Here is a 144,179-nt window from a genome sequence, read left to right on the forward strand (position 1 = left end):
GTCACCTGATCTGTCATGAGTTCATCAATGGAAGGGTTGTTGTCTTGCTTTGTGGCCAAAAGTTCACAGCCACATTGTAACAAAATTGACTGATCCGCAAGAGGTAATCTGTGATTACATTGTCTGCCCCTTGAATGTGTAGGATGTCATTAGTGTACTGTGAAATGAAGTGCAGGTGGCAGAAACAGTGCAGGCTGACATTTCAAGGCAGATTCTTGATTGTGTGCAAGCAGTTGATGGTCAGTGTAAAGCATTACATAGTGCCCTTCTATGTGCTCTCAAAAATGTTTAATTACAATGTAGATCGCGAGCAGCTAGCAATTGAAGGAAGACCACTTAGTCTGTGGAGGCATGAGCTTCTTGGAGAAGAATCTACGGGGCTGTGGTAGGTCATCCACAATTTGCTGCAGAATGGCCCGCACCAGTAGCATCTGTTGTAAGGGTGAGTTGCACATTCGGGTTAAAATGGGCTAGAATTACAGCATTAACTAGTGATTGTTTTGAGTTCTAGAATGCTTCTCACATGCTTGCCACCTCTTCCACCTTCTTCTTGCTGTGTTTGTCCTTTCCAGCTAGCATGTCTGTCGGTGGCAACTGTGAAGCACCTGCATGTAGTAAGTTGTGGCTGTAAATGTTTAGTGTGCTGAGTGAAAGACAAAAGTTGTGGTACATCTCTGTTAGAAGCAGGTTCTGCACCACACATATCACTCCACCACGGAGAGGGTGTCATCCACATTCACACTGTGGTGCAGGACCATGACCCCTGGTAGTTGAAGTTAAGATTTAGCCTCATTAATGATAACCCCCTCCCCTTTTCACAGAAGGCGACTGAGACTTGCTGTAAATGAACTAAGTGATCTACAAGGTTATTGGAGTAGATCAAAATATTGTCTAAATATGTGTAGCAGTGGGAAGGTGAAAGAGGAATCTGTCAATGAACTGCTGCCATGTTTGGACCACATTCTGCAGGCTATATGGCACACACAGATACTCAAAGCGTCCAGACAGGGTCATAAAGGTGGTTTTCGCAATGTTGTCTGGGTGCATAGTAATCCGCAGATATGCCTGTTTACAGTTAATGACACTGAAACTGTGGTGCCCATGAGTGTATGAGTAAAATTTTGCATGTTAGAGTCAGGTATCTGTCACGAATTGTCCTGGAGTTAAGAACCCTATAATCACCACAGAGCCTCATGGTACCATCTATTTTTGGAACAAGTTTTATCCTGGAGACCTTCACCCGTGATCCCCCTTGGGGCATTTCATCAATAGCATTCTTCTAAACGTGCAGATTCACTGTAAAGAGGCAGCATGGTTTGTGATGGCTGGGCAGACCTTCTGTCATAACGATGTGGTGCATTGTACAGGAGTGGGACGTAGAGGTAGCAGAGCACTGTTTATCAGCACCATGTATTGGCTTGTACTACCCTTGGTGTGTTTTATCACATAGTTCATTTTAATTGGCTCTGAAGTTTTTATTATAAGGTGTAAATCAAACAATGGAAAATCCAGGATGCAATGTAAAAATATAAGAGAAGGAAACTTGCTACTCGCCATATAGCAGGGACACTGAGCCGCAGATAGGCACAAAAAAAAGATTCGCACAATTACAGCTTTCGGCCATTACAGCCTTTGTCAACAATACACACACACACACACACACACACACACACACACTCTCTCTCTCTCTCTCTCTCTCTCTCTCTCTCTCTCTCTCTCTCACACACACACACACACACACACACAAATGCAACGCTTACACACAACTGCAGACTCAGGCAACTGAAACCACACTGTGAGCAGCAGCACCAGGGCATGATGGGAGTGGCAATAGGGTGAGGGGGGGGGGGGGGTGGCAGACAGTGAAGTGCTGCAGTTTAGACGTAGGGCAGGAGAGAGGTGGGGAGGGGGGGGGGGGGGGGGGGGGGGAAGAGCGGATAGGAGAGAAATAAAAGACTGGGTATGGCGGTGAAATGATGGCAGTGTAGTGCTGGAATGGGAACAGGGAGGCGACTGGATGGGTGAGGACAGTTACTAACGATGGTTGAGGCCAGGAGTGTTTCGGGAATGTGGTGTCACTGCCAGACACCAGACTTGCTAGGTGGTAGCATTTAAATCGGCCGCGGTCCACTAGTATACGTCGGACCCGCGTGTCGCCACTGTTAGTGATTGCAGACCGAGCGCCGCCACACGGCAGGTCTAGAGAGACTTCCTAGCACTCGCCCCAGTTGTACAGCCAACTTTGCTAGCGATGGTTCACTGACAAATTACGCTCTCATTTGCCAAGACGATAGTTAGCATAGCCTTCAGCTACGTCATTTGCTATGACCTAGCAAGGCGCCATTATCAATTGCTATTTATCTTGTGATGCATGTACCGTCAGACCGATGTTCACCAATTATGGATTAAAGTTAAGTATTCCAACAGCTATGTACTTTATTTGCTAGACTCAAATCCCTTAACTGTTCCAGACCTCACGCCAGCCTGCGTGAGCTTAAACGCGTGCCTTTCGGCTACCCGTCATTGTGGATTGGCTGTCTTGTCAGTCCACAACAGGGAATGTAGGATGTATTGCAGGGAAAGTTCCCACCTGAGCAAATCAGAAAAGCTGGTATTGGTGGGAAGGATCTATATGGCACAGGCTGTGAAGCAGCCATTGAAATGAGGGATATCTCAGCAACAGAGTGGTCCACATGTTTCTTGGCTACAGTTTGTTGGTGGCCATTCATGCGGACAGATAGCTTGTTGGTTGTCATGCCTACTTAGAATGCATCACACTGGTTGCAGCTTAGCTTGTAAATCACATTACAGGTTTCACAGATAGCCCTCCCTTTGATCAGGTAAGTGATGTTAGTGACCAGACTGGAGTAGGTGGTGACAGGAGGAGGTATGGGACAGGTCTTGCACCTAGGCCTAACACAGGAGTATGAGCCATGAGGTAAGGGATTGGGAGCAGGGGTTGTGTCAGGATGGATGAGTATATTGTATAGGTTCGGAGGACAGCGGAATAGAATTGTAGAAGGGGTGGGAAGGATAGTGGGCAGCAAATTTCTCATTTCAGGGCATGATGAGAGGTAATCGAAACCCTGGCAGAGAATGTAATTCAGTTGTTCCAGTCCTGGATGGCACTGAGTTAGGAGGGGAATGCTCCTATGTGGCCAGACTGTGGGTCTTTGGGAGGGGGTGGGAGACTGCAAAGATACAGCACAGCAGATTTGTTTTTGCACAAGGTTGGGAGGATAATTATGGTCAGTGAAGGCTTCGGTGACACCCTCGGTATATTCTGAGAGAGACTGCTCATCACTGCAGATGTGACGAGCACGGGTGGCTAGGCTGCATGGAAGGAACTGGAGAAGGGCTGGGGCAGGAGAAGGCACTGATGGCAAAGGGCGTGGATCGCACTGCAGTGGTACCAGTTGAGTCTATCGTGGCCTGCACCTCAATATGTATGGGAAGGGGATGCTGGCAAAGCCTACAGGTGACAGTGTAGTGGGTGGTGGTAGAATCAGTCATGGAAAAATTCCTGTGATAGTTGGTATTAGAGCTGAACCATTTTTACTTTGAACTCAGCTGATAGGTATGACTGCTTAAAGGAAGTCCCTCTAACTAAGGGCTCACCTTCAGAGGACATCATGTTCCCAAGTAGGGAAGGAATTAGCATATGTCACCAAATATAGGAGGTATTAGAGATAAAGTTAGTGAACTGCTTACAGACGTAAACTCTGAAATTATTGGTATATTGGAGGCCCACTTAAATAATTTGACAATTCAGACACTTCCTTTACCAAGATACACATTAGGTGGCTGTTCTTCAAGGAGTTCCTTGAGGGGTGGGGGACTGGCCATGTACGTAAAACACAGTATTCCATTTGAATCCATAGACATATTATGGCACTGCACTGAACAGATATTTGAATGATGCAGGGTCGGTTGAATTTAGTGAAACTAAACTGACTTCAGAGCATTTCTGATCAAGCTAGAGAGGGGTCTTGATTCACTTTGTAGGAAGTAGCGGAAATTAGTTATATGTGGTGGCGTCAATATTAATTTTGTATATGATGGTGCAAGAAAAAGGATGTTGGTAGATCTCCTAAATTCATATGATCTGATACAGACTGTGTTATTTCCAACTAGTTTCAGGGGAACAGTAGCACAGCCATAGACAATATTTTGATTCATTCTTCATTACTACTAGATGGGCATTCTGTTGGTAAAAGGGTGAATGGCCTTTCAGACCATGATGCACAAATTTTAACTCTTAAAGACTTTTGTAATCAAACAGATGTAACACGTAATTACAAATTATTTAGGAAAGTTAAGCCAACAGCAGTAGAGAGTTTTTTAAACCTTGTCAAGGAACAAGAGTGGCAGGATGCTTATAGTGCCAATAACATAGATGACAAATATAATGCTTTCCTTAACACATTTCTCATGTTCTTTGAGAGTTGCTTTCCGTTAGAATGTTCTAAATCGGGTACTACCAGTAAAAGACAGCCTGGGTGGCTGACTAGTGGGATAAGGATATCATATAGAACAAGGCAGGAATTATATCAAAATGTTAGAAGTAGTCACAATCAAGCTACAGAAGCCCATTACAAACAGTATTGTAAGGTGCTTAAAACTGTTATTAGGAAGGCAAAGAGTATGTGGTACACAAACAGAATAGCTAATTCACAGGATGAAATTAAAACCATATGGTCAGTTGTGAAGTAAGTGTCTGGTCAGCAGCACAAGGTCGGCCATATAAAGTTAGTAGGTAGTGAAAATATTTATGTTACTGACAAATCAGATATATGTACAGTATTTAACAATCATTTTCTAAGCATTTCTGGTAAATTAAATAAAAATTTAGTTTCTACAGGGAATCATATAACTTTCTTCGCAAATGTCTTTCTGAGATTGATGTCTGAAATACTCCTCTGTGATACAGATAAGGGGGAGATTGAGTCAATAATTAAATCACTGAAGACTAAGGACTCTCATGGTTATGACGGATTGCCTAGCAGAATATTAAAGTACTGTGCTGCACATGTTCCATAATTGTAATTTTTCCTTTAGGGATGGTCAGTTTCCTGAACAATTAAAGTACTCAGTAGTAATGCCGCTTTATAAGAAGGGAGAAAGGGATAATGTAGATAATTTTAGACCTATTTCTATGCCATCAGTTATTAAAAAGGCTGTGTATGTAAGAATAATTGATCATTTTATATCACACGATTTGCTATCAAATGTACAGTTCAGCTTTAGAAGTTGTTTAACAATGGAAAATGCTATATTCTCTTTTCTCTATAAGGTACTGGATGGGTTAAACAAAATTGAACGCTAGGCATATTTTTTGATTTAACTAGGGTGTTTGATTGTGTTGTTCACAAAATATTGCTCCAGAAGTTGGTTCACTACGGAAATGGGGAGTAGCTCACAACTGGTTCACCTCTTACTTTAGCAACACACGGCAATAGGTCATGATTCACAGTGTTGAGAATGGCTGGGGGTCGGAGTGGGGCCACTTCTGGTCCTGATTTATATAAATGATATGCCCTCTAGTGTTACGGGTAACTGTAAAATATTTCTGTTTGCTGATGACATTAGCTTGGTAGTAAAGGATGTTGTGTGCAACATTGGCTTGGTTTCTGACAGTACAGTTCATGACATAAGTTCATGGCTTGTAGAAAATAAACTAAATCTAAATAATGGTAAGACTCAATTTTTGCAATTTCTAACACACAACTCAAAAATATCTGACATTTTAATTTCACAGAATGGGCATATGATTGATGAAACTGAACAGTTCAAATTTCTAGGAGTTCAGATAGATAGTAAACTGTCGTGGAAAGCCCACGTTCAGGTTCTTGTTCAAAGACTTAATTCTGCCATTTTTACTATTCGAACAGTATCTGAAGTAAGTAACAGTTTGACATGAAATTTAGCCTACTTTGCTCATTTTCATTTGCTTCTGCCGTATGGTATTATATTTTGGGGTAACACTTCCCATTCTAAAAGGATATTTTTGGCTCAGAAACAGGCAGATCAGGCAATAAGTGGTTTAAGTTCATGAACCTCTTGTTGACCTCTGTTAACGAGTCTGGGTATTTTGATGTTGGCCTCTAAATATATATATTCCTTACTGTCATTTCTTGTTAACAATATTAGCTTATTCCCAAGAATAAGCAGCTTTCACTCACTTAATACTCCACAGAAATCAAACCTGAATTTGGATCGGACTTCCTTAACTCTTGTACAGAAAGATGTGCAGTATACTGAGGCAACCATTTTCAATAAGCTACCACAAGAATTCAAATCTTAGCAGTAATCCACATGCTTTCAAATCGGAACTGAAGAGTTTCCTCACGGGTCACTCCTTCTATTCTTTCAAGGAGTTCCTTGAAAAATAAAGCTGATTCTTGTTGTATTATTGATTGCGTTTACTTAAACTTATGGCTTGACTTTTTTCGTGTTCATAGACATTTCATTTTTGTGTGTTATTACTTTTATATTGTAATTTCATGTACTGACACATTCCAAGACTTTGGAGATTTGCTCCTTAATTTGGTCCTGTGGAACTTGACGTGTAAATAAAAATAAAATAAATAGCATCAGCGTACCCTCTGAGTCACTGGCATCTCCATTTCCACCAGCCACTGGAGACCGCCGGAAGCCTCCCTACCTCAATGCCATCACATCCACTGTCTTCAGCATATGCCCTGGAGGGTGTTGGCACTGCAGTGTCATTAAGATTGTTGTAGTGTGCTCACTAATAAAATGTGTTCAATAAATGACGTTTCCTTGTTGGTGCGTTGGACAGCTAAAAGACGTGTTTTCATTGCTATTCCACCCTGGATGGTGAAGTATTGGCTCCTGATAGTAATAAACCAGTACCGTCATCTGCTGTAGTGACCATTCTTTCCCAGGGTCCACCTCCCCCTCCTGCCCCTTACTGTAGCATAGTTAAAACTGAATGTTTACATGCAGCAAAAATGGAGAAAAAATGAAATTTCTAAAGAAGATCCAAAAAGAGTAACATCAAATGTGGTTAATTTACATTTGAGATCAAACAAGGTCTTATATAGTTTGAAATTAGCTCAACTAAAATAGAGAAAAGTCTGGTTTTCTATTGAAACACATTTAACAATGAAATGTTGGGTTAAGATAACGCAATGTCACATGTTTAATACATAAAAGAAAGCCCTTGATATACAGAGCAGCCCATCACCAACTGTTCAGTGCATTACAGTGATGGGTGCTTATGGGAACTGAGTGACGTACCGAAAACAACTAGTCTGTGACATTCGCTTGCTTTATTTCTTCGTTGATGGTCCTCGGTGTCAACACACTGCATTGTGATACTGGCTGCATATTAGAGAGCGGAAGTGCAACACTGACTACTTTAAATGATGTAGTCAACAGGTGCACATTTGCGTTTCACAGATCTTTACTTTCACTGTTCACAACCCCCCAATATTACACAGTTATATGGCCAGTTAACTATTGTTTAACTTCCAATAAGCCTCATTAATAGGCTGCAGGCAAACATCCACATACTGGTGCAATAATTTACTGTTGAACATCTACGAGCAATAAAAACTTAGGCACACATTTCAGTCTTTCAAATAAATTGAACAGATACTGCCATTACTTTAGCATACGGAGTACTGGTGTAACACTTATTTCATGGTTAAGTTGATGCATTGTTGTTGTTCTAACCAACACAGGTTTCTTGTCTGAAGCTCAACCGTAGACTGACTGTCTCAGGACCAAAAATTGGGCCCTTATTATCATCACAATAGCAGGCACTGCAACTACACATTGTTTGATGTTTAATTTACAGAAATTACAATTAAAACTCAACTCATTAAATTAACTAAATACATCGAAAAATTGCGCCTTTTTAACAGTTTCTTCTACTACAAGAGTTAGGCTGAATTATTTGTTTAAATGATGAAATTAGCAGATATAGTTATACAAACAATACTTTTGACAAAACTGTTAATTACTTTGGACTTAGTTTGCTAACACGTTCTCGAATAGAGCCAAATCTCTTTTACGAAAATGCACATCATACTCATGTATGTTAATGGTAATTTGTTGAGGAAAAAAATGAATTTTAAGCAGGCAGATGGCAAAACAAGAGGGGAAGTAAGAATATCTCAGGTTGCTTCATCACAAGTCAAATAAACAATTGAAAATTAAACAGGAAAGCTTTAAGCATATAATGACATGAAAGTACTCTGACGAAGAGCAGATGGTTACGGTACTGCGCCTGGGAACATGGATCTCGTGAACAGCAAAGCTAGTAAGGTGTTTGTGTGCTACTGTTGTAAGCATCTATAGTAAATGGTTGAAGGGCAGTGAAACAGTGACTAACCAAGAAGGTGTTGGACGTTCACGTCTCATCGCAGAACATGGGGGTCAGAGGTTTGCCCGCTCTTTAAAGCAAAATAGGAGGTAATCACTGTCAGATCTGACAATATACTGTAGTACAATATTGGTGCAGATACAAATGTTTAGAGAACACCACTTGGTGCACATTGTTGAAGATTGGGATCTGCAGCAAAGGACCCCTACATGTTCCCATGTTAACAGTATCATTCATTATGGTAGCACTTAGCATGGGATAATTGAGACTGGAAAGCGGATCAATGGAAACATGTTGTGTGGTCGGATGACTCATGTTTTTTCATTACACCAGGGCAATGGTCATGTCTAGATATGCCATCATCCAAGCCACTTCCAATAGAATCTGTGGCAGTTATAAAATGCACCGTCAGCAGCTGTGTACTACAAGAACATTATTGCAAATGACATGCATCCCTCCATGCTTTATGACTTCCGTGACAGTGATAGCACCTTCCAGCAGAATAACTGTCAGTCTCGCATGGCCAGAATCATCCAACAGTGGTTTGAGGAGCATAGTAGTGAACTCATGTTAGTACCATGGCCACCAAATTTGCCTGGTATGAACCTGTTGGAATAATATGCGATCCTATTGCACTCCAGTTCTGCCTACCACAAACAATAGATCTGTATTTTACGAGAATTGTGTGACCTATACATAGACATGTTGCCATATTCCTCCAGAAACCTACAATATTTTGCAGAATGACTGATGTATTGTATTCTTAAGGTAGACCTACATGCTATGAAGCAGATGGCCACAATGTTTTGATTCATCAGTTCACATTATGTAATAAGCAAGTGCGAATACATAGCGAAGTATTACACTGTCGTATTCACTCATTTTTGAATTATGGATTTTTTACTACAATGCTAATAAAGGAAACAAATATCTCTTTTCCCCACAATCCATCTAGTGGTTTTCCTTCCCTAATACTCTACTTCACTTCTTTCATGCGATTGGCATTCACCTCTAAGCACTTTTCCTAACATTACACTAGCTTCTTCACAGTCTCTGCATGGAAGTTCTCCAACTGGGAACTCAATCAGTTGACAATGGAGAGCTCGACTTTGTCATCTTCAAACCATTGTAAGTCGAGCCATTGTTTCAAGTGCAAGAAGAAGTAATTACAAGGTATACAGTGGTCAAAAAGTTCCCAACAGCAATGGGCACTCTTTTCTTAGTAAAGGCAGTGTCATATGAATGAGCACTGTCATGGGGAAGTACTGTTCCAGACAACAGTTTCTCATATCATCAATTTTGCATGACACATTTCATCTTGTTGAGGGCTATTGTAAACTTCAGCTTGGACCTCACTCTCTGATATCAACCAAAAGAATGTCCTATTTGTCCCAGAAATGACAGCCACCAGTTTTCGACTCTAGCAAGATATTTTAAAAATGGATTAAAAACAGTCCTGACCACAAGAAAATATTTATTTGCAATGTTTACCAGTTTTGATCAGAATGTAACCATCTTCAGACCATTGACACCATCACGTTATAAATGGTCTGAAGATGGTTACATTCTGATCAAAACGAGTAATGATTGCAAATATGTATTTTACTGCAATCATGACTGTTTTTAACCAGACTCCTGTTTTCCTCCACAAGAAATGCTCCCAAAATTATCCAGCAAGAAAACTGAAAGTTTTTATTTTATCAGTTTTGGGAAAGTTGAATGGCACAAAAGTATTGACTGTTAATTTCATTTTGTGTTGGTGTACAATATCCACATCTCTTGCGTATAAAAATGTTATATTGTTCTATAAATTTTCTCCACCTTGTCAGTAGTGATCAAAATACATTCCTTTGTATCTGGGTGATAGTCAGTAAGCTTTTCAGTCTCCTTTGCATACAATTTGTTACATCCAAGCTTTCATGACAATCATGTAAATAGTAGTGTATCCAGCATCAAGCAGTTAATCAGCCAGAGCAATTGTCAATCAGACTGCAGTTCTTGGTCACTTCATACATAATTTCATCAGTCTGGATACCGGGCCTACCACTCAGTTCTTCATCAAAGACATTTTGTATGACCATTTTTAAATTTTCAATACCATTGCCTAACCTTGCTTTTAGTCATTAGTTTGGGCCTGTAAACTAGGTACAACTCTCGATGAGTTTGGAAAACTGTAGATCCTTTTGCACATAAAAGTCAAATTTCAGTGCGCAATTCACAACTGGTGGGAGCAACGGTTTTTCTAAGTAATTGTTGTTTCGTTTCACTATCTGTAAAACAAATAGACTGAATCAAAAGAACAACTCTTAATGCTTTGTAAATTATCAATACATAATGCTACTTTCAAACAACTTTCTTGTGAGCTGGCAACATTTAAATATATGCAAATGGCCCTTGATTTTCAAATACACTTTCAATTATACAAAATGTTAAGAAATTGGCTGCACTTTGCAACCTTGTAGCAAACGTGATTACTGTCACCTTCATCATTTTTCACAATATGTTGTTTGTTAGGTTTGATGTTGACTCCCTGTTCCTTCTGTTGCTTAGGACTAGTCTTAGTGATTCTGATGAATTTTTAACTATATTCACAGAAAGTGCAGTTTTAAGCATTATTGTCTTTACTGTATCTGGAAGTAGGTGCAAAACTTCACAGTGTTGTTCACAGGACAGCAGTTACAGCAGAGCTGACCTCCCTTTTTTACTGTTCATTTATAACTGTTTTGAGTGTTCTTGTCCCTTCACTTTTCCATTCTTACGAGCGTTGGATGTTGGAGGTGACATCAAGCAAGAGACTTGAACTATTTCTTGCTTGCCATATATGTTAATGAGGATGAGTCAGAAAAACAATCCTGTAAGTTTTGAACATAATTTCAGTAGTGTGCTGTTTGACAGTCACGTCTATTTAACATCTAGGCACAATGTTGCAAACTGACGTGAAATGGAATGAACATACATAGTCGGTTGTAGGAGAGGCAAATGGTCAACTTTAGTTTATTGGGAGATTCAAGTGTAGTTCATCTATGAAGGGGAACCTGTCAACAAAAGTTGTGCAACATATTCTCAAGTACTGAGTGTTTGGTATCTACACAAGTTCATAGTAAAAGAAAAGAAGACACTGAAGCAATGAAGAAATGTGCTACTAATTTTGTCACTGGCTGATTCAATTAAAACGTGAATATAAAAAGTATTGTGAACAATTTTTTTCAATACAAGCACGATCAATGATGGTTGGGGGGGGGGGCCTTCAACGCGCACCAAGCACCAGTCACCAGCAAGCATTCATTCATTCAGTAAGATCGAGCTTTTAGTGGAACCCTGTTGAGTGACTCCAAGCAAGCACAAAACACAGCAAATGACTGAACAGCAATACACCATCAAATTTTGTTTTGGACTGTATAGAGATGGTGGCCATAATTTTCCAAGTGTTCAATAGCAAAATCATGTCAAACTGCAGTTTCTAAGTGGCACAAGCTCTCAAAGATGGATAAAACAGTGTGGAGGACGAGTCCTGCTAACCATAACTGACTTTGCAAAGTTAACTTGCACCCTAACCTAAGGCATAGTTTCAAGAAAACTAGAGCATGCAACTGACAGTGACCAGGAGCAAGTTACCAACAGCCATTACTCGTGCTTATCTCAAAACAATTTTGACATTCAACACTCCTCTTCTTGCAACTGAAAATACAGGTACTTTTAGATTAGAAAAGTTTGCAGTAGCATTGTGTCCAGAATTTATGATGATTTTTCTCAAGCTACCAGCCAACATCACAAACTGCTAAATAGGAATACAGATAGAATTTGTACGTACCTGAATGCTACCTGGCTAACAGCTAAATAATACGTATAAATATTAAACTATATTTCATCATTTAATAACGTTATAGGTAGTAATTAACTACTATAAAGTAGTAGCATTAGTATCTTTGGTGATTAATAAACAGTTTCTCACAATTTTTGTTCTGTAAGAAATTATACTTCCTTTCACCTGCCCATGAAACAATTAAGAGCTCCGATCTTGGCAGCAGACCTACAACTGAACAACGGGTAACAAAAAGTATTAGCTTTTAGGAGATGAGTGGGAGTGACTAGAATTATTCAGAGATTAAATAGGAAAATGACACAAGGCTGGGCCAAATTAACAATAAAATTAACAAAAAGATATATTTCTGTTGATATAAAAAATTTATTTTTAAATAATAAACCATTTCTCCCCACAGCTTTTAATCTTATACAATAATTAGATTGCTTCCAAGATTCAAATTTTTCAGTGCATCTAATCACAAATGGCAAGAACAATGCTTTCAGTGAAGAGATGATTGATCAGAGAGCAGTGACTTACAATGTGAACATACAATTTCACTGAGGGTTTTTTCCTCTAGGCAGTTTACATCACAGTACTATATTTGTGATACATCATCAGATGTGTTCTTAATGGAAATGTGAAAAAAAACATGCCAAATAAATACATGCACATAAATAAGAAGAATGTCATGGATTCCGTTGTAATGCAGTGGCTACTGAATATGAATAAAGAACTCTAAATACTCTATAAATATGCTGTAGACTGTTGAAATATGGAGAAAATTACCACTCAAATACTGATGTTTAACATTACATTTTATAAATTCAATGAAATAACAAAATAAAAACATTACACAACCATTTTCTATAAAATTTGTAAAGAAACGCTATCATAGAGAGCACAAAGGCAATGCTGGTGACTGATTTAAGACACTTGAATTGGAGTCGGCAGTCAGTTAAAATGACTCACTGAAAGTCAATAACAAATGTAATATTTTCAAAAAATAATACTGTTACTAATACACAGGGTTTGGGCACCGGTATATAAATCGTTTAGAATATGTAACCAATCATTACACAATATGCATGAGTATTTTCAATGACTATATAAAAGATATGAACTTATTTATACTTAATAAAATGTAATAAGAATGTCTCAGCACACTATGGTGTGATCTATGTGCACAAATGCACAAAATATTTTCAAGTTCATCATAAACTATTAAATCGATCCAGAGAAAACTGCGATAACAGAAACTATAGCCGTCAGTTTTATTATTTGGCAACAAAATCTCAAAAATTGACAAATGTCAATTGTTCACAAAATCTGGTGCAAATATAAAATGTGCACTGGTAAGGACCATCAATGATAAGTAAAAAAATTGATATCACAAAGAGCTGCCTCCAAGAAGCAATGCACATTATCATAATACAAGTAAGCAATGTCAAATATGTCACACACAAAAACCTTTGCTACAATAAATTGTTTGAACCAAATTAGGATTTCCTCATATGAACATGAATAAGAACTTTTATCAAAAAAAGAGAGATAAGAAGGAAGTTATCACAATTATAGTGTTGAGACAAGCAAAAATATGAATTTAGCAAATACAACAGTCATGGCTCAAGTAAATGAATACATACTACAAGTCATAAAACAAACAATTCAAACATTATATACTAATGAACAGGAGCAAACAAAGCAGTGCTACCAGAAGAATGAGATACCTCAAAGGCGAAGTTAAAATAAACTAAGATCTTCATAATTTGGAACACAAACATTTCTGTTGGGTGCACAAACAATCTAACTAAAGGTATAATAGTTTGAAACTGGTTGGCAGGATTGGTGGGGGTAAATGAGTCTGACAGACAGTGTCCTCAGTACAAATTTTTATAAAACCACAAGGTCACAGGATGTATAATTATCTTTTGGACTACCACAATTCCCCCCTTAATTTTAATGAGATGCTTCAACCACTTCTTCCCCATTCCAGTTTTTCACACACAGGTCAAGAAAGTTTGAGGCTTCGGATTAAAACTAAAACTACTCAGTTCTCACAAGGTGGCACAGTATGACATATAAAATAATATATATCCATTAACTCCCAAAATATGGAGTATATGAAAAAAAAAACCAAGTTCCATCTTGGATATCCTTCCACCTTTCATATCCATCAGTCCATTGTTTGCTGTAACATTTTGATTGTTCCCATCATTATTCAATCCCAATACTTCTGTAACAAACATAAACGGAGATAATATCATTATGGCACCAAATCTCTTATCAAATACTGATGAAGCCTGAATTCAGTTTTATAAGCTTCCAGTCAGTTCCATCTCATAAGAATATTATCAGTGACAGGTACTGTACCACTTCCATTTGTTACTTGTCTGTCAACGAAATTTAAATCTATGTAACCCTCCAAAAATATGTGCTCTACAACATAAATTTTCTTTCAAATGACAAAACATTTAATTAAACCAATAATTACATTCTGTTCCAGTTATGTCCACACAGTTATTAACAATTCAAGTAAGCAAATCTTTCATATTTCTGAAATACTGATGCACTACCTTATATCTTGTATGTCATGAACACCAACAGAAGTTAAATCCTACAAGTGGAAAGATGCATGACTATATACTTAAGTACTGAGAAGAGAGTTAAGGGGGAAGGAGAAGGCAAAGTTAACTTAATTAAATCTCTTCCTGTCCCGAATATTTTCTTCTACCCTACAATCTCTTCACGAAATCGCAGCATCATTTTTGAGTATCACTGTTTAAAGAATATTGTCAGAGTAAACAATAGCATCACACGATCCAATCCCTAAACCTGAGCATTAATTTCTGTGGAATGCCAACATCTGTTCAATACCTGCCACAAAAAATACTACAGGCCCTGTTTATAAACCAGGGAAGAATATGGGAAAACAAAGTAAGATGAATTATCAAAATGTTTGTAGTGTGCAGAGCAGACACCATATCTTTCATAGATGTCAAAGAAAACAAAATGAAATGGAAAAAAAAATTAAGTAGATATAGCACTAAGAAATAACAGCTGAAAACAGCATTTATTTCCTAGACCCTTATGTTTAAGTGTGTCACAGACTGATAAATACTGCTATTTAAATGTCTAGGAATAAAATCACCCCATCTTTGAAAGAGTATCTGTTTTCAAAGTACATTTTTGCAGTAGTGCAAATAAAAGCCACAGAAATGTTTGATACATTTAGTGCTTTCCAGCTTAACAGTTTCATCTTCTGTAGCCAAATAGCAGGAAGGAAGAGGGGCCAGGACTAGCAAAGGAAGTGCGACAATCTGGAGTTGATAAAACTTACATGCATTAGGTTAGAGTTGAAACTGAGCAACAGAAGATACTGAAAATGCTGATTTTTAACAATAATTTACTTTAAAGCTTTACTGGCTGCAAATCATACTGTAATGTTTATTTATTACGGTGTTTGTAAATAACAGATTTCAGCTATCTGTTGTCCTTTTTAACTTTTTTATTGGCAGATCTAGATTTCAGCTAGAAACTAGCCATTCTCAATGCACTATAATTTTTGATCAATGCATGTAATGCCTGTTGGTCAGGTTTGAGTAGTATTCAATGAACTGTGGATGGAGCCCGACCAACAGGCATTACATGCACTGATCAAAAATGATAGTGCATTGAGAATGGCTAGTTTCTAACTGAAATCTATTATTTACAAGTCAATATAACAGTCGCTGAGTGCAGCAGCCTTCTGAATGGCAGGTAACCTGATATTACGGTATTGCTACAGATGTAAATAGGGTCAAAAATAAGAAGCATGATGGCAGAATTTTACAGCAGAGTGGGAGCAGAAGATCTTAATCAGTGAAAGCTACTTTACTGGATCCCCTTATGAATGATACAGAAAATGAGATTTTATGCTTAACCACAGGAAAAGGAACATATTCCCAATTAAATCAGACCTACTGGTAAGGACTGAGATGCCTGAATAAGTGAGCCAAATATTGTCTGATCCTCAAACCGGATGTCAGATACTCTACATGCGCCAACCACTTCATTTGTTTTAGCTACCTAAAAGTTTTCAAAACTTTTGAAATACACAATACATTATTTAATGGCAGTAGTAGGATAAAAATCAAACATTTCTGTGTTCATTTGCACTAGGGCTTCAAATTATTGTGATAAGCTTCTTTGTCTTTTTTATATATCTCTGATTTCATTACAAAATAATGTACATTGTGTCTTGCCTAACTTCCATTACAGCATGTTATTACTTGTTAAGCTGCCTACAGTTGTTACATATGTATTACAAGTGAAAAATATCAATCTGTAAGCAAAACTGGTATTTAACATGCAATAACATAAGCTAGGCTTTTTCTGTGAACATGAGTATTTATATTAATAAGCACATTAGTTTATTTCTATTTCTCTCAAGTTGAGCCATAAAAAGGAAGAAAAGTCTTCATTTTTTTTTACATTGTTAAGTGCCACAATTTCAGTATTAAGTAATATAAAAATACTCATCAGTCAAACCACTATGGTAATGTATGTCTATGTTAATACTTTACCATCAACAACAATGTTAAAAAAGAGATTCATTAAATATACTGTGTATAAAAAGCTCATAAAACAAATAATCTCACTCAAATCACACATCATATCTGGGTAAAAAGAACTTTTCTATATAAGTCACAGCAATTATCAATGAATGCTGCTGGAAAAATTCAAATGTACGAACTGCAGAAAAGATTAATATTCCTAATGTCACTAATGCAATACAAATGAAAACTGCTTGGAATCAAACTTTCCCATATTTTCTATCTAACCTCATTCACTCACTCTCTCTATCTCATTTTTACCCTGGAGAAAGTAACGTCTTCTTTAGTGACAAATTAGGAAAAAATAATAAATAAAATGTAACTAAAGCACTTCATAAATGCTTGTAACAAAATAACGTATTTAGCCTGTGTGCATACATTCACAGAAAACAAAGCCCAACAACAAATATTGTTCGCTGCTGTGACTTACATCTTAAAACAATTCACATCTACAATGAGTCAAGAGATATAAAAAATAAATTTAAGAAATTAAATTAATAGAAGTGACTCAAAAACTCACTTCATGTCAAAACTATAAAAACTGTGTACAGCCACCAGCACAATTAAGTTTGGACGGCAAGGCAAACTGAACAGCAAAACTGAAATATGTTTACTATTTCTAAAATCTGCATTTCTATGAGGGTCAAGCTTAAAATGTAACAATAACAAGCAAGGAGCCTCAAATGCTGGTGGCAATGTTGTAATGAACCCAACTCCAACAGCCCAAGAATTTGAGATTACTTTCATTTTGTGCAAAACAACAGTATGCATTAAATGCAGACCTGGGGAAAAAAAACCTTCTGTCATAAGCCAAATGAAAATGTTACAAAATTCTTAAATTCACTTTTTTAAATAAAAATCTAACTAATGTTCGCACAAGATAAATAGTCTGATTACTCTTGAGCTCCATTTTTAAAAAATTATTGGTAGCACAAGCGTAATACAACTAGTGTGTTAATATCTCAAGAACTTTTGGCTGTTTTAGAAGGGTACATAGTCCAAATGTAAATGTCTTCGATATCCTATGTTACAAAATAACAGATCATTATGTTACAAATAATACTTATAAAAAGTAAAATTAATTAGAATAAATAATAATCTACTAATTGCCCAATAAAATGGACAGCATGTTACAAATTTTTGCTTGCAGAATTATTGGCCAATGTTCTTTTGAGCCACTTTGTCAACATAACCAAATTAGAAAGGATAGCAAGGGCATAGCTGAATTACAGTAATTAACAACATACAGAACCATGTACTGAGAGACAGATGGAATACACAATGTTTAATCAAATGTAATTCCAATATCAGCAGCTAAAAATCAAATCTATAAAGAATTTCTCTTCACTACTTATGCCTGCAATTCTCATCTTCACACACACACACACACACACACACACACACACACACACACAAATAAAAAAAGGAGAAAGACTAAAAACAATCTTACATTTGATGGCAGTCAGCACTAATGTAACATATCTTAGATGATTATTGCTGTCATTAAATATCCTCACTTGTTGTTGTGACTCAGGAGTCAATAAATACTACTTTCTTAAACAGTTACAATGTAAACAATGACCCATATTGCAGAGCAGGCAACAGTTAACAATGTGTAATGGCTAGCATTTTTTATAAAAATGCTCATCAAGCCAATAGCACATAATATTTTAAAATGAATATATTTAGAAAATATATATGTGGTTTGTTACAATACGACTTGGTGTTAGACAATGTTGACACATACAGCAACCCCTACCTATCTTTCATACTCCACAAAAATACTGCAAATTTTATTAGTACAATTAAATTCACACAATTATCTTGCTTTGGGAACAGCCATGGCATTACAATAATGGCAGCTGTGGCAACAAAATTCATTGTCCAACTTGCTGCACACTTTACCACTTGAAACAAAGCCATTTTTACAGTTTCCACTTAGAATAAGAGGATACAACTGTAACACAGGGAAGACAGACTTCAAAAGCCAACAGCTATGTAATCTTACACAGTATTTGTGCACTGTTATGAAATCCACAAACTTTAACCGTCCAAAACAGCAAAATATTTCTGAAAATTAGATGCATGCAGAATTTACATCAAATACAGATTATGCACCCACCTAATTCCTAACAAACCAGCTTCATTCTGCACAGGCACTTTTAAATTCAAATTTTACTTCTTACAATATGACAGTTTTGCTCTACAGTAATGCATAACAAATATTCTGCAAATACTTTTGAAAACAATTTGTCTTTGATGTTAGACAGTATTTTATCCATGAAAGATTTTTACTTTGAAACCACAGTTAAAATGTTGCTATAAGCACAGCAAATCTGTCTGTCTTGTTACTTCCAAAATAATGCCACAGAGGGTTTGTTAAGGTGCTGCTAGCACATTTGTAGAATTTACTGAGACACAAGTATTTTCTGGAGTCGTTGAAATGGTTGCAGAAATAAGTACATCTGACAACTGGCCTTGCGATGAACAAAATGGTTTCTGTTATATTTCAATGATAAATGTCCTCAGTAGCATCATCAAAACACTTCTGAACAACTAATGTGACGAATGTGACAGGGTACAACCAAACATCTGCTGATTTTTCCAGTTTTTAAAATGACAGCAAGTAATTATTTATGGAGTCCAATTTGTTTTCAAAAGTGTATCAACAGGTGAGGTGAATAAATGAATTTCAAGGAATTAGAAAATAAAATTCACAAATATGGGATTTCACGTTAAAATTTTTCACATTTTACTGCAGTTTTTGTTTCTGTAGTAGAAATTAAGAAAAAATGTGAAAACAACATTTTTGCACACAAACGTTGTCCTCTCACATTTGCACTGGCCCTATCTTAGTCAGGACTCAGCAGCACCAGCAGTGTTGTTTACTGTTTATCTTCAGCCATAAAAGCTGGAAAGAAATGCACATGCTGCTCGTATTGAGCTTTTGTATATTTTTGTTGTCACATTTCAACATGACAGCTTTGTCTTCAGTAGGACACTTAGCTTTTTGAAAAATAACAGTTGGGCACCTTCCTGGATGTTGAGCTTGTAGGTGATAGAAAACATTACTGGTGATTTCTCTGTTGTAGAATGATTTTCTCACAAAATGAAACTGATCACACAGGACAAAGGAAACTTGCCATAATTCTTCAGATTTGTGCTCTTCGTTAAGCAACAGAAAATTATTTCACTGCAGTTATCTAAATTTCATATAAGTGTGAGGAAATCGTGGTTTCAATACTGAAATATATGAATGTCATATCATTACCAAATATGATGAAATTATTTTAAAAATTATAATACATTTGTAGAGCATAATTATTACTGTTATGGATTGTTATTTAAAATAGGATAATTGATCTCTTACAACATCTGCATATTCCAAAGCCATTTTCTTTAATTTTGTATGTGCCAGTGCATATTGTGTATTACTCTTGAAGCAACAGAACCTGAGTTTATCCCTGTGTTACAGTGACTTTCTGTTCAATTATCAATCAGCTAAGCTGGTTGCCACCAAATTAAGGGGGAGGTCAGATAGGTCATTTTCACCTGACCTATCATGTTCCTCAGATTCATTGTCGGAGCCCCCAGCAGTTGCAGAATCTTGCTCTGACTTGATGACTGACAACGAAGCAGGACCATGTGGAGGATGTCCCTGCGAATGTGGAGGAAGTCCTGGCGCCGCCTGCAGCGCCAACATTAGATGCGGTTGTATTTGTCGACGTAAAGCTGCCAGCATGTCTGCTGGCTCCTCTGTAGCTATATTTCCATTGGCTGCTTCTGCAAAACATTATATATCACAGCAAAATACTAATACAATTCAACTAGAGACAAAATAAAGCAACAATAATTTCCAAATTTTAATGTGAGGTAAAACACACACACACACACACACACACACACATACACACACACACACACACACAGAGAGAGAGAGAGAGAGAGCAAAAACATAACAGTGGATAGTTATACACTATCCACAGTTAACAATATTCTGTTACTGTCCAATCCCAACAACATTCTGTTACTGTCCAAACCCATACAGAGTGATGGAAAAATGGATATCCACATGCCTCTACACTTTTATCTTATTCTCATGGTCCCTACATGAGAGACAGACAACAGAGACAACAGAACTGTTTATTGCCACTCTTTAAATTCACCCCCACAGGGTTTCAACAGAGGCTTGTCTTTCTTCAAAAAACTGTTTATCAAATTACTCTTCTGACTATTTTGTACAGGCTGTACAGACTTGTTAAGACCCTAGCAGTGCAATTCTGAAGTCATAGGTATACTTTCATGTGCGTACTCTAAATACTGGGGCACTCCAGAATAATTCATTAAAAATCTAGGATGCAGTTTTCTTTACAGAGGCACATCACTTTCCAGAATTCTCCCCAAAAAATCTAAGTCTTCCAGTTGCCTTCACTGTATTGGTTTCATGTATTATTCCTCCCATTTCACATTCCTTCTTAGCTGTTTGGGCAACACTCAGTATTAAGAGTGTGCATAAATCTATATTTGAGATACATCAGCCTTAGATGTAACTAGAACACATGTTCCCCAACCATACTATCAATATTGGAGAAGATTTTAATCACCCAAAAACCATTGAGATAGTTGCAATTAATTAGTGGTGGGTACAGCAAAGGCAAAAAACAGAAAAGGATGGAATGTTTACTTTTAAAACTACTTAAAGCAGATAGTTTGGCAGCCAACTCATAACAGAAACATATTAGATCTACAGGAACAAATATACCTGATTTCTTTGAGGACGTCCACAATGAAACTGGTATCAGTGACCATGAGGTAGTTGCAGCAACAATGATTATGATTGGATGGACCCTCCATGGTATATAGCCTCCGTTAAGAAAGAGCGACTTACACAATAGGTACAAAACAAAGCATAGGTCAACAGATAAATAAATGCTAAATGAAACATGTTCAGATATCATAAGGCCAATGTATGAAGCCTTCAATAACTACTGCAGCAGGATCTTTTAACAGATCTCTCTGACTGAAGTCAGCCCCTATTTTAACACCAATATAATACAGATCCCTAAAATAAAGAACTGCATCCAGTAGATGGAAGAATGCACAGGTTACCTTTGTCTACAAAAATGGTAGTAGAATGATCCTCAAAACTACTATTCAGTACCCCTGATATACATCTGTTGTAGAATCACAGAACAACTTCTGATCTCAAACAACAAACTGAACTGGTCTCTGCCATGGCAAACATGGAAACACTGGTGACGCATTTAACTCAGAATCATACAAGAGAGAAAGGGCACATGCATTTATGCACAGGCATAAATGTAACATAACTATGTGCCTAACCCTTTAACGATGGGAGGTGTGGCTGCTGACCGGATGGGCCCACTGAACAGTTCCCAGTTGCTTACTTCTCAGTCAGTTATTGTGCCAATGCACTTGGTCATGGAATAAATCACTATCAGATTAATTTTCACTGCTGCCCTTGAAATCAATCTCTAATAGCACCTTCAAGGTTTCTTTGGCTGAGTAAAACAGTTTGCTCATTTTCAAAAGAAAATCTTACACAAAGACAAAACATCTACAGCTGAGATGGGAGGCAATACAGAGTGGGTATTTTGACAAAAAATGTGCCTCTGCTCGCACTGCATGGCTAAATGAAGCTCAAAATCCGTTGCACGTCCACAATTCTAAGTGACTGCCCAAGTAGCAATACACTGCCAAACAAAACTATCCAGAACACCAGAAAGCCCGGTAGATAACACCACAGACATTGCTTCCACAGCAATTTTGTTTAACAGATTGGTAAACATGCAGAGCAGGCTGGACGGCAACTGCAGGGCCCAATTGCAGTGGACTTCTACATAAGCCAACCACAGTAAAAGGGTTAATATGCCGTAGTGCAATATACTGGCACAAATTATCTACAGAAGAACGGAAATCTGGCTGTGGGACCCTTGCTGTTATGTAGTGTACTATCAGCCTAGAAGACAATATTAATGATACCCTCAAACTTCTTATAGGTAATGCAGTTATCTCTAATGGAGTAGCATCTGGGGGGAAAAAAGCCTGTTCAAATATCTAGTCAGATCTTGATAGGATTTGAAAGTGGAGAAAAGACTGACAACTTGCATTAAAATGGTAGAAAAAGGTAAAATTGTGCACATCATAAAATTCAGAGAATCTCATCACCACAATGCCAATGGGAGACAACTATTACAAGTACCTGGGCGTAACGATCTGAGAAGATGTACAATAATCACATAGGCACAACTGTAGGTAAAGCAGGTGACAGGCTACGGTCCATTGGTAGGATACTGGGAAAATTCAGTAAGTCTGCAAAGAAGACTGCTTACAAAATGCTTGTGCACTCTATCTTAGAAGACTGTTCAAGGGAACACAGAATTGGGGTACTGAAATGTATTTGAAAACAGATGCCAACTGTCCCATAGGGGTAGCGAAACCAACATGGAGGCATTTAAACACCTAATATTCCCGCACTCCGTGTAGAGGGAAGGGACTTGAATATGTGGTACAATAGGGAGCACCCACCACACAGCACCTCACAGTGGTTTACACAGTACATATGTAGATGTATTACCCCAATATCTTTGAACATTGTGGCAAGCTTCAGTATTTATTATTAATCTTGGGTTCTTTCTTTTCTAGGGATATTTATATCACACTTGTCCATATTTATGAGGTGCTGCTATGAAGTAGGTCTACCCCAAGTGGAAATACTGCCCATACAACTCTATATTTCCTTAGAATTACCTAGCGACAACACCTTCCTGCATGCAACAGCTCCAATAGTGAACAATCTACAATTGCTGCTGACCCTATCTGATAAAGTATGTACATTAAAAGTGAAGTCCCAAACAGGTTTTGCAATCATGTGGGTAAATAGTGGTCCAACGGTCTTCGGACACAAGTTAAATTCCAGATTTTGAATGGAGATAATCAACTATAGTTGCCAAATCCTTCTGGCATACGGAGTCACCCCATTCTAAAAATGGCTTAGTCAAAAGATGGCGGACATACAGACAGGAGTTCGGTTGTTAACCTCGCAGTGGGAAACTAATCAATGATCAAATCCATCAAACCACCTATGCCTTCTCTTATAACCGCAAACAGTACCTTGGAGATATACTACATTTGCAACACCCTCGGGAACTCACTCTAACCACCACAACTTAAAAAGAACTACAGGTGCTCAACAAAGTGATGAACCTATCCTCAAAGTGCCTCAGTCTCAAGGGTATCAGATCTTTTCAAAGTCATTACCGTTTGACCCATTCCAAAATTCAATCCTGCTGGGCTTCTTAAAGACCGTATCTACCTCTCCTGGTCCTCACAGTGGGAACAATTTTTTATCACTAACCCAACCAAAGTGACTCAGTCCAAAACTGACACTCAACTCTGCCTCACTCAATTTACACCTCCATATAACTTTGATGCACTCCCACTGTCTCCAGATCCACTCATTAACTCCCATTGCCACTAATCATCTCCCGTTAACTTCCCAGAATTTCCTAATTCAGACCCTTGTCCTACCACAATTCCCGAATTCCTTCAACATGGAAACCAATGTCACATCTAAAATCAACAAACTGATACCACCCTTATAACATACATGCCGAGAAGGGCTCCACAGCTGTAGCTATCAATCAAAAGTATTACCTGGCAAACAGACTATGCCAGCTGTCAGATACATCCATCATACAAGCCCTGCCACAGTGACTCCATTCCAGAAATCCTGCAGGATCTCAAGCCCCTCCTCAAATCTTTATGTCCATCCCACAAATTCTCTCTTGAATGTATCTATCTCCTGACCCCCCACACACTCCCCACTCTCCTACCTCCTTAAGCGCAGAAATTAAACTACTAGGATCCCCCATTGTGGCCATTTACTGTGCCTCAAAAGGCAGAATATCTGTCCTTGTGGACAATGACCTGTAGTCCAATCCCATAACCTACCCTCCTATAACAATACACTAACCATTTCCTCCACTGACTCCCCACAGTTCCTGTTTCTTTCTTATCATGTGTCATTGTTGCTCCACTCTACACAGACATCCCCAATGCTCACAGCCTTCTATCTACTGAAGACTATTATCTTTCCCAATGCCCAACTGACTCCAAACTTTCAACCTCCTTCCTAGTCACCACAGCCAACAAACTATATCATCACCCACAATTATTTCTCCTTTGAAGGCGTTATCTACAAAAAAATCTGTGATACAGCAATGGACACCATCCTACACTAACCTATTCATGGGTCATCTAGGGAATCCTTCCTAACCATTCAGAATCCCAAACCCCACACCTGACGAAATCTTCATGATCTGGACCGACGGTGAGGACATCCCATCCACATTCCTCCAGAACCTCAACACTTTTCGCCCCATTCAAGTCACCTGGTCTTTCTCACCATAACAAGCCACCTTCTTCAATGTCCACCTCCATCTCAAGGGCATATACATCACCACATACATCCACATCAAATCTACTAACCACTGAAAAAACCTTCACTTCAGCAGCTGCCACACATCCCAAATCAAGAAGTGCCTTATATACAGGCTAGCCACCCATGGCTACCTGTAGCGGCAAGTACACACACTCTGAATATGCCAAGGGTCTCACTGAGACCTTCACAGACCAAAATTGCCCTCCCCACATTACCTAGAAAGAGATTTCCCTACCTCGTCTTCTCAATAGCCAGCCTACCGTACACCACATACCCACTGTCCAACAACAAAGGACCACCATCTTGCGTCTCAGTACCAACCATGACGGGAGCAACTGAGTCACATTCTCTGCCAAGTTTTAGATTCTCTCTTATTGTATCCTGAAATGAGGAATATCCTTCCCGCACTTCCCACTGTGGTAACCCACCACCCACTGAACCTACACTATATCCTTGCCTGTCCTCATTCCATCCCTGCTCCCCAACATTTGCGCAATAGACTCATATTTGTGCAGTACACCTGGATGCAAAACCTGTCCCATACATCCTCCCACAGCCACCTTCTCCAGTGCTGTAACACTTCCCTCCTCTCCCTTTTGCTGCCCCCCCCACCACCACCACCACCACATCCCCTGATACTACACCTAGTAACCAAGTAGGCCACTACACCATCACCACCTCATCCCTGCACACTCTGACAGGTAGTACTACCATCTTCCCTCACCTTACCCTGCTATCCCTCCCCCTGCCTGCCCAAGCCTCTTCTGCATCCCCCCCCCCCCCCCCCCCAAAAAAAAATCCATGCTCACCTTAGATGCAACTGAGCCTTAACACCCAGAGACAAGCATGACCATGTGCACACGAGTTGTGCTAATGTGAATGTGTGCAAGGTTTGATTTACCTACATAAATCTGGAGGAGAATTTAGTCCAAAACCTACAATAATATCCATGATATTACGGTGCCTGTGATGTTCAGAATTACGCTGCAAAGTTCCTTCAGACAAGAACCTTGTTTATCGATTGACATTGGGCAAGCGACTTTCAATTAAAATTTCTCCAGTACAGTGACATCCATAATTAATGTATGAGTGCAGGTCACTGACATGTTGATATGGAAGTTTGGGCCTGGCCATGAGTCAAGCTCCAATAGTCTAATGGTAAAGAGACCACTCGCAACAAGCAGTAAATCCGGCTTCGTATCAGAGACGTGTACAAATTTTCACTGTCATCATGCCATTACACAGTCGATGGTTGTCTGTGTTCACAACTGTGAATACATTTCCTGTATTTCATAATGTTTGTAGACGCCACAGTGTCTGTCTCTTTGGACATGCACGCATTTCCGCAGGAATATCGCATTGTAATCCTGAACTGCACAGGCACAGCAATATTGTATTTATCCACCAACTACAGGCAAACATCTTCCAATTAATATGTCTCCCCTGTACAATAATACACATAACGAATGTACATGTGTGAGTTGTTGACACATGATTGATGAAATGTAGAAATTTGGGTCTGGTCATGAGTCATGCTCAGATAGCTTAACAGTAAGGCAACGCTTGCAGTAAGTGGGAAATATGGTTTGAGTCCTGGTTTGGCATGAATTTTCATTGTCACTCCATTATACAACTGATGGTTGTCCATATTCACAACCGCAAATACATTTCATGTAAATAATATCTAGCAGTGTTTTTCCAATGTACCCATCTGCCAATCATCGCCTCCTCTATGTGGCAAGTAGCAATCTATCTTCTTCATATTGTTGTTGGACTACATCATAGACGAAGACTTGGAAATCATATGCTGGACTGCAAACATACTCAAATATGGACAGAGGTGAACAGGAAGCTGAAATTGAAGAGGGTGTAAAAGAAGTGCATAATGAAACGGAATACATAAAATTTAGGACAAAATGAGAAAGTAGAAAATATCTGAATCAATGGACAATGGCCTTAGTAAAAATGCCAACAGCAGTTCTATAAAAAAGGAATAAACATAAAAAGAAAGCAATAGTTAAAATATGATAGGTCATCACAACTACAGCAAAAGTAGAGGCAGAGAAGCCATTGATGAGATTGTGTCTTCCCCTACGCAGCAGAGTGTTTGTAGTTACAAAACCTTTTGACTGATTAAAACTGTGTGTCGCAATGGGACACAAACCCAGAACCTAGCCTTTCGCCAGGAATGCCAACCAAGCTAAAGGGCTCACAGTTTTAATCTGCCAGCAAAATCCAGCCATGGACAAGCCATGAAGTAAAATGTAGAGATGTTAATCTACGAGGCACACATAATAAAGGGAAGAGAAAGTTGATGTACAAAGAAGTAGTTGATTCAGTAACACAGAATTTAACAAAATACTGAATGAGCTGAATCCAAACAAGTCAGCAGGAGTTGTTAAGAGATCTTCAGAGTGACATACCCGTGGCAGAGGAAGGAACCACAAAGTTATTTAAGTTGGAGTGGACAATTTGTCTGAACTGGTTTTAGGAATGGAAAATTTAACAGGAGAACTATTTCTAACATAGCATTTATTAATCAAGTCAAAGTGAAGAAAAACCAAGACACCTTCAACAGTGTCGAATGAAAAAGATGTTCACAAGCCTTAGAAGACAGGGGCTAGAGTACACAGATACAAGAACAATTTACAAGATCTACAAAAGCCGAATGTGGAAGTAATAAAAGTGGAAATGTCAAGAAAGACAAGTCTGTGTTAAGACAGGTGTAAGGAAAGACTGCAGCTTATCACCACTATTATACAACTGGTGCTTCAAAATGTTAATGATGTATGCCAAACAAGTTTTCAGAAGTGGAATGGAAGAAGAACAGGAACACACACCGATGCTAAGGTTCCCACACAACATTATTCCTTATCGCCAAATATAAGGAAAACTTACACTTGTTGCTAGGAATGAACAGAATATTTCCAACAAAATACAGATCAAGAATAAACAAAATAAAGATGAAGGTGATGGATAGTAGTAGAAAAGAAAATAATGACTCGCTTGGTGGGAACAATACAATAGTGGAAGAAGTGCAAATAACCTACCTAGGCAAGAAGATTGTAAAGCTGTCTTCTATTTAAGAGATCTACTAGTGTCAAATACTGATACAGAAATGAGAGAGAAGTTCCTGAAAGTGCATGTCTCAAGTAAAACATTGGGTAAAAGTGAAATGTGAATCATTAGAAAACCAGAGAAGATAAAACTGGAAACATGAAATGTCATGCTATCAAAGATTGTTGAAAATTAAGTGGACTGAAAAAATATGAAATTAAGAAATATTTAAAGGAGTATGTTGGAAAATAGGTCTATAGAAGATCCTTACCAGAAGTGGCAGGTTAGATAGACGTTGGACATGAAATCCAGGAATAATTAAGTATATACTGGAAGGAGCTGTAGGGGGACAAATAACAGGGGGAGACAAAGACTCGAATATGGAAACTGAGGTTATACAGGACGTTGTAAGGGAAGAATGATCTGGGTTTAATGTCCCTTTGACAACAAGAACTTTAGTGTTGGAGTACAAGCTCAGTCTGAGAAAAGATGGAGATGCAAGTCAGCTGCACCCTTTCGAAGGAGTGTTGGAGTACAAGCTCAGTCTGAGAAAAGATGGAGATGCAAGTCAGCTGCACCCTTTCGAAGGAACAGTCCAGGCATTTGTCTCAAAGATTTAGGGAAATCGTGAAAAACCTAAAGCTGGATGGGGTTTTGAGTCTCTAATCTTTAACACTGCACCATTTCGTTTGACACGATAGTGGATATGGCAGTTATGTATAAATGCAAGGGTTAGCACAAATTAGGAAAAGTTGGAGCACAGCATCAATCCAGTTCAAAGAACAACAAAAATGAGGGTGGGGATAGAAACTATCAGTGACATTTAGGTTTAGTCAGTCCTGTAAGCATACTCAGATGACCTAATTGGCTAAGGCACATCCTGTCAATAAGCAGGAGAGTCATGTTTTAATCTTTGGTTGCCCAGCACTGCTTTTCAATTGTTGTTGGAGATAATTTTAGTTATTTGCTGTTCTTTTTCTAAGCCCTGAGTGTGTCTTATGGAAACAAATACTAAACGTAAGTATCTCATTTATTCCACCCTGGCATGGGTTTTCTCGGAAAGGTCAGAACAAACGTAAACAGAAAAAAACGATTATAAACTTCTTGAAACAGTAGTTCCTTTCCCAGCACAGAAATCAAGTAGAACGAGGACAAAAAAAAAAGCTGTATTATTAGTGTACAGAAGGCAGTGTCCATTATAACAGAAATATGGGTTATCTTTCCTTTTATTTATTGAGAGTGCAATCACACTTTCTGGTCAAACTAAGAACAGACTGTCATGCTGAGGGAGGATGGGGGCAGGGGGAACTGACATCAATCATGGCATGTCTCTGAAATGTGGATTATGGCATAATTCATCTTGTTCAATATTGTGCTGCAGGTTACAATGGATGTTCATTTTCCTCTTAGATAACAAAATCATAAAACATCATGAAATACTCACTGGAACGATGGCGATGGTTTGGAGAATTCTTGTCCCCTTTTGGCCTTCGACGCCTTGTATGTATTGTATCTCTTCGCATCGTAACTGGCCTGTTCACTCCATGAAGCTTGTAATACAATCCACAGGCATTGCAGACCATTTCACCTTCTGGGTTGCGCCGCCATATAGTAGTTGTCATGGTACCACAATTAGTACATGATAAGTCCACTCGCCGTGCTGCCAGTTGTTGCTGTAACATTAGCCAATAAAAAATGTATAAGTGAAAGGTTTTACTGTTGTTCATCACATGAATCTCCTGAACGCAAAAAACATGTAACTGAGCACAAAAATATTGGAGACTCGGTTAGCTAATGTATCAGTAAGATCACTGACTGAGTTACCTACATAGTTTGATGTCAGTTGGAACACCAAAGTGGCTCCTGTATTGTAGAGATCATTATCAAATTTGTAGAATGGTGGAGACAAAGTGCGAGTCCAGAATATTTCTAGCAGGTTAAATTGTATTTGTGAGAGATTTCTGTATTACTACTAATTCTACCACGTAGATACTGCATACTATGAGAAAGGAATGCAAGTTCATAATTTTTTTTGGCAATAAATGCATAGCACATTTTTTCACCATCCTTTGATCTGTCAGTATACATCAGACTACATGTTGTGCATTGATGAGGGAGGAAATAAAACCTACAGTGAATAAAACCTACACTGACGAATATTAGGGTGTGGATGATCCTTGATGCAACATAGCAGATCCATTCATACAACAGATTGAGGAATACACAACACGAGAAGTTCCATCTTTGAGGTAGGTGGGCAAGTTATTACAGGGAAAAACAGCTTTCAATGCATGTCTTCTAGTCTATCCTCTTCTCTTCTTCCAATTTTCAAATGGTCCACAAAGAGGTGGGTGTTGGATTTCTGGATAAAAATTGAGCAACAGTTATGTTCTAGTCTACACTTCATCTTAACTGCTTAATTAGAATTATTGGTAGCATACCATTAAAGGTGAAATAACTGCTTCTACAAGTAGTCTATCAGCAGGGCTCGGCAGAAAGCTCTGGTCAGGAGGCAGACTCTGCCATGATGCACAGGGTCTAATAGGCCTAATACGCAAGAGGCTCTTGATCCACAATTGAATCGTCCATAATCTAGTCGTGCTAAATTGACAAATGGTATAAATTTTACTAGAACTTGTCAGGCTGCTCCCCAAGAATGGTTTCCAATGAAGCACAGAAAGCTTAATTTCTGGCTACAGTTGTTTTAAACTGCTTTACACACAATAACAGTATTACAATATGATCAAACAGTCTTAAAAAGCAAAAGTTGTTAATTATTTCCAGCCACTGGTTATCCAGATATAATTCAAGGTGTGGGTAGATTGAATTCTACAAAAATTCATGACCTGGGATTTAGTAGGTGAAAAACAGAGGCCTATGGTTTTGAGCTTTTTCCAGTGTCTTCTGGATGGCAGTTTGAAGATGACATTCCAACATTCCACTAAGCATAGTAACATAGAACTGTAGTTGAAGTCATCAACATACAAAGCCAATAATACATTTGTTTCTGCAACAGTGACTATTGCACTTATGGTAAATGTGAAGAGGGCAGCATTCCAGGTTAACCCTGGGTGGAACCCCATTTTCCAGTACACTTTGATTACTAAGGGCTGTACCAACTAACTCTGAAATGTTGATAGGATAATATTCTTTAATAAAGTTAGTAGATTCCCTTTAAGACCGCCCACTGTCCGCAGACTCCAAGAGTAAAAGGTAGACATTTGAAGCTATACCTCTGAAATCTGCATTGAAATGGTGAGCGGAAAGCAAATTTTTGGTGAAAAGTCCCTCTTGGCAAATTTTGTTTTACTCTATCAGGATACTTTTGTGGTTATAGTCACTAAGGTGATGAAACATTTGCTGTGTAAGATACCTGTGGCTAGGGATGTATCATTCCATTGTGCTAGTGCACTGTTACATTCCCAGTCTGTAATAGGGGCATCATGTTAAAAGACGGAATAATGTGTTTTGTTAAAATTTGATGATGAGTAGAACTCTATGAAAATGCTCTGAGGCTGCCATTCTGGCACAGAACACACAAAGTAATTTGACTGTGTCAAAAAGACTGGTATGAAACATTCCCCCATGCATTCATTGACTTCTGTTGGTGTGGCAACAGTATCTTTCATTCATCACTTCTTGCACTATATCGTCCGCAGCTCGTGGTCGTGCGGTAGTGTTCTCGCTTCCCACGCCGGGGTTCGATTCCCGGCGGGGTCAGGGGTTTCCTCTGTCTCGTGATGACTGGGTGTTGTGTGATGTCCTTAGGTTAGTTAGGTTTAAGTAGTTCTAAGTTCTAGGGGGACTGATGACCATAGACGTTAAGTCCCATAGTGCTCAGAGCCATTTGCACTATATCGTCAACATTTTTTTCTTGGGATATTGACACATACTTCAGAGGAACATGGGTCCCAATTAGCTTCTTGTATGGACTACCACAATAAGTGGATCTAAAACAGGGTATGAATAAAACATTTAGGTAATAATTGCTATAGCAAATATCAATGTGTACATGTCACTGTATCATAAATGTAACACTCTGGCTGCTGAGCACCAACTGAAGAATAGGTGGTACATGCAGCACTAAATGCATTTTCATCCCTGTATTCAGCAGAGGAAGGTTATAAGAGAGAGGTAGGGGTGATTGCTGTAATAATTCTTCCACCTCTTGATAGACTATAATCCTACCTAAGGGAAGTATAAGTCGTCTCAGGTGTGGTGTTTAGTCATAATTGCTCAGTAAAAGTGGACAATTGTACCAGTGTGCAAATACTCCTGAAGCCATCATCACATTAGTCCAATTGTTATTAAAAAGTGATCATTTTGAAGAGTAGGATAGTGGATCCTCCAGTAACATCAATTTTTACACTGGAACACATATGGTGGAAAGGGGCATCAACTGCTTTAGTCCATACAGGTAGTGGTAATAATTGTTACAATTCCACTGTATGATCGTTAGGGATAGCAAAAGTGAAAGGCACTTGGATCAAGTCTGTTTCCTCCCAGAATTCCTGTACAAATGGTGGAATATCTATGCCCACAGAAAGTTATACTTTGGCAGAAAATTCAAGTTGTGACACTATGGTCGAGGCAGTCTTTTTTTAAGATTTTGTTGAGTTGTATATCTGGGTGAGAAGACGATCAGACCATTCCGATGCTTGTACTCACAACTACTGTTGTTTGTGTGTGGGTCAAGTGTTAAAATATAGGAGGACATTTGGGGGAGAACTTCATCCCCAACAGAGAAGAATACAGGGTCTCCTGCTCTCCCTTCGTGAAAACATCAACTGGATGAAGCCTTTTATATATATAAAATTTCCCCCACCCCCATCAGGCTTCAAATTTTAACTCAGACAAACATGTGACCTGGCAGCTAAATGGTGTAGTCTGTTTGCACACAATGCAGATTGTTCACAAGATCATTGACTGTATAGAGTTCTGCCATAGTTTACACACACGGATCCTGAAGAGCAAGAGTGTTTATATGTGACCAAAATGGAAAACCTCAGGGGTAGAGATGTTTTCGTTAAGATGCGTTCTTCAATTGCCAACATGAAGGGACCTGTGTCAACACAATTTTCCTTTGACCTTCTCTGTATGAGCCACACAAAATGAATACCATGAAGTTCCAGGTTTGTCGAGCTCTTCGTCACACTGGAGCAATAGACCACAGTGAAAGGTAGTTTTGTGTAGAAACAAAAGCAACAGGGATATTTGGTACAGGCCTAGAGTGCTTCAGAATATGTTCAAGTTGCTACTTTAATCAATAAGAATCTGCACTTTTTTGCATGGCAGTTATGTCACCAAACTTAGCTTTGATATCATCCACAAAAGACAGCAGTTTTGATATTGTAAAGGAATCATCATTTGCTCTACTAAATAATGAGTAAAGTTGAATACTCCATTTCTCATCCAAAGCCATTTCTATGGAATGGAAGGCTGTGTTGTTATAGGCTGCACAACAAATTTTCTTCTTAAGAGTCATTGAGCCAGCCTAGTTTTACGCAGCCACTATTTGGCACAAGTGTAATTCATTTTTTCATCTGTAAGGTGTCTGATGTTATGCCATCTACCCCAGTCAAAGGCTCTCCCCATAGGCGCCACCTAGTCACTGCAATGTTCACTTGGCTTGACGGTCATTGCTTCAAGTCCAGCTGCACCAAAGGGGTTGGCATCTACTCTTTGACCTACACGAGGAGGTAACAGGGCAGGCAATGTATTGTTAGAGGCTATGATCAAGAAGGTACACAATATACCGAACATGTCAGAATGGCTAATGCATTGGTTTTTTGGCACTAGTCAGAATGTGTAAGTGATCGTCAAATCCCATCAAGGTCCCCCCCCCCCCCCCCCCCCATTACATCCTTTCATAAACAAACTGCTCAACTGGCTAAATTCTGAAAAAAGGAAAAATGGAGCAATCCGATTGAGGATTCAGGGTAGGTCGGCATAATGACTTATTACTGGGGTTAATCAAGTAGAAGGGGGATTGGGGGGGGGGGGGGGGAGGCGGCTCGGAGGCAGCGGTGGGGCAGCACATATCCTCAAGACTGTCAAGGAACACATAGTGAGAAAGCTGAATGGCAGGTGGATACATTCAGAATGGGAGCATTTTTTAGTAACACCACAAACAAAATTCCTAATACAGTACACGCTAACTCAAGGTAGAAGCTATGGACATAGTCCATATCAATTCAGGCAGGCTATGAAAAAAAATCTTACCTTCATAGTCTCTGACGTTATTGAATTTAGCATATGTTTTCTCCAAAAAATTTCTGCTCCGAGATGCAGCTGTCCAAAGATGACACTGTGCATACCATTTTGAAGATGCGAATTTTGGAGAAAATTTTAAAATGCTGTATCTCTGGAACAGTTCTAGATATTTTGTTGGTTCTTTTTTTTTATTTGAAAGACAGCTGTTTTGTGATTACAAAGAAATCCTCCATTTGGACTTATCTGTCAGTTCTTTCACTATAAAGTTCTGATTTTTTTTTTTTTACAATTTATCGATTTTTTCCCCCCAAAAATGTCAAACCATAAAATTTTGATTTTTTTTCTATTGATTAATACCATATGGTTCTACATTCCCTGAAAAGGAGAGCTTCCACTTTGGTTGAACAGGTTTTATAAACAACTGACATTTTTGCCATACATAAAACCTGTTTTACCTCATTATCACATAAAAGGGTCATAAAAATCAGAACCTAGCCTTATTTAAAATAATTTTAGTTTTGAAAGATGATAAGAGATTTATTTTTCAAGCATTTTAAATGGTTCGAACATGTTTGTAAAAGGTCCAAAGCCTTAAAGGTTTCAATTTATACAACTTTTGTGCACTGTGTTTTGTACTGAAATTAGCCAGCCAATGAACCAAAAATGTGTTTCACTGCTTCAGTATCTTCCTTTGATATAGAACGATGCCTTCCTGTGGAACCAACAGGAACTGGAGCACTTACAATCATCAAAACATTGTGAACACAAAGTGAGCACTGATGGCACTGTTGCTATCCTTCAGCTGGAAACCTATATCCAGCAGCTGGTCCATGTGGTAGCATAACATTCACTACAGTTTTGTTGAACTCATAACTGGTGTCTATAATCTCTGCAATCCACCAGGCACAGTCATACACAAAATGTCACAAACATTCCCATTCTCAGGTTGTGAATCTGAATATTATCCTGCTGTTTCCAAGTTGTTGGCCGAATGAACGAAATTTCTTCTTTCTTGCTCTTTAAAGTGCGTGCAATATGCGTTCGTCCATCACTGAGTCAAAAAATGTTTCTTCTGAATTCCTTTCACAGAAGTAGTTTATTTGGACAATTCTTTTTTCTGCTCACGGAATTCTTCAATTTCCTCTTTGGAAAGATTAGGTTTTGTAGCATGGTGCTTCAGCAGGCCTCCTATACCATCACAAGGCCCCTTCCAGTGACCAGCAGCACTGTATACCCAGTTAGTTGGTACAAGCGACTTAACTCAACTCCGACAGCTGGTAATGATTTTTGAAATGACTAGGAGCACCATCAAAAATAATAATGATCTTCTCTGCCCCTGTTTGCAGTTGAAGAATTTTGCGGATTGCTAGCAAAGCATGAGCTGAGTCATGTCCTGGGTCATCACTTATAACTGCAAAACTTGGGGTCTTGTTTTGAAAATATGTCACTCCAGTAAAAATTAAAACCTGGTCATTACTCCAATGATACCCTTGTACTTCTTGTGGGAGAATTACAGACCAGTTCTCGGTAAAATCACAGTGAAGCACTAAACATAGTTCTTCGGCCTGTACACACCCTTTCCCTTATGTAATATGTTGTTGTTGCAATTTCTTCAGATGCTGGTGTGTTACCGCTTTCACTGATCATTTACCAAGTTCATCAATGAAACTGTCAAAGGCAACAGTTTTCTTAAATAGTTTATTTTTCTCACATGTTGCATATGTAATTTCTGCAGAGTTATCTACTACGTCTTCCAGGCCAAGTGTCTGTTAAGACAGTCCTCCCTTTCCAGGGCAGTTACCACATTCTTGAAACAAACAAGTCTCTTGCTTTACGTCACAGACTACTAAAGACTTCACAACCCAACCCAGGAGTCATATGTAATGTGCTCCAGTAAGTTCTTCAAAGTTACCACACAAAGGTCAAAATTCAAGCAGTACACACATAAAAAGACATCTCTAGGTGGGTGTGCAACTACCCACTTACATTGTAGCGTACAAAATTTTGATCTTCCAATATGTGAAGTTGTATAGTTGCTCTTACAATTGCAAAAGTTCCTTTAACACTATGAGTCATGTACCTCTTCACTTTCACAATTTTTTGACCTTCAACTGTTACTGTTATAGTTTCTTTTTTGTTGGCAATCTAGTGACAACAGTCCCCTTCATCTTCCAGATAAAATGACTGCACTATTTGAACTTGAGCTGCTTCTACAGGATGACCATAATAGGGATGTGGCCTTCCAAAGATTCCTTTTACAGACCTCACATTTCTTGATTTGTCTACCATGCACGTTGATACTGATGGAATGTGGTTCAAAATTGTTTTCCTTGAAAATGTCTCTGGAATAACAGTTAACACTTGCACCTTTTCACTGCAGGATGCACAATATTCAATATTGGTTTTTTTTCTTCTGAAGATGGAATTTCTATTTTGAAAAGTGTGGTCAATGTTGCTGTAGTGTATTCATCCATAGCTTTAGCAATTTCTCTGCACTTTCTTGATTCAAAGTGCTTATCACTCAACTACACTGACCACAGTTTTGTAACAGGACTAACAACTACCTCTGTAGTTGACTGATTCAGGGTATTTAATTCTTCCTCTACTGATGCAAAATCTGCATCATCTGCGCCATGGGAGTCTTCACCTTGTTCAGATACTATCATTGTTGTTCTTCTGTCAAAACATTTTTAACACAAAAAAATCGTCACTGAAACATCTTCACTTTGAAACAGAGTCTTCATATGAGAACACTTATTCCCAACCTGAACAAAGTCTGTTTTTTTTCTTTTCTTTTTTTCTCTCTCTTTTTCCTTATACATTACTCTTTGGAGGATATGCAAATAGTCAGCACACTTCACTTCGCTCTTCTGTGGTCCCAGTCAGAAGGCATTTCAAACAGTCCTTTTCACAAAACACACTGCAACTGTGTTAACTGGCAAATTCCTCACGAAGAACTCACTGAATGGTTTCACATTTCTTAGAAGCCTCTTCAGTAAACAAATTAGCACCGAACAACTACAATACAGAAACCTGCAATGAACAACCACGACAAAGAAACTGACAATAAACTAAAACAAAGTGTAAGAAATACCTGCAACAATGAAAGTGAAAAGATAAATAGCAGCAAAGAAAGTCATAAGAAATAACTGCAGCAAAGAAAGTCATAAGAAATAACTGCAACAAAGACAATAAATATAAACATTGTAAAAAAAAAAAAATTAGTAGGAAACAACTTCAGTGAAGACATACATTACCCATGAAAGTTAAAAAAACTGATTTTTGAAAATAAAACCTGTCCAACTTAAAAGTGAAAGTTCTGCTTTACAGAGAATATAGTACTACATGGTACTAGAACCCACATCACCTAGGACAGGGCTTCCATGCATAGAAGCAGAGCGGAAAGGAAGCATGAGGGGGGGAGGGGGGGGGGGGGGGGGATGAGAACTGCGCTTGCACGGCAGCAGAGAACAGGTTCACAGAGTCCACATTGCCTGATTGTGTGGCTGTGGACAACAGTCAGGCTCGTTTGCCTACGGTACATTGTATTATACGTGCAAATCTATGAGGGGAATAATACATATTAAAACCAATTTCGATCAATTGCCATGAGAGGAATATTAATTCATGTCTTGACGACTGTGTGTCCACTGCTCCACAGATTTACTCTGCATGACGTCGGGAGGCGAGAACAGCTGACACAGCTTTGTGAAGATGTGAAGTACAATTTTTTTCAAAACGACATTGAAACTGCTTGCAATAATTACCAATTATTGTGATTTGAACTGCACTAAAAGTAAAAGTTTAATGCACAGTAAAATTAACTTCAAGCACAAGTCAAAATCACTATATTTGCTTGACAACTGCTTCTGCTCAATAGAAGTTTTAAAAATGAGTAAGGTGTGTGTGTGTGTGTGTGTGTGTGTGTGTGTGTGTGTGTGTGTGTGTGACAACAGATAAGTGCAATCACTGTGTGTAAATAAGAATTAGTGGTAGAAAAGACTATAGTAAAAATGGGTCAGTAAGTTGTCATATTTTTTGCTGTTAACGGGCAGTATGAGTGTACACTAACGCATTTGACATTACAATGACAGACCATATTTATAATCCATTGAACAAGCAAACAATTAACCATCTCCTGAGAATATCTCTAGGGAGTGCTCACCGATAACATCGGAAACCGATATGTCGACCAGTAACAGTTACTGCCACTTTCGGCCCTTATTCAGTTCATGCCTTGAAAATGACAGAGGTTTACATGGGGAAACATCAGACTTCTGACGAATTTATCAGGCTGCATTCTCGTGTGTTATTGGGGTATACAATATGGTGGATGGAGCTCAACTTTCCTTGGGCAATATGTTGAACATTATAGCCTGTATAATTAAAAAGATATCAAGTCCTAATCAAAGAGGATAGGAAATTCTCATTATTACGTGTGCAACTGATATGTTGACAAACACATTTTTTAAACCATCTTTGAAACTAAGAAATATTATTACATTGTTCCAAAGTCTACATTGTAATACCATCATCACTTCTATTTCAGTCTGTTTCCGAACAATTTGATAGTAAATTTACGATGATAGGTTCAACGCTTATATCCATCATCACTTCCCAATCAAGTTCTTCTTCCTGAAGCTTTTCAACATGCCGCAGAGACCGTGCCCACGCTACAATTAGAATTTTGTCTATTGCCTCATGGACAAGCGATTCAGTGTATGTTATCTTGAATTTTTTTCTTTCTCCCACATAGCCTTAAAACCCTTTGACCAAATTAATTCCATGGGGCTACACTGGCAATGAACTTGGGTAAATGCAAAACTGTGTGACCCCATTTACCAGCAAGGAAGCCAAGTTTGGGAAAAATATCCACTTTTCTGGTGTTTGTACTTGGTATTTTCTCTGTAACAGTTAAATTATAACTGGCAATGACCTACTTCGAAGCAAGGTATGATTAGAATTGTGAATCATGTCGCGAAACTGACAGCACCCATTTCTGAATGGTAGCCCCTATTGTTTTTCTTACACGTAAATACAATATTCTCAGAAACAAAACCAGAAGAAGAGTCAGCATACAGAATAATTAAGTGAGAACCTATTCCTATGAGAACTGTAAAACCGCCAGTACGATCACTCGTTTTCCAGCAGATCTTCCTGGAATGATTCTAACTGACCCATATTTCATCAAGGTAATACACCGTTGAACTACCTCCTCCTCTTGTATTGTGAATGTTTATATGGGATATAGTTCGTGCTGCACCTATGCCACTTCTTAGAACTAAAAGCTCTCTGCTTAACATATCTGGAACCAATGTCTTTGAAAATTCTGTATATTGATGAAGCGGTTACAACTGAACAGCCAGCATAATTGTAACACATTTTTGTGATGTCAGACATCCATCATTCACACGGAGCACTTTAAAACACTGTTGTTAAAACTATCCTTTCATGTTACAGGTCCCTTGCGATTTCGATGTTTTCCAGGCGACACTAAACCAACTTTTTCTACGGTTCCTACAGCTCTGACACTTTCGTTTGCAGTTCTCTTGCCGACACCACATGGTTCTGGAGTACATTCTTGTGTTTTCAAATGTCAACAGTAGGAGACTTGCTTTTAAATTCATGTTTCAAAAAGTTGCAAATGCAGTAAATAATCCCCTTGCCTGCTTGTGAAGCACTTCACATTTACTGCCGTCACCTGGCTGCTTTTTTTTTTTTTTTTTTAATGACACTTAAACATTTACTCATACATATTCACAGCTATATTGCTGCAAGAAAAAAAAGGAAACAAAAAAAATTGACAGCTGATTGAATAATTTGGGTGTCGCGACGCGAACTTTAATCAACAGAAAAAAATCTAACTTTTCTGGTTAAATGAAACAGCAAGTTTACTGTTACCAGTCACCGTTTTATTTATTTCCACGATGCATTTCAAAGGTTTAAACCTCCATCATCGGGTAGATTTACATTAGTTAGTATGACATTTGTGTGTGTTGTGTTAACGATTTTTTGGAGGAACTTGTGGCACTGCCTCCAGTGGTCACAGGTTCCTTTTGCTGTCGTAACACATCGCATGTATACTGTCACAACAGCAAAAGGAACCTGTGACCACTGGAGGTAGTGCCACAAGTTCCTCCAAAAAATCGTTAACACAACACACACACAAATGTCATACTAACTAATGTAAATCCACCCGATGATGGAGGTTTAAACCTTTGAAATGCGTCGTGTAAATAAATAAAGCGGTGACCGGTAACAGTAAACTTGATGTTTCATTTAATGTCAATAACAGTCAAGGTAAAGCCTAACCTAAAATGTTCGCATTTAAAGTTAACTTTTCTGGACTGGCATTTTTGAAAAACAAAATTTTTTTCTGTAAATCACAAAAAAAATTCAAAAGGCGACAGTAAAAGAACTTTCACAGATATGTCCAAACAGAGGACACCATTGTAATCATAAAGCAATTATCTTTTACATAAAAAACCTAACAAAATACCTAGAACCGTTACAGAGATACAGCATTTTTAAAAAAAATCCGAAATTCGCATTTTCAAAATGGTGTTCACAAACGTCATCTCTGGAGGCCTGTATCGTGGGGCAGGAATTTTTTTGGAGGAAAAAAAAAGTGTTTCTTACTTACTCCTGAATTTTAACATATGCTAAATTCAATAACATCCGAGACTATGAGGGTAACCCCCCTGCCTGAAGTGATACAGATTATGCCTATGTATAAAAAATATAGTCTGAAGTTACATCTGCATCACTGAAAGAAAGTGTCATTACTGAAGGAAAAGAAAACATTTTGATTTTCATTAAATCTCACTGCATTGAATACAAGCACCTCCATCTTAATTAATTAATACTAACAGCCATCCTGATCTATGTAAGCATATAGGACATAACATTAGTTCTCCTGCCCCCTTCCAAAGGAGACAGCACACTAACACTGTGTACTACCACCTCAAATCGGTGAGGAAGAGAACTTTCTTCAATGGGGCTAAGATAGCACGATCGTTGCCTACGTAGTTGCGTGGCTGATTGCTAAGCAAAGGGACAGAGTTCAATGCTGGTCAGATCAGATATTTTCTCCATTCGGGAACTAGGTACTGTGTTGTCCCTAAGTTCGTATCATCATAAATGACATTCCACAGTTGACATGGCTGTGCCGAGAGCATCCACAGCATGAAGATATAGAAGAAAGGGCAACACTTGGTCGTTGTCATGTTCAAATAAACATTCCAGTTCATGGTCAGTATCACCTGAATAAGTGAGACCAAACCATGATACGAAAACACCTTCAAACCATCACAGAACCACCTACGGACTCAACTACACCATCCACACACTTTGGATTAAACACCATTAGGCTGCTGTTGCACTCAATCCTTTGCACGATTTGAACTGAAGCAAAATTGTGTATCTCTGACCACAGTACATGCCTCCAACCAGCTACCATCAAATTTGTGTGTGGTTTGCCATATTTAAAATTGGCAGCTTTGAGTGCTGTTGCAATACCCTTTTGTGAGGAACCTGACTCCAAATGTCCACTGCATGTAGTTCTCTTCACAATGTTCACTCAGAAACAAGCTTAGATAGATTTGCATTCACAGCCAATAGTAACGTGTGTCAGGTTAGAAACTGATTATCATTGACAAAAGCGTGACAACCATCTCTGGTCCCTATCAGATCAGATCTTTCTACTACCACTGTTCTTACACTGTGTTAATGGCGGTGAGTGGTATAAAATTCCTTGCTGACACGTTATGACAGTCTGCACTGATTTACCGACAAATCAGGCAATTTCATTCATACTGTCGTTATGGACACATTAAAGCATGGCATTCTGTCAGGTGTCCACATTGACCCATCTTACCACACTTATTCCGTACAACTGAATGGCAGATAGACACCACTTCACTGCCATGAATTACATCAGCAGTGGAGGGTCACTGACTGGTACCAGCTCTACACCATCTACACAACTCCAAAGTGACCAGCATGCTCTTTTAAGGGCGTGACTGATGTGTGAGTTTTTTTTAGGTTCTATGTCTTCACAGACCGATTTAGTCTTGTATCATAATGCCCTGAAAATAATCACCATATAACGGTTGCAAGAGAAGTATAAAAGATCTCAAGTTTGTGGACACACTCCTTTAACAAGAGCCAGATAACAGACAAATGGGGAGAAAGATACAAACATAGAATCAACAAAGCACAAGCAAGTTATAGCCACAGCAATGTAAGCCTGGAGCAGATAACAGCTGCTATGAACTGAAATCCCCCCCCCCCCCCCCCAAAAAAAAGGGGTGCCAAGCACCAGAACCTTTGTTGATGATGATATAATGGGGTAAAACAAACTTTTAAGGCGCAATCAATGAATGGAAATAGCATGACAGAACAGAAATTTTTCCCTGAAGAGACTGACACTCCCAAAACAAATGAAATGCTGAGCAGCAGAATACATTTAGAGGAGGACAATACAATGAGGTAATTTTTTTCTTTTTTTAGGGTTATATATTTGTTTTTGCCATTTTCTGTTTTTATACAAAACAATCTTTTTATACAAAACAGCCTTATCACTTTCAAAGTACTCTCGATTTAAACATAACACATTTGCTCACTCAGTAATTCAACCAACGGTAACATTTTTTATAGTCACTTGCAGTCATGGCTAACAGTTCTCCCTCTCACTTATTTATTGATCGCCTCTACATAATCAAATCTGTGTTCCATCACATCCCTCTTCATGTGCATAAACAAGAAGAAACCATATCTAGCTAGGACGGTTGAGTAAAGGGTATGGGGCAAGAAATTCAAGTTGGTTTTGGCCAAAACTGGCAGACTCTTGCACTGAGATGGATTTGTGATCAGGAGCTCTGTTATGGGGAAAAACCAGTCACTCACTTGACACAGACTGGGACTTTTTTTTTTATGCACACCATTACGCATTCTTTCCGGAACTTCCACATAGAAAACTTCATAAATGGTCTGACATGGTGGGAAGAACACTGAAAGCACTATAGTTGTCTTGACATTTGCCTTAATTTGATGATCTTTTAGGAGCGACAACACTATCTTGATAGTCATTTGGTTTTGTAGGTTGTAAGCACAGCCTCTTGACTAATCATGAGTAGTGATAATTTAAAATATTCCGAGTCAGTTTGGAGCAGTTCTTTCAAATCATACCCCACCCCCCTACCCCCACCCCTGCCCTTGGTATTCTTTTTGCTGGTCAGCCAGACCCCTATGTACTAATTCCTAAATCCATTAAAATTCACTGAACTGACAATCTAGTTTTCACATATCTCCAAATAAAGATCTGTCATCAATCAATGAATTGCCATTTTTGGAACAAGAAAATCAATTGCACATTTGGGTTATCCCAAACTGTCATCTTTTGAATCTGTTTTCAATGTTCCGACAGTTTCTGAGCAGGAACCAAAATTTCGCATCTGCCTAGTTTTTACTTGCTGCATTCTTTACTTGCGCACAAGGGGAGAGAGTAAAAAAAAAAAAAAAAAAACTGGCCAAAAAAAAAAAAAAAAAAAATAGTATGAGAAAATAATCCTTCCTGGGCAATACCAGGAGTACTGTAATCACAAGGAGTCGCGCAACTAATTCCTAGTGAGAAAAATGCATATTACACAGGGTCCACTCACTGCAGTACTATTTATGAACTTTTGGGCACCTTCTTTTATTTATTTATTTACATATCAAGTTCCATAGGACCAAATTGAGTAGCAAAACTCCAAGGTCATGGTACATATCAGTTCATGAAATTACAACATACAAGTAATAACAGATAAAAATAAAATGTTTTTGGACACGAAAAAAGTCAATCCAGAAGTTGAAGTAAAGGCAATCAACAATACAATAAGAATCAGTTTAATTTTTCAAGAACCTCCTCGACAGAATAAAAGGAGTGACCCATCACGACACTGTTCAGTTTCGATTTGAAAGCACATGGATTACTGCTGAGATTTTTTAATTCAATTGGTAGCTTATTGAAAATGGATGCAGCAATATACTGCACACCTTTCCACACAAGAGTTAAGGAAGTCCGATCCAAATGCAGGTTTGACTGTTGCCAAGTATTAACTGAGTGAAAGCTGCTTATTCTTGGGGATAAGCTAATATTTTTAACAAGAAATGACAGGAAGGAAAATATATATTGAGAGGCCAATGTCAAAAACCCCAGACTCGTTAACAGAGGTCGACAAAAGGTTCATGAACTTACATCACTTATTGCCCAAACCACCCACTTCTGAGCCAAAAATATACTTTTACAATGGGAAAAATTAACCCAAAATATAATACCATACGACATAAGCGAATGAAAATAAGCAAAGTAGACTAATTTTCACGTGGAACAATCACCCACTTCAGATACCAATCGAATAGTGCAAATTGCAGCATTAAGTATTTGAACAAGATCCTGAAGGTGGGCTTTGCATGACAGTCTACTATCTATCTGGACACCTAAAAATTTGAACAGCTCAGTTTCACTAATCATATGCCCATTCTGTGAAATTAAAATGTCAAGTTTTGTTGAATTGTGTGTAACAGGGTGTATATGCAGACAATACAAAATCCCAGATGTCTCCCGGTTAAAAATATATTTTCTCCCTTTCCCTCGAAGCATTAAAAATTATCAATCCTTTGAATGGTTATTTCCTGGCCCTTTAGAAAACCAAACACATTTTGGAAGGATCTTTGACATGCAGCAACATGTACACTGCATATTTTCATATTAAGAAAGTATAAATTTGAATTCCACCAAACACACCGCATGTTACTTTCCAAAGTTAATGATTTAAATTAATATACATAGTCTTGTTACAAGAAAAGTAAAGCTTTCACATATAACACTGATCTTTTTTGGGTGTGTTTCACTTTAAGATTCATCACACAAATGTGCCAGTAAAATTTATAATAACGATACAAATGTCTGATCTTCTGGGCTTTAAATTTTTCCAAGCGGTCATCCTCAAAGAGTTGGTTTTTAAATGAGAGTCAAACGCTCTGTGATTTAATGAATTCATCGTACATTCTCGCACGTTGTTCAGCTTTCATAAAAGGAAAGCTACTTTGAAAGTAACGCTCTTCCAACAAACATATGCAATATTTTCCCATGACCTGTTAGAAACAGGTTTGTTTCAGCAGTTGCCAGAGAGTGCCTGACAACAGGCGTCGCCGCGCTTGCGCAGCTATGATGAGGCAGGAAGCCTGTATGTTCGTATGCGTAAAACATTAAAAGAACTTACAATATGTCACAAAAGAAACAAGACATCTGAGGATACTCCAAGAGCATCAGAATTTTGTGGACCATACTAAAATGCGTAAATCGGCTTACAGTGCACATTCATATGTCCAGGTTTGGATGTAAATTTTCTTTGAGTACCAGTACTGTATTATCTCTTGTTTGGTTCTATATTATAGTTTAATGCCATATGTACTATAAGATGAAAAGATGCACTTTTGAAATGCAGCAAACAGCTGAAACTAGCTAATAGGGTGGAATTAAACACTTTGTTTCAAATAAATTGACTGTCTCAGCAGAAAAGATTAATAAAAGCCAAATTTCTTTAGTAAACTGGCAAAAATAACTTCACTGCCCTGCAAGGCGATTAATGCTGACTGTCAGAAAAGTGGAAATAAAATAAAACCTGAAACCAATTACATCTTTTAGCCTTCCGTAATTATGTGAATGTATTTTAATTCACTTGATAGCTCCTGGCCACAGAAATCTGTTTTATTTTCCATTTGACAGGACAGCAATAAACAAAGAGGAAACGGCAAAATCACTAAACGTAAACATGGGTCACATAGAGATTAATGCAACTCAGACTGCTCTGTGCATCAGCACTGGACCAATGATATTTCAAACCGCGACAATACTAGATAATGGTGCCCCCCCCCCCCTCCCCCCTTCTTCCCTCGAGCGTTTTGAGGTAGGATGAAAAAGACTTTTCAAAAATATGTTCATTTTTTAGCAAACATCTTTCTGAAGAGTTTGATGTATAAAACGTGTCTGAGGAAATTTAAGACATGTTGTTTGGTCTTAACTGTGCCAAAGTGCAGTGTCACGACTCTTTACACAGAATTCTTCTACTGCATGTCATTGTATTTAGCTCTGTGGAATTGAAATATATAATATTTTGTAATGGATGCCATCAAACTATATTCAGGACAGTGGAAATTAAAATGCCCTGTGGTGCCTCTCCTGCTTCCAGTCGACCAGTTTCACATCCAGACCCTCTTTTTCTCTTTTTTTTTTTTAAAAAAAAAATAAATAAATAAACCTCGTAATTAATATTGAATGGGATTATTTGTGACCTGGAGAACAAGAACTCTTCAGAAAATTCACACTATTTATTGCCTATTAGCTAATAACTTTCTTTTTCGTGTAACATAAAATTTAATACTGGATACTTGAAACCAGTGCAGGTAAGTGACAAGCAAGACAGTGCACATTTCTTCAATCCTAGCACTTTTTTCTTCTCTAACCTTGCTACAGCTTTACACGGCGTGTTTTCCTTTCTGTGAAAGAATCTATTACCTCATCAAACTACATTGAATGTTTTGCTAGGTGAAAAAACAAAATGTTGTCTAATACTCAAAAATCTGTTAACACAGAGACAATACCCATTACTGGTGTGCTTCCTTGATCTGATTACGTGTATTTTGTCACTGTCACCTAGATAAAATGAAATAGGCCTGTCTAATTCCCCCCCCCCCCCCCCCCCCCCCCCCCGAATATAATTCATGAAGTACCGATATCAAATGCCTATTAGGCGTACTACAAGCAAAAAACTTTATGTTCAAAGATAGTTTCACATTTCATTCATATGCTCCCGCTTCTCAAGCATGAGATTGAAAAGTAGTAGTACAAAATTTTTATATAAATTTGAAATAGTCATATTATTCCATAATTTGTTTGATGTCCCCGTTTCTTCTCCTTCCTTGTTCTAACAAACAATCTTGTCATCACTAATTCTGTAACTATTCCTTCACAGTGTCAAAACTTATTCTCCAGTTAACTTCACTAACCCTGCCACAATCAACGGCTTAGTTATCCCATGTTTATTCTCCAGTTAGGCGTTATTACGTGTTCGTACAACGTGTTTTCTGCACCACTCCCAGCACAGAACTTAGGCGGCTGCTACCGGGGTCTGTACAACTGGCCCTTACTAGTGTAGCAGTCTGACCAAAAATTTTCTTTCAGAATTTCATTTTCTTGAATACACAGAGAAGATAATATGTAATCTTTCTTACCTGTTATTCCTGTTAGTCGTTTATTTGCACTCTAGTAGTCTGAATCTATGGATTTTGCTGGTAATTATAACAACGCTGATCATTCAGAAACCCAGTCAACCACATAAACAAACAGCGACTGGCATTCATTCACCCGTTAGGCTTTATTCCACTCAGTTCATATAGCCTTGTTCCCTTGTGTCTGCCGGAAAGTTATTTCTAGATGAATAGTGATGTACACTATGCACACATTCCAAAATCTATTTATGAAACTTATGATTCATTCGGAAATAAGCTTAGAATATGCTCAAAAATGTTTAGAAATGAACAGGAATGCGTTTCAAAATCATGTGAATATTCGATAGATCAATGTGCTCTGGATACTAAGCGCTTATTGAAACAAGGCTTTTTTCCTCAAATAAGCTTTTCCAGCCTCCCCTTCCCATACCTATTAAGGTGCAGGCCATGCCTAGTGAAACCCGATCTACTGATAGGCCCAACTGGCAACACAGAAATGTGACCAATGCCCTATGCCATCAGCACCCTCCCCAGTGCCATGTTAACATGCCTAACAGCCGCATTACGATAAGGCCGATCATGACGTTTAAACAGTTGCATAAAATGCACATTAGTGCCACCAGTTTGAGTAGCTATCTTTACCAGGTCACCACCTACATCACATTCCCTATCCTTATCAAGACTGTTCCCTGCTCCACCCACTATCATTACCTGATCCTCCTTCGTAACATTCCTACAGAACTCCCCTATGCTATCAGTCACCTGTGTCAACCCTGCACTAGGCTTCACAACGCTGGTGACCTGGCACTCACTCCTCAACACTTCCTGCAACTGCCAGCCCACATCTCTACCGCGCGTACTATCTAGCAGCAAAACCTCCTCCTTTCTGCTAGACTTTTGCAACTGACCTAGGCCTCCTAACTGCTGAGGACTGCTGCATGTTCCCTACATCTACAGCTACAAGAGGCTTCTCTCCACTCAGCTCTGACAGCTTGTCAAATCTATTGCATATACGCGAAGTATAACTGTCTGAATACCTCCCCCTGCTAGCTGCCTTCTTGCCAACTGCCAGTTCCCATTCTCCACCACCCTTCACCCTCCTCAACCTATCTAGCTCCTCCCTTTGCTCATTGTAACTGCACCTGAGGGCACACATCTAGCTCTCCTGCTTCTCTATCAACTTATTTCTCCTACAGATTCTGCATTCCCAGGAGAGACTCTCGTTAGAATGCCCACTGGCTTCCCCAATGCATTCCCCCCAATGAAAATACTTTGAACAAATCCCACACCATAACCCACTACTCATAAACCTACTACAGAGCCCACACTTCTAACTCACGGTAAAATTTTACAGTTACTGAAAAAACTATACGTCTACGTTACCTAAGTTCAGTTACACCAATGTTCTCAAAATTCTCTGTCTACTACGTAAGCAACTACTTGCATTAATACTACTACACCACAGCTAATAGCGATACCAACAAAACTTCACAAAATTACAAGCTAAAACCAAAAATTCAAGTGGCCACTGGAACACCCAATGAACTTAAAACACTGAATGAAAGTTTTACTGAAATATTTCACTGGAAACAATAAGAAACGTCAGCTGAAAACTAAAGCACGAAGTTTACTAAATGACTTCAATGCACAGAAAACTCTAAAAAAACACAGCGAGCGAACGTTTCCATAAATTTTTTAAATCATTATTTCACCAGAAACACCATTGAAAACTATTAAATTTAATAACTGTATAACAGTGCACATATAACTTTGTCAGTACTTAGCTTTATAGCCGCAACAGCTGCAACTGCAAGCCGCAAAATGTTAACATACTACTGAGGCGTGAGGCATTCTTGGACATTGTCCTTTTTCTCCACACTACTGCTATTTCTTGCAATTTTAAATTTTTCAGCTACTTTTCACTTTTTGAAGTTTCATTTTATAACTGTTACTCACCTAAATTTCAAATTTATATTTAGACTGTACTGTTCCCAGAATTAGCAATAACATTTGTCAACTGAAAGACTATTTTTCAACATTTTAGCACTCTCTTTTCAGTGCAGATCTAGCTTCTCATTACCATTAGTTTGGTTGTGTCAAACATCAATGTGAGGCAACAGCATGGCAGCTACCATACTGCAGAACTCACATGATTATGTAGCTTCAGTAAAACTGTGGACAAGTGCTTCAAACTAAATTTATCTACAGACTAAAACAGGTATTTACTTCCCACAATCTTTCCTATGCAAACATAATATTTGATCCATTAATCCATTAATGTCTTCATTGCAGAGTGTTGATAAAGCAATTACACTATTATGAATATTAAATATCAAATATTAGTAAAAGTTTGCACTACAGAATAGTACTAAGTTGTGCTTCCCTCACGATAGTGATGACTGAAAATTTATTCGAACTAATACCCTGGGAATTCTGGTAAGCAACTGAGTGGGCTGTAACCTTTAAAAGAAGACATGCACATGCATGCACACAAGAAAAAAAGGATGGGAGACTGAGAACATGAAATAGGATAGGAATAAGAGTATAAAGACAAGAGAGAGAAAAATACAATGAGCAATGTAAATAACTTACCCTCCCTGATCTTGCTGCTGGTGAGAGATTGCACCAAGGATTGTTGCCAGTGAAGTCAGGAGGATGATGTGCTGCTCCTCCCCAGTCCTCTGCTATAGCTCGTGTGGGAAAACTCTGTTTTCGGCGATCTCCGGTTATTGTTGGTGGCTGGTTAGTGCAATTACCTAGTACTGCTCCAGATCCCACACTATCTGTATGTGGAGCCTGATGAGCTCCATCGCTAGGGGTCAATCCGAGTTTCCGACAAGAGATGAGTGTACGCAATAATGTGCTTGCTTCACCACCTCCACCATTAGTTGGCACATCAATGCGGGCCTTCCCTGAAGATCTAGAAATAAAAAAAAAAAAAGGTCATTTCATAGAAGTTACATCCAAAAGCCCTCCTAATTTGAGTTGAAAATTGCATAAATCTACCAAATCAATTACTCATCTGAACTATATTTACATGAATTCAACAGCAGTGTCAGATTCAGAGAAGAAAGCTCTAAAAAGAATCTGCTTACATGCAAATTTCTTAAAAACTCTCTTATTTAAATGATACAGAAGTTACACAAAAAAGTAAAAGAGTCATAATTTAAGAATTAACATGAAGACCGAATGTTTTACAGTGAGCAGCAGTAACATAAAATAAACAGCAAGCTAGGTGACAAAAAATTTACTATCCATGCAAGAAAATGACCCATCCGACAATGAGGCAGTTATCTACGAGATAATAAGTAATCAGACAAGCAGTTGACAGGGATCTGATGCAACAGCACTATTTAATGCTTTGAGTGGATCATTAGTATGATGTAATTCTTCTATGCAGCAACAGTGATATAATGAAAAGTTTATTTTATTGTTGTTTAATTATGCAGTGATTTGGCTCATACAATGTAAGTTTGTTTCATTGTTGTTTAATGAAATTAAGATGAAACTGTGATTTTGTTCACATATGTTCACATCAGTAACATAAAGACAGCTATTCTTCACATGTGTATGAAGTGTGCTGCGCGCCTACTTGTGTTATGAAAAACAGCATGCCTGCTCAAGGGTTAAAGTACATAAGTTTGTAAGCTGAGACTGTTACTCAACTTCTGTCTGTGTGCTTATCATCTGCTCATCACCACCAACACAAAAGGAATGGGCTGTGTTCAGTCATTTCAGATTTGTATTAAAATCATTATTTTCAATTATGGTAGAAATGCATCACTGAAACCAGTTGATTTTGTCTTACATCTAACTGCAAATCATTCTTTAATGGAGAGAATGTTAGCAACTTTTATAAAATAATACATCCGTTTATCCAGACTCCCCGTTCAGTCGAGACTTTTCAGACAAGATGAGAAGGAAAGACTGACTGTTGGGGACTGCACTGGACCAGATTTGAAAATATAAGAGCTTAAACATGGAAGATAGGGCAATATGCAGGACAGAGATTGCTGACAAAGCATTGTGCACAAGTTTATATGAGCAGAGAGCTGAGTGTGTTGTATGTTCTAGAAGTGGGTGATGGGGAAAAAATAGATGGGTTAGAAAATAAAAGATACAGAAAACTAAAACAGAGTGAAGAAAGGAATATTGAAACAGAAAAAATTAATGTAAATTAAGGCCAGATGGGGGGGGGGGGCAAGAACCAAGGAAATGTTGTAATGCTAGTTCCCACATGTTGAGTTTTGAGAAACCAGAGCCTGGGGGAAGAATCCGGATGGAACGTGTGGTGAAACAGGTGCAGAGATGACGACTGTCATGTTGTACAGCATGCTCTGCAACATGATGACGTGTGTTGCATGTGTACACTGTCTGCCTATGCCCATTTGTCCTAACTGATAACTGGGTGGTGGTTGTTGTGGTCTTCAGTCCTGAGACTGGTTTGATACAGCTCTCCATGCTACTCTATCCTGTGCAAGCCTCTTCATCTCCCAGTACCTACTGCAGCCTACATCCTTCTGAATCTGCTTAGTGTATTCATCTCTTGGTCTCCCTCCACGATTTTAACCCTCCACGCTGCCCTCCAGTACTAAATTGGTGATCCCTTGATGCCTCAGAACATGTCCTACCAACCGATCCCTTCTTCTACTCAAGTTGTGTGACAAACTCCTCTTCTCCCCAATTCTATTCAATACCTCCTCATTAGTTATGTGATCTACCCATCTAATCTTCAGCATTCTTCTGTAGCACCACATTTCAAAAGCTTCTATTCTCTTCTTGTCCAAACTATTTATCGTCCATGTTTCACTTCCATACATGGCTACACTCCATACAAATACTTTCAGAAACGACTTCCTGACACTTAAATCAATACTCGATGTTAACAAATTTCTATTCTTCAGAAACCCTTTCCTTGCCATTGCCAGTCTACATTTTATATCCTCTCTACTTCGACCATCATCAGTTATTTTGCTCCCCAAATAGCAAAACTCCTTTACTACATTCCATTATCCTCGTTTTGCTTTTGTTGATGCTCATCTTATATCCTCCTTTCAAGACGCTGTCCATTCCGCTCAACTGCTCTTCCAAGTCCTTTGCTGTCTCTGACAGAATTACAATGTCATCGGCGAACCTCAAAGTTTTTATTTCTTCTCCATGGATTTTAATACCTACTCCGAACTTTTATTTCGTTTTCTTTACTGCTTGCTCAATATACAGATTGAATAGCATCGGGGAGAGGCTACAACCCTGTCTCACTCCCTTCCCAACTACTGCTTCCCTCTCACGTCCCTCGACTCTTATAACTGCCATCTGCATTCTGTACAAATTGTAAATAGCCTTTCGCTCCCTGTATTTTACCCCTGCCACCTTCAGAATTTGAAAGAGAGTATTCAGGTCAACATTATCAAAAGCTTTCTCTAAGTGTACAAATGCTAGAAACGTAGGTTTGGCTTTCCTTAATCTTTCTTCTAAGATAAGTCGTATGGTCAGTATTGCCTCACGTGTTCCAACATTTCTACGGAATCCAAACTGATCTTCCCCGAGGTCAGCTTCTACCAGCTTTTCCATTCGTCCATAAAGAATTCGTGTTAGTATTTTGCAGCTGTGACTTATTAAACTGATAGTTCGGTAATTTTCACATCTGTCAACACCTGCTTTCTTTGGGATTGGAATTATTATATTCTTCTTGAAGTCTGAGGGTATTTCGCCTGTCTCATACATCTTGCTCACCAGATGGTAGAGTTTTGTCAGGACTGGCTCTCCCAAGGCTGTCAGTAGTTCTAATGGAATGTTGTCTACTCCCGGGGCCTTGTTTCGACTCAGGTCTTTCAGTGCTCTGTCAAACTCTTCACGCAGTATCATACCTCCCATTTCATCTTCATCTACCTCCTCTTCCATTTCCATAATATTGTCCTCAAGAACGTCGCCCCTGTATAGACCCTCTATATACTCCTTCCACCTTTCTGCTTTCCCTATTTTGCTTACAACTGGGTTTCCATCTGAGCTCTTGATATTCATACGAGTGGTTCTCTTTTCTCCGAAAGTATCTTTAATTTTCCTGTAGCCAGTATCTATCTTACTCATAGTGAGATAAGCCTCTACATCCTTACATTTGTCCTCTAGCCATCCCTGCTTACCCATTTTGCACTTCCTGTCGATCTCATTTTTGAGACGTTTGTATTCCTTTTTGCCTGGTTCACTTGCTGCATTTTTGTATTCTCTCCTTTCTTCAATTAAATTCAGTATCTCTTCTGTTACCCAAAGATTTCTACTAGCCCTCATCTCTTTACCTACTTGATCCTCTGCTGCCTTCACTACTTCATTCCTCAAAGCTACCCATTCTTCTTCTACTGTATTTCTTTCCCCCATTCCTGTCAATTGTCCCCTTATGCTCTCCCTGGAATTCTGTACAACCTCTGGTTCTTTCAGCTTATCCAGGTCCCATGTCCTTAAATTCGCACCTTTTTGCAGTTTCTTCAGTTTTAATCTACAGTTCATAACCAATAGATTGTGGTCAGAGTCCACCTCCGCCCCTGGAAATGTCTTACAAATTAAAATCTGGTTGCTAAATCTCTGTCTTACCATTATATAGTCTATCTGAAACCTTTTATTATCTCCAGGGTTCTTCCATGTATACAACCTTCTTTCATGATTCTTGAACCAAGTGTTAGCTATGATTAAGCTATGCTCAGTGCAAAATTCTACCAGGCGGCTTCCTCTTTCATTTCTTAGCCCCAATCCATATTCACCTACTACGTTTACTTCTCTTCCTTTTCCTACTGTCGAATTCCAGTCACCCATGACTATTAAATTTTCATCTCCCTTCACTACCTGAATAATTTCTTTTATCTCATCATACATTTCATCAACTTCTTCATCATCTGCAGAGTTAGTTGGCATATAAACTTGTACTACTGCAGTAGGCATGGGCTTCATGTCTATCTTGGGCACAATAATGTGTTCATTATGCTGTTTGTAGTAGCTCACCTGCACTCCTATTTTTGTTATTCATTATTAAACCCACTCCTGCATTACCCTATTTGATTTTGTATTTATAACCCTGTATTCACGTGACCAAAAGTCTTGTTCCTCCTGCCACCGAACTTCACTAATTCCCACTATATCTAACTTTAACCTGTCCATTTCCCTTTTTAAATTTTCTAACCTACCTGCCCGGTTACCTACTGGGTGGTAGTCATGAGAATGTAAAAGACCAAACGGTGTTTACATAACAGCTGCTTTTGATAGCATATGTTTTGCCAGTTACAGGGCTGGTGCAGGTGGTGGTAGGAGGCTGCATAGACCACGTCTTATAGTGGGGACAGTCACAGGAGCCGTAAGGGAGACTGGTGCAGAAGGACCACAGGATCTGACAAGAATGTTGCAGAGATTGAGGGAGGTGACGAAAAGCTATTCTAGATGTGGTGGGAAAATTGTCAGACAGAACGAACCTCATTTAAAGGCAGATTTTAGAAAGTCATAGCCTTATCGAAGTAGCTGGTTAATACATTCAAGACCAGGGTAATACAGAGTCACGAGAAATGTACTACTAAACTGTTTGGAGGGATAAGTAGTACCAAGATTGGATGTGATGGCCTGCAAAATCAGCTTTTGATCCAGGCTAGTTGGATAATTACGCCTATTGAAGGCTGAGGTGAGAAAGGTTGTACTGTATATTGCTGTAAAGTCTGCATTTGAACAAATATGATTGCCTCAAATGCCACGATTGTATGTGAAGGAACATCTGACATGGAAAGGATGACAACTGTCAAATTGCAAGTACTGTTGTTTGTTACTATGGTTAACGTACGCAGAAGTGTGTAGCTGACCCTAGGTGAGGTTGAGGTCGACATCAAGAAAAATAGCTTGGTATTCAGAATAGGACTGCATGAAATTTAATTGGGAGAATGTATTTTGAGATTATAAGCATTTTAAGAGATCAGTCTACTAAGGAGACTGCCTACACTATGCTTGTCCAGCGTCTTTTGGAATACTGCTGCGCGGTGTGGGATCTTTACCTGATAGGACTGATGGAGTACATCGAAAAAGTTCAAAGAAAGGCAGCACATTTTGTACTATCGCGAAATATTAGAGAGTGTGTCACAGAAATGAAAAAGGATTTGGGCTGAATATCATTAAAAGAAAGGCGTTTTTCGTTGCAACGGAATCTTCTCACGAAATTCCAATCACCAACTTTCTCCTCTGAATGCGAAAACATTTTGTTGACACCTACCTACATAGGGAGGAATGGTCATCACGATAAAATAAGGGAAATCAGAGCTTGTACAGAAAGATATATGTGTTCTTTCTTTCTGCGCACTATACGAGATTGGAATAATAAGAGAATTGAGAAGGTGGTTCGATGAACCCTCTACCAGGCACTTAAATGTGATTTGCAGAGTATCCATGTGGATGTAGATGTAGATGTAGATGTATGTTGTCAATGTATCTAAATCAAATCAGGGGCTGAAGGCTTATGGATACCAGAAAAGAACGCTTCAAGCAACCCACGAAAAGGTGGCATGGGAAGGCACCATCCTGGTTCCCATGGCCGTACCCCAGATCATCTTTTATGTCTGCCCTTCAAAGGCAAAGTAGTAGTCGGTAAGTTGATTCAGGAGAGCAGGAAGGACATCTTAGGTTTGGAATCAGGTGGGCACTGACTGAGGAAATTTTCAGCAGCAGGCAGACCACATACATAGGGGATGTTTGTATAGAGGGAGGCAGCATCAATTGTGACACACAAGTTGAGTGTGGTGGGAGTGGGACACACAAAGATTTCAGACAATCTCGAAAATGGTTTGTGCCTTTAATTTAGGAGGGCAGTCTTTGTACTATAAGTTGCAGGTATTCAGCAATTAAAGCAGATCAACGTTTGGTCGGTCCTTTGAAGCTAGCAACTATGAAATTGGTGACTGGGTTTGTGGATCTTAGAAAGAAGGTAGAAGATGTGGGTGGTGGTTTAGGTGGGGTAAGAAGTTCAATGGATTGGGGTGTTAAGTCCTTGTGAAGGGCCTGATGTTTTAAGGAGGGACTGCTTTACACAGAGGTGTCAGGCAGTTAGCGTAAACCCTTGCTAACGTACTCCCATTTGTCAAGTACTACAATGGTAGATTCCTTGTCTGCTAATGATGGAGTCAGCAGTTTCTTAGGAACAAAGAGCCTGGATTTCTGCAGAGGACAGTTCAGTGCCAGGGAGTGAGCTCCCTTTTTCTGGAAGTAATCCTACTCTACAGCAGTCTCTTTTACAGTTTAAATACAGCAATCTCTTGCAATTACCTGACTAATCTGGACCTATACGCTTCATCTGCCAATTTCTACAACACGTGACTTCCCTCTTGCTACAAAATCCTGCAGTTGTCTGCCCCTGATGAGTATGAATGAAATGGGTTTAGGAGCAGGAGGAAAGAGGTAATGGAAGTGTATCTGTGATTGGCTCAAGTTAGTATGCTCTCCTAAGTGGGAATAATCAAAAAAAAAACTGATAAGACATTGTTGAGTTCTATAATGTGGTGCATTAATTAACACAATGGCAGTACCCACATGTTAATACTTTTCAGGCCTTTCTGTTTTAGTTTTATAACATTTAATCTTTGTCAATGTCAACAGCCTCTCTGAATTAAAAGCATATGAGTGGAAACAGTATCAAGATGTAGACGTAGATGTAGAAGATGATATGTGGCCATGGCAAATTTCAGATCTGGCTAAGCCCATAATTACCTCATTATTTCACCACACAGGTCACTGAAAACTGTAAGACATCGACAGTTTTTAATAAAGAAGATAGAAAGACTAGAATTAAATGGTATGTGGCTGATAGTATTATATATAAACTTGGGAGTGCTATATAAACTGCCGTACACACAGCTGAGGTCAATAGGTTACCTATATGTAAATACAAACTTAGTCTGTGGCAACACTAGCAGTCTGTTAATGGCACCGAATGGTTACTGTAGTTCATTACATTATCAAAATGTAGACCGGTAGTGGCATTGTAACATTAGGTAATGTCAAGATCATAAGTCAGCATAAAATCACAAATTTAACCTGTGGATAATTGTCCAATTGTGTATCAATTGCAACAAACACAACACCTTATAAAAATACTTAAAATAAATCATTTTATCCAAAATGATACTGGCTTTGGAACCCTACAACCTTATCTACTTAAAATATGCATCATATAATGAAATCAGAAAGGTCCAAAGCGTGTTCCAGCCAATCTGAATCGGCAATTTGTATGTGTTACTTACTCATGCTCCATTGCTGGCTGAGATGGTTGTGGCCACTGTTCATCCTCATAGTCAGTTGCACAGCCTTCATCATCTGTCATCGTTTGCTGTTCTCGGGGAGGACTCTGTCCTCCTTCAACTTTTACCTTCACGTACACATTTTCTAGTGTAGTGTTTGTGGATACATTGGATGTGTCCAATTCACTTGTTTCTTCCTCTCCACCACTTCCACTATTATTTCCACCACTTCCACCTAAAATTAAAAATGTGGACTGCAATAATCACATTTGATGCACATAAGTCACATCTTGCAAGAACTGAAATCAATTCACTAGTTAACAATAAATTTCGAATCTGCAAGATAAAGTACTGAATTTTACCCTGAGTCAGCACACAATATTTACTTGTCTGGATGGTTCGGCATATTAGTCAGTAACAAAAGAATGAATGTACGTGATTAAATAACAACTAAAATTACAAATAATATCTTGCGAACAGCATGCACACTCTGGTAACTTCTATACACAATGTCTACCTATAAACTTATGTTCCTATCCTCAATTTAAGTTCTACAGCATAGAACAAACAAACTAAGGATAATAGTCAAAGATATGATGTAACACAAAATGCAAAGAGTGGGTTAAATAACTCCACACCATATTTCACATGCCAACTAGTACAAGATACCTTACACCTGTCTAAGGTAAGTAACACACTGAATGAATCCAAATGGATGTGATTTCCAGAAGACACACCCTCATCCTGTTACCACATAACATTCCAAACAAGTTTTTCATATATAATGTAAGAACTTGGGATCGTTAAACATAACCTAAAACTCTGCTAATTGCAACAGAACATAACTACACAACGGCTTAAGGTGAAAATCACAGGTGATTGAGATGTGGACAAGCATTGGAGCACTTGTAACTACAATGACACCTGAAACACATTATATAAAAATTTAATAAGAAAGTTCTGGTAGAATGTAAATAATTTAGGGGTACAGGAGACCACTCACTGAATAGCAGAAGCACTGAGTCGTCAACAGGCATACATAAAAGAGAAAAAAAAAAAAAAACTTCCTAGGTTTTGGAATAAATCCTTTCTTGAAACTTCCTGGCAGATTAAAACTGTGTGCCTGACCGAGACTCGAACTCGGGACCTTTGCCTTTCGCGGGCAAGTGCTCTACCAACTTAGCTACCGAAGCACGACTCACGCCCGGTACTCACAGCTTTACTTCTGCCAGTACCTCGTCTCCTACCTTCCAAACTTTACAGAAGCTCTCCTCAGACCTTGCAGAACTAGCACTCCTGAAAGAAAGGATATTGCGGAGACATGGCTTAGCCACAGCCTGGGGGATGTTTCCAGAATGAGATTTTCACTCTGCAGCGGAGTGTGCGCTGATATGAAACTTTCAGAGTGAAAATCTCATTCTGGAAACATCCCCCAGGCTGTGGCTAAGCCATGTCTCCGCAATATCCTTTCTTTCAGGAGTGCTAGTTCTGCAAGGTTCGCAGGAGAGCTTCTGTAAAGTTTGGAAGGTAGGAGACGAGGTACTGGCAGAAGTAAAGCTGTGAGTACCGGGTGTGAGTCGTGCTTCGGTAGCTCAGTTGGTAGAGCACTTGCCTGTGAAAGGCAAAGGTCCCGAGTTCGAGTCGCGGTCGGGCACACAGTTTTAATCTGCCAGAAAGTTTCATATCAGCGCACACTCCGCTGCAGAGTGAAAATCTCATTCTAAATCCTTTCTTGATCTACGGTACACCCACAAATAATCAAAGCCCTGGTGTAGGTTTATGTTTAGTGGTTCTAGTCCAGGGTAGCGTTGCTGTCAAAACACAGGTACCGTTGGTGGCTATTGGGTTTAATATGACAGCGGTGCGGATGAACCCATCAGAGAGGTGCAGATCAATGTCCAGGAAGGTGGAACGTCAGGTTGAGGAGGACCAGGTGAAGTGGAGGACCACCTGAAGCGGACGGGAGAGAAGGTGTTGAGACTGTGGAAGAATGAGTGTAGGTGTCTTCTCCTCAAGTCCAGACCATGAAGATATCGATCAACCTGAACTAGACATGGGGTTAAAGATTTTGGGACGCTGGAAGGTTTTCTCTACATGGCTCCATCCACACCTCTGTCCATACTAAACCCACTAACCACCAACAGTACCTGCATTTAGACAGCTGTCTCATCCCACCCCACCACAAAATAGCTTCCATACAGTCTGCCCATGAGTGGATGGCTTATTCCCATTTTGTAGTGATGCAAATTCCCTTGCTCAGTATGCTGAAGGTGTCATGAGAGCAATCGGAGACAGACACTACCTCCCAAACCCAGCCCACTAACAGATCTGCTGTGTCCTCACATACCCCTAACATTCCCACCACCCCTAAGAATCAGTTAAAAAGGAGTACACCCCTCATCATCCAACACCACCATGGGCTGAAACAACTGAACTACAAGGATTTGGGCAAAAGTCATTGAAACTTTCTTTTTTCCTTGCAGTATGTGAGCAGATCACAAATTGCTATCTGTCTTGTGGAAGCTATGCTGGCATAGTGTCTATTCACAACAATTGGCTCTATGATTACTGGTAGTAGCACAGAGTGCACTGTGAATTGTGAAAGGAGGACATGTGGCAACCAGTGATAAGCAACACTCAGGACTACCTGGAGTGTGCAGACTGACAAGGCATGTGCTGCCATCAAGCAGTCTTGGAGGAAGACAGACAATGGAAACTAGTGCAGTTAAAGAAGGCAAGTGGCAGAGAGACCTGCACTATCTACAAGCTATTGCGGCAGAGCTGCAACTGCACAAGGTCACATTGCAGTGGATACTGCATGAACTGATGGAAGTTCAATTATGGATGCAATATGCAATATGATGTGACCACCTAGCATGTTGGCAATGGGACAGCAACAGCCTCTAGTCACTGAATAAACTACATGAATAAACATACAATAACCATTCACAGATAGTAGGTGGCAGCACTAGTAGTAGAGGGTATATATAGTGTGTTGAGTGGCACAGAAAACAGTGCAGATGTTGTCGTAATGCGGAAACAGCACAATTTATCTGACGTTGAAAAGGGCATGATCATTGACGTTTGGGCAAAGGATTGAGGCACAATTTATCTGACGTCCAAAAAAGGCACAATAATTGACTTTCAGGCCAACGGTGGAAGCATTTCCAACATGGCTTATCTTTTGAGTTCATGTGTCCCCATGGGTAAAGTACACTACGCACAGCAAAATTGCGGGCACTATCCAGAACTGACATTGAGGCACCAGTGGTGCAGCACAGGCTATAGATTAAGGTTGGTTTAATAGAGCAGGGAGGGGGGGGGGGGGGGGGGGGGGAGACCAGACTGCCAAGTCATCGGTCCCTTGTTCTGAATAGAACAATTACCCAAGGGAAAGGAGAAAACAAAGATATACAGCACAATAACAGGAGAAAGGAAGAACCAGAAGAACAACAGAATGACAACAAACACTACAATGGACAAAACAGGACAAGAAAACCACAGAGAGACACAAGAAACAGGGAGAAGGGATTAAAAACAAGAAAGCATATTACCATGGCTGGCTGACCATGAGAAGAAAAAAGGAGAAGCCAGCCACTTTGCAACACATTAAAACCTCCACCCTAAAAGCCCTAGGATGAAGGACACAGGGGGACAAAGGACATGCGCTAAAACTCAGATCAAATGATAAAATCCACCCTCGTGAATAAAACATAAAACTAAAGCTGCTGTTTAGGCATTATCGCCCAACACTAATGGTAGGGTGCCGGGAAAGTTAAAAGTCCACCACAGAGTGGCTAAAAGTGGGCAGTTCAGCAAGAGGTGGGCAACAGTAATTTGGGAGCGATAGCGACACTGAGGTGGGTACTCGAGACAAGAGGAGATAACAATGTACGAGCCACATACAGCCAATGCAGAGCTGACAAAGGACAACTGATTCCCCAACAAGAAGCCCGCAGGGAAGACTTCCACACATTCACAGTCTCCTTAATGTCACGCAGTTTGTTGCGCATACTGCTATGCCACTCCGTCTCCCAAAGCTGAAAAACCATGCAGCATAAGACAGAATGCAGGTCAGTTTTGGAGATGCCCATCTCCAGGAGCGTTTCTGCGTAGCCTGTTTGGCCAGCCTGCCAGCAAGTTTGTTGCCTGGGATTCCGACGTGTCCTGGGGTCCACACAAAAAACCACTGAATAACTAGACCGTACCAGGGCAGAGATGGACTCCTGGATGGTCGCTACCAAAGGATGGAGAGCGGTGGGGTTAACGGAGTCCTTAGGGCCATACAAAAGGTCCAAACGAAGCTTTGGCCAAGGTGTATACACCATGGAGGTGTATGTGAATGGACCTCAAGTAGAGGTGGTTAAGGGAGAGAAAGGATCGCACACAAACCGCAACTGTGAGCCCTGACATGCGTGAGATGAACTGCAGCAGGCGGGAAAAGGAGACGGCAATTCGGATGCTCAGGAGAACTACGAATGCGTGCAACATAACTGGTGAGCAGTAATGCACTTCAGATCTGTAATGGAGTGACTCTGCCCTCCACCAGGACACTGGTCACTGGACTCATTCTAAAAGCTCCTGTCGATAGGCGAACACCACCGTGGTGCATTGGGTCGAGTAAACGCAACGCTGATGGCGCCGTTGAACCGTAAACCAGACTCCCATAGTCAAGGCGGGATTGAACAAGGGCTCTGTAGAGCTGCGGCAGCACAGAGCGATCTGCACCCCAGTTGGTGTTTCTCAGACACCGGAGAATACCGAGGTGCTACCAGCATTCCTGCATAAGCTGATGAAGGTGAGGTAGAAAAGTCAATCAGGTGTCGAAAACCTGTCCTAAGAATCAATACATCTCCACTACAGTGGGTGGATTGTCATTAAGATAAAGTTCAGGTTACGGATGAACGGTACGACGCCGACAGAAATACATGACACACGACTTCGCACCTGAAAATTGGAAGCCATGGGCAAGAGCCAATTACCGCACCTTGTGAATGGCTCCCTGTAGGCGCCGCTCAGCACCACCAGTACTGGGGGAGCAATACGAAACGCAGAAGTCATCCACATACAGAGGAGGAGAGACCGACAGCCCTACAGCTGAGGCTAGGTCGTTAATGGCCACAAAAATACAGATACACTCAATACGGAGCCCTGCGGAATGCCATTCTCCCGAATATGGGGGGAACTATGGGAGGCACCAACTTGGACACGGAAAGTACGGAGGGACAGGAAGTTTTGGATAAAAATCAGGAGTGTTCCCCGGAGACCCCACTCATACAATGTGGCAAGGATATGATGTCGCCAGGTCATGTCGTATGCTTTACATTAAGACAAAAAAGACGGCAACCAGGTGTTGGCATATGGAAGAGGCTGTTCAGATGGCAGACTCGACAGACACAAGATTATCAGTGGTAGAGCGACCCTGGCGGAAGCCGCCCTGACATGGAGTCAGTAAGCCACATGACTCCAGGACCCAACCCAACTGCCGACACAGCATACGTTCCAGCAGTTTACACAGAACGTTGGTGAGGCCGATGGACCGATAGCTATCCAAATCAAGTAGATTTTTTCCAGGTTTTAGCACCAGAATGATGGCACTCTCCCACCATTGCAATGGAAAGACACCATTGCACCAGATCTGGTTGAAGATGACGAGGAGATATCGCTTGTAGTCAGATGAGAGATGTTTAATCATCGGACTGTGGATACGACGCAGTGCAGGTGCTGTGTCGGGGCAATGTGCAAGGGTGCTCAGGAGCTCCCACTCTGTAAACGGGGTGTTATAGAATTCACTGTGGCATGTAGTGAACAAGAGGACTTTCCTTTCCATCCGCCATTTGAGAGTGCAAAAGGCTAGGGACGTAGTTCTCCGGCGCAGAGGCTCGAGCATAGTGCTCAGCTAGAGAGCAAATCATTGATGTTAACGCCAGTGAAACCTGTTGGGGTCTGGTATCCAAAAACACGTCTGATCTTTGTCCAGACTTGGGAAGGTGACATATGGCACCCAATGGTCGACACATACCCCTTCCAACACTACTGTTTCCGTCATTTTATAAGCTGGCAAATGTGGGCACGGAGCCGCTTAAAGCCTATTAGGTGCTCTAGGGAAGGGTGTAGCTTATTTTACTGTAGAGCTTGCTCAAGCTCTTTAATTGCCTCAGCAACTTCCAGCGACCACCAAGGGACTGTCTCTCGCCAGTGGCACCCTAGAAAACAAGGGATCGCATTTTCTGCCACAGAATTGTCATTGTAGTTACCCGCTCAATTACAATGTCATTGGCACCACATGGGGAAGATTCAATGGTGACAGCAGAGGTGAAGGCTACCAGTCTGCCTTGTTTAAAGCCCATCTGGGTAGGCGTCAGTGGGCATGATGCCGGGGGAGTGACAGGAAGATGGGGAAGTGGTCACTACCACACAGGTCATCATGCACTCTCCAGTGGATAGATGGGATAAGTCCTGGGCTGCAAACTGATAAATCAATGGCTGAGTAGCTACCGTGAACCACACTGAAATATGTGGCGGCCCCAATATTTAAGAGGCAGAGGTCAAGTTGGGACAATAAATTTTCGACATCTCTGCCTTGGCCAGTAATAACTGTGCCACCCCACAATGGGTTACAGGCGTTAAAATCTCCGAAAGTAGGAAAGGTTTAGAGATTTGATCAATCAGTGCAGCCAATATGCTCAGGGGTACCGCATCATCTTGAGGAAGATATATGTTGCAGACAGTTATTCCCTGTGTCGTCCTTATCCCGACAGCCACAGCTTAAAGAAGAGTTTGAAGGGGCACAGGTTCACTACATACCAAGTTCAGGACATAAATACGAACTCCACCTGACACACTATTACATATGCTATGGTTCTTGTAATATCCAATGTAGGCGTAAACGACAGTGGTCCACATTACCGAGATCCAGGATTCCTGGAGGGCAATGCAGAAAGCAGGTGTAAAGTTTAACAGTTGCCGTAGCTCAGCCAGGTGGTGGATAAAACCGCCACAATTCCACTGGAGTATGACATCATCGTTAGACTGGGAAGGCATGGAACATTCAATGAGGCAGTCTACGCCTCAGGGTTACCTGCTGCCACCGACTTATTTCCTGAACAGGTTACAACCATTGTGTCTGAGGGTCTGGCGAGATCTAGGTCCTCAGTGGGCACCAGAATCTTCACCTCATCCTCAGACGCAGAGCTTGTAGGCAGCAGTGGTGTGGGTGCCATCACAATTCCCTTGGTCTTAGGGGTCTCCTTTCTGGATTTCTCTCACTGCTCCTTGGGTTTCTCTGGCTGGGAGGGCTTCATTGATTCAGTCTCCAGGACTGAGGATGATCATGAAGCCCTACGACCAGCCGCTTTTGGGCACTTCAACCACTGGCGAGTGACACCTTTCCCACTAGCAGAAATCTGTGATGGGAGTGACCCAAGGGACTCTTTCCTAGCAAGAGGAGCAAAAGAAGACTTACGCTTCTCCAGCTGAGAAGTGGGGACTGGTGTCCCCGATGGTTTGGGGGACAGTGCTCCGGGGGTAGGTGGTGTGGGAGCAACAGGGAGTGAAGTGCCCCCATCAAGGGGGCAGGTGCAGTCTTCCGGCTCTGAGAACCGACTGGAACGCGTGGAACTGATGGGTCTACAATTGTTCTCATAGCGGGATAATAAGAGGTGGTCATAGTCACAGGATGTAGGCACTCAAATTTCCTCATGGCCTCAGTGTAGTCAGTTGGTCCAGGGTCTTGTATTCCATGATTTTCCTTTCTCACTGTAAAATCCTGCAGTCTGTTGAGCAAGGGCAATGATGATCTTCACAGTTGACACAGATGGGAGGTGGGGCACGTGGAGTATTTGGATCGGATGGACATCCACAATCTCAACATGGGATGCTGGAGTACAGCGGAAGGACATATGGCCAAACTTCCAGCACTTAAAGCACCGCATTGGGGGAGGGATATATGGATTGACATCACAGCAGTAGGCCATCACCTTGACCTTCTCGGGTAATGTGTTACCCTAGAAGGCCAAGATGAAGGCACCAGTAGCGACCTAATTATCCCTCAGAGCCCAATGGACGCGCTGGACAAAATGAACTCTTCATTGCTCTAAGCTGGCGCACAGCTCATCGTCAGACTGCAAAAGAAGGTTCCTGTGGAATATAATACCCTGGACCATATTTAAGCTCTTATCAGCTGTGATGGTAAAGGAAACATCCCCCCCCCTCCCAAATCCCAACTTGTCACAAGCGAGTAATGCCTGTGACTGGGCAGAGGATGCCGTTTTTATCAAGACTGACCCTGACCGCATTTTGGACAGGCCCTCCAGCTCCCCAAACTTGTCCTCTAAATGCTCTACAAAAAAACCGAGGTTTCATCGAGACAATGGAGTCCCCATCAGCTCTCGTACATACGAGCTACCGGGGCCAACCTTAGCCTGGCATTCCTCCCATGGTGTGGCCAGCTTCCTTGCATTGTACTGAGACTTGGAATGCTTAGAGACTGCTGGAGTTTGATCACTAGCTAGTGATGATGTACGCTTCATCACACATCATCCACATTGATGCCACCTGGCAGGATGGCCATTGCCGGGAGTCCCAATGCCCAAGGGTGACGGGCATCTACTCCCTGGCGTACATGGGGAGTTAACGGCGTAGGCATCAGCAGAATGATCCATGCGTAGTCAGGGGGCTACAACCAACAGGGTACATGGCGGCCCCACCACAACGGACTGGCTACTGTGCTGGATATGAGGTGCAAAGAACTCCATGGTCATCATTGGCGAAGAAAACGACACTGCAAAGTGGGTGGAGGAAAACGCGCCCAGGAAGGTGTCCTCACTCAAGAGATGGAGGATGAGCGGGACTGCAATGCCACAATGAGAAAGCGGGCTAAAGGTCTCAATGCACAATGAACATGATGCACCATGTAAGGTGCCCTTTGCCAATTGGCTCGTTCTTCGGGAAAAGTTTGAAAAAGGGAGGTCAAACCCTACAGGGGACCATCACAAAGACCGAAAGGTGTGAGACTCCTTTTAGTCACCTCTACGACAGGCAGGAATACCTCGGGTCTATTCTAACCCCTGTGCCTGGGGGAGGGGCATAGATTACAGAGCTGAATGACGCCTGAGCAACTAACTGCACAGACGAAACAAGGGGCTACTAACTGTGCCTCCTCATTGACAGTTCAGCGATTGTTGCTGAGTACGTGCCTCCACAGCAGGTGACTGTTTCATGCAGCCATGCTGACTGCTGTTCATTTGCAACAAAGGCTGAAACCTTAACACCAATACAGCAAATGGACATAAACTGAGTGACAACATGTGGCCTTTTCAGATGAACTTAGTTTTATAGTCCATCAGATAGATGGCTGTTGGTGTATACGCGGCCAAGGAAAAAAATTTCCTGGATTTTTCCCAGATTTCTCGGTTAAAAATACACTTTCTCCCAGACGAAAATACACTTTTCCCATGTTACATGACAGGATACGTTTCCTCGGAGCTGTAAAACTTATCAATCCTTTGAAGGGTTAAGGTTTCATGCGCCAGCCTGAAATTCCTGGCACATTAGTAAATGACTGCGAGTGGGGTTATTACGCTGCATATTTTCATATTATAAAAATATAAATTCGAATTTCCGTCAAACTCGGCAAGTTAGTTTCCAAAGCAATTAAATCAAGTTTGCAATGCGCTTTTGTAAGTCATTCAGAGCTCATGCCACATGATCTCGCCAGCCAATGAAAGCATATATTCAGAGCATAGAACATGCGATATAGTCAGTCAACAGCAACATCGCTGTTAAATAGCGCGAACACACGAGTAGGAAAAGTTAATGGTTTAAATTAATATACAAGTGTGGCTGCAAGGGAAGGTACGCTTTCACATATAATACTGGTCTTGAAGATCAATTAGCCACCAGAAAAGCTAAGGTTCACTCAAATCCACCAGTAAAATTTTAAACAACAGTCAAACAGTCTATGATTTAAGAAATTCATCGCACATTCTCATACACAACATAAATCATCTTGCGTAAAAGGATATTTACATTGACAGTGATGCTTTTCAAACCACCATTCGCAATATTTTCCCATGAGCTATTAGAAACAGGTTTGTTTCATCAGCTGCCATTGGCCTCCAGAAAACAGTTGTTACTGCGCGTGCGCAGCCTGTATGTTCGTACATTTAAAGCATTAAGAGAACTTACATAACGTAATAAAAGAAACAGAACATCACATGATAATCCAAGAGCATCATAATTTCGTACGCCATACTAAAATACCCAATTCTGCTTAAAGTGTACATTTGTATGTCCACATTCACAATGAAGTAGGCATCAACCTGATATTAAGCTTTTCATTGTGATTTTCTGGATGTAAATTTTCTTGGAGTACCAATACTGCATTACCTTGTGTTTGGTTCTTTATTATCGTAGCGTCGAACTAAATAAAGACTTGCACCGCGGCCGAACTTCCCCGAATAGGGGCCTCCCGGCCAATGATGCCATATGCGCATTTCATTTTATCGATAACTCCATTCGCGCCAGAAGATGAAAATGTAAACTTGAAATCCAGCAAACAGTTGAAACTGGCCAACAGTATGGAACGAAACACTTCATTTCAAATAAATTGACTGCCTCAATGGAAAAGATTAATAACAACCACATTTCTTTAGCAAACCAATGAAAATAACTTCACCGTTCTGAAAGTTAATTAATGATTGACTGTTAGAAACCTGGAAATAAAATAAAACCAAAAAACTGCAATGAATAACGTATTCTAGTCTGCCATAATCATGTAAATCTATTTTATCTATGAAATCTATGAACTGATGGCTCCCGCCCGCTGAAATCCGTTTTGTTTTCATGACGTGAGATCTGTAAACGAAGATGAAACAGCAAAATAACTAAATGTAAACACTGCGCGCCAGGAAAAATTTTCCGGGTAGCATCAGGCTGCCCGCTACAGCCACACTTCCAAGTAGCCAGATGCGGGAGAATGCTGTTCATACGCGACTGGCATCTTCTCTAACGAAGCTAACGTAAACAGTTGTGACGTCATGCTCATCGCAAGTAGTTTGCTGTTATGAAGTATTGCAGATGAAAAAATTCCCAGGTTTTTCCTGGATCTCCCGGTCATGCCGGGGCGTATCCACCCTGGTATACTTCGTGAAACATCTGAAAGCAAGGGTCCAGAATGAAGGAGCTAATATTATGCTCTGGGGGAATGTTTTTGTGGCATTCCCTGAGTTATCTCTTCATTCTATAAGGCACAATGGATCAACACAAATATACATCTATTCTTAGGGACCATATTCAGGCTTTTGACAAGTGGTCCATCAATGTGAAAGGGCAGTGTAGAATGAAACTAGGGTACAAAGGAAGTAAAACAACATTTAAATTAGGAACAATCAGCTGTAGGGAGCACACAGACATAAAAACAAAGAGCATTAACTATTTCTGTTGCATAGAGATTTAAGAATAAAATCCAAACCATTTGATCAAAACGATTACGAAATAAACAGGAACAGACTAGTCTGATATGGACACATACATGAACATTAAGTGAAGTCGCAAGCAGGTAGTTTTTAGGGACGGAATTACTACTTCAATCTGACAAACCTCTTTCTCAGCAGTTCCCACACTTTTTTTATATACTTTGTAGCGCTCTTAGCTTTTTTCTACTCACTTGCTTCTTCCTCTCATTATCTTTTGAGGACTTCTCAAGCTGTGCTCTTTTTTGCTACTATTTCACCATACCTACAATGTGTATTTCGAAAGCTGTGTATTAACTGCTTTGTGATAGTTACAGATGTCTGATCAACATCCCCAGTGACCTTGACCCTACAGCCAGCAGCACGAATGGCTAAAAGAAATGCTTCAGTCACATTTTTGATCAGAATGAGTTGTCAGAAAAACTTCTTTCAAAATTCATATTGCCATGGCAGAGACCTTGATAAATCTCTTCTCATTTTCATGTCCATTCTTGACCTCAATGACTGTCATCCAGAACTGATTGATGCAAACATCATCTCCATCAAATTCTTTGAGAATTTCCTTTACTGTCATGATCTCTATTAGACTCTGGAATTCAAGGCCAGTGGTGTCAGCCTCATGACCTCCAAAAACAATTTAAGGTCATGGGATGTGTCAGTGCTGTGCTTGTCTCTTCTCGTGATTGCCACTTCTGATACCGAACATGGAACGCCCTTTGCAAAGAAATAAGCCATGGGCAATTTATACTCTTCATGAAAGTGAGGCACTCACTACAGAAATGCAACGCATTTTTCTCGGATACATCACACTAATGACTCACAGCTTGTTCGGTTCTTACTTGATGTCTACTTTCTGAGGTTGCAACTAATTTTGTTATCATTCAGATCTGTTTTTGAAGCTTGTCTGTTTCTACAAACCTCTGGTTGGACAAATTCTCTCATTAGTGCTCTGACTATAAACTAGAGGGAATTACAGAGGAAAGGAGTGAAAGAAGCATCTGACTGAAATTTAGTCAGAAACGACTCAACTTCAGCAATCACAGGCTCAAAAAAGGCGAGATGAACTACCAGCATCTCGTCCCTTAATGATTTAACGTGCTACCTGGTAGCTATGACTCTTAAAAGTTCCAGTAGTGACCTTAGATTTTTGGTCCACCTACTTCAGTTTCTTCTTTACTCTTTACGCCCTTTACACATTTTTAAACAGCCTTTAATATTTGCTGAGATCAGACTAACACCACCTTTATTTTCCACTCACCAAACAGCACAGAACTTCTGTGGGAAAACAGAAGTGCTTGTAATATTGTTGAAATCAGCTTGGTGGGAGGGAATGGTTTTAAATAGATTAGATAAAGCTCTCAGAAACTGAACAAGATTCCAACCAATGTAAGTATAACCTGATGTCACCGAGTACTTTATGTAAGCCACATGTCGCAAAGTCTAAAAGCATGGGGCTCTCTAGATTACCCTTGACCTTGAGCTAGCTTTTCAGCTCTTTTAGGAAATGTTGTATTAACATTAGGGCCATCCAAGGGCACATGAACAACTTTCCTTTTCAGATTTACCTCAGACTGCACCTGCCTCAAATTCATCAACTAAACCTTTTGCAGAACTTTTTCTCAAAAACACTGAAGTGAGGTACTCCACTGAAAACCTGGAGCAACACTATTCCAGAAACTTACAAACAGATGTAACTCAATCACTACCACATTACAGGCAACAACAATCTCCTGTTTAGTGAAAAACAGCTCCAGTCTGAACACAACGCCAAAATTTGCATTTGACTTTTGAAATTACAGTTTGGAGGCAATGTTACTGCCTGGGAACACATCTGGTAAACTGCCAACGCCCTGAGAAAATTGGTACCTCACAGCAGCCTTCATTATGGTGTCCCCTCTGTATGTAATCTGGCATTGTCTGTAGTCATCTAGAAGTTCCTGCTGGAGGTGTTAGACGAGATTAGCTCAGGGTAACACCGAGTTGCTGGGACACCCCACAACTGCATGATTTATTCCCTGCCTGGACTGCAGTAGACTAAAAATAAATGGAGGATTAAGTATAAATACTACTTTTCTTTGTTGAAACTGATTATTTTATTTTTCAGTGCACTTGCCGAATCGAGGGCACCATCAGGAGTTGACAGTCAGTTGAGTGCGTCCAGCGGTGGTAGGTGGCACTGCAGGGGCTATGTCTGATGCAGTAGCATTGGAGCCATGGCCACCTGCAGCAATTAGCACGGATATAGATAATGTAACCTTCCTAGCAGCCTTAAGTCCAACACTTTTCTTTCTGTTGCACTACTGGGCAAATCCTGCTTGCCCATACTGCTGAGCAACAAGTTGGTTTTAGAGAGCGTGAACCAAACACTGAATTTTTCAGATGTGTGCTATGCGATCCACCAAAATTCTGGAGCCTCAATCCAACAAGGGTTGAACACACATTTTCAGTTCACTGAATAAGCCCTGAGGTAAGATATGCATTACACAGGATTTCACCTAAACAATATAGAGATGTGGCAAAGAGTTTACAACAATGGGAAACCACTAAAAAATTTCTCAATTCACACTGTCACCTTTGTTGAGAAACTTCCACCACACCCCCTCGCCGACATCTTTCCCCGAGTGGTTCCGAAGAAATACAATAAAATCTTTCTTGCATGTGTGTAACTGAAAGTAGTCCATGTTGACTTTGTCACTGACAATGACCAGGCACCTACATCTGCAGTCCCCACTCACTCTCCAGCTTAGCTAAACAATCAACCGCATGCCAAAGCCCAATGACTGCTGGTTAGTATTCTTATTACACTATTCCATGCATACCACTACATATCTACAAGAAGTCTTATTCGCACAACACAATGTGAATGATAGCTGTTGGTAATTCTTCAGTGTATCCAAAAAAAATGTTTCATGCCCTAGTATACCTTGTTCAAAACACAGGGTGTACAAGTCCAGGAACACATTCAATTATTTATTGCACAATAACTAAATATTGTACCCGGCAGACATCAATATGGTAATCGAATTCTTGCCATATCCATCCCAGCATGGCATTATTGACTGTGACAGTTGCTTCCCGTATTCCCTCCCGGAGCTCTGCTACATCACATGGTAGAGGCGGTACATACATCAGATCTTTAATGTGTCCCCACAGAAAAAAGTCACACAGAGTGAGATCTGGTGATCGGGGAGGCCATTTCATGAAACAGCTGTCCCCTTCTGTAGCACGGCCAATCCATTGATGCAGCAGCTCCGTGTTCAAGGTACCCACAAACTTCACGACGAAAATGGGGTGGAGCCCCATCCTGCTGAAAGATGAACGGAGAGTCCAATTGCATTTGAGGCCCAGCCATTGCTGCAACATGTCCAAGTAGGAATACCCAATGACAGGGCTCTCGGTGAAGAAGAATGACCCATACATTTTTTGACGTGACAAAGCACAAAAAACATTTACCTTTGGGGAATCACGCTCAAATTCAATTGTATTCGTGTGGATGCTTTCTACCCCGATTCGACAATTATGCCTGTTCACTTTCCCATCAGTGTGATAAGTGACTTTGTCGCTAAAAATTAAGTGATCAACAATGCCTTCTCTATCCTCATTCAGATGTTGCAACTGCAAACAAAACTCACAGTACTTCTATTTGTCATCGTCACTGAGCTTCTACACTAGGTCCTATTTGAATGGTTTCATGGACAGCTTCTGCCGTAGGACTTTTCACACTGTCACTGGAGCCATTTCTAGTTCACAGGATGCACTACACACCGATTTCTTTGGATTCCTTATGAATACCTCTCATATGTGCCCCACATTCACTTCACTCACACTGGCACATCTGCTTCCCTTTGCGGGCACAAGCAACCCGTCGTAACGAATTTGTTGTGCCAGTGGTACGTGGCATTCCTTGTTGGTGGCTTCTTGGTTCTAAACATCCACTGAAAAGCTGAAGCACACTTGTTTTTGTCGAACTCCAACACAAAGAAAGCTCACTCCGAACCTGAACTTGCCACGTTTGCAACTAGCGCTATCAGAATATTACCAAACCATTCTGTGGCGGTATACACGGGGGGGGGGGGGGGGGGGGGGATTCAGGCCTGTCTTCAAAATGACATTTGTATATCTGTACAATGTTTGGTTCTTGTGCAATAAATAATTGAAAGTGTTCCCGGACTTTATGTACATCCTGTATATGGATTTGAACAGGCCACAACTTCCCTAAAAGCGTATGTCTTTGCGATAAAATGACGTTAGCAATAAAAGGCAGTACATTTGCACTATGTAAATGTAGGCCAAATCAAATACATCACAGATCCTTGCTGGTCACATTGTGAAAGGAATACATAAAATCAAAACACAACACCAAACCAGTGTAGCATGGCCAGGCTACAGTGACAGGTGGGCAACCCATTCCATATCAATACCAAACCTTCACATAGCCTGTCTGGACCAATAGGCCAGGCTGGCTGGCTGGCTGGCTGGCTGGCCACTGTGTTACATTGACTGAGGGGAAGGATCGCAGGACTTAGATTTACATCTACGTGATTACTCTGCTATTCACAAAGTGCCAGACAGAGCGTTCAATGAACCACCTTCAACTGTCTCCCTACCGTTCCGCTCTCTAACAGCGAGCAGGAAAAACAAGCACTTAAATTTTTCTGTGCGGGCCCCAATTTCTCTTATTTTTTCACGATCATTTCTTCCTATGTGGGTGGGTGACAACAGAATATTTTCGCAATTGGAGGGGAAAACTGGTGACTGAAATTTCATGAGAAGATCCCATCACAACAAAAAACACCTTTGTTTTAATGACGCCATTCAAATTCAAGTATCATGTCTGTGGCACTATCTCCCCTATTTCATAATAATACTCAACAAGCTGCCCTTCTTTGAACTTTTTGATGTCTTTCATCAGTCCCACCTGATGAGGATCCCAAACGGTACAGCAATACTCCAGGATAGGGCAGACAAGTGCGGTGTAAGCAGTGACTTAAGTAGACCCTTTGCACCTTCTAAGTGTTCTGCCAATGAATCACAGTCTTTGGTTTGCTCTACACACAACATTATATATGTGATCGATCCAATTTAGGTTTTTTTGTAATTGTAATCCCTAAGTATTTAGTTGAACTTACAGCCTTCAGATTTGTGCGATTTATCGTGTAATCAAAATTTAGCGGATTTCTTTTAGTACGCATGTGAATAACTTCACACTTGTCTTTATTCAGGGTCAATTGCCACTTTTCGCACCATACAGATATCTTATCTAAAACATTTTGCAATTCATTTTGGTCATCTGATGACATTACAAGACGGTAAATGATAGCATCACCTGCAAACAATATAAGAGGGCCACTCAGATTGTCGCCTGTGTCATTAATACAGATATGGAACAAAAGAGGACCTATAACACTTTCTTGGGGAACACCAGATATTATTTCTGTTTTACTCAGTAACTTTCCACCTATTACTATGAACTGTGACCTTCATGAACCAAGTCGCACAACTGAGGCAATATTCCATAGGTACACAGTCTGGTTAGAAGATGCTTGTGAGGAACGGTGTCAAAAGCCTTCTGGAAATCTAAAAATATGGAATCAATTTGACACCCCCTGCTGATAGCACTCATTACTTCACGAATACAAAGAACTAGTTGTGTTTCACAATACCTGCTGCAAATCGACATTAGTGATATGGGCCTATAATTCAGTGGATTACTCGAATTTCAGTTTTTGGATATTGATGTGACTTGACCAATTTTCCAGTCTTTAGGTACGGATCTTTCTATAAGCGAGCAGTAGTATACGATTGCTAAATATGGAGCTACTGTATCAGCATACTCTGAAAGGGTCTTTAGGTACGGATCTTTCTATAAGCGAGCAGTAGTATATAATTGCTAAATATGGAGCTACTGTATCAGCATACTCTGAAAGGAACCTGACTGGTATATAGTCTGGACTGGAGGTCTTGCCTTTATTAAGTGATTTAAGCTGCTTTGCTACACCAAGGATATCTATTTCTATGTTTCTCATCTTGGCAATTGTTTTTGATTGGAATTCAGGTATATTTACTTCGTCATCTTTGGTGAAGGAGTTTTTGGAAAACCGTGTTTAATAACTCTGCTTTAGTAAGACTGTCATCAGTGACTTCACCATTGTCATCGCGCAGTGGAGATATTGATTGCGTCTTTCCAATGGTGTGCTTTATGTATGACATGAATCTCTTTGGGTTTTCTGCCAGATTCTGAGACAGAGTTTTGTTCTCGAAATTATTAAGCGCATCTCACTTTGACGCACATGCTATGTTTTGAACTTCTGCAAAACTTTCCCAATCTTGGGGATTTTGCACTGTTTTAAATTTGGAGTCTTTTTTCGTTGCTTCTGCAACAGCAATCTGACCTATTTTGTGTGCCATGGGGGATGCCAAAACCCATGTGCTGCTGCTCACAGTCAATCTGTACCAGAGGCCTTACCTTTGTCAGGTGATTTAAGCTGCTTTGCTACACCGAGGATATCTGCTTCTAAGTTACTCAAGTTGGCAGTTATTCTAGATTCCAATTATGGAATATTTACTTCCTCTCATTGGGTGAAGGAGTTTTGGAAAACTGTATTTAGTAATGTTGCTTTGGTGGTAATGTCATCAGTTACATCACCATTGTTAACATGCAGTGAAAGTACTGACTGCATCTTGCTACTGGTTTACTTTACACAACTTGAATCTCTCTGGGTTTTCTGCAGATTCTGAGACAGGGTTTCAATGTGGAAACTATTAAAAGCAACTCACACTGAAGTTTGCACTAAATTTTGTGGTTCTGTAATACTTTCCCAATGTTAAAGACTTTGTGTCCCTTTTAATTTGGCACACTTTTTTCATTGTTTCTGTCAACGTTCTGACCTGTTTTGTGTACCATGGGGGATCAGTACCATCTACTACTAACTTATTCTGTATGTATCTCTCAGTTGCCAGTGATACTATTTCTTTGAATTCAAACATCTGGTCTACACTTGAATAGTTAATTTTGGTATGCTTTTTTCATTGCTTCCACAACAGTGTTACCACCCATTTTGTGTACCATGGGAGGATCACTACCATCTCTTATTAATATATTTGGGATATATCTATCAACTGCAACCAATACTATTTCTTTTAATTCATATCACATCTGATCTATACAGCTTGGAAGACTTGGAGACTGTCTTTTAGAAAGGCATCAAGCAAATTTTCATCTGCTTTTTTAAACAGATGTAGTTATCTTTGATGGTTACGAATCCCTGTACCTGTCATGATGCTCCCTATTTGCTCAGGATTAATTGTTGCTGAGAGGTCAAGTATGTTTTCGTGCAGCATACCATTTACGAGTGGGCTCCTGAACTAAATGTTCAAAATAATTTGCTGAGAAAGCTTTCAGTACAATTTTGGATGACATTTTATGCCTACCGCTGGTTTTAAACATGTATTTTTGTAACATGTTGATGGTACATTGAAGTTACCACCAACTACAATTGTATGAGCGGAGTACGTATTTGAAGTAAGACTCAAGTTTTCTTTGAAATGTTCAGCAACTGTATCATCTGAGTCAGTAGGTTGGTAAAAGGAATCAATTATTAATTTATTCAGGCTGTCAAGTATAGTCTCTGACTGGGGTACATGCTGGACATACCTCCAGGTCAGCAGCTTCAAGCTGTGCGACCAAAACCAACACCAACTGCAGCTCTGAGCAGGGAGTGTACAGGGACAAGAAAACAAATTCCTTGGTTTTACCTGGATTTCCCAGCCAAAACCACTACTTTTCCCCACATGAAAATACACTTCTTCCAAGATGTAAAATACACTTTTTTCTTGTGAAGTGATTGGATACGTTCCGTTGGGACTGTAAAAATATCAATATCAGCGTGGAACTTCAGAGAACGAAAAACCTTTGGGAAGATCTGTGATGTGCAGCAACATTTACGCTGCATATTTTCATATTAAGATACGCTGCATATTTTTGTATTCATATTACAGAAGGACACAGTCTACCAAAACACTCCCGACACTCACTGCTGTAAAAGTTGTTACCGTTTGACAGCTGGAGCAACACTGGCGCTCCAAGCAGCAAATAGGAGAACGTCAGATGCGTCATAAGCACAATGTTTCTTTTGCATCCCTTTCCTTTGTGATTTACAAAATATTTTAATTATTTTCCAAGAGTTTGAATAATAACAAAAGACATAGGTATTCCTAAAAATGATTCTAAAATAAGCACAAGGAGGGATAAAAATTATGAATCCAGTGGCAAGCTACAACACATTCATGAAGAAACGCTTGTGACGTTGGATAGAACTGCAGCTTGACACGCTGACATCAAATGAATATAAAGACACAGAGTGTGGATCGACACCCTATATGTCATTCCATAGGCCTCCTGTGTTTTAGTCACTGTCACCTGTTGCCACATTATACTATTCTAAGTGGGGTAAGCAACTGCCAAATAGTGCACATAAACCCCAAGTCCTCAAAGCCAAGAACACTGTCAGAACTGCTGTCATATACTGAAGAGCCAAAGAAACCAGTACACATGTCTAATATAATGTAGGGCCCCTACGAGCACACAGAAGTGCCACACCACAACGTAGCATGTACTCGATTAATGTCTGAAGTAGTGCTGGACTCCTGCAGGGGTGTCCATAAATCCATAGGAATATGAGGGGGTGGAGATCTCTTCTGAACAGCATGTAGCAACACATCCCAGATATGCTCAATAATGTTCATGTCTGGGAAGTTTGGTGGTCAGCGGAAGTGTTTAAACTTAGAAGAGTGATCCTGGAGCCACTCCGTAACAATTCTGAACGTATGGGGTGTTGCATTGTCCTGCTGGAATTTTCCCAAGTACATCAGAATGCACAATAGACATGAATGGATGCAGGCGATCAGACAGGATATATTTACGTACCTGTCACCTTTCAAGAGTCATATCTAGAAGTATCAGGGGTCCCAGATCACTCCAGCTGCACACGCCCCACACCATTACAGAGCCTCCACCAACTTTAACAGTCCCCTGCTGACATGCAGCGTCCATGGACTCATGAGGTTGTATCCATACTGGTACACATCTATCTGCTTGATACAATTTGAAACAAGACTCGACGGACCAGTCATCAGTAGTCCAATGTCAGTACTGACAGGCCCAGGCGAAGCATAAAGCTTTGAGTCGTGCAGTCATTTAGGATACACAAATGGACCCTTGAATCTGAAAGTCCATATTGATGGTGTTTCATAGAATGGTTCATACGCTGACACTTGTTGATGGCTCAGCACTGAAATCTGCAGCAATTAGCAGAAGAATTGCACTTCTCTCACGTTGAACAATTCTCTTCAGTCATCATCATCAAGGTCTTGCAGGATTTTTTTCCGGCCACAGTGATATCGGAGGTTTGATGTTTAACTGGATTCCTACTATTCACTGTTCACTCCTGAAACGGTTGTATGGGAAAATTCCCACTTCATCACTACCTCGGAAATGCTTTGTCCCATCACTTATGCACCAACTATAACACAACACAACACGCATAAATCTTCATTACCTGTCACTGTAGCAGCAGTAACCGATCTAACAACTGCACCAGACACTTTTTGTCTTTTATAGGCATTGGCAGCTGCAGAGCTGTATTCTGCCTGTTTACATATCCCTGTATTTGAATATGCATGTTTTTACTGGTTTCTTTGGCACTTCAGTGTATGTTAAATTTGCCATTAGAAACACTTCATCCAATGACATTTTCACCAATTCATCAGTATTAGAGAAATGCTGTAACTTCTGCTTTGAAAGGTGGAATATATTGTCACTTATCCCACATTTTATCTGTATACCTTCCACATCTCTCTGTAATGTGCGCACTGATGGGAGCATAATATATTCTGACAAAACTTGTATGCCTGAGTGCTGTAATATAATAAATTTAGAGCACAGGTTATTTTCGTCTTTCCATTTTACAGCACATTTCTCCTTCAATGGCATTCTAATCGGACTTAACAACAAGTCAAGCGCATCTTTTTTTTTTAAATACTGAGATCCTATAGTCTTCAAACTTTGTTTGTCCTCCTTCACTTGATCCTTCTCATACAGTTTCTGTTGCCATCTGTACTTAAAATGATATGCATTTTACTTGCTCTGTAAATGTTTTGCATGAAGTCTGGCGATCTGCCCATTCTGATACTTCACACATTTTTGCGACACACAAGTAACATGATGGTATACACCTTTTCTAAAAAAAAAAACAGACGGATATGGTATCTTCTTCTTGTTGTTGCTGCAATTTATTGCATTACAGATGCTTCCATTTGTAAAAACCATTGCACAAACCAAAATAAACAACTACAATTCCACTTCTGCTTTCGCAATTGCGTTGAACTGAACAGTTTATTTACTGGCTGCTTGGCGCGCTGCTGGCGCATTGAACAACAAAATCGAGACAAAGTTTTGTAACTGTTACATTACACTGTGGCATAGATTCAAAAGAGCACGTTAGTTTCCATAGCACTGAAATCGAGATTGAAATGCGCTTTTGGAACCCAATCATAGCTCCTGTCATGTGATCTTGCCAGCCAATGACAGCAGATATTCAGAGCATAGGACATTTGATGTGCTCAGGTAACAGCGACACCACTGTTCAGTAGTGTGAACAAACAAATAGGAAAAGTTAATGGTTTAAAATAATGTACATAGTGTAGCTACAAGAAAAGTTAAGCTTTCACATATAATATTGGTCTTGAAGATTAATAAGCTACAAGAAAAGCTAAGCTTTGTCTTTTTTGCATGTGTTACACTTTAAGATACATCACACAAATGTGCCAATTTTAAATAATGACATTAATGTCTGGTCTTCTGGGCTCAAAATTCTTTTAAGTGGCTAGTCCTCAATGTGTTAAGTTTTAAATGAGAGTCAAACACTCTATGATTTAAGATATTCATTGCGCATTTGCACAAGTAACATAATTCATCTTGCATAATAGGAAATTTACTTTGAAACTAATGCTTTTCAAAGCACCATTCACATATTCCTGCGACCTGTTGGAAACAGCTTCATTTCAGCAGTTGCCAGAGAGGACCAGGAAACAGGTGTTACTGCGTGTGGGCAGCTACAATGACATAGGAAGCCCATATGTTCGTACTTGTATAGCTCAGAGATCTTACATGATGCCATAAAAGAAACAAGATACTCCAGAGCATCAGAATTTCGTAAACCATACTGAAATGCATAATTCAGCTTAAAGTGCACATTAATAGGTCCAGATTCACAATGAAGTAGGCCCCAACCTTGGAGTACAAATACTCTACTATCTCATATTTGGTTCTTTATTATAACATAGTGCCATATGTGCCCCAAGATGAAAATGTGCACTTAAAATTCAGTGAACAGGTGAAACTAGCCAGTAGTGTGGAAAGAAACACTGTTTCTAATTAATTGACTGCCTCTGGGGAAAAGGTTAATAAAAGCCACATTCATTTAGCAAACTGACAAAAATAACTTCACTGTTCTGCAAGACTGCCAAAAATGTGGAACTAATAACATACATTAATCTTCCATAATTATGAGAATGTATTTTAATTCACTTGATAGCTCCCAACCACATAAATCAGTCTTGTTTTCATTTGATGTGAGAAGTGCAAAGAGGAAACAGCAAAATCACTAAACGTAAACACGGCTTACATGGAGACTAACCCCTTCCCCACTACAAGCCAGACTGCTATGCACATGTGTAAATCTGGCAGCTTTAGCGCACCTGAAAAATTTTTCGGGGTAGCATCTGACTGCTTGTTGCTACTGCCGATACAGCTAACAGCCACACTTCAAGTAGCCAGAAGCGGGAGAAGGTACTGCCCATCGCAACTCAACTCCGCATGCGTGTGAGCCCGCAGATGACTGCTCAAACATACTTCATGTAAACAGTTGTGACATCACGCTCATCGGAAGCAGTTTATTGTTATGCAGTATTCCATTGTCTTCATCCAAAAGCCTTTGACACATTTTGCTGTTTATTTGTTTTTACCAGTAAAAATTACAAAAATTCAACTGAAGACTAACACAATGAAAAAGTTCCGAGTTTTCCCCAGTAATCTCCTGGATGAAAAAGTTCCCGGATTTTCCTGGTTGTCTCTGAGCATATACACCCTGTCTGAGCAACAGATCACCAGCTCAGCTTACATCTGAACACAGCAATCACAGTTCTTGTCCATACAAAGATAGCAAAAATATACTCTTAAACAGTTAATAAACGTGGAACCGTGCCTTATACATAAACAAACGTGCATGAAATTGAAATTAACTAAACAGCACAAAGGAAATTTAAAATATGTTGCTTCTTATGAGAAGCCGAAAACAGAGTTGTCTGACCTGATACTGCAGTAACGAAAGATAGCATTTAACTGAATAAGAAAAAAATCTGCTGCCACCTCAGTTACAATTAATAGCTGCTGTTTAGCTGCTATTTGTAGTTTAATATTAAGTTGATTACAGTGGGAATTAAAAACAAATGTAGATACGAAGTCCTAGTTACAATATATTACTAACAATCCATACAACAGCCACACAATACATTTTACTCTCTTATGAAGTTTGTTGGAAAAAGTCAGGCATAATTTGAAAATAAAGCTAGCATTTATAAATGTACCACTAGGAGCCAAAATAGCTTTCACTGTTCACTACTATGGAGCTTTCAGTAGTTTTCCTAAATCATATCACGCAAATGCTGTGATGGTGCCTTCATCGAGTTCACAACCGACCATCTGTCCAACTCTCATTACGCATACTTACATATTCTGTGCGTATGTATATTTTGAGATATTGATTTTCATTGTACTAACTTGACAATTACTTCTAGAGTATTGTTGTGCAGTATGGGATTCACATCAGATAGGATTGGCAGAGAAACAGAAAAAGTTCAAAGAATGGCAGCTTGTTTAGTATTATCACCACAAAAGGGAAACTGAGTAGGGGTGGCAGTCATCAAAACAAAGGCTTTTTCACTGTGGCAGGACATTCTCACGAAATTTCAATCACTAACTTTCTTCTCAGAGTGTGAAAATATATTGCCCACCTACAGATAGGGAGAAATGATTATCATAATAAAATAAGAGAAATCAAATATCACACAGAAAGATTTAAGAGTTTGCTTTTTCGTGCTCTGTTTGAGAGTGGAACGATAGAGAAGTAGCTTGAAGGTGGTTCAATAAACCATCTGCCAGGCACTTAATTGTGAATTGAAGAATAATCATACAGATGTAGATGTGAGGATGTATATCACTGTGAGATAATCATTGGCTGAATATATAAGTAAATTTTACACAAAAATGAGCACAGTGTTTTGCCATTAAAGTATTTCACCAACTCTCTTGTGAATTAACAGGTGCTGTCAGATAACGAAAATTTTTAAAATGAAATAAACAAAAACACCCTGAAGGAGGTCACTTGCAATAGGGACTGAAACATCGGTAGTTTATATATATTGACAATGAGGTCACAAACCCAGAAAAATTTTATTGAATGTGACAATGGCTGCGGAAGACTACGTTTATATTTTTAAAATAAATGTAATCATTTCTACTTGATCAGTGCCTTTACTCCACAGTTGAATTTCTGGATAGATAGTTGTAACTCAGCTAATATGGATTATCAAATTTTGTTGTAAATTAAGATTTAAAAATCTAATATGTAAATGGCCAGCATGAAGGCACGTTTTCACTGAGAAAATTTAGAAATATATCTTATTCCTACACCTACTGACATAATGGAGAATTGCCACAAAAATGTTCTTCGGAACATGCAAAAAAACTAAATTAAATTCGTGCATTGGCAGTGCAGCTTGACATGTCTGAAGAGGTTGTTTCAAGTTTAGAACATGTGTGTATCCTCACTTTGCGACAAGAAGGGCCGTTGACATGTAAAGTTATCCTCTGAACTGGTGTACAATAGCCCTCAGGGGCTCAGCATTCGTTTCCTGAGTAGGGGTTTGATGGCCTCAGGGTTCCTGAGCTGGGGACTGGTAGGCGCCGCCAGTCCCCTGCCACAGTAAGCTCTGGGCATGCTTCAGCGACCACCATGGAACGTTGTGTGTCACAGGGAATGGGGATCTTGGTTTGATTGCCCAGATCATGAGGATGGAATTAAAAAACCTCAATCTCAAGGTGTGCTGCGCACTGATGAGATGCATGGCTGTTCAGGTGGAACAGTTGTTAACGGGAAACCTCTGGGGAACCTGCCGCACCTCAGCTGTATACAGCTTACTCAGGCACGCGGGGCTCTGTCTGAGTGGACCCTTATTTCCATAGCTACTCGTGGGACTGAGATGGAACCCTCGAAATCTTCTTGTCCTCCCAGCGGGAAGGGTGTACCATCTGGGAGTTCTCACACCCATTCATCAAAAAGAATGAGGGAGGCTAGTCCTCCTATAATCAACTTTCTATCAATAATGGGGGCCAAGGAGTCATGAATCACAACGTCATTGTAGCGATCAGGAGGAAGGAGGGGATGTTTGAAAAAGTGTCCCCTATCTATATCCCTAAAGGCTTAGAAGGGCTGGCTGGTATGTTAAAGTCTATTAAGCAGTTGCAAAATGGTTCCTTGCTTGTCGAGACTACCCGGGCAAAGCTAGTGTAACTTCTTATGAAGTCACAGAAATTGGGTGAGTACGACATCATTGTTGAGCTGCACAACTCCCTTCACTCCAGCAAAGATGTGGTAACCTGCAGTGATATTATAGATATAGATGTTGCTGAAATCAAACAAGAATGGGCACCAAAGGGGATTATAGATGTGGAACAAAGGACACATGGTTGCCACACCTTAAAGAACTGAAACTGCTCCAAGCCTTAAACATCATTAAATGTGTCAGTCATCGGTCTTTGGGAGCCGAAAGGGCACGTCTGCTCCAACTTTATAAGGCCTTTGTGTGCCTTGAATACGGATGTCAGATTTATGGGTCAGCAAGGCCTTAATACCTTAAAGTGCTGGATGCAGTTCACCACACGAGGATATTAAGACTACCGCACGAGCCCTGTTAGTTAGTGTGCGGAGGCTGGTGAGCCTCCGCCGTCTATTCGACGATGTCTTCTCGTGGTACACCAAGCATATAAGGCATTACCCGCCCGTTCCTACATCGCCAGCATCCAGTTACATTGTTCAGCTGCCACTGGAATGGCTGTACAATCATCATCAACCACAAGCAACACGGTCATTTGGGATTCATGCACGGGAGAGCCACGAGTTATTACAGGTGGGGGGCATTCAGGTCCAAAGCCAGGGGTGGAGTAGGGTCTCCCCCTGGCTACTACAAGGGCCCAGATTGCTTTTAGAACTGACTGCTTACAAGAAGCATTTTACGTAGCCAACCAGATTTTATTACTGTCAACACAGATGGTTTAAGCAGGGAGATGTTTTTAGTTGTTCCATCTTGTTCCCAACATTGTCCTCCGGATAGGGATCCAAGAGCAATTTTCAGTTTATTACGCAGAACTGTTTGCTATCCTGAAGGCAATGGAGCAGATAAGATGGCGTTGTGACAAAAAATTTATCATTGCTCCGATTCTCAAAGTGCCCTTCTCACTTCTGACAGATGTACCCAGCAGATTTGTTGATTTAAAAGAGGGGGGGAAGGGACCAAACTGCTAGGTCATCAGTCCCTTGTTCCGAATAAAACAATGCCACGAGGGTGAGAGTAAATCAAGCAAGACTGACAACACAAAATAGAGAGAAACGAAAAACCACAAGAATGATGAAAGGGCAACAAACACTTAAATGGAGAAAAGGGGAGAAGAAAACCAAAGATACGCAAGAAACAGGTAGAAGAGATTAAAGCAACAAAACAGATTACCGTGGTTGGCTGACCACGAGAATAAAAAGGACAAGCCAGTCACTCTGCAACACATTAAAACCTCCACCCTAAAAGCACTAGGGTGGAGGGTCCATACAGGGACAAAGGACATGTGCTAAAATTTAGATCAAATGATAAAACCCACCCTCACGAATAAAATGTAAAACTAAATCGGCCGATGAGGCATTGTCAGACAGCAACGAGTCTAGTAACCGGAGATTTCATCGCAGGCCATTTAAAGTGGGAAAGTGCACCAGAATATGGGCCACTGTCAACCGGGCACCGCATCAACAATCAACACTGAGGCAGGTCTTCATGACGCAGGAAATAGCCGTGGGTTGCCCAAACGTGACCAATGTGGAGCTGGCAGAGAACCACAGAACCCCTGCGAGAGGCCCGCATGGACACATTTTTAGTCTCCTTAATTGCACGCAGTTTGTTGTGAGTAGTCCATTTCCCAAAGCCGAAAAACCTGGCGACATATAAACAAACACAGGTCAGTTATTGGAATGCCGATCTCCATAAGTGGTTTCTGTGTAGCCTGTTTGGCCAGCCAGACAGCAAGTTCATTGCCTGGGATTCCGACGTATCCTGGGGTCCACACAAACACCACGGAACAACTGAACCATTCCAGGGCAGAGGTTGACTCCTGGATGGTCACTAATAAAGGATGACGAGAGTAGCACTGGTCGATAGCTTGTAGGCTGTTCACGGAGTCAGTACACAGAAGAAACGACTCCCCAGGGCATGAATGGATGTGCTCAAGAGCACGAGATATAGCCACCAGCTCTGCAGTGAACACACTGCTGAGAGCACTGTCGAGCCATAAACCAGACTCCCATAGTCAAGGTGGGAATGAACAAGGGCTCTGTATAGTTGCAGCAGGATAGAGCGATCTGCACCCCAGTTGGTGTTGCTCAGGCACCGGAGGGCACTGAGGTGCTGCCAGCACTTCCACTTAAGCTAATGAAAGTGAGGAAGCCAACTCAATCGGGCGTTGAAAAACAATCCTAAAAATCAATACATCTGCGCTACAGTGAGGGGATCATCAGTAAGGTAACGTTCTGGTTCCGGAAGAACAGTACGATGCTGACAGAAGTGCGTAACACACGACTCTGCAGCCGAAAACTGAAAGCCGTGGGCTAGAGCCCATGACTGCGCCTTGTGGATGGCTCCCTGTAGGCGCCGCTCAGCAACACCAGTACAGGTGGAGCAGTACGAAATGCAGAAGTCGTCTGAATACAGAGAGGGTGAGATGGATGGCCCTGCAGCCACTGCTAGACCATTAATGGCCACTATAAATAGAGAGACACTCAATACACACCCCTGCGGGACCCCATTCTCCTGGATATGAGGGGAACTATGGGAGGCACCAACTTTGACACGGAAAGTACGAAGCGACAGTAAATTCTGGATAAAAATCGAGAACAGGCCTCTGATACCCCACTCGTATAATGTGCCAAGGATATGATGTCGCCAGGTGGCATCATACGCTTTTCGTAAAACAAAAAAGATGGCAACAAGTGTTGGTGTCTGGAAAAGGCTGTTCGGATGGCAGACTCAAGGGACACAAGATTATCAGTAGTAGAGTGACTCAGGTGGAAGCAGCCCTGGCAAAGAGCCAGTAGACCACGTGACTCAAGGACCCAACCCAACCGCCGACACACCATACATTCCAGCAGCTTACAAAGAATGTTGGTGAGGCTGATGGGCCGATAGCTACCCACTCCAAGTGGATTTTTGCCGGGTTTGATCACTGGTATGATGGCGCTCTCCCACCAGTGCGATGGAAAGACGCCATCACGCCAGATCCGGCCGGGTAAAATCACAAGGAGATGCCACTTGTAGTCAGACGAGAGACGTTTAATCATCTGACTGTGGATTCGATTGGGCCCAGGAGCTGTGTCGGGGCAATGTGTGTGCATGGGTACTGAGGAGATCCCATTCTGTAAATGGGGCGTTATAGGATTCACTGTGGCAAGTAGTGAACGAGAGGACTTTCTCTTCCATCTGCCATCTGAGAGTGTGAAAGGCTGCGGGGTAGGGTGGGGGGGGGGGGGGGGGGGGGGTAATTCTCCGACGCAGAGGTGCGAGAATAGTGCTCAGCAAAGTGCTCGGCAATCGCATCTGTGTCGGAAGATAACACGCCATTTATGTTAACACCGGGAACACCTGCTGAGGTCTGGTACCCAAGAACTCGTTTGATCTTTGCCCAGAATTGGGAAGGTGATATATGGCACCCAATGGTCGACATATGCCTCTTCCAACACTCCTGTTTCTGTAATTTTATAAGCTGGTGAATGTGGGACTGGAGCTGCTAAAAAGCTATTAGGTGCTCTAGGAAAGGGTGCTGCTTATTTCATTGTAGAGTTTGCCAACACTCTTTAATTGCCTCAGCGACTTCCGGCGACCACCAAGGTACTGTCTTTCGCCAGCGGCACCCGAGAGAACGAGGGATCGCATTTTCCGCCGCAGAATTGTCATTGTAGTGACCTGCTCACTTACAACATCGATGTTACCAAGCGGGGGAGGTTCAACAGTGACAGCAGAGGTGAAGTCTACCCAGTCTGCCTTGTTTAAAGCTCATCTGGGCAGGCATCTGTGGGCCTGACGCCGGGGCACTGACGGGAAGATGGCGAAGTGGTCACTACCACACAGGTCGTCATGTGCTCTCCAGTGGATAGATGGGCTGCAAACCAAGAGATCAATGGCCGAATATGTGCCATGTGCCACACTGAAATGTGTAGCGGCCCCAGTATTTGAGAGACAGAGGTCAAATTGGGAAAGTAAATTTTCGACACCTCTGCCTCAGCCAGTAAGAACTGTGCCACCCCACAAGGGGTTACGAGCGTTAAAATCTCCCAAAGTAGGAAAGGTTTAGGGAGTTGATCAATCAGTGCAGCCAATGCGTTCAGGGGTACTGCACCAGCTGGAGGAATATATACGTTGCAGACAGTTATTTCCTGCGTCATCCTTATCCTGACAGCAACAACTTCAAGAGGGTTTTGAAAGGGCAGAGGTTCACTGCATACTGAGTTCAGGACATAGACGTAAACTGCATCTGACACTCTATTATAGTTGCTATGGTTCCCGTAATATCCCTTATAGCCGTGGAGGGCAGGGGTCGCATTTCCGGGAACCAGGTTTCCTGGAGGGCATTGCAGGAAGCAGGTGTAAAGCTTAATAGTTGCCATAGTTCAGCCAGGTGGTGGATAAAACCACCACAATTCCACTGGAGGATGTAGTTATTGTGAGTTTGGGAGGGCATGAAGTGAGCAAAGAGACAGGTTATACCTCAGGTCACCTGCTGCCTCCAACTGAGTATCTGTAGCCATTTCTATGGTGGATGAGGCATCAGTGAGATCCAGGTCCACAGGGGACACTAAGATCTCCCACTGCATCCTCAGAAGCAGAATTGATCGGGAGTGGTGACGTTGGGGCCACCAGAGGGTCCTGTTTCTTAGCAGACTTCTTAATTTGCTTGCTCTCTCGCTTCTCTTTAGGGGCTTGCTGGGAAGATTTCTCCAAAGAAGCTTCAGCACGGAGGAAGACCGTGAAACTATTCGTCTAGCAGCTTTTGGCTCCTTGAGCCACTGGAAAGTGTCCGCCATGGCATTAATGTAGACCTTGGGAGAGAGGGCCCCCAAGGGACCCCTTCTGCATGAGACGAGCTGGAGGAGGCTGTTGCTTCTTCAGCACGGGGGAGGGGACCGATGTCCCATGCATTTGGGGGGGGGGGGGGGGGGGGCCTTGCTCCTGAAGTAGGTGCTTTGGGAGCAATGAAGGAAGATTTGCCCCCTACCACCAAGGGGGTGGATGTATTCTGGTGGCCCGAATGGCCCACTGTTCGTGGCACAGATTGAGGAACCACTGGCACTTGGGACAGCAATGGTAATGTAGCTACAGCGTATGTTGACGTCAAACAAATGGGGTGTAATCTTTCGAATTTTCATTTAGCCTCCGTGTAAGTCAACCGTACCACGGTCTTGTACTCCACGATTTTCCATTCCTTTTGGAGTACTGGGCAGTCTGGCGAGCACAGGGAGTGGTGCTCTCCACAGTTGATGCAAGTGGAAGGTGGCGCACATGGAATATCTGGGTGCAGTGGATGTAGGCAGTCTCGACATGGGGCACTGGAAGTTCAGCAGAGAAACATGTGCCTGAACTTCCAGCACTTAAAGCACCGCATACGGGGAGAGACATGGTTTAACGTCACAGCGGTAAACCATCACCTTGAGCTTTTCACGCAATGAATCACCCTCAAAGGCCAAGATGAAGGCATCAGTAGCAGCCCTGTTGTCTTTGGGTCCCCTGTAAATGCGCCGGATGGAATGAACACCCCGCCGTTCTAAATTGGTGCGAAGCTCATCGTCAGACTGCAAGAGGAGGTCATGATGGATAATAATCCCCTGGACCATGTTGAGGCTTTTATGGGGAGTGACGGAAACAGGAATATCACCTAGTTTGTCACAAGTGAGTAAGGCTCGGGAATGGGCTGGGGATGTTGTCTGAATCAAGACTGCACCATTTCACATCTTTGATAGCGCTGTCACTTCTCCAAACTTATCCCCAAGGTGTTCAACGAAAAACTGAGGCTTCGCAGGTAAAAAAATACAGACTAAAAACCACGGCAGATATGGCTCTCTACGTTCCTCCCATGGTGCAGCGAGGGAGGGAAACAATTTCGGGTCATACCTGTCAGCATTGTATTCTATCTTGCCCTTCTTAGAAACTGCTGGTGCCGTACGGTCACCAGCAAGAGATGACTCAGTCCACTTCATTGCAGGTTATCTGCTCTGACGCCACCCACTCCTGTGAGGGGCTTTCCCCACGGGAACCACCCAGCCACAGCAAACGCCAACTGGCATGATGGCCGTTGCCGGGAGTCCTGATGCCCCACGAAGACAGGCATCTACTCCTTGGGATACGTGGGGAGTTTACAGCTCAGGCATCAGCAGTGCGATCCCTGTGTTGTCAGGAGGCTGCCACCAAATGGGAACATGATGTCACCACCACAACGGACTGGATACCGTGCTAGATATTGGGTGCAGAGAAATCCTATATTGTCATGGGGAGCGAAAGAGAACAGGAGACAATGGAAGAAGATGACATACCCCGCAAAGTGTCCTCACCAAAATAGTTTAATCGCAGGTGGAGATGCAAAGCCATGACAAGGGATTCAGGAGATAGAATCTAAGGGCACTCGTGGACTACGTAAGGTGTCCTTCCCCACATGGCCTGCACTTCTGTAGAATTTTGAAAGTGGCAGGTCAAACCACTGACGGGACCTAAACTCATAGAGCCGAAAAGTGTGAGACTCCTTTTAGTCGCCTCTTATGACAGGCAGGAATACCTCGGTCCTATTCTAACCCCTAGCAGATCGGATGGTGCAACAAGTGCAAGACGCTCTCCTTCTCTTGGAAAGGCAAAACAAGAAAGCCATTTTTTGCTGGGTTCCAGGGCACACAGACATCCAGGTAAACGAACTCGCTGATGCTGCTGCTGCTGCTGCTGCTAAGGAGGCTTGCTCCATTCCTCCTCTTCCTGCCCGCTGTTCAGTCCCTCTGTGGGCTGTCGCATCATTTGTGACTAGGAAGGCCGTATGTTGGTGGGAGTCCCGTGGCTGGAAGCGAGGAACAATAAACTACATTACATCAAGACTTCAGTGCGACCATGGATCACCTCCTTCCACTCACGAGGGTGTGGAGAAGTAGCCCTTACTCAGCTTAGAGTGGGACATTGTCCATTGACACATGGCTTCCTCTTACATCAGGAGGAGCCCCAAGTATGTCAAAGGTGTGCGACACAGGTGTCAGTACGACATCTTTTAACTGAGTGTGTTTTATATGACAACCTGAGGGTTGAACTGGGTTTCCCACAGGATCTTCCATCTATTTTAAGTGATAACGAGGCGAGTATTGTTCATTTCTTAAAATTTTGTGTGACATACGGAATTCTTCCCAAAACACTTGGTGTGTGATCTTAATGTGTCACAAAGTGGCTGGGTCATGTATTATTTCTAAGTCGTCATCCAGCCACGGTTATTTTTAAAGCATATTTACTATTTTCTCCATGTAATTTATTTAGTTATCCCGCTGTGTCTCGCTGGGGTTTTATTACGGGCTTTTCTGAACCTCACCTTTTTGGGGTTGCTTTAAGTTTCCTGTGGTGGGATCAAACTTAGTTTTCCAGTTTATTGATCTCCTTCCATGGGACCATGACATTAAGTTTCCAGTAAAATTTTTATTATTTACTTAACTCTGGGCCCGAAACAACTTACTTTCTCAGGAGAACAGAATGTAATGATATTCTTCAAAACACACGGTAGGTGAAATAACACTGCGGAAATTAATGAAGTGTTCTGACAGAAAGCATTCTATGTGTTCTAAGGTCGATGAGTTACTTAAAAATTAAAAATGACAGGCATGTTATGCAAGAAACAAATCTGGAACACTTTACTATCCTCACCAACGTTTGAGGACACACTATGGCAATTTCTTAAAAATAAGGACCTTTTTCCATTTGACTGATGAAGTCTCCAATTTGCAAGGCACGCAACCATCCAGACTTGGCACGTAGTAATTCCATGGAAATGTCTTGATCACTAAAACTTTATTTGCAATGTGTTTTGAGTCATCATCATCATCATCATCATCATGTAATTAATTTCTCCACCAGGTCATATGATTTTTTTTTTTAAATCATACACTATTGTGACAGCATAATGCTCTTTGAGTATATTATTAAGGAAACAATTGATTTTACAATTCAGACTCTAACAATTGTTCACTATCGGACATACCGGGTAACTCCGCTCTTGTATCTTTATTTGAGATCTTAATCTATGTATTTTGGAATTCACCATGATGACACGTTTCTTATCACATGTCGAGAATAAGAAATTACACTGATTGACAATTTTTTTTATATTCTCTTGAAATTTTTTGCTGGGTCACATCCAACCTTTCTATAACCTATTTCATAGAAAAAATACACTGTTTTAGAAATATAATCATCATCTGAAGTAATTATCAATACTCCTTTTTTCCCCTCCATCTCTTCATGCTACCCTTCTGTCCAGTTCCTTGGTTCTTCACCCCTCCCCACCAACTACAATTTTTCTACACACCTCCACCATGTGCCCCTCCCCCCTCCAAGTAATTCAACATCTGCCTCCATCTGATATGTACCCTGCCCTTGGTGCCCATCCCTTCCCACAGCCACTCCCCCTTGTTCCTATCCATCCCTAGTCCACGCTGACATGTCAAGAAAATTTGCTATTTGTGATAGGTTCTATTTTTTGACATGACCCATCTGTGGTCTCAATAGCCTGCAGCTTGCTTGACTGGAACATTGTAATTAAAATTTTTTTTAATGTCTTCCTTTATAACAGCGGCCTTTGTGTTGCTTTCCCTCTCAAAGTGCCTAGTTCTCTTGTGTGTTGTGCAATCTTTGTATGTGTTCTGTGATGGTTTTGACTCATAACGTGTTCTGTTTTATTTTTTGTTGACAATATGATGCTTATTGCATGTAGAAAAAGAAGAGAAGTAGTGTGGTAGGAATATTCATGCTGTTTTGCATATTATAGAACCTATGTCTTGATTTGTCTTGATCTTTGAAATCAATGCCATCTGGCACGAAGGTGATATATTATGGTCTTCGAGACTGCTATCTTCAGTCTGGCATCCAAAGTCTCAAAATAACATCTTTTGCAAATATCACTTAATGGCAATTGTGTATGAGATCGCATGTTTTCTTGTATTGCTCACTTACATGAGCCTCCTAAGCATATTTTAAGTACTTGTACCTCATATGTACTTCTGTTACTGTTGTAACTTTGGCCTCATTATTATATATTAACTTTTCTAATTTGTATTTTGTGTAAATTTTGCCACAGTTACTTGATGATGATGATGAATCGAAACATGTCATAAATAAAGTTTTTAGCAATCAAGATGCATCCATGGAATTACTACATGCCAAAAATAAGGACTGTCCTGGACAGACACTTTACTGATGAAAACATGCAGTTAGAAAAGAGTAGTAATGAATTTATAATGTCTCAAGTGTTTTGTAGATATTCGTAAATAAACATAAAAATGCATTTCAGTTTCTTACCATACTCTGAGCCATGAGCAGTTCCGTTAAACCTCAATGACTTCTCAGATTCACTGCCAGTGTCTGCATCATCTCCTGTGTCATTTCTAATCTCATTCTTTATTCGTAATTCCAATGGCGAGGGTGTGCTCGTTTTATCCAAATCACTTCTCTGTTCATTTTGGGGCAATGAATCTTCAGCCACATTATTTTCATTTTGCATGCTGCAATTGATAGGAGAGGCCACTCTCTTTTCCTGCTGCAAAACAGTAATTCAAGAATTACACATTTTTAGTATTAATATGAAGTTATCATAATTCTGCACATTTTAGTACTTGATAAATAAACTCTCAACAATTAGACACACATATTAATAACTGTGTGTTTCTGATGAAGGATATATGTTAACATAAAACAGACAACTATATGGATAACAGAATTTGGGAAATTTAGAAATTAAATTCAAATACTAACAATTAATACTAATTAACTCTGAAACAAAATGTCACATTTTAATCTGACAAAGTTACAAATAATGCACAATCTAATATAGGTGAAGTTATTACTCCGCCATGGTATTATTGCACTTGGCCTCCCATGGTCATTATCAGAAACATGCAGTGCCATTACAGTAAACAAATACAGAGGTGATTAAGGAAAACACATCACACTTTGAATGCTTTCGGGACACCTGGTGTGCACTATTGGTGGTTCAGCATGTTCTCGTGAAATATCATGACAAAAACTCGTGATAAGCCTGGAAGCACCCTCCTTCCAGATGCAATAATACAGGAGTCGACTAATACTTCTCAGTAGGATTGTGTTGTAGGACCGTCAGCTACTTATCTGTAGTACCCATTTTGCGTGTAGCTCGGAATCAAATTCGTTTCTAAAAATTCAGGTAAAATGTCACATGTCTAGCCATGATGGGGTATGTAACTTATTAAAAGAAAACTTGTTGCAGCTGCAGTGATTCATATAAATTATACCTGAAATGTGAACTTACCATATAATACATACTTTTCCCCCCTGAGGAAGGCAAAAGATTTTTTTTTTTTTTTTTTCAAAAGTAGTTTTTGTGAGCAATTTACATGAAAAGGAATTGCAAACTCCTACAGAATACAAATTATGTAATGGTTACCCTACACAGAATGCAATATTTAGGCTTTTCAATGAAATATTGTTCAGATTTAGCTGTATAATTTACCACATAATGCAGAGATTTTCTGGGACCTTACAAATGCTTTCATTCTGTAAACCTTCATAAGTAACCTGCACCATGAAGAAATTAAAACGTGTCCGAAAATGTAGGGGGCTAACACTAAACTAAGTTATAGTAGAGTTCTACAACTGAAACATTATGAAAGGTCTACAGAAGTAATAAGTGTCAAATAACCAGGCAAAGAAGGTCAATACCTGTCAAAAATACAAGCTTCCTGTTCATGGCGCCCAAATCTATAACGCAACTAAAACAAAGGAAAGGACAAATGGAACACTGAAAAACAAATTAAATCTTTCAAAACAAATCTAAGACATATAGAGACCGGCAACTCACAATTCCCTGCAACTGATACTAAATGGTACAAACTCAATTACACTGCCTGTCATGAAATTACTAGACATCAAAATGGAATAGGCATACTAATCACATGGTCAAGAACGTAAATTCAGTATATTTCACTCTGAAAGCTCATTCCCACTTAACTGTGTTTTTCCATCATCCACTGAACTATGAAGAACAATTCCACAAGAACTGGTTCTTTTATATGCAATCCAAACAAATTTGTATAATCTTACTGATTACTAAGAAAAAAATGGCTCTGAGCACTATGGGACTCAACTGCTGAGGTCATTAGTCCCCTAGAACTTAGAACTAGTTAAACCTAACTAACCTAAGGACATCACAAACATCCATGCCCGAGGCAGGATTCGAACCTGCGACCGTAGTGGTCTTGCGGTTCCAGAATGCAGCGCCTTTAACCGCACGGCCACTACGGCCGGCGATTGCTAAGAGCTATTATGGGTAGCCAGTACTGATCAGGTGGTGAAATTTCTATATAGGATGAACACAAGCATGATCAAGAAAATTCCCGAGGTTGTTCAAGGTTATTTTCTGAATATTTTTATGCAAGGGATCTGTGGTCTCCAACGGCTCATTACAGAACAAGAATGCAATTATGATTTATTCTGTTTGTTACATCAAATACCTTTGTGTCTGTGAAAATATCTCCATAACAGCGAAAAAAATATGTGCTATGCAACAACGAAATGTACAAAACAAAACAGTGCTGTACAGATACAAAATTACTGTGGTGCAGTTGTCACTGTAATAGGCAAAATTCAGTTCAGTGTCAATGAGACAGTCCGTGAACCTATACAAAGGTGCATATTGGCCAATTCTTCACCTGTAAACCTATTCATATTGCTGTGTGTCACTGTCATTAACAACTAACATGCTGTAAAAGCAAATACAAACCAGAACCAAGAGGTACATAATGCAAGACAGAGAGTGAAGATTGAAGTGGGTTATCTCCAGTAGAAGTACCATGAGCAAATGGAATAGTGTTGTTTCCAAGCCAGACAAACTGCATACTTTCAGCAATTGCACTGTTGTGCACCTATCTTCAGTGTAATACAGATACAAAGATTTAATGAGGGTAAGAAATCATACCAAGTGCAATTGCTATATAACCACCTACCAGAGATCATAGGTTCCCAGTGCAAAATATTCTGTGAACAACATCCGAAATTTCTTTGCTGAGGTCTGCGTTCACCCTGTTTAACTGTTTACAGAAACACTTAAAACAGAAAATAATTATCCTAGCGTTCCCATCAAAGTATGCTGCAGTTTGCAGAGATCACATTTCCTGCTCAAAGTAAATGTACATGCACTGTTTTGGCAATACACGTTCATATCTCTGATTATCCCAAGGGGCAGCTTAATGTGAATAAAATTTTGAAGAATTGGGGGGGAAAAAAATGAAAACAGTCAACTGTTATGTGAAATAATTTGTCTAAATGTAATAAATAAAAGAGATTAGAGAAACATTTGATGTGCCTTTTAATGATGCTCAAAATCATGTACAGCAAATGAAGAGCCAATTAAGAATTTAAAGTTCAATGTTAATTTTGAATTTTAAAGAGTACTAGAGGAGATTTGTGTGGTGGATCATGCAGACCCTATAGTATGCCATTGTGTGGCCTTGATATACTATTGCTATGTGAAGTCAAGCTATAAAACATTTTGTATGTTAAGATATGATTTGTATAGAGTATCACATGATTAAATATTATACAAACAGAATTATTATTGCTATGCAAATCACTCGTTATAGCAGCTAAAATGCTTACCAAAACCAACTGCTCCCTGACGAAGATTCCAATTTTATTCTATATCTTTGGTTAAAGTTTTTTCTTTTTACAAACAGTGAGCAAAAATAATTTTGTCTGGTCAATTTGATAGCCCCTTTGTCCATTTTCTACTCTTTGTTTGACTATAAAAATTTGAAACAAAAGATCAACTTTGTAATTTCCAGTAAGTCTTGTTTTCACTCTGATCAAACATTTGTCAACACTTAAACACCAAGTCAATGGAACCTTTTATGACCAAATTAGCTAGACCTGGAAAGATGTACTTTTCGACACTTCATTCACATAGCTAACAGTGGTAGCTGTTAATGAATTATTCAAATTTTTCCTCAAACCATTACATTTTTCGTAATTAAGCTGCTTTCTTTCAAGATTTTTTTCGTAACTAGATCTTTTTGCTGGTCAATCTGGTGCCCTATTTGTCCATTTTCCATTCTCCGATTGGTTAGAAAATTCGGACAATACTTCATCAAGTAATTTCTAATAAGTCTGATTTTCATGCCAGTCACACATTTGACCAATAAAAAATTGCAAAGAATGATCTGTGTCCTCAACAACAATGGAATAATCAGCAGTGCAACAAATTGTTACAACCCATATAACTACCAATTAAAAATTGACTTGGGAAGAACACCCTACAGGTCTTCATTACGAACTCGGACTAGTCTCTTATCTCCTCAGGGCACTCAAATTTGTCTTGACAGAATTGTTGTTGGTAAAAAGTCTAATTACACAATCATATATCAGCTATTGTTTTATATTACACTGCTTCTCCACAGGCTTACCTGTGCCATTATTTAAAAAAAAAAAAAAAACAATGGAAGATAGTGCATTAAACTGGCAAGTGGGTCCCTGCAAATCCTTTTTTTTCTTAATATATTTCCAGCAAATGGAACTGCCAATGACAATAAGATAAAAGATTTGACCCTTACACACTTGACTGATTGTTGCTATCCTGTAAACAATTAGCTGTGAATCATTTTATATTCCTGAGCCAGGTATGAGACACTTGGGTGAAAACACTGATTAACCAAGATACACACAACAGCTTCCCCATAACATATACAGTAGTTCTCCAACCCCAGGCAGATTTGCATACCACAGTGCTTTATTTGGCAGTCCTACTAGAGGAGGTACTCGTTTTTTGACTAAATTGGCTAAGCCAGGAAATACAGTTTACTTTGCACCACAAACCCAAGATGAAATTTGGCACTTTCCCCCCCCCCCCCCCCCCCACACAAAAGTTAGCACCCGAGGTGAAAGAAGTAATGAATATGTGAGGAACAATAGGGTAGATGGCAGACTGAACCCCACACTTTTGTATTTATAAAATAACTTACACACTTGGCCATAACAGCTTCCCAGTAAAGGCTTCAAGAGGTTGAGATACCCAAACTTTCCAAATTACCTTTCACGATGGCAAAAACAATGAAAATGTAATTGATAAATATTTACTTCTAACAATATATTACTTTTATGATTGTACTGTGTACACAACTCACAGCGATGGCCATCACGTTTACAATATGTAATGTATGGCAAATCATAACACATTAATAAATCTTTTGATAGTAATAATAAAAGATATCCATGTTTATAAAAATTCCACAGGATAAGCTTCTTCTGCCTCAATGTGGCTGCTTAGTACATTGTATACAGTAGAGAAGATAAGATATTAAAACTTTCATTAAAAGCTACATTTCACCACAAAAATTCATTGTGTACCACATAAAAATAAATAAATAAATAAAAACCTCTTGTATTAAGCTGACTGTACAATGGATCCATATTCAATACTGTGTACTCCAAGACAAGTTAAGTACCGTAGTGAATTTTGTCCATAATAGACAACTAAACTGACAACCCATCCTTCAGCAAACAAGAAAAGAAATTACACACATTTCATATACTATGTTGTTGTCTGGACTTAAGTGATTTATCTAAACACAAAAATACAATTTTAGTACCCTTTTACATACTGCTGTCGCCCGAGCAAGTTGCTCTGTGTAGCTCAAATACTGTTTTAAGATCACATCTGATTTTCTTGAGACTTCCCTGAAGTCATAGAGTACATCAAGTTTGTACACACAGCGGTGACATATAGACGGTGGCAATAGATCTCTGTCAGACACCTACAAATAATACACAACACCAATAAATCAAACACAAGAAGAAATTAATTTATTTTCTTCAGAAAAAGAGACATGCAAAATTATCAAATGAAAGCTTTCCTGATAATGAAAATCAATATACAAATACTTATATGAAACGCAATCATTACGTTCCATTTCGGAATGCTCTTATCACGAAACACAATCTTTCAACACCCATCTTTCTTACAGCCATGAAGACCTACTTAAAAACAAACTTATCACAGTAAATTGTTTGTAAGGTAAGCAAAGGTATTTACAATACGAACCAATAATGATAAACACGTCATAATTTTCAGCGGAAAGTTACGCTGAGTTCCTTCATCGTCGAAAATAGACGATTTTACACCATCACACGATAAACAAAGACGACAGAGTTCATAGAATTTCGGCGGTAGGTTGCACATATTGAATATTATTGTCTCACAATTATATAAAATCTTGGTTAATTATGTCACAGTTACTGCATTTAAACATAAAGATCCACTCCCTCGTCTACCGCTGACAACCTTTGCGAACTTTTTTATCGCCAACAACACTCATTGTCGGAAAACAGGAGTACATCATATCACTGCTTCCTTTGAGTGTTGATGCTGAATGTTCGCCGATGGCCTGAAATGGGGAGAAATAATTCCTAGCAGTGACGGAAAGAATTATAATCTAACAAATGGCTGTCAAAACGTAGCCTTCTAAATCAATATAATGCGTAGCAATATTAAACAGTTTTTTAAAATTATTTCGAACATAAATTCACAAAGTTTTCTCTCTTGACAGTAAAATGCTTCGTGTGACGCAGACATAAATACATTGTTTCAGGAACTACTACGCGTCGAGGACTGATATCTTTCGGGAAGTTAAGAAGTACACTGAATTACGTAGAATTCTGGTGACAGAGAGAAGAATTTCCGATGATTAATTTTGAAATGATGCACTACACTGACGCAATTGTGATAATATAAGAAATTAGGAACTGTGGCGTGCACTAATTGTAATAAAATTAATTCGTCAATAGTCGAAATCGACAAAATATTATCCGTTGTGCCTAGGAAGGATATTTCGGGTGAAAGAAATGTGATAGTGGAGTTCAGATAGAGAGGTTCAGTTTTGTGCTCACACACAGCTTTTCTTTAGTAACCAAACCTCGTTGTAACGAATGGTTAAAAATTTGGCCAATTTATTTCTGAGTAATTTACCAATATAAAATTGCTCGATAGAAATATTACAATACATTTTCTCTTAGAAAATATAACACGGAAATTTAGTCTTGACAGTCATCGCTGATTGACAGTCTTCAGTCTCCCAGTATCAAAACTTATTCGAAAGCATAGCATACATTCCTCCAAACTAGACGAACAAGTAACAAATAACTTTTCGCCAGGAAGTACTAGTGCGATTCCTTTACACAAGTTCTTATAATGCCTTTACAAAGATAAAACTCCTACGCAATGAAAATTAGTTGTAATCCGTAGTAAACACCTCTAAATAATAGAGCATACTGACAGCTTATTCGCATTACAGTACTACATTTGAAAACAAAAACAACATTCATAAATGTAATATTACTGTAGAAGGAAAAATGTACTGTCCAACATTCAGCCTTCGTACGTAACAGAAAGAAGTGAATAACCGCTTCCTGAGTAATACGAGGAATTTCATGGGTAATAAAATTACCTTCACATATAATGTGAAATCGCATCTACTTAGAATCTCTGTCTAGAAGAACCTCTCAATGTGCAATAGTATAATATTTGTGTTGGTAGCTAATGTATTTAATTGTACTGAAAGGAAAATTCACTTGAGAAAACTATAAAATTGTGGGACCGAATTGCTGACCAGTAGCAGCCTACTTACTTTCAGGAGAAATGTTAGTACTACCAGTAGACACGCATAAAAGTATACAACTATCACAACATTTTGAACTAATAGTTAGTTCCTCAGTGAGTAGAGAGGGTAGATTGGGAACAGAAAAAAGAAGTGAGAGTCAATCGGACCCCAGGAAGAGAGGAACCCAATGTCGCATCCCTCTTATCCTGGACCCAAGTGACCAGCCCTACCAGTGTAAGGTAGATGCTTGTCCTCAATACAGGTGGGCCCCTCTGATTTTGGGGTGTGAGTGACCTGCTCAGTATTTTCAGCTTTCCCCAACCTATCTCTCTCTTCTCACCAGGAAGGAACTAATAGTTCTGAAGGCTGGGATAGTATTGTAATTATCTGTCTAATAGTTGTATTAAACACTTTCCCTCCAGGAAATAAGTACTAGCCAGAAATTCTGCCTCATAGTAAAAAATTTGCTTGGCTTGATGAGTTACACCAAAAAATTGACATTATGGATTGAAAGTATGCTGGCTCTTTGTTTTTATACCACTCATGTCTGACAACTGTATTGAAAATATACAGATTTGTTTAGTCATTTCAGCATTTCTGTGGTATGCTCCTCCCACCTCAATCATCAAGTTGTAATCCCAAGAATTTAACCAGTCAGTCTCTTGAATCTTCTTATCATATTTTAGATATATAGTAGGAGGTAACTTCCTACAAATGCTGAACTGCGTAGAACATATCTTTTCAAAGTATAGGAACAAAGCCCCCACCCCCCCCCATGAACCATGGACCTTGCTGTTGGTGGGGAAGCTTGCGTGCCTCAGCGATACAGATGGCCGTACCGTAGGTGCAACCACAACGGAGGGGTATCTGTTGAGAGGCCAGACAAACATGTGGTTCCTGAAGAGGGGCAGCAGCCTTTTCAGTAGTTGCAGGGACAACAATCTGGATAACTGACTAATCTGGCCTTGTAACACTAACCAAAACAGACTTGCTGTGCTGGTACTGCGAACGGCTGAAAGCAAGGGGAAACTACAGCTGTAATTTTTCCTGAGGGCATGCAGCTTTACTGTATGGTTAAGTGATGATGGCGTCCTCTTGGGTAAAATATTCCGGAGGTAAAATAGTCCCCATTCGGATCTCCGGGTGGGGACTACTCAAGATTACGTCGTTATCAGGAGAAAGAAAACTAGCATTCTACGGATCGGAGCATGGGATGTCAGATCCCTTAATCGAGCAGGTAGGTTAGAAAATTTAAAAAGGGAAATGGATAGGTTAAAGTTAGATATAGTGGGAATTAGTGAAGTTCGGTGGCAGGAGGAACAAGACTTTTGGTCAGGTGAATACAGGGTTATAAACACAAAATCAAATAGGGGTAATGCAGGAGTAGGTATAATAATAATTAAAAAATAAGAGTACGTGTAAACTACTACAAACAGCATAGTGAACGCCTTATTGTGGCCAAGATAGACATGAAGCCCATGCCTATTACAGTAGTACAAGTTTATATGCCAACTAGCTCTGCAGATGATGAAGAAATTGAATAAATGTATGATGAGATAAAAGAAATTATTCAGATAGTGAAGGGAGACGAAAATTTAATAGTCATGGGTGACTGGAATTCGGTAGTAGGAAAAGGGAGAGAAGGAAATGTAGTAGGTGAATATGGATTGGGGCTAAGAAATGAAAGAGGAAGCCGCCTGGTAGAATTTTGCTCAGAGCACAACTTAATCATAGCTAACACTTGGTTCAAGAATCATAAAAGAAGGTTGTATACGTGGAAGAAGCCTGGAGATACTGACAGGTTTCAGATAGATTATATAATGGTAAGACAGAGATTTAGGAACCAGGTTTTAAATTGTAAGACATTTCCAGGGGCAGATGTGGACTCTGACCACAATCCATTGGTTATGAACTGCAGATTAAAACTGCAAAAAAGGTAGGAATTTAAGTAGATGGGACCTGGATAAACTGACTAAACCAGAGGTTGTACAGAATTTCAGGGAGAGCATAAGGGAGCAATTGACAGGAATGGGGGAAGGAAATACAGTAGAAGAAGAATGGGTGGCTTTGAGAGATGAAGTAGTGAAGGCAGCAGAGGACCAAGTAGGTAAAAAGACGAGGGCTACTACAAATCCTTGGGTAACAGAAGAAATATTGAATTTAATTGATGAAAGGAGAAAATATAAAAATGCAGCAAATGAAGCAGGCAAAAAGGAATACAAACGTCTCAAAAATGAGATTGACAGGAAGTGCAAAATGGCTATGCATGGATGGCTAGAGGACAAATGTAAGGATGTAGAGGCTTATCTCACTATGGGTAAGATAGATACTGGCTACAGGAAAATTGAAGAGACTTTTGGAGAAAAGAGAATCACTTGGATGAATATCAAGAGCTCAGATGGAAACCCAGTTCTAAGCAAACAAGGGAAAGCAGAAAGGTGGAAGGAGTATATAGAGGGTCTATACAAGGGCGTTGTACTTGAGGACAATATTATGGAAATGGAAGAGAATGTAGATGAAGGTAAAATGTGAGATACGATACTCCGTGAAGAGTTTGACAGAGCACTGAAAGACCTGAGCCGAAACAAGGCCCCGGGAGTTGACAACATTCCATCAGAACTACTGACAGCCTTGGGAGAGCCAGTCCTGACAAAACTCTACCATCTGGTGAGCAAGATGTATGAGACAGGCGAAATACCCTCAGACTTCAAGAAGAATATAATAATTCCAATTCCAAAGAAAGCAGGTGCTGACAGATGTGAAAATTACCAAACTATCAGTTTAATAAGTCACGGATGCAAATTACTAATGCGAATTCTTTACAGACGAATGGAAAAACTGGTAGAAGCTGACCTCGAGGAAGATCAGTTTGGATTCCGTAGAAGTATTGGAACACGTGAGGCAATACTGACCCTACGACTTATCTTAGAAGCTAGATTAAGGAAAGGCAAACCTACGTTTCTAGCATTTGTAGACTTAGAGAAAGCTTTTGACAATGTTGACTGGAATACTCTCTTTCAAATTCTAAAGGTGGCAGGGGTAAAATATAGGGATCAAAAGGCTATTTACAATTTGTACAGAAAGCAGATGGCAGTTATAAGAGTGGAGGGACATGAAAGGAAAACAGTGGTTGGGAAGGGATTGAGACAGGGTTGTAGCCTCTCCCCGATGCTATTCAATCTGTATATTAAGCAAGCAGTGAAGGAAACAAAAGCAAAATTCGGAGTAGGTATTAAAATCCATGGAGAATAAATAAAAACTTTGAGGTGTGCCAATGACATTGTAATTCTGTCAGAGACAGCAAAGGACTTAGAAGAGCAGTTGAACGGAATGGATAGTGTCTTGAAAGGAGGATATAAGATGAACATCAACAAAAGCAAAACGAGGATAATGGAATGTAGTCGAAATAAGTCGGGTGATGCTGAAGGAATTAGATTAGGAAACGAGACGCTTACAGTAGTAAAGGAGTTTTGCTATTTGGGGAGCAAAATAACTGATGATGGTCGAAGTAGAGAGGATATAAAATGTAGACTGGCAATGGCAAGGAAAGCGTTTCTGAAGAAGAGAAATTTGTTAACATCGAGTATAGATTTAAGTGTCAGGAAGTCATTTATGAAAGTATTTGTATGGAGTGTAGCCATGTATGGAAGTGAAACATGGATGATAACTAATTTGGACAAGAAGAGAATAGAAGCTTTCGATATGTGGTGCTACAGAAGAATGCTGAAGATTAGATGGGTAGATCACATAACTAATGAGGAGGTATTGAATAGGTTTGGGGAGAAGAGAAGTTTGTGGCACAGCTTGACTAGAAGAAGGGATCGGTTGGTAGGACATATTCTGAGGCATCAAGGGATCACCAATTTAGTATTGGAGGGCAGCGTGGAGGGTAAAAATCATAGAGGGAGACCAAGAGATGAATTCACTAAGCAGATTCAGAAGGATGTAGGTTGCAGTAGGTACTGGGAGATGAAAAAACTTGCACAGGATAGAGTAGCATGGAGAGCTGCATCAAGCTAGTCTCAGGACTGAAGACCACATCAACAACAGGAACAAATATGGGCCTGGAAGCATTTCCTAATATGCAAGCAAAGTCCAATAACTAGTCATTCTAAAACTATACTTTATTTAATTTTTTTTCCAATATTGGTATCGTATACATTCAGAACAAATGCAGCATCTGGTAATGTTCCTAATGACAGTTTATTAACACACACGAAAAAATAAGGGCTCTGTGATAGAATCTTTTAATAGTTTAACACACCTTTGTTTCCTGTTAAAAGAGACACTGTTTAAATCATGAAACTGTTTTTACTAATTACTTATTAAGTTCCCATTTGCAAACTCATACATTTGCAAGCTCAACATTAGAGTTAACCCATTGTTTTGTGTTAATGGTTTGATTGGTTGATTGAAATACTTATTCTTCTGTTGATCAATATAAATGTCATCAATTACTGGTACAGTGTTTCTTATTACATTAACATATATATGTATTCTTACAATTTTTACCACTTGTTTGATTAGTATTACAATATTTATAATTCTGCTACGAAATGTTGCTTAATGTATGGGGTACTCATGAATATTAAGTAACTATCTGTAATGATTCTAAATATTCATTTACAGTGTTACAATGAAGTTCACTTATTCCTTTAATTTCCTTTGGCAGCCTGTTGTACAATTTTAGTAAAAATGTAAATGTCGTGTGACTAGGGACTCCTGGCGGGTAGACCGTTTTCCGGGTGCAAGTCTTGTGATTTGATGCCACTAAGGCGACTTGTGCGTTGATGGGGATTGTGTTTTTTTACTTTTTTCTGTTTTGATATAAATAGTAACTGGATCTAGTTTATTGGTCATGCATTGAGCTGTTTGTGGTATACAGGTAAATATTTTTTCTTGTGTGCTTTACAGTCTGGGAAATGTAGTCAAATGGGACCGTCAGAATTTCTAGCTTTTTGAATACATCAGTCTGTACTTTGGAGACAGTCTGAATGTTCCCATTATTTGTTCCCCACAACGTGATTTCGTAATTGAGGACTGAATGTACATATCCAAAACAGGTTGCTTTGAACCTTTAAATATTGCAAACTGGTGCAGATATTCACAAAGCATAACACACTGTGGATAGTCTCTTTGTCGAAGCTTTTACATGTCCTGTCCATGTCAACTAACAGTCTGCATTCAACCCCAAGAATTTTGTGTCGATTACTCATTCTAATACATAATCATCAATTTTTAATCTAGCATAACTGTGTTTTTTATTCAACAGGAAATTTTCTTTGCATTTAGAGTTACATCATTTTTCAGTGACCAGTTGTGAATATCTTTTAGAGCTGCATTAGCCTTTTTTGTCAACTGTGTCGGAGTTCTAGCTGTGATCACTATGTTGCTGTCATCAGCAAACAGTATTTTTTCTCCACATCTGACACATTTTGGGCAACCATTAATAAAAATAAGAAAAAGGATTGGGCCTAATACACTCCCCTGTGGGACATATGAATAAATTTCAGATATGATAGGTTTTTTTTACGAGAAATCCTTTTGAAGTATTTGAAATCTTAACTCATGGCAGCCAGTTTTCTGGGCATGACTTAACCACTTCTTAGCCCCACCTCTTATTCCTAATAACTCTAATTTATGTAATAAAATTCTGTGGTCAGCTGTGTCAAATGACTTTTATAAGTCCAAGAAAATTCCATTCTCAGGAATACCTTTGTCTAGTCTCTTAAGAATGACTTTTGTAAACTGTGCAATAACAGATTCTGTACCTCTTTTGGGCCTGAAATCACGCTGGTCAGTGCAAAGAAGATTAAATTTATGTAGGTACTTCATTAATCTATTTTTCATTAGTTTTTCAATAAATCTGGAAATGATGGACAGTAAAGACATTTGATTCTTCAGTTTCTCCCAGCGTATTTGTTGATCGTACAGTCCACGAGTGTACTGCCAGTTCATAGTGTCCAATGGGCACAGATTCCATGCAGTATATTATTTGTGCTTGCTTTAGGTACATGGGAAAACAGCCAGATCTGAATAATTCTCTAATTATTTTTGTCAATTGAGCTTTTATGCTCTTTGCACATTCTTTAAGAACACAAGCTGCAATTTAAGCTGGACAGGTTGACTTGTCATTTTTTAATCAGTGTATAATTTGTGCCATCTCTCTCTCTCTCTCTCTCTCTCTCTCTCTCTCTCTCTCTCTCTCTCTCTCTCTGTTGCTATTCATGCTATTCAGAGTGCCATTGAGTTTGGTGGCTGACTCTGGAAATTTCTGTCATAATTTCTTAACATAGTTATTGAAGTAAACATTCACAAAGTTTGCTGTTTCTTTTGATCCCTTATTTGACTATCTTTGTTTGTAATTTGTGACTCCAGTTGTTTTTGTCCAACATTTGTTGTCTCCAATTTGTTAATATTCAAGGCTCCTTCCCTTTTGTTTACTGCCTGCAATAGTATTTTATGATTTGTTAGTTCAAAAAAAAAAATCATTAATGCAATGTTTGACATCTTCAGTTGCTGTTGTCACTGCTCTAAGACCCGACATGCAGCAGTGACAGCAACAGCTACTACCACCACCTGAAGACATCGAGCAGTTTCATCCATGAAATATTGTGGGTTTTGCACAATGCGATCCGGCGGCAAACCAAAGAAGTGTTTTTACAATTCTCTAATATTTTTATGAAATTGCAAAAAGGCTGGGTCAGTCTGTCTATTTTTGATGGAAGCAAGATACCTAAGATTTGCAAAGGATTTTTTTAATACCTCGTGTCATCAATATCTTTCTGCCTGAAATTGAAATGCAATGTTTTGGATAGTGCTTCTTCAGATTTTAGTTTAAATATGGATATGAAATTATTAAACATTTGTTCGTGTTTGTTTCAGCATACCCTTCCTCCCACCCTTCATATTGTAACTGGTATGAAAATTCATGCAGGTCGGACTTTGGGAAGATCCTTCTGTACACTTTTAACTAAGGAGGCTTTTCTGCATAAATATTTACTTTTAATATCTGACACAGGTGATCTGAAAGGTCTAGATTTTGAACATGTATACAGCAAAAATAAAACATTATAAACTACTGTTGGCATTCATTACTGATTAATGACCTTCAGTTTCAGTGAAGACTAATTTGCAAGTGTCAAACACTTACACTCACTTCAGTTTATGATGATTATTCATCTTGTTAAGTTTGTATTTCCCATCTCTTTGTCAGAGCAGAAGGAATGATCAGAGAGAAACTGCCAGAATTTAGTTTTGAAAATGGTTTCATAACCATTGCAGATCTGTGGAAAGCAAGCAAAAAATTTTTGACACCAGCATAATTGATACTTTTTTGCGCCGATGATATATCTTTTAATTTGTAGTGAATGTTATTCACATGTCTGACGCCATGCATGTGGACATTTGCAATGCTTTTATAGAGATTATGGTTCTTTGTAACAAAGTACTTGAGAGGAAATACGTTTTGGGAACCAGTGGTAAGTATTCCACTTATTACACAATTTGTTACAAACGATGGGAAGATCAGCTTGGACTTGTCAAAGACCTACTCTCATTTATCTTTTTTTATTCACATGTCAAGTTCCGTAGGACCAAATTGAGGACCAAATCTCCAAGGTCATGGAACATGTCAGTACATGAAATCACAACATAAAAGTAATAACAGATAAAAATAAAATGTTTATGAACCCAAAAAAAGTCAATCCATAAGTTTAAGAAAACACAATCAACAATACAACAAGAATCAATTTAATTTTTCAAGGAACTGCTCAACAGAATAGAAGGAGTGACCCATGAGGAAAATCTTCAGTTCCAATTTGAAAGTGCATGGATTACTGCTAGGATTTTTTAATTCGAGTGGTAGCTCACTGAAAAAGGATGCAGCAGCATACTGCACACCTTTCTGCACAAGAGTTATGGAAGTCCACTCCAAATGCAGGTTTGATTTCTGCCAAGTATTAACTGAGTGAAAACTCCTATTCTTGGGAATTCTCGCGAACAGGGGTCGACAAGAGGTTGATGAACTTATACCACTTATTGCCTGAACCGCCCATTTCTGAGCCAAAAATATCCTTTTAGAATGGGAAGAGTTACACCAAAAAATTATACCATACGGCATAAGTGAACAAAAATAAGCAAAATAGACTAATTTTTCTGTCAAACGATCACTCACTTCAGATACCATTTGAATAGTAAAAATGGCAGCATTGAGTCTTTGAACAAGATCCTGAATGTGGGCTTTGCATGACAGTTTACTATCTATCTGAACAACTAGAAATTTGAACTGTTCAGTTCAACTAATCATATGCCCAGTCTGTGAAATTAAAATGTCAGGTTTTGTTAAATTGTGTGTTAGAAACAAAAACTGAGTCTTACTGTGTTTTAGCATTAGTTTATTTTCTACAAGTCATGAGCTTAGGTCATTAACTGCACTATTTGAGACCGAGCCAATGTTTCACACAACATCCTTTACTACCAGTCTAGTGTCATCAGCAAACAAGTACACTTTAGAGTTAGTTGTAATAATAGAGGGCATATCATTTATATAAATGAGGAACAGGAGTGGCCTCAACACTGATCCCTGGGGCACACTCCACTTGACTGTACCCCACTCAGACCCCACATCTCAGCCATTCTCAACATTGTGAATAAAGACCTTTTGCTGTCTGTTGCTAAAGTATGAGGTGAACCAATTGAAAGCTACTCCCCGTATTCCGTAATGGTCCAATTTTCGGAGCAATATGTTGTGTTCAACACAATTAAACACCTTAGTTAAATAAAAAAATGTGCCTTACGTTCGAAACCTTTTGTTTAACCCATCCAGTACATCACAGAGAAAAGAGGATATAGTATTTTCAGTTGTTAAATGACTTCTATAGCTGAACTGTACATTTGATAGCAAGTCGAGTGATATAAAATGATCAGTTATCCTTACATACACAGCCTTTTCAATAACATTAGCAAACACTGATGGCATAGAAAGAGGTCTAAAATTATCTACATTATCTCTTTCTCTTTTTTTGTAAAGCGGCTTTACTACTGAGTACTATAATCGCTCAGGAAACTGACCATTCCTAAAGGGAAAATTACAAATATGGCTAAATACAGGGCTAACATTTACAGCTCATTACGTTAATATTCTGCTAGGCACTCCATCGTAACCATGAGACTCCTTAGTCTTCAGTGATTTAATTATTGACTCAATCTCCCCCTACATCCTTTGTTCGGACTTGGATTATCATCTTGCCCTGATATGATGTACACCCTACCCAAGATCATTCCCACCTGACCTAAAGTGATGTTCCTTCGCACACCCAACCAACATAACATCCTAGTCCATCCCTATGCCATTCCCAATCCCAACCCTTGACCATAGAGATCGTATTTCTGTGGAAGACCCAGTCCATCCACCCACCATAGGTTATCCTATCCCATTAGAGACTGGGCCACCTGTGAAGGCAGCCTCCTCATATTCCATCTGTGCTGTGATCTTTAACAGCTTTTCATGTTGGTATGACCATCAAGCAGCTGTCCACCAGGTTGAATGGCCACCACTGAACAGTGGCCAAGAGCAAAGTGGACCACCCTGTGGCTCAACATGCAGCTGAACGTAACATGTTTGATTTTAATGGCTGCTTCACAACCCAGGCCATCTGGGTCCTTCCCTCCACCACCAGATTTTCTGAACTGTGCAGATGGGAAATATCCTTACAACAAATTCTCTGCTCCCAACCTCAACCTATGGTAACCCACTGTCCCCACCCCCTCCACCCAACAGTTTCCACCATCTCTGTCGTATCACCAACTCCACTCTCTGTCAATGCACCCACTAGTCTTCTCCCCTCTGCTTCTCTCTTTTGCAATTCCCTGTTTCTCATTCCTCCCCCCCCCCCCCCTTCTGCCTCTCCCACAGCCTCCCAACACTGTCCCTGGTAGGCTTGTCCTGCTGCTTTCTAATCACTGCACACTTCGGCAGACAGTGCTCTTCTCCCTTCCTCCCCCCTCACCCTTCCTCACCCCACTCCAGATTGCTGCTTTCGTTCAACGCGAAAGTTGCATTCTGGCTGCAGCGGCGACAGATAGCAGTCATGCATGTGTGAATGTGTGTGTGTGTGTGTGTGTGTGTGTGTTTTCTTTTCTGAAGGAGGTTTTGGCTGAAAGCTCAATGAGTAACGGACTTTTCAACGCACCAGTCAGCAACTGAACATGTTATCTTTATGGCGAGTAGCAATATGTCCTATCCACAATATTAATAGGTCGAGTAAAGACATTATGATCTCTCTTTTCTTTATGATGAAGATGGTTTGAGAAATAAAAGAGTCCCTGCTGCCACGGAAATAATATCATGACACATAATGGAGTGTACATAAGCAGAATAAGTTGTTTTCATTATTTTCAGGTCACTGGTGTGAGAAGGCATTAAGGCAGAAGTAGAATTGAATCTCTTTACTGTGTGTGGTAAATGATGTTCTCATTGTGGTATGTAAACCATATGAAGACCCAGTAACTTATTCTCTGTAACTGCTTGTTACTGTGCGTCACTGCAAAATATGGTTCAAATGGCTCTGAGCACTATGGGACTTAACATCTGAGGTCATCAGTCCCCTAGAACTTAAAACTACTTAAACCTAACCAACCTGACATCACACACATCCATGCCCGAGGCAAGATTCAAACCTGCGACCATAGCAGTCATGCAGTTCCAGACTGCTCGGCCACACCGGCCAGCATATGTCACTGCAAATCCTGTGAATACACATGGCTAACAAAACTGAATTAAGTTGTTTCTGCTTAGATTGATTAAAAAAAGGGAACTGACTGTAATCCAGATGAGGACTGTGGAAAGCAGGTTATTGGATTTTGCAGTTGACAGGAGTTATACCACACTGCTTTTATCTATAAACATTGTTAATTTACGCTAATGATTCACAGTTATGGGCAAATCATTAACATAAATCCAATATGAAAAGGAACATAGAAGAGAACCTTAGGGACTTCACACCAGACAGTACCCCAATCCAATGTAATAGATACTCTTCATCTACATTCCTTCACCTTTAAAATAACTTTCTACCCTCTGTTGGTGAGGTAGAACTTCAGCAGGTTACCTAATGAATAAATTATACCATAGTACTAAGTTTTTTCCAATCATAGAATGTTATTTACCAATTCAGAGGCATAATTTGATCACCTAATATACTCACTAGTGAACAGTTATTGTTTAAGGACTCTGTGGTGTCACCGCCAGACACCACACTTGCTAGGTGGTAGCCTTTAAATCGGCCGCGGTCCGTTAGTATACGTCGGACCCGCGTGTCGCCACTATCAGCGATTGCAGACCGAGCGCCGCCACACGGCAGGTCTAGAGAGACTTCCTAGCACTCGCCCCAGTTGTACAGCCGACTTTGCTAGCGATGGTTCACTGACAAATTACGCTCTCATTTGCCGAGACGATAGTTAGCATAGCCTTCAGCTACGTAATTTGCTACGACCTAGCAAGGCGCCATTATCAATTGCTATTTATCTTGTTATGCATGTACCGTCAGACCGATGTTCACCAATTATGGATTAAAGTTAAGTATTCCAGAAGCTACGTACTATTTTTGCTACTATAAAGACCTTGTCCTGTTCCAGACCTCACGCCATCCTGCGTGAGCTTAAACGCGTGCCCTTCGGCCTCCTGTCCTAGTGGATTGGCTGCCTTGCCAGTCCACAAAAGTCTCTATATTGTTATTCATACAAGAAAAGAGTGCCTAATCAGTTGGAAAATACTTTTAACTGCCATATTCCCTACTATTGATAACACAATCTGTGAGTGATTTCCAAAGTCTCAAGATGTTTGATTAGCCCTGCATGATATAAGTTATTGGATACTTTTTAATATACAGTCAGAAGTGAATTGGGTTACGTGGTTGTTCATCTTTGCACCTTTCCCTTTTTGGAAACACATTTTTCAATGACATATTTCATTCTGTCAGGATATACAGGGTGGCTATAATTAAACTTTCACTACTTGAGAAGGCAAATGATCGTAAGACAGTGAAACTTTGTGGAGACATTTGTAAGGACATGAACAAGAGAAATAATGAACAACTCACTGAAAGAAACATATTTTAATTTTAACGTAAGACAGTAACATTTGTTAACTGCAGACATGTTTGTGTTCCAAATTACAAACATTGCTCAATGTGACAACCACCTGCATCCATGACAGCCTGGCACCACACGAGATACCATTTCACAATCGTTCGCAGTACTTTTTGAATGGTTGACCATGAAATGTTCAGATGTCATGACATATCTCCTGCACTGCTTGAAGACCACACATTGTGTCCAGCATTCTCAGCAATGGCAACATTAACTTCTTCAACAATTTGTGGCAGAAATGGCCGTTGGTCTCTCATAGGAGCAATTCCCATATCACCAGTTATTTTGAACTTCCAAATCATGTTCTTCAACCCTGGTGCAGAAAGAGGACCTATCTGTATTCCTTTAATCCACTGGTACTCACATAGAGCAGCAGTACTATTGCTGTTGTTTACGAGTAAAGTCCTGCTCATCTTGTCCAGACCCATATTGACTGTGTGCAACTGTAATCTGTACTGCTGCTTGTGTTTCAACCCTACAGTGCTGTATCAGTACCATCACCTAATGGCAAGTCATGACACTAACACCTCTAATGGTGCAAATTCTGCAGCACTCAGTCTTAGCATCATTCCTATAAAGTTAAGTATGGTACACATGTGGTAAACAGTTTTCTGTCTACACTGGCTTGAGTAGTGAACAGTTTAGTTATAACCACTCTGTATATGATGAAACAATGCTGGGTTCAAAATTTGACAAAATGGTTCACTTATGTCACTAAAGCAAGTTCTCAAAAGCTTACTTGATATATCAGTAATGGAAAATCCTGATGGAATGTAAATAATTTAACGATTAAAGGCAACAATTTACCAAATAAACAAGACTGCAAATTTATTGACACGCGTAACACAGCTTTACGACACCGTAGCTTTTCAGCTCAACTGAGGTGAAGTGTTGTGTGAGATATGTTGGAATGGGTGAGAGGAGAAAAAATGTTCAGAGTAAAGACACTTATACTGTCAAAATTTTATCAGTAAACTGTCGAAGTATTCATAATAAAGTTCCCGAATTTACTGCCCTCCAGGAAAGTTCTCACACTCAAATTATTCTTGGGGGCCAAGACCTGGCTGAAACCCAAAGCAAAATGCTTGGAGACATTTAGTAAGTTGTGGACCTTACAACACAAATACAGGTTAGAGATCCTAAGAGGGGGATTGTTCATTACAATTGACAAAAATACTGTCTCTATTGAGGTCAAAGTTGAGCATGACAGTGAAGCTGTCTGGTCACCCATAACAGGCGTAGATGAAACAAAGTTTGGTGTTTTTACTGGCCACCCAATACTACTGTGACAGTTCTAGAGACATTCAAAGAAAGCCAGTGGTCAGTAGCACATAAGTACCCAGATCTTGCAATACTGGTTGCATGTGACTTTAATCTACCAAGTATAGACTGGGATGTCAATGGATTCATTGTGGGGTGCACAGACAGACAGAAGAAATACTTTTGAACATGTTTTCTGAAAACTGTCTTGAGCAGTTAGCTCAGCAGCCCACATACAATGGAGATATCTTAGACCTTGTAACTACAAATAGGCTGGACATTTCCGAGAACATCAGTATAGAAACAGGGGTAAGCTATCATGATGCCACTACAGCAACTATGGTTACAGAAGTTAATAAATCAGTCAAGAAGGCTAGGAGAGTGTTCCTGCTATACAGAGCAGGTAAGCAGTTGTTAGCATCTCAATCAGACTTTCAGTAAGATGGACATAGAGGAATCATGGGCAAAGTTTAAGCAGATTGTGCATTTTCAACTTTTCGCAGCATAATGAATAGTCCATTAAATTTTGGGCATGCAGCCATGCAAATAAAATTTCCTCCACTTTTATTTTGGCCACGTATCACCTGGCCATCCTCAGAGTGGGTCACACACTGATGACAAGATGCCAAGCATGGCCTTATATGCTCCACTGCAGCAGTACTGCGCATGCGGGTCACAGGTGCTGGTCGGTAGCAAAGAAATACACTTATACGTGCACCGCCTGTGGCGAAGGCGTACAGACATTCGATTCGCTTATCGATGTATGATCGGCGGCGGTGACACCATGATGGCTTCTCTGCAGTTTAATTACCCCAAGAGCCGGATTCCATGCTTTGTCCAAATTAAAACCATTCTCTATTTATTAAATTATTAGCTAATCTGATATCTATAGCTTCCTTGAAGACAGATTCCCAAAAGGAAGAAGTGGATGTTAAAATCTTCACATCACTGTAATTCATGGAATTCCCTGTATCAATACAATGTTCGGCCACAGCTGACTTGTCTGGCTGTAATAAGCATGTGTATCTTCGATGCTCCACACATCTCTCATGAACGATGTGTGTTGTTTGACCTATGTATGACTTGTCACAATTTCTGCAAGGAACCTGATACACAACTGCTTTACAAAGCTGTAAATTGTCCTTCACAGAGCCGAGTAAAGCTGCAATCTTCGTGGGGGGCCGGAAGATCACCTGAATGTAGTGTTTCTCAAGAATATGGCCTATCTTTGAAGAAAGAGCACCCACATAGGGCAAAAACACACTAGATCTGAAGGAATTACTACCTTCTTCCCCATCACATACCTGCATTCTAGGTTTTGCGTTGAATGCTCTACGAATTTGCTGCGGAGAAAATCCATTCGATTTAAAAATTCTCTTGAGGTATGCGAGCTCTTCTTGCTAATTGTCTTTATTGGATATACAGTGTGCCCTTTGCACTAAGGTCTTAAAGACACCTATGGTCTGTGAAGGGTGATGGCAGCTACTGGCATGAAGATATAGATTTGTGTGTGTTGGTTTCCGATATACGGCATCTCGTAATGTGCCATCAACTTTACATCAAACAACAACATCCAGAAAGGGTAGGCAGCCATATTCTTCTATTTCCACATCAAATTTGATGCTAGCACGGATGGAATTCAAATGCTCAAGAAATCAATGTTATTCATCCATAATGAAATGATGCAAGTGGTATCACACACCTTACAAATGTCAGGAAAGGGAGCAATGAGGTGTTAACATTTAGAAAAAGCCTGTTGAATTGCTGTTTCCAACCTAATCATGGGCAAGGTGATACAGTGGTTAGCACACTGGACCCACATTCGGGAGGATGAAGGTTCAAATCCCTGTCTGGCCATCCAGATTTAGCTTTTCTGTGATTTCCCTAAATCACTCCAGGCAGATGCCGGCATGGTTCCCCTGAAAAGAGCACAGCCAATTACTCTCCCCATCCTTTTTTTCATCCAAGCTTGTGCTTCATCTCTGATGACAGCACTATCAACAGTAGGTTAAACTCTCATCTTCCTTCCTTCCTTCCTTCCTTTCAACCTAACCGAATGGTCAGTTGTGGATTTTCATTCCTGTAAATCACACTGATAGGAGGACAAAAGGCCCCGATATTCAAAAACCCTGCATAAGTAGCAGACAATCATCATTTGAAGCAGTTTACAGAGCTTGTTGGTGAGGGTAACTGGTCAGTAGCTGTCAGGAGATGTTGGACTTTTGCCTGTCTTACGGATCTGAATGATGATACTATTTTGCCATTGTGAAGGGAAGACAACTTCAAGCCAAATATGGTTGAAGATGCCAGGTAGATGTAGCTTTTGAGTAACAGGTGTTGAGTCATCTGATTATGAATTGAATTAGGGTCTGGAGTCATACTGAGGGATGAGCCAAAAGCCCGAAGCAGTTCCCAGCCAGTGAAATATCCGTTATGTATTTCAGCTTTGTGGTGAGGAGGGAGATGAAAGCTAGGGAGATGTCTCCAACTTGTATTTCTGCATTAGAAAGATAGCCAGGTAAGAAGAGGATATTAGTGCTGTTGCAAAGTGGATTGCGAGATGTTCAGCAATAACTGAAGCACTAGCGAGTGAGTGAGTGAGACAGTTGTTGATCTTTGGCAGCCTAGAAGAATATGGAGCTTGTCTGATACCTGGGAGTAAGAGGCATATGTTCCCAAGTAGGAGACCTCCCAGCTTTCCATCTTACTGCACTTGATTAGAGAAGTGAGCCTTAGTGCAGACTCACTTAAAAGTGAGAAGAGCAGGCTGTGAAGGATGCCAATTCGTCTGTACAGTCTGGCATAGAGGTGGTGAAGGTAACAGGAGAGGTTAGCTCTTCAAAGCACCCAACATAGAATTTGATCTATCTGACAGGGGCAAGAAAGTAACAAGTTCACCTGAAGGTGGTCATTGTCCCAAAGATCATTATGTATTGACCAATGCAGTGAAGCCAAGAGATTGGGGGAAGAGATTAGGTCAGTAGGTGGAAAGGTTCCATGAGCAACACTGAGGTAAGTAGGACAATCATTGAGGGGACACAGATCATGGTAAGTAAGAAGCTGGTCAACCAAAAGGCCTCTATCAGGTGAAGCTGTACTCCTTCACAAGGGGTGGTGTGTTGAAATCCACAAATAGGAGGAAAGGGGCAAGGTATGGTGTTGAATTAAGGTGGGCAACTCAGTTTAATTAAGTGATCCTCCTGTAGATAAATAACTGTTAGAAATGGCGATTGCTGAGGTTGTTTTCTCCAACACCCCTATTGCTTCTAACATGGTACAGAGGGGGCTCCACTCATTGATGACATGTATGTGAACGTGAACCAATGTAAAGACCCCCCAAATGCCCTCATGGAGCCAGCATGTTTCTGACAGAATGCAAGTGCATTGGGGAATGGTCGTAAGTGAAGAGTGTTTCTTGTAGAGCAATGCAAATATCAGAAGAGGGGCTTAGTGTCTGTGGCCAAGGGGCGCAACAGGAGACAACTGAAATGCACAAATAGTAATGACAACTGTTAAATTATTAACTAAGAAACAGAATTTGATATATGGTTTTTGGGGATTAATATAAACACTAGTTGATTGCAAACTGAAAAGTCCCTCCCTGACATTGCTTGGAAGGTGCTCACAGTGACAAGTTCTGCCATTGAGCACTAAGGTGCCAAGGATGATTAGCTGTGGGCTCATGGACACTTGGGATGAAAGTTGCATGACGCTCTGACCTCAAGTGCAGTTGAGATGCAGGTTCAGTGCAGAATTGCACTTGATGGCAACTGGCAGAAGCCCAGTGAAGCATTGCATATGGGCGTGGCTAATGGAAGTTCAGCATGTGTTGGACAGCAGGTACTCTTGGTGAGGAAGAAGATGACTCCATTTGATAGACTGTAGATGCGGCTGATACTGAGCTTGGAGCATGCACAGGTCACAGAGTGGTTGAGCAGTGGCCTAAATGCTCACCAGTGGATCCAGTGGATGAATACTGGTGCAGCATTTTGTGGACATGAATTTTGTGGAAGCAAAATGGTGCCTGTGACTGCAGTGCACCACACAGCAGCATGGAAGGCATCACCCAATGCCCTGGAAGCTGCATGAGGCTGTTTGAAAACAATCCAGCAAGTTGTGTTGATGTCTGCAGTTTCCGAGCAATCTCCCAAAGTAAAGTTACAAGTTGCAAGGTTGTGGCTTACCCAGATACACATCTGTAAGAATGGTGGCTGCCTTGCAAGGTAGCAGTCCAACATATACAATAATCCTCCCCCTTAAGGAAGAGATGGTAAAGCCATCTCAGAGAGGGCAGAGCTCTAGAAGGCTGGAGGGGCACACCCAAGGCAAGGAAGCAATCCTGGAAAAAGAGAAGCATGCAGTATCGGCATAGGGAACAGGTGATCTAGCCACCTGCAGTTGGTGTGGGTAGGCCCCAGCAAGGTCAGGGTTTGTCTCAAGCTTGAGGGAATCATGATGAGCAGTGATAGCAAAAAGGCTGCAAGGCACGACTGTAGGCATGCTGAATGCTCGTGATGGGATACACTCAGGAGGGGTATCTTTGGCAGGGAGACACAGGGCAAGGACCATCAGAAGGTGAATTGTGGCCAGTGGTGACTGTTCCAAAGATCATACAGAAACAGAAGGGCGAGATCTGTACAGGAAGAACAGCAATATAATAGGAGAAACAGGCAAGCATATCCAAAGGACCATTGCGTGTGCTAGTAGCATTTCAAGGGCCCAGAAAAGCAGTGAACAATGAGAGGCAAAGACAGTCAACTGGTTCACACTCAGAATGTCACCCACACCATGAGGGTAAAGGTTCAGAAGAGTGGCGGGGGACCAGAGGAATGGATGGAGCCTCTGCAAATGAAGGGAAGGAAGGCAACAACAAGAGTGAAGTGGCATCCGGCAGCTCCTGGCGCAGGACATAGAGGAGCAAGGAGCAACCATCACCCAGCACAGTCAGTGGAGAGAGCAGCACCATCGTCACTGAATGAAAAGGAGGAGTCCCTGGAACGTACATTCACAATGGGCATAAGAGGCGTAGAAGATGAGGCAAAAGAATAAGGAGCCATGGAACTCTGAGGAAGGGGTGACTTGATGAGGGCAGTGGCACCAGTGGGGAAGTGAGATCATGGCAATGGAACTGGCTGCAGGGCCAATTTCAGTGTCACTGGGGACAGCCATGTCAGGTCTGGTGTTGACTAAAGCTGAAGATTATGGGGCCAGTAATGAGAGGTCCTGCATCAGCATCAATAGGGCTGGCCCCAACAGAGCTGGCACTGAATGGGCTGCCAACGAGAGAGCCTGCATCAGTATTGTCAGGACTGACTACAACAGGGCCATTACTGAATGTGCCAATAACAAGATTGTTGACACAGGAGGTGGCAGCTGCCGCAGTGGAGTCAGGTTGGCACACTGGCTCACAATTGGCAGGCTGTTCCTGTAGCAGTTCATGCTGCATACACTTCTGTTCCAAATATTCCTACCAAAATTCCAGAAACCGTTTCTCCATCATGATGAACTATCAAACACACAGTATTCAGCTTGGTTGCCAGTGTAGTGTCTGTGACCAAGGGGTGGGACAGGTGACAAAATGAAGTGCTCATGTAGCAATAGCCACTGCTCTTTTATTAACTAAGAAACAGAACTCTATACACAGTTTCTGGGAACAAGTGCCATCACTACTTGATTGCAAACTAAAAATTCAGTCTCTGACAATGCCTGGAAAGTGCATACAATGAGGAGGACAATGAAAGCCACAGTCAGTGGTGAGCAGGAGGTGTTGAGGATGATTAGCAATAGGTCCAGCAAGGCCATGGGCTCATGGATAGCTGAGACGAAAGTACCACAAAGCTGTGAGCTCGAGTGCAGCTAAAACGCAGGTCCAGCACAGCGCTGCACTTGAGAGTGGCTGGTGGAAGACCAGTGAAGCGTTGCACTTGCAGCTGACAAAAATCCAGAAAGCAGTAAATGGCAAGGGGAAGATGATTCCTTTTGATGGGCTGCAGATATAGTCAGCATTGAGCCCAGAGCACGCACTGGCTGCAGAGTGGTCAAGAGGCTCTCTAAAAACATGCCAGCAGATGAATACTGTCATGGCATTTCATGGGCATGTGATTTTGAGGAAGTGCAATGGTGGCTGCAACAGCAGTGCTGTTTACTCCAATATGTGTGTCATATATCAGTGAGGTTGGCACCATCTGATGTTGTGGAAGCTGGGTGATGCTTGGCTGGAAACAGCGCAGCAAAATTGTGTTGATGTTAGTTGTTTTCATGCAATCTCTCAGAGCAGAGTTTCTAGTGGTAGGGACTGTGACATACTTGCATTACACATCTGTAGGAGTCGTTGCTGCACCACAAGTTAGCCTCCCATTGTATACAATATGAGGGAACAAGTGGTGTTGTTATGGCAGTTGACAGAAATATCTATTATAGCTCCACTGAATGGCCATGTTATGGGTGTCTAGGTAATACACGAAGGAGATGGGAAGGTCTGTCATACCTGGCACCACTGCCTGCCACTGGTGGGGATGGAACCACATCAATGAATTTGGGTTCAGCATCTGACTGCCTAGAGGGATATTGTGCCTCTTGGGACACTGAAGCAGCCTTGTTGCAATTCTTCTTCTTCTTCTCCTCCTCCTCCTCCTCCTCCTCCTCCTTCTCAGCCTTCAGTGGCCAAGATTCTGCAAGGATCTATTAGTAGTGAATGTAATAGATGGAGCCCTGGGACCCACAGGCTACCTAACCTTCAGCCATTGGCTGGTGTCTGGCCTCTGATCTGTGGGTTTCTAGGGAGGGTTTCTGAGAGGTTGCCCTGTCACCTGTAGAACTGAACAGGAAGCTGCTTCTTCAGCTTGGGTGTGGGAAATGGTTTGCAAAGGTGGTGCTGTCAGAACCACAAGTGAGAAGGACAGTGGTGGGAGTGTGGGGCAGCAGGTTTGCCATTTTTATAAGAGCTTGACAATTATTTTTGCGGTCAGCCAGAAAGTGATGGAGAACATACTGATCATAATTCCCAGTTAGCAAGTCCACTTTCATCTAGTGCTTACTGAAAGAAAATGTTTCTACTTGCCATTTACTCAGCGAGATCAGGTACTGTTACAATAAATAAAAGTTTTGAGTTCTAACGGATTAATACGTTCAGAAAAAGATTGCATGCACAAACATAATTACATTCCTGATGATAATAATAATAATAATAATAATAATAATAATAATAATGTCCCTCTCGTAAACAGCACTAGTAGCAGTTCAAAGGCAACCTCTATAGTAAGTTCCAAGTAGAATGGTCTATCACCTTGTCTTCCAATCATCAAAGTTAATTGCTCACCACACACATGGAAAATAATTTTACTACTTGCCACATGGTTTTGTCAACATTTCAGGTGGCATACAAACAGTTACTTCCATGAAATCTAAGCAATTCAGGATGGTGTACAGTCCTTGTGGGTTTACTTCCTACTTTTACCAAACATGTTAGGTAGGCATCTAGCTCTGACATCATGCGAGGCAGCACGTAAGCCAGTGTTTGACCGATGCAGACAGATGGGTAGCTCAGTGCGAAGTGCCACTTCCCACCACCTCTCTGGCCATATCTACACATGGGTGCAATGGATGGCTGAATGGAACATCTGCTGCCAATCACTCTAGCCACAGTCAGCAGCATCTAAATGGCCACTTTCTTGGACACATATTATTTAATGACTCTGTTGTGTATCAATTTACAACCTTCATTATTTTTATATGAATGAAGTTAAGTTGGCTTTAGTTATTGAAAAAGTTTCAGCCCAGCTGCTTTTAAGCTTTGCCGGCTAGAATTTTTAGAATGGAACTGACAGTAGAACATGACCTCTGAACTACTTCTTTAAGAGTCCTTGTATTGATTGTTATTTACATTAAAGTTTTGACACTTGGTACAGTTGTACTATTTAATGAATGTAATCAAGTGCTGTAATTAGAACTTTCTATCATTAATACAAGTGATACTTAATCTATTATGAATAAGAATGTTTTTGTTCCAAATTTAGTTTTTAGTAAATAACTTAAAAACTAATAGAGGTAGCTTAACAGAGTCACATAGTTGATGTTTTTATATCAAACTATGCTTCATATGAATTTTCATCTTTCTGATTCTAATATTTAGCACCTTCAATCTTACATAGAAATGCCGATTTTGACCAAAATATTGCTCCGATCAAGTTGGGACTTGTAACTTTTGCTTGTGACATATATTTGCACATCCTGAACAATTTTTGGGTTTCTAGCTTCATTATTTAGTGACACTTATTTTTTTCTTAAAACCATGTATTTAGCAAAACATATTCATCTGATCATTCTGAGATTTATTAGATTTAACGTTAATATACTGAAGCATATATTGATAAAGTTTGGAAAAGTTACTTTAATTATGAATTTCATTGTTAGATTATGGCACAATACTTTGTTTGCTATGCATAGACACGTTATGACGACACAGCGCTAATAGCAGTGAACTGTAGTAAGTCCTGGCACACTCATTCACCTCTGTCTCTCTCAAATGATACAGCACTTGTTTTGCCATAGGGGAGATGTGGCTTTCACATAATGGGTCACCACTTCACAGGATGTAGGCATTCATATTTTTTTCGCACTTGGTATATTAAATAAGGTCAGTAGATTATTTTTCTTGTATCTTTTTTTCCTTCTTAAAGAATGGGGAAACAGGTGAACTAGGAGGATGATGTTCCATGCAGTTGATGTACAAAGGCAGTAGCTCACAAGGACTACCTTCATGGAGCAATCAACCACATTTTCCACATTTTGGTACATCAAGCAGTAGGTTGACTTATGGCCAAAGTGTAAGCATTGGAAATAATGCATGGGTGGCAGGACTTAAGGTTTCATGTCACATCTGAACACTTTTTCTGGGAGGACATTTCGTTTGAAGGCTAAAATGAAAGTGGCCATGTCTGTGTAATTATCCTTGGGACCTTTTTGTATATGCAGGAAAAAATGTATCACTCACTGTTTGAGACTAGCCCATTGCTCATCTGTCTGTAGTGTAAAGTCTGTGTGGAAGATGACTCCTTGGGCCACACTCAAAGTTTTATATGGACAATGGTTGCTGGTATGTCACCCAGTAATTCACATGCCTGAAGTTCTGCAGATTGTGCAGCAAAGGAGGCTTTAATTAGTAATGATCCATCATGCACTTTTCCGAATGTCCAAACTTCAAATTTATCTTCAATTTGTTCCACAAAAAATATTTGTTTCACAAAAAATAATGGTTTTGTCACAGTAAAACTATCCTTATCCATTCAAGTAAACACCAGGTACTGGATAAATTGTCTTGTTCCCAATCATCTGGATTGTCCCTCTCCCCATAGAGTGGCCAAGGTAGGGAAAGCAGTAGGATTATAACTGTCTGCATTGAAATTTCTGTAATTGTCTGTTGAGACAACCAGATTGGAATTGCCATTGTTTCTGTTTAATTTGATACATTTCATGTGTGAAATTTCCTTCCTGATCCCAACCACTCCAATCAAGGGCACTTCCCATGGGCACCATCTAGGCACAGCAAACGTCATCTGGCATGAGGGCAATTGATGAGACTGCTGATGCCCCAGGAAGATGGACATCTACTCTACATCTACATCTACATACAGTCTCTGCAATCCACCATATGGTGCATGGCGGAGGGTACCACAACTAGCATCTTCTCTCCCTGTTCCACTCCCAAACAGAACGAGGGAAAAATGACTGCCTATATGCCTCTGTATGAGCCTTAATCTCTCTTATCTTATCTTTGTGGTCTTTCCGCGAAATATAAGTTGACGGCAGTAAAATTGTACTGCAGTCAGCCTCAAATGCTGGTTCTCTAAATTTCCTCAGTAGTGATTCATGAAAAGAACGCCTCCTTTCCTCCAGAGACTCCCACCCAAGTTCCTGAAGCATTTCCGTAACACTTGCATGATGATCAAACCTACCAGTAACAAATCTAGCAGCCCGCCTCTGAATTGCTTCTATGTCCTCCCTCAATCCGACCTTCCTTGGCATTCATGGGGACCTAGCAGCTCAAACATCAGCAGAATGATTCCTGTGGCATCAAGAGGTTCTACCAGAAGTGTACATAATGACCCCACCATGTCAGAGGGGCCAGCACATCGATTTTTCAATTTTTAAGCACATACAAGTGACTACACAGGTGATCTTGAACACTGCATGCAGACACTGGTCTCTCGTGTCAAGCAACACATTTTTCACCTCCACATACCTCTTCCCCTTCTGTACTCAGCACGTAAAGTCTTTCTGCATAGAGCACTCAAATATTGTGACTTTGTAATGTTATGAGATGACACATCGTGACCTGCCCAACACCCCTACTCAGGTCCCCAGAAGATGCTTCAAAGACATGATCAAGCCTTCGAGATATTATTAAATGGTAAGCCTACAACAGTGTCTGTTAACCAAACTCAAATCTGTGTGGACAGTACAAGATACCTCACCAGAAGACAGCACTTGCCAAGCTCTCCTCTCTGCTACACCTGTCAACCCTCCCATTACTGGCACTGTACCATCAGCCTTCAAATTGCTACTGTCTAGTTTCCCCCCTGAAGAACTCAACATCAGGCTCTTAGACAACTACCTCCTCATTGAGGATCACCACACAGATGACCAGACTACAGATGGCTCCATCACATGACACTTCCACAAGACCAACAAAGTACCACACAACACTGATACCACTGCTCTCACCTCTCATTTTGCAACCTATGGCATCCTCACAACCACAGCCTCACTTTTGCCTCCAACAGAAATCACACCATTGCTGATGCCATCTAGTCCTGGCGATACATCCACACTCCTTCGACCTCAGTCGCCACCACACACCTGTGCTACGTCCATCCACAATGCAAATCAGCCTGCCTCCATGACTGCCACCTGTACACCATCTGGCACTCATTACCTCCCAACAACTACTCCGCTGCTGCAGGCAACACCACCCCCATAAGACCTCCCCCCATCTCCAAACAGTCTTGCCTCCCTCACGGTGCTCTGCACTATGGGGTTGGAGTGGAGGACAGGGGTGGGGGTGGGGGTGGGGGTGGGGGTGGGGGTGGCGGTGGGGGGTGGGGGTGGGGGGAGGGCAATGTGGAAAAACTGTGTTAGCAAATATCATCACTGGTGGTCCATTGGGACCTTACAGGTTCTCTCTGAATGACTGTTAGTCTGCCTTATGTTTTTGTTGAGTTTGCTTGCTTCTGAAGTGTAAACTCCTTTCATTAATAATAGTCTGTTTGTTGTGTGATTATTCTTTGTCATCACTGCCTATACCCTGTAACACTACAAGTAGAGAATTATACTACACCTAATTCCTGAAAAAGTATGCATAATAGACAGTTCTTTTACAGTGAAATCAGTGATACTATATGAAATGTTCATGACAAATGAAGGTGTTGAGTCAACTCAGTATGCTGTCCATATGATAACTGCACACCATATTTTTATTTACAAAGTTGTCAGTGTCCAATTTTTTGTACATGTAGCTTATTTCACTTATACATTGCTCTGATTATTTTGTGGTGAAATGATTGATTTCTGTTTTTCAAAGTTTAATTTCAAATTATTTTTTACCCTCACTTCTACTTCCCCAAGTGACTGCTCAGTATGACAGATAAGGCCTTCATTGGATTTAAACTAGATTTCTGCTGTTGAGTCGTCTGCATAAAGGATGCAGATGTACATGGTGTCGGACTGATTTGCAAAGCAATAAGCATTGACACCTGACATGGCATTATCGATATTTGCCAGCAGCACATCGCTGATGCAGAGATTTTACCCTCCTGCCACTTGGTGCACATGTGCACCCTTGCAAAAACTTCTTAAGGTGTCACAGATCAAGCAAGAGGGTGGTCACAGGACACAGGGGCACTGATTCTAAGCTCTGCAGCGACAGTTTGTTGTCACCGAGGTCACATGGTGGATCGTTCGGCTCATGTTGTCAAGCAGGCAGCAGTTCTGGAATGGTCTGATGGTGTGTCAAGTCACCTATGGATGAGCAGGTCACTGTGTTCCTGTCTTCTCAGAAGTGATGTAACAAGCTACACCCATGGACTTCAGCACTGGACTTTATTCTGATTTCAGTGGCCCCAATCATTCCATCTGTTTGGGTTGAGGCTCCTTGTGTTACTCACCATCAGACTATATTTATTTGGGGATTTCTTGTGATTCTGCAGGATTGAATGCACTCGCTCATGTGGTTTTTGAAATGGAGGGTGCAAGTGCCTTGGGCACATGGTGAAATTATTAGAGGTACTTATTTGTGTTTCTATTGGAGCTGTGTGAGATGCACTCAGGGAACATTAAAAGTTGCATAGTCTTTAAATGTGTTGTCTTTCCTCTGCGGTAAAATCCTGTGAAAACTGTTTGGCATTAAGCATGGGCAAGATGCAAGGGTATGAGGAAGCAGGTGAGGTTTAAGTCCTGCAGTCATATCTACTGGTGGGGTCCCTGTAGCCCTTAAATGCTGCAGAAACGTATCTTAAGGGTGCTTTAAGCCCTTGCCCAGCGCCAGGACAGCTCCTATCAACTTTTGTATCTATGTACTCAGTGACGGGTTGGTAAAGCCCATTCTGTAATACGTTCTGATTTCATCGAGTTTCCTACCATTGTGCTTAATGCATTCTTTGTTAAATTTTTTAGTAGCTGATGAGTTCCCACTAGATGACACTCATTAAAAGTCATTACTTACTTGCCACACATTGTTGGGGCATATAACGGGGGAAAAGCCCTTGCATGAAGTGCCACAGTATGAAACATGACATGCTGGTATGAGCGTAATGAGTAGAACATAACAGTGCCATGCAACGGGCTATGATTAATGATAGTGCAGATGTGCAATAAATAAAACAAGATCATTTCAGTAGTGGACATGAAAATTAGGCTATATTTAAGTAACACAATGTTCCACCAGTGTCAGCGCACAACGTTCAATCGGTGTCAGAAGACATAAACAATATTTAATCACCCAGATACACATACATATTATGATACAAATGTTGTATAAAATATGTGACAATGAAAAAAAAAGAAAGAAAGAAAATAGAGCTACCTTGACTACCCTAGTAGGTTTTGTCATTAACATGAAAGCTGTTGATTCTTCAAAGGATGAAAATGGCAATTTCAGTCCTTATTTAGTATGCCCTGTGGACTTTTTAATAATAAAGTGAACTGTATGTTTTGGCTTGGAATAATTTTAAGTACAAACATAATTGTGGAACTAAATGGTCCAGAGAAAAAGAAATGAATGTGGGAATATCATTACCTAAAATTATTTGCTAACACAGATGTGTTTTCATTTAGTACAAACATGTTGGTAAAAGCAATTTTATAATGGAAGTATAGTGTGGTATGCCTCAAAACAGGGGTAGAGACATGCCAGAAGTGAATGAACTACTTCCTGTCAGAATGTGAGAAATGAAATTGAGGCACTGTGCAGACAGATTTCATATGGTGAAGTGTACCCTGCTTTAGGTGAACTGGGGAGAGTTGAAATGGCTAGAGAGGCTGTTCTGTGCCTAAGGTCAGGTGCATGCAAGAAAGATATGGCCCATACCATACTTTCTGTAGAGAAGTCTCACAAAAGGTACACACAACAGAGGTGCCTAGTCATTTGGTTTGGTGAATCCACAGAGGGATAACCTAAACCATTTTGGTAGGGAATGAATAGAGGACACTTTCACCTGAAAAGCAAAATGATTGTACAGTATCCGACCATAGAAAAGGCTGAACACAATTATTAAGGTAGGAAAAGATATGTTGAGTGACAATTAGTCACTTTGTCAAAGGGGATATCCAAACTACTTAGGGGCAAACAGATTTGCCATGGAGCCAATTGTGCTAATCTCCATTCCATGTATGCTGACGTTTTAAAACCTGAGATTTGGATTGTTAATGTGAAATCACAGTTGTTACTTAACACTGCATTTCAATTTAAATGAAGAAAACACATCCCATGCTCTTATAAGCTAGAATCAGAATTATTGTTATGGAGAGTATAATGATCAAATCCGAATACTATGGTATGGTCAGTTACTAGAGATGTATTCCACGCTAACTCTTCAAGACCAAATAAATAATCATGCATGAACATTTAACGAAAATATTGAATACATTTATTAAGAGAAAAAGAAAAGGATAACAAATTGTAATATGGTATCATAAAAGTGATATTTACTTTAAAGAGTGTGTTAAAGCAGTTTTATATGACATCTTTTGCCTCAGTGGGGGGTTCTGCAGTGTAACATAGGTTATTTGTGAGAATGACCTACGTTCCGCTGAAGACACTAATGCTGGCGAAAGATAGTTGTGTCTTTTGTAAACACTTTATGTGGTGAGAAAAATATATTTTGTGCACTCCAATCTGTGATCTGGGCAGATGGCGTGTATGCACTGACAGGGGGCAGAAGACGTGTTCATTTCGTAGCTGGAAATCGTGACACTCTCTTACAGTATCATTGTGCTTGGAGACAAAGTCGAGAAGAATAAGTGCACACATGACCGTGGTATGGAGTAGCCAGACCATGAGAACAAAACAAAGGGTGCCCATAATTGAAGAACAACAGTGAAAGGTAACTTAGACCACATCAAACTGACAGGGCCACCACTCATGGTGTGACACTCGGGTCACCACACACACACACACACACACACACACACACACACACACACACACACACGAAAGGAAAACACTGCAGTATCCTTGCAAAAATTTCTTAAGGCATCACAGATGAACCAAGAGGGAACCAGGAGGGTAGTCATAGGACACAGGGGTTGTTGATCCTAAGCTCTGCTGTGAGCATTTTAATGTTGTTGAGGTCGTTTGGTGGATCACTGGGCCCTTGATGTCAAGCAGGCAGCACCTCTGGAAGGGGCCAACAATGTGTGTCAAGTCACTTTGGATAGGCAGGTTGCTGTGTTACTGTCTGCTCAGGAGTGAAGCGACAATCTGCACCCATGGGCTAGTGCACTGGGCTTCATTCTGACATTGGTGAGCCTAGTCATTCCATCTGTTTGGGCTGAGGCCCCTTGGGTTACCCACTGTTGAACTACATTTATTTGGGTATTTCTTGTGATTCTGTAGGACTGCATACACTCACCTTTTTTTCCATGTGTACATGGTGAAGTTATTAAAGGCAGTTATTTGTGTGCCTAAGGGAGCCATGTGAGGTGCTCTCTGGGTGGCTCTAAGCACAGATATGATGCCAAGGGTGTGGGGGAACAGCAAGATTTAAATCCTGTGGTTGTATGTAGTGGTAAGCCCCCTGTCACCACTCAGTGTTGCAGGAACTTATCTTAAGGGTGCTTCAAGCCCTTGCCCAGCTCCTGTCAACCTATGTTTATGTGCACTCAGTGATGGACTGTAAATCTCATTCTGTAATATGTTCTAATTTCCTCAAGTTTCCTACCATTGCACTTAATGCAGTGTTTGTTGAATTTGTTTGGTAGCTGGTGAGTTCTCGCTGGCGACACTAGTTAAAAGTCATTACTTACTTGCCTATGAATTACTTGTTTAACAAACTGATAGCAACTTAATATATTTGGTACTTTCTACCTAATGTGGTTATTTTTCTTAAAACAGGCCAATGCCCAATGCCTAGCTTGGTGTGGACTGTGTTTTTTTTTAAAAAGGGCAACATCCTTTGGTTGTTGATTATAAAGCAGATTAAGAAGTTTTAATAATTGGATGGTTGTATGATTTTAAAAAGGCTGAGGTTCATTAATTCCATGTTTTTCTCTGTATTGGCATATTTAACTGTATAAACAATTTCCAAAAGGGGCAGAGCCTGAAGTCTGGGTGAAGTTTAACTGGGAGCTACACTTGCTCTACTGACCAATTGCAAGGTTAAGAGCATTTTTGCGCATGACCAGACGTTAATTCTGCTCACCTTTGTCTATATTGGTATTCTTAACTGTGTAAATAATTTCACAAAAGGTACAATGCCCAAGATCTGGTTAAGTTCAACTGGGAGCTGACAAATTTCAGGGTTATTAGTATTTTGGTAGTAGGGCTTCTGCCCAAATATTAATTTTGTGTATCCTTGCCCATTTTGTATACTTAACTGTGTAAATAATGTTCCAAAAAGGGGAAATGCCTGAACTCTGATTAAATTCATCAAGAGCTGTGCACACCCCATGGGCCAACTTCAGAATTATTAGTATTTGCTAATGTTTTTAAGTTTTAATAATGTTCTTTTCTTAAGTTGTAATGGTGTACTTAAATGTTTTGGATTAATTCAAGTGTAGTCAAGGATTGTGGTTCTAAAGGATTTAATTATTAGATTGTGTTAATGCAGAAACTCTATATTTGACACATATTTTGCTGCATATTTGTAAGCTGTTGATAATGTATCAAGGGTCATAAGCCTGGTGTCTAAGAGAAGCTCACTGGATCATGTTGTGTTCCTGACAATCTATGCCTGTGTAAGATAAAAGAGTTGTTAAATAAACACCGTATCAAGATGCTCAGTGGCTGTCCATTTCCAAACCATTATTTTCAAGTCTGACTTGCTCCAAAGGTTGTCTTCAGATCCCTATCCCTGGCCTGAAGGTTTCAACACATTGAACCTCTATGAACTATCTAAAAGGCGCTGTAATCTAATTGATATTATTTTATGAAACTTCCTTACATTAAAATTACACACTTTACTGGGACTCAAATCCAGAAACTTGTCTTCCATGGCTAACGCCCTTATGAACTGAGCCATAAAGGCATGATTCATGATATAATATCACAGCTTTGACTCTCACCAACTTTGCAAACTTCACATCAGCTCTCATGCATACCTTGCTGCAGTAACACTCCTGAAAGAAAGGATATTACAAAGAAACAGATTAACTAAAGCTTTGGGAATGTTTCAAGAGTGAACTGTGTACTCTCAGCAGAGTGGGTGTTGTTTTGAAATTTGCTGGCAGATTAAAACTGCATACTAGACCTGGACTCAAATGTGGAAACTTGCATATTACAGACAATGCTCGTGTTGGCTGAGCTGTTCAGGCATGACTCACTATCCACTTACACAGCTTTAATTCTGCCACTACTTCTTTCCTAATTTACAAACTTCACAAAAGCTCATGGCATACCTTGATAGACTAGCTCCCGTAGAAGGCCCACTCTAACAGTCAGTAATATCAGTGCTGATGTCTGTTATTGTAAGACACTCCTGAGCATTTTGCTATTATATTCATTTCACTAATCAAGCTGATTGTCAAGTGAAACTCTGAACTGATCTCTAAAGAATTGCATCTGCCCCATAGTGCTATGTGTCTGCAACCTCACAATAGATTCCGGTACCACTTTAAATTCCTCACTGTATGACTAGATCATATTCAATTTAACATTGGAGACTGAGGACAAAAGCCAATGGAGAAGTCACAAAATTCAGAAGCAGTTTGACAGTGCACAGCATAGAGTACAAGCTAAATGTAGGAAAAAACATTTTAAGAAGACCAAGAAGGGCTTATTACCAGGCAGTGGTCAAGGGAAAGGAATGTAAGAACTGTACAATCATCTTCGCAAAGTGATTAACTGTTACATAGTATTTTAAACCAAGTGCTTGCTCAGCATTGTAACCTATATTTAGGCTCTTTGGTGAAGGATCATGGAAAAGAAGATCATGTATTGATGAAAGGAGGAGGAGGGGTACAGATAATTGTTTGGGTCTAATCTTAATTATACATTTGAGGATGACATCAGGAACATTGTTGAAAATGTCCCTCATGCTAATGTATAGATCACATCACTATTTCAGTGGTATGATAATATCTGACTGGGGCATTCTGTGGAATGTGTTACCATACAGCATGGAAAATTGCTCAGGGGAAGTGAGCATTCACATGTGGGTGTGACTGGTGAATCCTTATTCTGTCGCATCATACATGCAATGGTTTGTGTCTGACTGCTCCCAGTAAGATGCTACTTGCATGAATAATGGCCAAAAGCATCCAGGGTGACCAAAGCAGTACGTATCTTAAGCCAGTGATTTCAAATGTGTTCAATTGGCATATATCAGAGTAAATTCATCCAAACGACAGAGAGCTTCAGAATAAATATAGTCACGGATGAAACAGCTACTAGTAAAACAAAATTACGATGTTTTGACAAAGGTAAGCATATAAAACAAAATGTATTAAGTGGCTTCCATCAAAACATCAGAAGCTTCATTAACTAATGAAACAGGAACTTCTCATATCCTCAAAGGAAAGGGAATAGGTAGAAAGTACAGTATTTCTGCATACATGGAGAGCATACCAAAACATGACGTGGAATTCACTGAAATGAAACAGTTCTTTGATTGCTGTAGCACAATATTTGCCAAGGATACACATAAGCTTGTAGTGCAATACAGACAGTTTACACGGTACCAGCAGGAAATATGGCTACTTGCATGAAGTACATCAATCTTCATAAAGCAGCTGGAAACAGTTTTCATAAGATTATGCAGACTTAACTGCTGAATCATTGCTTCTGAAGACTTAATGATGATTTTCTGACTGATGATGCTGACTGAGGCCACCTACAGTGATTGATGTGTGTTTTGGGTTATTTTCCACAAAAAGTTTTCAACGAGGATTAAAGGTCACAGCGCAACAGTCATTAAAAATGTGTTTTTAGAACCAACAACCTGTTATGAGATTTAGCTGAAAATAATTAGTCAATAGTTTATCTGATCATGATGGTCAAACTTTAACCATAAAATATACTGAATACTTAAATACACACCATAGAAGTAAAGTATTGCTCACAGAATCAGAAACGATGACTCAGTCGCAATATTTAAAAAAGAATTTATGGGAAGAATGCTGGAGAGAAATTTGTAAAGCAGACAGTATAGATGGTAAATTTCACTCTTTCTGAGATATATTTGTGGTGGCACTCTGATGTATTAATCTTGCTGACTAACAACTATGGTCTCATGCAGGCCATCTCTGGAATGATGAGTGTGCTTTAGTTGGTTCTATGGCTGTTTTTTGTATGGACATTGTCTTGTATTATGGTTATTTGTGACATAAAGAGAGTGCTGTCTGATTTTGAGAAGTGTTATCTGTCACCCTGGTCCTATCCTGGCATGGGAGGCCACAGTGGTGACCCGCAACAACCACATACTGATTTATTTTCACTCTGATTCAGATACTAAGTATCGACCATGCAACCATTGTATGCTGCATTCCATAAGACAAGACAATGATTTCAGTGTCAGGGTGTATAGCACTTTGCGATCTACTCTTCAGCAATGCACTTTCATCAAACATGAAATTACATTCATGATTGCAGTGCTTCAGCAGTGAATAATGATGTCAAATGTTGGTGTACTACAAATAATTTACCATGTGGCTTTATTGCCACCCCTGCTCTGCATGAAAATAGGGACATACTGAGCCACAACAGTCCAACCAGTCAGATTCACAATTGTTCGCTCTGGTCGATGTCTTCTGCACCGTGTGTGAAATCTTTCACTCCAGTGCTGGTGCAACCTGCTACACAGTTCTCAGACATTCCTACCATGTGGTTCAAACAAATATGCAACATCTGCCTGTTGTACTTCTGCAGATGTCATCCTGGCAATTGACATGACTATCCACCAACATCACCTCCACCCACTATAGAACACACTCTAAACTGCCACAATTTTCCCTGGAACAACCTACTGCCTACTTCGCAGTAGTCGAAAGTATCCTCACCACATATTATGTCACTAGTGATGGTGCTAAATTTGTTATGCTGCTCAATCAATTAGGAGAGCATGATGATGTGATAACTGACATTAGCCCCCGCCAGATGAAAAGTACATTGAAGCAAAATTAGCTCTTCTGCAACATCTCTATGGATGCCAGAAGAACAACTAAAGCAAGTGATTTATAGTAAACAACTGGTAACAGGACTCCATTACAGCTGTGGCATTGGTTATGCACATTAGCTGATTATAAACTGATGCTGGACCACATGACTGGACCTTATGGGTGGGCAAACTTCCATTAGAAGTGCAACTCGCCACTGAGTTGTTGGATAACAGGCTCAAATTAGTAGACAGAATCTTTGCCATACTCTAACATTGGCACTGCGTCAATACCATCAACAATAATACCACCACACCTGGACTGTAGCACCAGCCTTGGCATGCCTGCCCACTCGCTGCAGCTGAGTCCAGCCTACCTTGACCAGCCTCTGCCAACTGTCATGTCATGGCCCTAACCCCTGACAGCGGCCTCGATGCAAATGCAACAACCTCTCAAGTATATGTCAACTGCATCCCTCATGGTGCCACACCTTACTTTCTTGGTTTCACGTGCAGTTTGTTGGCACTGCACATAACTATCACCTGCCTTGCAACTACCCGAAATAGAAGTGTGGTCCACGATAGGTGCACTGGAGGGACCATGGAGTCTATTCAAGTCACCTGATCTCACACCATGGTATTGAATCATCTCCCATGTCATTGCCACACAATGGCAGCAGACTTTACATCCTTCACCACTCACACCAACAGTATATTCAGGCTCCAACATGAGTATGCACCTCTGGCCCCACCCCTTACATCACACAGCAGTTCTGCTATACACCTACTTGCAGCAAACAACCTGTGGTCACCATCTAAAGTTCTGAGCATCACGTACTGGATCTGGGCCTCTACGATGTGATAACATGGAACTTCCTCATCATGGGCATCAATGAACCTGTACACAGTATCTACTACCTTTGCTATTACTGACTACTAACAGATTTGACTAGTGGTACAGTGGTATCATTGAGACAGCAACATCATCAGCCATATTCTTCCAGCAAGACAGCACACCCTCACCACATCTCCTTTGGACGACACACAGTGTTGCACTTTGATGGATGATTGTCGTTGTTATCTACAAGCTGTATCGTGTCACTCAGCAAAATCCAACAACTCCAACTACTCCACTTTGAGACATGTCTGGATTCCCTGCACCTTCAGCAGGAAAACGACACCATACGATGGAAATCCACAAGGTATCAGAGAAACTCACTGCGCATATACCTTCTACAAATTTATCAGGCGCAACGGTCACATCCACTTGCCCTTGACCACTTTGCCGCACTGTCTCAACTCAGTCTAGACACGACAGTGGCAGTCTCTGAGTAATTGCCCCTATCAACACAACCTACAATCTTCAACAAGTATAGTAATGTGCCTCTTGCTCACATGCTTCTCACTGAAAGCATTCCTGCACCTGCAGTCTCTCTGCAAGTGTTTATGCAATGTGCTATCAGAAATGGAATGGTATACAAGATTACCATACCACCAGGCTTCCTTGCCACAGTCTGCAAAAGTTACCAATAGATGAGCTCTGTGCTACTATGGCAGCAATTGATGAACAAGCCAGAGTTTTGAGACCTTTAGATAGCTTGTGGGCCCAGGGAAGATAGGACTGTACATTATGAGAAGACTGCAGCACCCTTAAGACTCATATGGTAATTACTGAAAGTTGCCCAATACCGAACATTCATGATTTCACCCACTACCTTGTGGCTGCTTCCATTTTCAGTGTCCTTCATTGTAAGCAGATACCTGCAGATACCAATGAACACAGAAGATGTTCACAAGACATCAGTTACCATGCCTTTCAGCTCATTCAAGTTTCTGTTTATGCCATACGGCCTCAAGAATGCAACTGAAACCTGGCAGCAATTTATTGACAGTATTTTGCTTAACCTCCCTTTTTGTTATGTCTACTTGGATGACATCCTCATGTTTTCCCCAGACAGGGACACACGTGCATTGAATCTTAAACTAGTTTTCAATGTGCTTGCTGATTATGGTGCTGTGATTAATGAAGAAGAATGGCAACCTTGACAAACCGAAGTCATCTTTCTTGGACATATCAATTCCTACGGATGATTAATTTCTGTTGTTGTCAGCTTACACATGCAGTCACCATTCAGGCCCCATTCACACAGGTTCTGGTGGGCAAGAATATCATAAATAAAGGTAAGCTGGCATGTACTCCCCACATGCAGCATGCCTTTGACCAGCGTAAAGACTGTCTTGCACATGCCACAACTTTGGCACACCCATTTCCTCACACTCAACTCACTATTACATCTGACATGACAGTCATTTACATGGACCACCGACATCTATTGGACTCAATCCAAAATCCATCCAAAGACATGCCCCAGGCAGTTCCACCTCCTGGACTGTATTGCACAGTTTATGACCAATGTCTGTCATCTGAAGGATGTGGACTATCTTTTGAGAATCAATGCCAACTCCACACAAATTGACTGTGACAAGTTTGTGGGGGTACAAGTGCAGGAACAGCAACTACAAGACCTTATCCACGATCCCACCACTAACCTCAGGCTTGAACATCACTAGATACTAGGCAAAACTAAACAGATCTTGTGTATGTGTTACAAAACCAAACTCACCCCATCGCCCCTCAGCCACTTTGTAAGATCATCTTTGACTAGTTGCATGACTTATTGCATCTGACAGATAACAAGCCTGATAACAGATTGCTAATATGGCTGAACATTAACCATATGGAGAGCAGACATGCATACATGCCACATCAGTGGAGTAAAGTGGGCCATCCTGCGCTACTACCTCTTAGCCATTTCGAGATTTGAAAAGGATATTTCCAACATGTCTATCTTGATTTGGTAGAAACTCTCTCATAGTCCAATGGCTACTGATATATTCTTTCAGTCGTCTGTCCTGTTATGCAGTGGGTACAGCCAGTACCTATCAGGGGCATCAAGGCAGATTCAACAGCCAGGGCTTTCATTGGTATTTGGATTTCTCAGTTTGGATGCCCGGAATCTATAACCACTGATTGAGGTTGGCAATTCAAATTGGCATTGTTCAGTGTCACTCATGTACCACAGAGACCAGTGGACCAAAGCCCAGCCTTGGGTGCTGTTAGGTGTGTGCTTGGCACACAGGTGTGAATTAGGGGCTTCCCTGTCAGACACCCTGTATGGTGAAACACTCTCCTTACCAGCTAATCTCTTGCTTAAACAACCACTGCTGTGGCCACAGACCTACCCACCCTTGTTACACCCATCAGACACCATGTGATGTGCTTCTGTGTCCCTCCTCCATGCCAAAACTCTTCATACACAAGGAGCTGACTGATTGCGATTTCATTATGCTCTGTGACAACTTCATTTGGTTGGCTAGGCAGCCACTGTACACAGGTCCACACAAAGTGCTTAAATGAGTGGCTCACACTTTTGAGATTTACTGAACTACATGCCTATGTCAGTGACTATTAATTGTCTCAAGCCTGCATGGACCATATACAATGAACTGTCCACCAAGAATGCACTGCTTCCTTCATATAAGCCAGCCTCATCCCCTGCCACTCAACTGGGTGGCCCAATAGCTCACACCAATCCTCCCAATTATCTTGAAATATGCTTCAATGACAAAAACTTGCTGCTCAACAACCTGAGGGTCAAATTAATTGACAGTTTTCTGATTGTTGCGGGACAGCACCTAGAACAGCACACTGAGGATGGCTTCGTCACTTCTCATGTACCTATAACCTGCTGAATGATGTGTATTTAATCATTATTACTTCACAGCCATCACCAGATGGCTATTTAATCAGCACTGCACCCAGAACATCACATCTTCTCTATATCTCTTCCAAGGACTCCAACATTTCTGACCTGCAGGCTGTCCCCATGGGCTCCGCTCTGACAACCTATACCTACGACCAATCCCACTATGGCTGGGCTTGGGGTCTTCCAGTACATCTTCACGACTATCACCTCTACACAATGACATGGGAACCACTCCACATATGGACATGCCAGCCATCATGAACACTGCTTCGACCACCATCTGCAATGTCTTGGACCTCAGCATGCCTCTCCTGCCACATGGGTGTCACACTGTTTTAGCATCACTGGATCCCGGCGCCCACCTCTCCCCAGTGCTCCGCACTACTAGGAGAAGCGAAATGGTTCTGTGGGGATGCCAATACATATTAACCTCATTGATTATTGAATGAGGTCTGATGCAGGTGATCTATGTCACTGTGAATGTGCTATAGTTGGTTCTATGGCTGTCTCTTGTATGGGTGTTGTCTCATATTGTGGTTATTCTTGCAATAAAGAGAGTGCCTTCTCGTATCAGGATGTCATCCTGATCCTATCCTGGGGTGGATACTACTTATTCCTACATCACTTCGAGCCTTGTCTTCACTTAAAACAAAAGTGTAAAGTCAAATGGAAGGTCTAATGAATACTGTGATTTTCGTCTTCTAGCTAATTCAGAGAACGAACTGCAGTCAAGTGTTTCAATTCCATCATCATCAGTATTGTAAAATCCTTCAGCCTGTCATTAAAAATACAAGACTCATGTATTATGCTCAGGAAAAATTACACCAAGAGTAAGACAAAAATAAGGAACTTTATTAAACAAGAAACAACCAAAAACAGTGCAAAAAAGAAACTGAATACCCTGCATAAAGCTCTGACAGAAATGGTGACACTTTTAAGTCACTTGCCACCACATTCAATGATTACTTCTTCAAAGCAACAACAAACACTGCACCTACTCATAAGCAACAAAATACAGAAGCATTACATTTACTTCTGCAAGCATTGCTTGCATCACCAGCAGACATTAGTTTCAAAACCACACCACCTAAGGAAATCACAAAATTCATCAGTTTACTAACACATAGAAATTCTGCTTGCAATGATGGTGTTTCTAGCAGAATATTAAAATCTTGTCCCAACCTGATAGAACAGCCCCTAATCTATCTATGTAATAAGTCAATGACTCATGGTATATTTCCTGATAGAATTGCGTATGCTATAGTAATACCAACATTTGTGATGGTGTCTTGGATAGATGTGTTGGTAAACTGCTCTTCACAAGTAGGATTTTTGTTGAATTTTAAGTGCATTTCTTGCAAAGAGGCTGTTATTAAAAGTCTTAGATTGTGCTCAGATTTGTGCATGTGGATTCATCTACCTTGTTTACATGAACTAAATTCAGTTGATGCATCATGTAATTGAGAGACTGCAGTGTGCGATCGTAAACAAACAGCTATTGCTAAGTAAGAATCTGGTATTGAGGAATCCATTATGATAGATGCAGTCACATGTGAACTTTTGGCAGCAAAAGGGAATGTGCAAGACCTTTAATACAAACAGCCAATCTACAAAATGGGAAATAAGTAAGCCACCTGCAATTACAGACATCTATCACTGCTTTCAGTCTTTGCAAAAGTGTTCAAGAATGTGGCCTATGGTAGAATACTGACTCATTTAACTAAGCAGAATTTGTTAACAGCCTCTCAGGTTGGCTTTTGTAAAGGTTCTCCACAGATAAAGCAAAAGCGATAGAAGACCTCACAAAGTATGTGTTCACAGAGCTAAACAAGAAAAACTATCCTGTTGATGTACACAGTGTCCTTGTGAGAGCCTTTGACTGCTTGCACCACAAAGTTCTACTTGGCAGACTAAAGTATTATGGTATTACTGGTGTCCCTCTCGTACAGGTGGAGTCTTACCTTGATAACAGAAAACAGAGAATATCATTAACAGAGGATGCCACAGGGAAGAAACTAACTGCAGGAAGGCAAAACTTATCAGGCTGACTACCACTAGGATTGAAGCTGGGGCCACTCTTGTTTCTAACCTACATAAATCATCTTCCAATGACTTTTAAAAAATGGTTCAGTAACTGTTATGTTTGATGTTACGCTTTTGACAGGCACAAGCAGGGACAAACATTGAGCCACTCTATTTGTTGTGTTAATTCAGTTAAAAGTAGCAGTTCAAAAATGTAATCTCAGCAACTGTAAAATCTTTCAAGGAAATGTAGAGCATTTGGGTCACTTCCTTGATAAAGATGGAAGAAACCAATTTGTTGACCACCTTGCTGCAGTAGAGAAACCTCTCCAGCCATTAGTATGATGGAACTGTAAGTATTTTTTTGGAAAAATCAATTACTACCATGACTCAAAAGTTCTTATCCCTTAAACCAACTTCTTCAGTAGATGTAGTTGTAGATAGACATAAATTTTGAAGGCACAGTTAGATGAACCAATAAGTGAGAGTCCTTTATGGCGCTAACTAAACATTTTTCAATACCTCTCAAGAGAACCAAGAACAATTAACAGACCGTCAATGTTAACACTGAAACTATTTATCTGAGGCATCATGGAGTTCATCCAACTGATCTCACTGGTATGCTTAGCATGCATAACGTTAAGTGGTTAGTTAATAATATGTGTCAGAAAATTTCCAATCAGTTGCAACATTTGTTTGCCTCATGAAAAATTAAAAACAGACTCAAATTCTTTGAGAATACAATTAATCCTTAAATAATGATATATTAACAGCATGCTTACATGTGATTCTGCTAGTGGTAGGAATACAAATGTAAACATTAACAATTCTGTGACATTACAACATGAAAATGCAACACAGCTTTCCACATACTAAGAGCCAAATTTAAAACTGCACTTATTTAGCTATGCACAGACCAGATGAACTCTTGGTACAGCCAACAGACATATCATAATATAGTGTAGAAACAGCCTTGTCACATAAGAATCTCAGTACATCCAAACAGGCCATCACATGCAGAATGTTCAAAAATTCCGCCCTTCCCCTAGGCCTAAACAGTATGTTTTATATGAGAATATTTATATATAATAATTATATATCTAGTGGATCTGTATGTCCATCCTTGTGTCTTACACAAAGATCTATGAATCTTTATGTTCTGCTTGACATCTTGCAAAGCATCTCAGGAGTTATGATTTGGAAGGCTTCTTCAACACTTTTGCGCAATTCTTTAGTCATTAGTCATGTACTGATGTTGAATCAAATGGGACTCAGTTATTTCCCTTGCATGATGTGGTAGAGCCCAGGCTTCATGAGGCCATTTCAATGGGAAATGAAATTTTGATGAACCTTGTACAGTCCAGCCACCTTGAAATTGTTTATCAAGTAACTCACACATCTAAATAGCAAAGTGTGGTCAAGTTCTGTGCTGTTGTAACCACAAACAATCCATCTTTACACTGTGTTCAAACTGAGGTATTAATCACTTTTGCACCATGCTCAAACAAAAATTTTCATTCACTTGTCCTTCAACAAATTATGGTCCAAAAATATGTCATGATGGTGCCATAACATGATACAGATTCTTTTCCAGCTCTTGAACATAATGTGTATTTTCCTTAGATAAGAAAACCACATTCTTTGTGGTGAACTGTGGTACATCATACTTTCATGAGAAAATAACACTCCTGAACAAGACACAGCATTGGAAAATTGTGCCAGCAATTTCCTCCGCAACAGTGTAACTGTGTCCACTCAACCAGCCATAACTTCAAAATTGAAAAGAAACAATACAATACTGACAACAATGCTTTTTGATAGCTTCGAAGCAAGGATGCCAATAAACATTTGTCCATTTGTACAAAATAAAGAGGGACACGAGGACTTCTTCAAAGCCCTGTAAATTTGCAATACATTAAATATTGCTCAAGCAAATTGTTCATAGATGAGGAAGAACCCCTGGTCAATTATCTAGGCCATCAGCAAATTCCACATTTCCTATGTGGAGACACTTTCAGATTATAAGAGGTAAAAGATGGTGGCGCAAGCTTGAGACTGGGTTATTGGGCTGACTGCAAGCAGAGCAGAGTGCGGACTTCCTTCACCATAGCACTAGGAGAGGGAGGGTAGTGATTTCATTGCCCAGCAGCCTTTTACCCCCCACCCCCCACTCCCCCTCCTCCCCCCTCCACCTCCGGGAAAGAAGCCCGGTACTCAAGCGATAGCAGGCTGAGTGGACCTGGAGCCAACCCGCAGGGAATGGAACAAGGAAAAATCCCTCCTCCTACCTGGGATTGAACCCGATGTTTCCAGGACCAGAGTCTAGTGCTCTACGCACTAACCACCACAGTCATTACTTTCAGCTTGTAACAGGTATAAGCTCTCAATAGCCCTTTTTGGGATCTAATCCTGGCCCCCAAAAATGAAAGTGCAATATTTACGAATTTAGGTAGTAAATTCAAGTTCCTTCCTTTCATTTTCAGTATCTCTCTCTCTCTCTTGTTCTCTCTCTCTCTCTCTCTCTCTCTCTCTCTCTCTCTCTCTCTCACACACACACACACACACACACACACACACACACAACAATAAACATGCAAATGGTAAGACTATAAATGGAACTAAATCAAGAGTTTGATGCTGAATGAGTATTATGTTCCCAAGTCGGCACCAATATCCGACAGGTAAGAAATGTCCTCTCTGTAACATCTCAACAGGAGGCACAAGAGAGTCAGGAAGGTGTTTATCTGGGTAAAATCACTAAATTCACTTACCACAAACAGCCAGATATTAATGCAAAATTTCTTTACAATGGGATGCATGCTATAAAGGGTATACAGTGTTATCATGCTGACAGCAGATGATGACTGTCTCACATGTTCATTCCCCACTCGCTCATAACAGCGGCTCTCCTCCTCACGTACTTGGGCTACTTGGGAATGACCCATACAAAGGCCCAAAGGCATGTCAACTCTCGATACATTGAAATGAGTACTAAAAGAGAGGTGTAGAAATGTAGTGTGCATATGCTGGGCATGTACTCCTCATCAGACTGTACCACTACAAACACTTCCCCATGACCACAAGCACAAGTGCCATTAAAACGAGTGCATATGGACTTTATGGATCCATTTGTACAGTCAACATGACTTGTGTAAGTATGTACACCATCAAACATCCAATGTGTTTTCATAATTATGGAGGCAATTAATTGATAAAAATCTTTGCCACTGAGGGGACAAAGCAGATCCTAAAATTTCATGACCCACAATTTCAAAGATTTATTTTGGCAGAAGAATGTTAATCATTAAACAGTCTCCCATTCAGTCCAAAATAAAGTGGAGAGAAGGAGAACATAGTCGAAACTGTCAAATACAACATTAACAATCTGGGTATTATCAACACAAACAGCATACACATTTCCATCATAGCATGTGCCACAGGAAAGAATTTATTAAAAGAAGATAGAATTTTCAACTTTTTCTGTATTTATTTTACAGTTTCAGCCTTCTAGGCCATTCTCATGTGATTTTGTGGTTCTGTAAAAAATAGAATGTATTATATTACCTCCATGAATGGAAATGTAACAAATGAAAGTAAACGTATTTTAAATACACTTATGTACTATGCTTTACACATTGAAATGTCAGCATCTTTAAATTTGGGTTTTTTACTCATTTAGGTTCATAGAATCAGAAAATCACATGGCCTAGATTATGAAACTAGTTGTTTAGATTAGATTAGATTAGTACTTGTTCCATAGATAATGAATACAACACTGCATAATGATGAGGAATGTGTCAGGTTAATAAAAGGTGTCTATACAAGATATTACACTACACAAAATATTACATGACACTTAATATTTTTAATATTTTTGGTGGGTGTTGGGGAAATTATCCACTTACTATATCCAAAAATTCATCTAATGAGTAGAAGGAGTTGCCATTAAGAAAGTCTTTTAATTTCCTTTTAAATGCTATATGGCTATCTGTCAGACTTTTGATGCTATTAGGTAAGTGACCAAAGACTTTTGTGGCAGCATAATTTACCCCCTTCTGAGCCAAAGTTAGATTTAACCTTGAGTAGTGAAGATCATCCTTTCTCCTAGTGTTGCAGCCATGTACACTGCTATTACTTTTGAATTTGTTTGGACTGCTAATAACAAATTTCGTAAGTGAATATATACATTGTGAGGCTACAGTGAAGATCTCTAGCTCTTTAAATAAGTTTCTGCAGGATGATCTTGGATGAGCTTTTGTGCAATGAACACTCTTTTACTCAATGATGAGTTATCCCAGAATATGATGCCATACGAAAGCAGAGAATGAAAACAGGCATGGTAAGCTAATTTACTGAGATCTATATCACCAAAATTTGCAATGACCATAATAGCATAAGTAGCTGAACTC

General features: G+C 40.3%; 1 protein-coding gene across 1 annotated transcript; it reads right to left on the bottom strand.

Annotated features, from left to right (window-relative positions):
• Positions 1–19,039: 19,039 nt before the first annotated feature.
• LOC124595372 lies at positions 19,040–99,484 on the bottom strand. Its single transcript, XM_047134089.1, has 7 exons — positions 99,215–99,484; positions 98,775–98,927; positions 93,448–93,685; positions 58,016–58,247; positions 50,352–50,679; positions 29,716–29,944; positions 19,040–20,533 (listed from the first exon to the last, which is right to left on the bottom strand). Exons 1-7 carry the CDS (start codon positions 99,350–99,352, stop codon positions 20,244–20,246), a joined length of 1,608 nt encoding a protein of 535 aa, XP_046990045.1. The 5' UTR covers positions 99,353–99,484; the 3' UTR covers positions 19,040–20,243.
• Positions 99,485–144,179: the final 44,695 nt, after the last annotated feature.

The sequence above is a fragment of the Schistocerca americana genome, chromosome 2 (assembly GCF_021461395.2).
Source record: "Schistocerca americana isolate TAMUIC-IGC-003095 chromosome 2, iqSchAmer2.1, whole genome shotgun sequence".
Taxonomy (NCBI): Eukaryota; Metazoa; Arthropoda; class Insecta; order Orthoptera; family Acrididae; genus Schistocerca; species Schistocerca americana.

Coding starts and splice junctions, on each gene's coding strand:
- LOC124595372 (XM_047134089.1), bottom strand. CDS start 99,352: ATGTGCAACCTACCGCCGAAATTCTATGAACTCTGTCGTCTTTGTTTA. Junction 58,248..93,447: donor TGCTCATGGCTCAGAGTATG/GTAAGAAACTGA, acceptor TTTTAATTTTAG/GTGGAAGTGGTGGAAATAAT. Junction 50,680..58,015: donor CAGCCAGCAATGGAGCATGA/GTAAGTAACACA, acceptor TTTTATTTCTAG/ATCTTCAGGGAAGGCCCGCA.